Source organism: Electrona antarctica (genome assembly GCF_951216825.1).
Source record: "Electrona antarctica genome assembly, chromosome: 23".
NCBI classification, from domain to species: domain Eukaryota; kingdom Metazoa; phylum Chordata; class Actinopteri; order Myctophiformes; family Myctophidae; genus Electrona; species Electrona antarctica.
The window spans coordinates 4,551,633-4,657,386 of record NC_136804.1 but is presented as its reverse complement, the minus strand read 5'-3'; the positions used below and the strand labels follow the sequence as shown (position 1 = coordinate 4,657,386).

General features: G+C 41.8%; 2 protein-coding genes and 3 long non-coding RNA genes across 5 annotated transcripts; all 5 read right to left on the bottom strand.

The window, feature by feature from the left end:
- Positions 1-15,639: 15,639 nt before the first annotated feature.
- LOC306916103 lies at positions 15,640-19,727 on the bottom strand. Its single transcript, XR_013788925.1, has 4 exons — positions 19,604-19,727; positions 17,009-17,143; positions 16,832-16,915; positions 15,640-15,855 (listed from the first exon to the last, which is right to left on the bottom strand). It is a non-coding gene; the product is annotated as an uncharacterized lncRNA (long non-coding RNA).
- A 1,666-nt stretch (positions 19,728-21,393) lies between these two features.
- Positions 21,394-25,799, bottom strand: LOC306916220. Its single transcript, XR_013788964.1, has 3 exons — positions 25,675-25,799; positions 23,454-23,604; positions 21,394-22,713 (listed from the first exon to the last, which is right to left on the bottom strand). It is a non-coding gene; the product is annotated as an uncharacterized lncRNA (long non-coding RNA).
- Positions 25,800-36,531: 10,732 nt separating this feature from the next.
- LOC306916337 (kelch-like protein 20) lies at positions 36,532-53,303 on the bottom strand. Its single transcript, XM_079494171.1, has 12 exons — positions 53,238-53,303; positions 48,021-48,190; positions 47,791-47,922; positions 47,491-47,574; positions 45,798-45,989; positions 45,486-45,620; positions 45,207-45,398; positions 44,426-44,584; positions 42,680-42,848; positions 41,708-41,778; positions 39,430-39,502; positions 36,532-37,238 (listed from the first exon to the last, which is right to left on the bottom strand). Exons 2-12 carry the CDS (start codon positions 48,168-48,170, stop codon positions 37,138-37,140), a joined length of 1,458 nt encoding a protein of 485 aa, XP_079350297.1. The 5' UTR covers positions 48,171-48,190; positions 53,238-53,303; the 3' UTR covers positions 36,532-37,137.
- A 7,523-nt stretch (positions 53,304-60,826) lies between these two features.
- On the bottom strand, positions 60,827-71,804 carry LOC306916336 (uncharacterized protein; the record flags this gene model as incomplete). The annotated part of the gene is made up of 9 exons (XM_079494170.1): positions 60,827-61,900; positions 62,085-62,153; positions 62,808-62,927; positions 65,828-65,890; positions 67,175-67,366; positions 67,791-67,907; positions 69,540-69,674; positions 70,169-70,287; positions 71,066-71,804. 9 exons carry the CDS (start codon positions 71,802-71,804, stop codon positions 61,817-61,819), a joined length of 1,638 nt encoding a protein of 545 aa, XP_079350296.1. The 3' UTR covers positions 60,827-61,816.
- Positions 71,805-71,830: 26 nt separating this feature from the next.
- LOC306916148 lies at positions 71,831-75,143 on the bottom strand. Its single transcript, XR_013788937.1, has 4 exons — positions 75,049-75,143; positions 73,948-74,071; positions 73,573-73,703; positions 71,831-71,917 (listed from the first exon to the last, which is right to left on the bottom strand). It is a non-coding gene; the product is annotated as an uncharacterized lncRNA (long non-coding RNA).
- Between the last annotated feature and the right edge of the window lie 30,611 nt (positions 75,144-105,754).

Genomic DNA, 105,754 nt, shown 5'->3' with positions numbered 1-105,754 from the left:
TCGTGCCCATGTATTTATAACTTGGCACGATTTCCACTGGCTGGCCACAGATATCGGTGTTCTGGGTGGGATGGGGACCACGTCTGAAGTCAATACAGAGCTCTTTTGTTTTTGAGATGTTTAATTCAAGGAACGCATCATTGCAGCAGGACAAGAAGTCCTCTGTGACCTGGCCATGCCCAACCTTGTCATTGTCGAGAAGGCTGACAATGACTGAGTCGTCCGCGTACTTTATGATAAAGCGGTTGTCGTGATTACTGCGACAGTCATCAGTGTATATAATAAACAAAAACGCAGAAAGAACACAGCCCTGTGGCGAACCAGTGGAGGTGGGCAGAAGGCTAGACACTGTGTCATTCACCCTTACACATTGAGATATGTTGGTTAGAAAGTCGAGGATCCAGCCCACCAGACATGGGTCCACACTGAAGGTGTTCATTAATTTCTCAACCAGAACATGGGGCTGGATCGTGTTGAACGCAGAGGAGAAATCAATAAAAAGTAACCTGGCATGCTTTTTACTGCCCTCAAGATGCTTGAAAACTAGGTTGAGAAGAGTGGCTGTTGCGTCCTGGACGCCTCTACCTTCCCTATAAGCAAACTGAAAAGGGTCAAGAAGGTTCTCAGTTTTAGCCACAAGCTCTGACTTGACGAGCCTCTCGAACTGTTTCATGACCAGGGAAGTAAGAGCCACAGGTCTGAAATCGTTGAGTATTTTAGGATTGCTGCTCTTGGCTATGGGTACAACAGTGGACCGTTTCCAAAGGGAGGGTACTCTCTGCTGGATAAGAGATAAATTAAAGATAGAATTAAAAATAGGACCTAATTGTTCAGCACAGGTATTTAGTAGGCGACCACCGATGTGGTCCGGGCCTGAACTTTTACGAGGGTTGCATTTTTTGAAACAGTTAATTAGGGGGGGGGGGGGGGGGGGGGGGGGGGGGCGCAGACAGAAGTCTGTTTCTGATCTCAGAGTGATTTTCACTAAAGTCGTGGGTATCGAATCTAACATAGAAATCATTGAGGCTCTGAGCCAGTTGCTGGTCACAGTTGTAATTGGCTAGTATAATAATTCATTTTGAGAATTAAATTACATGCATTCAACTTCCACTACACAAAAAATACAGTAACTAAACAACGTGTGTGTGGGGGGGCATACCTGTCAGTATGCACATCAACGGAGCTGCCCACTTAATGTCATTCCTTTTATAGAATGCAATCAATGTGCTGTCCTTTTCTTCTTCAGAATCATGTCCATTGAGAGCAAGAGGGTTGGATATTTGTAGATTTGGAGTTGCGCTCCAGTAGGTGCCGTCGGAACAACTGACATGCTTTTTTGGGGTCTTCTTCTGTCTGCCATGCTGAAAATGTAATAAAGTTGGTTTGTAAATGAAGTTTAGCTAACACTACATTTTATATTATATTTTATATTAAGGGCGGGTACTTAACGGAACATGACTTTAAGGTTTAATTGTCACTCAAACATATTTGTAGAACTGGTGAAATGTTGATATACCATCTTTTTTTCTGGTATATTACTTGTAGATATACTTCACCTAAGACAATTAGGGTCTTTGGTGGGGTCCAATTCGGCCATTTTATGTTGGAACCATGTGTGTGTCACCTGTGTTGCCTATATGGATTTGAACCAGGATCTGAATGGGCCTTGTCATTAACATTGTGAAGTGCACCTTGATGATGTCATCAAGATGTACGGGCTTAGTGTCCCAGGATCTAGGCTCCTATGTAGCTTGCCTGTTCATTGCGGTTTTAGGTTCCTGAGGAACATTGGTGATGGCTTGAGAGTCGGAGACATGCACTAAACAGCATGACAAAAGGAAAGTTCAAGGACAATTTATCAATGAGCAATTAAAAATTCAGTTTACCATAATAAACATCAAAAAGTGCCAGGTCTTGGATCTTCTTCTTGTCCTTCTTTCCCCAGAGGTTGTACTGCATGGACAGCTGATTGATCAAGAGGATCATCCGCTTGTCAGAATCGTCCAATGTAGTGCCACCAATGTCTGCAACTATGGCAACCTGAGTATGATAAAAGTCACAGGAAGGATATTATGTATTAAGTGAACAGCTGAGATCAATGCCTGTTGTGTGCATGCACTCAAAAGGCAAGATCCTAACAGATCCTTCAAGTCGATTTTAAAGTGAATAATAGATTTTAATTTACAACTGCAGCCTTGATCTCTGAGTCACTCAGCTTGGTGTTCATAATGGCCTGGAGCTCTTCCTCTGTTTCAAGGGGGAACTTTGCTCCAACAGGCAGCTCTAGAAGTGGCACAGTGGCTTCTTTCTGCTTCAGCAGGTTGGTCAACATTCTTCCATGTACCTTTTGTGTGTGCTTCACTTCTTCCAGGAGTTTTAGCAACTGGTTGTACATGTGCTGTCCAATGCCATGCATTGCCACTGCACTGGGGCGGCTCATTGGGGTTGCAGGGAAGAGGCTCTGACTCAATGTGGTTGGGGTTCTCGCAATCAATGTTTCAGTGCGGCAGCTGCTCTGACTCAATGTGGTTGGGGTGCTCGCAGTCAATGTTTCAGTGCGGCAGCTGCTCTGACTCAATGTGGTTGGGGTGCTCGCAATCAATGTTTCAGTGCAGCAGCTGCTCTGACTCAATGTGGTGGGGGTGCTCGCAATCAATGTTTCAGTGCGGCAGCTCATGGGGGTACCAGGGGGGAGGCTCTGTCTCTGTGTCACTGCCTTTTTGCTACTCTCACTCCTTTTTGTTGTTTCAGTGGGGCTCATCAGGGTTGTAGTTTGGCGGTTTGATGACGGTCTTCCAATTGGGGTAGTCACAGAGGTTTCAGTGGAGCGGCTTGTGTGTGTCCCTGGAATTCCACTGGGATTGGGGGTCCTTCTGGGACTTGGTGTTCTAGATATAAATGTAAATTTAAAGACGTACTGAAACGGAAGTTCAGAAGGGTCCCCACTTCCGCATGGTAACGCATTTCCGACTGAAACGGGGCAGGAAGGCGGGACATAACGCTGGGAGCAGGCCTGGAATTTCATCCTTTTAGGGGCAAGGCCACTTGGCCTTTAGTGTGGTCAACTTTTTGAGGGCACAAGGCCAAGTGCCAGGGCATGAAGGCAATCAATTAAAACAATGATTTTATGTCCCCGGTCATCATTATTTTAGCTTAAAGGTTAAGGATGATTACATTTGTTTTAATTTAAACCCCATGTTACAGACATGTTTACAATATTTGAATAGTGCAGAGAGATGAAAATCATAATGAAATGGCCTAGGACCCTGTCACCCTAGGCTAATTCATATACATTTAATTTGGGGGTCCTTGAAATTAAAATGGCTGAGGATCACTGGATTCAATTGTGAGTTAATTCACAGAAAATACAATGACAGACAGCCTACATTCATTTTTATAGCCCAAGTTTCTGTTCTGCCTTGTTTGTTTTTGTTCTGCTATATTGTCACAACTGTGTGATATGTTCCTTGTTTTTAATTTTCTTCTATTGTTTACACTGTACAAATTGTTCAGCAACTTCTAACTTTGTTTCGAAAGGTGCTTTATAAATAACATTTACTTACTTACTTAACTTTTGAATGAGGGCTTGGTTTAGAAAATAACATATAAATGTAGATTTTAAGGCTAGACTGGCATATGGCATTGTGGGGCTGCAGGACTGAGGACTCTGGAGATAAGTCAAGTGTGAAAAGCATTTTGTACAATTGTGTGCTTATGAACATTTACCACGTTATGTCCGCATTGATACAGAAATGAATGATTATTAAGCGAGCGACGCGTGGTGTACAGTGAGCGCGCTCTGGTGCTTGGCTACTAGCGTTTGGCTAGCGATATTAGCCTTGGCCAGCGTTGGCTGTTTAAACAATTTACTCTGTCAACTAACGTAGCAGACGATAGCGTGGTAAATGGTGGAGGAGTCCTGCAGTCTATGCTGTTGCGTGGTGTTGTTTTGTGAGTTTATATCCATGAAGACGAGTCACGTTGGTCTTAACACACGGGCTCTGTGTGATAATAATCCTGAAGCACCGCGGTCCGCGCCAGCCGGGCCGAGTGTCAGTGAGTGAGAGGCGAGCTGTCAGTGCGTGACTGCGTGTATGTGTGCATGGAGCGGAGGAGGAGGGAGGAGGCAAAGTAACGCAAAAGAATCAAACCACTTGGCAAATGGCAACACAACTACATGGGGAAGGTTACCGTAATGACTGGAAAATTGCGCAGAGGAAAAACGGTAAAATGAACTGCTGTGGGCGCCGGTCGGGGCACATGGGCACCACGGCCACTGTGGCCGTATGGGCATATCATTTTCCGAGGGGCACACGGCCAAAGAGAGGGGCAACGACGGCCATGGCCGCCGTGGCCGCCGTGAAATTCCTGCCCTGGTCTCAATGCTACAACATGAAGTCAGAACCATGGACAGAGTCACAGCTAGTCTCAATGCTACAACATGAATTCAGCACCATGGACAGAGTCACAGCTAGTCTCAACGCTACAACATGAAGTCAGAACCATGGACAGAGTCACAGTTAGTCCAACGCTACAACATGAATTCAGCACCATGGACAGAGTCACAGCTAGTCTCAACGCTACAACATGAATTCAGCACCATGGACAGAGTCACAGCTAGTCTCAATGCTACAACATGAAGTCAGAACCATTATGAACCGCTGTTGGTGGCAAAAAAAAACAACAACCTAATAATAGAAGAAAATAAACTAGCGTGCTATGACTTTAAGCAGGTAGGCGGGGTTAAACACCCTCCTGCTCAAGGGTGGACATATTTTCAATATCGTGTACTACAGATGTAAACAAAATCACACCCGTGTGAAGTGAGGGGCGCTCGTATCATCTTACAACATCAATTACAACATAATGTTTGTTTAAGCAACCTACAAGCTCATACGAGCTTGTAGGTCTGCTATTTTTGAAAAATCGTGAAAATGTGGCACAAATCTTAAGAGCCAAAGTTTTTAACTCAAATCTTTGGTGGGCAATTACATATCATTTTTGGGGTCCTTGGCATGAAATATTGAGCACCACTGAAACATAGGTATTTCAGAAAACTGTCAGGATTTAGAAGATTTTTTTTTTATTTTGACGTCAGGCCTAAAAGGGTTAATGGATATATTAGTAAGAAAAGGGCAACCCCGGAATTCTCCTTTAAGACACCTTACAATGAGGAGAAAAACAAAACACTTGTTTATTAGCAACATCTTTGACACCAGGACTCATCTTGATTACAGTGGACAGGTCATTTGCATGCACCAACCAGCAATTGTTCTATCGATTACTTGTGACCTTGCTTATTTTCGGTATTCGTCGTACGACAAAGTATTAAAGGCTTAAAAGGCAGAGTATCACGCTGTTAATTGTGACAAAGTTGTGAAAATATGCTCTAATGCATTGCAACTATACCGCTCTATACAGCATGTTCAGTGCTGTATGAAGGAGGAGTGGCCACTCCTCCTGGCCAACAAATTCCTCCCACAACGTTGGAGAGGGCTGAGCCCATACAGTGTGTCAGGAGTATAGCCTACGTCACCTCATAGAAATACACTGGAAAAAGGCCATGGGACTCTAAACTGCCTCCCCCTGGCCAGCCGGGGCACCTGATGGAGGGGAAAGGAACTGGTTGGAATAATGTGTTCCTTCCACGCTCTACGTCGAACCAGGGAAACTCCTCCCTGTCAGGTGTATAGGAGCAACGTAGACACTCAGGCATGAAGGAAGTATGAGTTCAAGTCCGTTGCTCTCCCCATGTCCCCCATATATGGGGGACATGGGGACTAGGTTGGCGGAGGGTGTGTAGAGCCCAGGATGAGGATCACATTAGATAATGTGATCTAATGTGATCACATTATCAGGGGTGAAAAAAATGGGTTACAAAATCGTGGGATAAAAATTATAAGTAAAAACAAAAAAAAAGGCCATGGGAATTTCTCTATTTTATCCCCTGTATAATAAAGTAAATACATAACTTTTAGTGATTAACGTGACCAACAACATGTCTGCTATACTAGGGAAACAGCTTTCATTTTTATGTACTGACTTGGGGGCGTGTCTTGAATCACAACCAAGCTGTATCCAGGCTGTTTCAGCGGGCCATGGTTGATCAGCCAGCCCAAGATGAGTGGTCTTCTGTGGGTATAATAGGGCAGTCAATCTAAGCAAAAAAGGGGCGTTACCCAAAATAAATTGCAAAAGTAATCGTTCAAGGTTTTTTATGATCTTTAGGTTCATCCAAATAACATACTAAAAATCACACTTGTGTGAAGTGGTGGGCGCTAATAAATAAAGTCTAACTCATGTTGATTAGGTGATGTAACGGTGATGTAAAACAAACGGTAACAAAACAAACATTAAATTCTCTTTATTGTTAATGGCATTTAATGTTTGTGTTAGGGACAAGATGACGTATATTTTCCCTGCATTGTCAATGGTGTTTTTAAAACAAACATTGAACTAAAAACAAACATTAAACCTAGGAGGGGCTAGCGCCCCTCAAAAATAGAGTATTATATCAATTGTGGATCATGGTAAATTCAGGGGTTGAAAGTACAATTAAAAACCTAGCTGAAATAACGTTGAGCGGTGGGGAGTAAATAAAAGAGAGAAGGGCTGGAGCGGTGGCGGTGGTTTGCTCTTCACCGTGGCTCGTGACGTCATGTTGTAGTTCGGTGGTCAACTAAACACCGAAAATCCAGACTATGTATGAGCCTTCAGGGTGATTTTTTTCCCATGGTTGCGTCGCAAACAAGCAACTGAGCGACGGGACATAATTATTGTTTGCCAACGCTGACCAGCGCCACCAAAGCAAATCGATCAGTGCTATAGTGCAAATTTTTGGGTTATCTGACACGACAGGCTTTGTCAATCCTATTTTTGTGCATAGCGTTTATGCAGTGTATGAGGTCGCGAACGGAGTGAAGTTATTATGAGGTCAACTAAACACGCTCGCATTCTGCTGAGCTGCAAGAGATGAGCAATGCATATTACAGTTAAATTAAAAAAATAGAGAAGTCATAGAGGTAATGCTGCTCTCCCGCGTTATGTGTCTTCTTCTACACAGCAGCTTTTATAGCCTACAAACAAATAGTTTGCACAAGACCGTCACCTCCAAGGCTAATATAGAAGCAGACGTTTACATGGATGGACATAGTTCTTCACTCGGAATGAAATGATTACGAGCAGATTTCAAAATAACTTTTAGACTACCTGGATGATAAAAAATATTGTTGCCTCAAAGCATCGTTGGGCTATATTACTTTTATGCACACAGTTGTTCTGCCTGTTTTTTCCCTGTACATTTTCCTAGCAGAGACCAACCAACCATGCGATAATTCATTACCAGTAAAGACGCCGTAAAGGTGACCACAGGGCTGAGACACTCTACCGGAACAATGTCACTTCATTATGTTTTTATATGGTTGGTCATATGGATTATGGAACCTTTCCCTCCGATAGTGCACACAACCATGCTGTTATCCACGCGTCCATCCGATAGCTTTTAAATGTAAATGTCCCATCCACGGAGCAAAAACGATATAAGCGGCTTCTTCATTCATTGATTCGTTTGGGCTTTGTTGTTGTCTGACTGACAGAGCTGTAGAGTGGATTTTCATCAGTCATATAATTCAAAAAAGTGAAACTTTCATATATTCATATAAATATATTGTGCATCCTATCTCAATGAATTCGAATATTTTACGAGAAAGTATATTAATGTATGCAGTCAATACTTGGTCTGGGCTCTTTTTGGGCGTGGCATGGAGGTGATCAGTCTGTGGCACTGTTGAGGTGTTATGGAAGCCCAGGTTTGCTTTGATAACAGCCGTGAATTAATTTGTATTGTCTTATGTCTCACACCTGCCTCTTGACAATACAACCTATATTCTCTGTGGGGTTCAGGTCAGGCCAGTTGGCTGGTCAGTTAAGCACAGTAATACCATGGTCAGTACACCAGTAGCCTGGGGTCCACCTACTGTATGCTTTCTATGGCATTAGGCAGCTCCCGGGAAGATCCGCCGGGAGAATCGACGCAGCTGCGCGACATGAGACTAATTAATTAGAGCGACAGAGAGAGAGAGGAGTGTGTGTGTGTGTGTGTGTGTGTGTGTGTGTGTGTGTGTGTGTGTGTGTGTGTGTGTGTGTGTGTGTGTGTGTGTGTGTGTGTGTGTGTGTGTGTGTGTGTGTGTGTGTACGTACGGGTGTACGTGTGTGTACGGGTGTACGTGTGCGTACGGGTGTACGTGTGTGCGTCAATTTAACAAAGGTGCAGACGATCAGAAATCAGCAGAGTGATCGACGTTTGCGCTACTCTATGCCGAATTGAACTGGACTCGGTCCCAGACTTTTTCTCCCTGGAAATAAAAACGTCTGGGTTTTTCCGAGGCTAGTACACCAGTACTAGTAGTTTTGGCACTGTAGGCAGGTGCCAAATCGAGCTGGGAAGGAAAATTAGCATCTCCATAAAGCTTGTCAACATACTGAAGCACAGTGTACTCTAAAAAGATGGATGTGTTGAAACCATTGTTAAGTTTTCACGGTCAGTGGACCAACACCATGCAGATAACATGGCCTAAATCATCACTGTGTAGTTTTGGCTCTGTGGGCAGGTGCCAAGTGCTGCTGGAAAAGGAAGATCAGCATCAACATAAAGCTTGTCAATGTACGGAGGCACACAGTGCTGTAAAATATCATAATAGATGGTTGTGTTGATACTCTGGACAAGACAAAACACAGTGATGATAGTCGACGACTAGTCGACGACCTAGAGAGAGACACACACATAAAAACACGCACTCACCTATTCTGTGTAGTTTCATCACGGCCTGCTTCAGGATACATAAACAGGATACAGGATACATACAGGATACATAAAAACATACAGAACATCATATACATAGGCTATGCATAGACATCACTTTCAAATGGAACAGATAGGCAACATAGACTCCATCTTTTGCAGGATTGTATGTGTGCACGCACACATACAATTGCAATCCCACTCCACTGTGCCGTGGGAACACGTTCTTGCAGTAAAGAGCACACTAAATGCATGTGAACACAGCACACTGGTATGTGGTGGTAACATCCTGTGTAGTGTCAATCTGGACAGAAAACCTTCCTGCCTTCCTTACATCATTAGAAATTAATTATTTTATTAAGCTGCTGATTATTAGGGGTGGGACGATATGGGTAGTGGGTACCTCACGATACGATATATGTGGCGATATTACACCCTCGATAATGATATCACGATATTCGATATATTGCAATATTTGCGATATATCGATATTTTCCATCAACTATATATCACGATATCGGCAACAAAAAAAACAGAAAAGGCAATAATTAGGAATTACTACAGTACGTAAATCCTCAATTATTGCTCCGGGCTTTTATTTGTCTTCAACCGATTCTGATACCGGTCTTTTATTGGAAGGAGGCAGCTATAAGAAGGAGGCCTATATTTCCTATATTTCTATTCTATTTCTATCTTCAAACTGATCATAATGAATAAATCACATTTTGTGTCAGTTAGAACCCAGTAAAATGTGCTGGGCTCATGTAGCCTATTGAAACCACGTCCTCATGGAATATTAAACAGTGCAGTTGCAGGTGCTTATGGTAATAACATCAACACATCAATTTAACTTGAACAAGCAATGTCAATTTGAAGCTATGATTCCCTGCTTTCATATGACATGAAAAAAAAATCCAATGGCAGTCCCTCAGTCAAATCTGGTCACAAATATATATAGGCTAACTTCAACTGAGATAGACTACCACAGTACTGTGGGCCAGCCTATTTATTGCACATTCAAATATCTGTATCTAGGCCTACAGTTAGGCTAAAGACAAATTAAGATAAATAAAATAAAAATAAATGATATGGTAGGCTATATCCTATAATATCAAAGCAGCTTATATGAACAGTGCAACACTGCAGTGATCTAACTCTTGTAACTTCAACAGGGTACATTCACAGAGAGAGAGAGAGAGAGCTTGTTCGTTGCATTAAAGGTAGATCTGCTAGCAACATGGGGCTGCTGTGACCCAGACAGCAGCCCCATGTTGCTAGCAGATCTACCTTTTATGCATAAAAGGCTACTAGTCTACTAGTAATAAGTAACGTTAAGTTATCCCCCGTTACGTTATCCCCCGTTACGTTACGGACGCTCCGCGACCCGTTTTTCCTCCCGGATTTTATCGATATTTGCCGGCGGCGTATCGATTATTTATCGCGGGAGGAAGTATCGATTATTATATATCGCAATATCGATATTTCAGCACACCCCTACTGATTATGTCAATTACTTTGTCGACAGATCTATTGGAGAGCAGTGTAACCAATTATCCTTTAGCACCGGTCTCATGTTGACTTTTGCTTTTTCGTATGCATTCGTTAACATGCTCTTGCAGAGTCACGTCAAATTTGCTGCAGCATAATCAAATCCAGGAAGTTTCCATGATTAATGTATGCAGTTAATACTTGGTCTGGGCTACTTTTGAATGGCATGGAGGTGTTGAGCTGTTGAGGTGTTATGGAAGCCCATGTTTGCTTTGATAACAGCCGTAAATTAATTTGTATTGTTCAGTCTTATGTCTCACAGCTTCCTCTTGACAATACAACCTAGATTCTCTGTGGGGTTCAGGTCAGGCCAGTTGGCTGGTCAGGTACTAGTACACTAGTACACTAGTACACCAGTTACTAGTAGTTTTGGCTCTGTGGGCAGGTGCCAAATCGAGCTGGAAAGGAAAATTAGCATCTCCATGAAGCTTGTCAGCATACTGAAGCACAATGTACTCTAAAAAGATGGCTGTGTTGAAACCAGTGTTATGTTTTAACGGTCAGTGGATCAACACCATAGCAGATGTATGTAACTGTATTTTTATTTCTGTTTTTGTATTATGTCAAATGTGTGTATATGTGTTGCATACAAGGCCGCTGGGCCGCAAGACAAATTTCAGTGCGAACTGACAATAAAGTACTATAGCCTTTCAAATGACGAGGACATTGTGTGTGACTGTGGCACTGAGCCGCAGACCATGCAGCACCTCCTCACATGCCCCCTGCTGGAACATCCCTGCACAGCATCGGACTTGGCAGAGTTTAATGAGAAGGAACAGCAATGTGTTCAGCTGTGGCTGAACCACATCTAGCCAAGTGTTGTAACCGACTGTCTTGTGGACACGACAAGAAGAAGAAGAAGCAGCCTATCATATCATATCATATCAGATATCATATCAGATAACATGGCTTAAATCATCACTGTGTTTTGTCATGTCCAGAGTCTCAACACACGCTGCTGGAAAAGGAAGATCAGCATCAACATAAAGCTTGTCAATTTATGGAGGCACACAGTGCTGTAAAATATCATAATAGATGGTTGTGTTGAGTCTCTGGACATGACAAAACATCTTTTTAGAGTACATTGTGCTTCAGTATGTTGACAAGCTTCATGGAGATGCTAATTTTCCTTTCCAGCTCGATTTAGCACCTGCCCAAAACTACTAATAACTGGTGTACTGACCATGGTATTACTGTGCTTAACTGACCAGCCAACTGGCCTGACCTGAACCCCACAGAGAATCTAGGTTGTATTGTCATGAGGAAGGTGTGAGACATAAGACTGAACAATACAAATTAATTTATGGCTGTTATCAAAGCAAACCTGGGCTTCCATAACACCTCAACAGTGCCACTGGCTGAGCACCTCCATGCCACGCCCCATTGATGGAATAATTTGTTCAAAAGTAGCCCAGACCAAGTATTAACTGCATACATTAATATAATTTTCAGATGGTCGACATTTCTCGTTTAAAAAAATCATATTTTGTGGTCTCGTAAAATATTCTAATTCATTGAGATAGGATTTTTTGGTTTTCATGTACTGTACATAATTATCAAGATTAAAACAAAAAAGGTTTTAAATACTTCACTTTACGCACAATGAATTGAGAATATATGAATGTTTCACTTTTTCAATTATATTAAGGAAGAAAATGAACTTTTACAAAATATTCTAAGTACTTGAGATGGACATACAGTAGGCCTACATGCATGCATGTACACTTCAGAGACTATACATCCACGTATGATAACAGCATCCTAAGGTTAGCAAGTGGGGCGGGACTGCGACGCTCTATATACATTCAAAGATTGTAAGTCAAGACAATGTCGTTTGGTGGTTATTAATGTCTTGGCAGTTCCTTTATTTCGGGCCGTTAGATGTGAAATCTCCAGTTCACCCGGGAGTCAACCATACCATGTGTTAGACCAAAGGGCGGTATGCTACACATAACTTATTCACTCACGCTTATTCACGTCAGTTAAAGGGCCACTTCACCCCTTTTGCAACCAGATCTTATTTTAATTATGTTTTGGAGACAAGAAACACTTTCCTGGGGTTTTTATGTGGGTAATATGTGTTTTTAGATATTTTAGCATTTCAAAGTGTCCATGGGCTCCATGATGTCATGGACACTGGGCTCACTTCCTTCCTGGAATACAATTCCCATGATGCTTTGATCCACTGCTCCTCCTTGTGGATAGTGGGAGGGCTGTCTTACTGAGGCAACATGTAGTCCAGGAAGTAAGTGAACCCAGTGTCCATGACATCATGGAGCCCATGGACACTTTGAAATACTGAAATATCTAAAAACACATATTACCCACATAAGAACCCCAGGAAAGTGTTTCTTGTCTCCCAAAAAAATCATTAAAATAAGATCTGGTTCAAAAGGGGTGAAGTGGCCCTTTAAGAGTTTTGCATAGAATTCTGTCAAAGCTATTCAGTATTTAAGTCCAACGTCATTTTGTAGTGCTACGTTACGTCCGGTCCAAGTGGCACCAGCTCCCGTCCGCATCTCATTGTAAATAGAATATCTAAACGCGTGAATCTTTTTACAATGACGTTATTTTTCATTTTCCTGCCATTGAGGGTTAAAATGGATATTAATGCTTAGAACTCGAGTAGAATTATTAATGTTTTGTACAAGTGTCCATGACAAAGAAAATATATGATGTGGAGACAATATATTGTCTCCACCAGGCCGAAGGCATGGGGAGAGAGTATGTTTTGCACTCCGTCCGTGTGTGTGTCCGTCCGTCCGTCCGTCCGTCCGTCCGTCCTTCCGTCCGTCCGTTACCAGCTAATCTCCGGCACCGTTAACCCGGTCGATGCCAAACTTTGCACACACACTCCCTGGATGCCAACGATGAACCTCTGCCCCACATTTTCCAGAACGGCCTGTTATAGCGCCACCATGAGGCAGCTTTTCACATTTTGTACCTAAAACTGCACCGATCTGCGTGAAACGTTGCATGCACACTCCCTAGAGGCCAAGGACAAACCGTTGACCTGCATTTTCCGCATCTGCCTTTTATAGCGCCACCAGGAGGCCGACTTTTGTAAAACACATTTTTTGATATTACTCCTCCAGATTCTGTCCAAAAATCTCACAAATCGTTACACAGTATCTCTATGGTCATGTGCTCAAGTCGGATCTGTCCGATATTTCATATTCCATCCTAATTGGCTATAATTGGCTTTCACAGTTTGCAAGATTGCCCCGTTTTGAACAAAAGCCTCAAATCATGAACGCAGCATGCAATTTACGTGAAATCTTTCACACATTTTCTTACTAGGCTGAGGAATATATCCCACCCTTTTCACATTGGCCTGTTATAGCGCCACCAACAGGTTGATTTTTGCAAAACACATTTTTGGAACAAAAACATGTTTATATTAATCCTAAACATTTTGCCAAACATCTCACAGTCCTATCCTCCTGGTGGAGACCTGTGCCCAGAAGGGCACTTTTTCTAGTTATCTATGCTTAGTACAATATTTCGGGGGCATATTTAGAATGTGTGCAGGGTTGAGTATGTTGAATCTAGTTTGCAATTAATGAGGATTTAGTTGACACAATGAAATAAAATGGCGATAGTATTCCGTGTGGGGCAGACGGCCTGTCACAGCCAGATTTGGGAGAGCAGCAGCTTTGTTGTTGCGAGGAAAGCGGTAAAATTAGACTATCGTGGTTGTTTTCGTCTCAGATTTAGTCCGATGGAGCGTCACAGTATAACTCTATGGGGACACAAAAGCGACACAAAAGTAGGACCCGGAAGTATCTCTGGAGGGGGCGCTCACGTCATGGCTAAAATACTGAATTCCAACAACTCCCCTTCTTCCTCATACGGATCCTCCACCTTGGTCTGGACCACAGTCACCTTGGTCTGGACCACAGTCACCTTGGTCTGGACCACAGTCACCTTGGTCTGGACCACAGCGTTTTTCACTGCAGGAAATGAGGGAGTGATGTCCATCTCCTCCTCTGAGGCTAAAAGCCACAACACATACAGGTACATCAGCACCAATATGATCACATTCCAACCCACTGATCCTGCATTAAAGCTGCTATAAGCAATAATGTCAACATTTTAATGACTTTTTTTCTTTTTTTTTCTTTTCTTCAGACAGCCACCAGGTAGAACGCTCCCCAAAACAATTTAGTCTCTGGGACACATCTAGGGGACGCAATCTGCATTCAAAGATGTTCCTAGAAGATTTTCATTGGTCGAGACAAATCAGGAAGCAGACAGGCAAATCGACCAATGACAAAGCTTTTTTTTGGCTGTCTGAATACAAAAAAGAAAAAAAAAAAGGTCATTCAAATTTTGACATATTATTGCTTATAGCAGCTTTAACTGCCATCATCAATGGAAAAGGTGACATCACCCACCCAAATAAGGATGTCAAGGCTATTAATGTTGATTTCCTCAATCAAAATCACTTTCATACTAGTGTGTAACTGATCAAAGTTGTAAAGTCATGTCAATAAAGTCTGTTCTCCATTCACATAAAAGCAGGAGGTCCAGTAGTTCTCATACATGTTTTCAAACAACGAAGAGCATTATTTACCAGAATCATCGTCTTCATCATCATCATCTTCACTCTCTGGCTTTAAAGAATAATAGACACATGAGAATAAGAGACAATGTAATACAATTGTAAACCACTTAGGCCACTTTCCACCCATTCAGTTGCAAAAAAATAAATACAAAATAAATAATTGCAATAATTAACCCTAGAACACTATAATGTTACACCATCACTAAACACGGGTATATTATACCCAATGTAAAATATTCCATAAAAGATTGTTCTCATCAAAATATATTGAAGTACAGCAATACATGGCAACTTGAGGTACTCTTCTTTAATGTCATCACAAAAAAGCGAAAAACATATCTCATGGGGTTTCAATCGGTGAAAAACGTGCATTTTATTTGAAAGAATATTCAAAAAAATAATAAATGGAGCTGGGAACTTCTCCTTTGGTCCACCCATTCCTGGGACATGAGAGAATGGTAAATTGGTAATATATAATGGACTTTGAGTTCTTTTGCTTGCTGTGACAGGGCTGCTCTGTCTAGGAGTGTATTTTGTCAAACAACATACGTCTTGCTCTTTGTCTACCGAGCCATCTTCGTTCCTACTCTCACCTATGGTGATGAAGTGTGGGTCTGTGACCAAAAGAATTAGGCCGCAAATACAAGCGGCCAAAATTAGTTTTCTTCGACGGGTGGCTGGCATCTCCCTTAGAGATAGGGTGAGAAGATAGGCGGTCCGGGCATCTGGTTAGGATGCCTCTCGGGCGTCTCCCTAGGGAGGTCCTCGAGGCACGTCCCACTGGGAGGAGACCCCGGGGCAGGCCAAGGCGCAGCTGGAGGGAACACATCGACTCACTGGCCTTGGAACTTCTCGGGATCCCCCAGGAGGAAGTCACTAATGTTGCTCTGGAGAGGGAAGTCTGGAGCACTCTGGTGGAGCTGTTGCAACCGCGACGCAACTACGGATAAGCGGTTGAAGATGGATAGATGGATGGACATAATATGCTATATAGTTAGCCTACATAGTGATGCTTTAAAAACGTGATTTGTAACACTTTTTGCAATGTGATGTAATGGCTGAGTTTCACTGTGAACATAGATATTCCGTGCATAGATGTGCCACGCAATGGTAGGCCTGAGGCCTGAAGTGGTAGGCCTCAGGCCTACCATACCGGCCTGACCGGTCAATAAAAGAATGCTGAATTAACTAGCTTATTGGTAACTTTGACTGCACAATAGCCTCCCATTTAACCGCCTATATTTAGTAACACACAATCAAATGTTATTCTATTTAATCCACTTGCACAATGGGACAGTAGTGTTTTCATATAGGCCTACATGTACCTTGCTGACATCACTTCGCCTCTGAAATTTAATTTAATAGTATTTGGACTGCTGGACAGCTAACAGTAGGCTCTCTTCACTCTTGAAAAAATGTGTGTGTGTGTGTGTGTATGTGTGTGTGTGTGTGTGTGTGTGTGTGTGTGTGTGTGTGTGTGTGTGTGTGTGTGTGTGTGTGTGTGTGTGTGTGTGTGTGTGTGTGTGTGTGTATATGGCAATTTAATACTACGGCCACATGTTGACAGGTGTGTGTAGGCTAAAGAACAGGTTTGCTTCTAAATGTATTCATGCAGGAGGCCTTACGTGCGCAATGATGACAGGTATGGCTGTGCTCTAGTTGTCTGGTTGTCTATTTCTACATTGTTTGACAGTGTTTCCCAATAAAGGACATAGTGTCTGATTGGCTAATAGCCAATTAGGCTGCACACAGGTTTCTGTGTGCGGCCTAGAGGGGTGTGTTCAAGCTATGTGCAACACAACATTTCTTTGGGAAACCCAGCCATTGTCTGTCAATGAATATGAATGGCAATACAAGTTAACTCTAGTCGTGTATATTTAAAAATCATTTAAATAATATGAATTCAGTCTTAGTACCTTCTTCACGTGACGCTCCATGTAGCCAAGGCAGGCCTCTTGAACACCCGTGACATCCAACAAGGTGGATGCTGCCAGCAGGGCCTAGACCAAAGAAAACATTATGTGTAAGCAGTACAGATGCAGGACAAAAACACAGACAATTAATATGGTTTATGATGATATATCATACATTACCTGCACATTTTTCAAGGAGATGGACACTGTCGAGGTGTAGGCGTAGTTCAACAATGTGTCCAACACCTCAGGTTCCATATCACAGATGTGGAGCTTTTCCTGTGTGCACTCCATCGGGACAGATCTGAACATAGCCTGTGCAGGTTGAAAAGGTAAAGTTAGTTCCATTAAGGTGGAAGCCAAGTCAGAAATGAAGGTCATTCCCTGAACAGCAGCAGATCAATGTATGTTGTACATTTACAAAGTAGGTGCTAAATGAGGCTAGTAAGGCTCGATGGCAGGGGAACTCCTGTCCCCCACAGCTCAAAATCACATCACACAAGTAACAGTTGAGTCGTAGCCTGTTGAGGCCCTCTAAGACCTTGCCTGGATGGCAGGGATCCAACATCTCTGGGCTATATTGGTGTATAAAGGTGCAAAAGAGAACATGTCTTGTCAACCCATTACATTTCAAAAGAAGATATAAAGTATATAAGAGTATAATAATGATGTATTGTCGATATGGTGGATTGAAAACGGTGTGTGTGTGTGTGTGTGTGTGTGTGTGTGTGTGTGTGTGTGTGTGTGTGTGTGTGTGTGTGTGTGTGTGTGTGTGTGTGTGTGTGCAAACGTTGGTGGCAGCTTTACAACATCTAAAGCTAAGAGCGACTTTTTATTCAAATTGAACTGCAGACATTTATGCAAGCAATGCTTGCAAAGCTCGTTCTAACCAAGGTTTACAAGCTACCAGAGCAAGTGAATCCAGCCCTGAAACAGACACACCTGGGTGTCCAACATTGCCCCTTGCACAAAAGATTCTTGCCAGATTAATTGATATTGTCTTATGGCTCATACACACTGCACGATATTTGCTCCGATTATGCTGTCTGGGCCCATTTTTGGCGCTCACCGACAAAACTCCCGATCTGACGCAAGATCGGGCTTTGATCGCCGAGGTTTTGCTCGCCGTGTGTGAAAGGCTCTGCGAGAAGATATAGCGCGGATAAAAGTGCTCGCCGACGCCTTCCCGACGATGTTTCCAAGATGTAACATCCTGTCTCGTTGCAGCCCACGTAGGCTACACGCTCTCACAAACATTTCGCTGTGTAGCCTGGCTAGAGAGAGTGAGAGAGAGAGAAAGAGAGGCACACTGTCCTGTGTCGGTCTCGCACTTTTATTACGGTATCCTGCACGTGCATGAGATGTCAAAAGGAATTGGAATAAAAAACAAATGATGTAGCAGCCTATATCGGGTCTGGATCGCTCAAGTTCAAGTTCAAGTTCTTGAGCTTAGCCCAGATACCCTGGGTAAATATAGTAATCATTTCATTTCATTTCATCGCATCTTGGTGAACTTCAACTCTTGCAGTGTGTGAGGCCTAGTCGGCCCAACCGATATAATGACAGTCAATAAAAAAAAATACAACCTTAAATCTCCTACAGTGTGTAGGGACCATTAGTAGTAACTGGTTAAACAACAGTGCCCTCTTCTGGTGAGCTAAGAGGTTCAGAGGTGGGTGGATGGCCATTGTTACCTGAAGAAGACCCATACCCCTTATGAAATGTTCTCATCCATAATAAATATATTTCCTGTGGGAGCTACGAAACAGTGTTCGGACTACTTCTCCTTCTCCTGATGGACATTGTTCACAATGAGGGAAGAGAGTTTCCATGAATGGATTCAATTAAAACACATCTCTAGTGATACTCAAGTTTGTAAGAATTGGTTAAACAAAAATAGCCAATCTACAAATCACAACGACGGATTGTAAAGTGTGTAGATCGAGCCAATAGCCTGTCAAATAGTAATAGTGCATAATGACTCCATTGGACCCTCAAACTGTATGCTAAAGCAGCTAACTTCACCCCTTCTCCCACTCGCCTCTCATGCAAGAATCTGACAACTTTGATGAGGCAGTATTGCTTTATTTTGATTTTTTTCCCCCTGAAAAATGTTTATTTTTCATTTCCTGAAAAAATGAACATTTTGGAGTTAGCTGGTTAATGCAACAGCAGACACCTTACATTAAATACAAGCACATTTGGGCCACATTTCTAACATAAAACGTTGGTGTACTCAACATGTCCGGGTTCATATTCTGGCTAGTGGACTATAAGGGGGGAAGGGAGAATGCAGATTTTACAGGGGCCAGTTGCGAATTGCAGCAGGCCTACAATGTAATGAAGGATGAATCACACACAATGTTACCGCCAACTAATGTTAGTGCCAACTAATGCTTAGCATAGCTCATGGTCCATAGCTTTGATTACTTTTCCATTAAAAGTCCTTGAGGCTATTTGACCATAGGCTTATCCATAGGCTATACTTACATAGTAGCCTAAAAAACAATGATGACGTCTGTAAACACAGACACTGTAAGTAAACAAACGTAATATATGGATATAATTTATGTAAACATGATTAAAACAATGTTCAGCAATAACTGAAGTAGCCGCCCTACATCACAACACAGCATTACACAACAGACAACACTAGACTGCACACAACACATGTTGTCAAACGACGAACAGTGGTCCACAACTTTGTGACTTTTGTCAAACAATAACGTAGGAGAACAGCCAGATAAAGAATAAATAATATAAAGGTTAACTCACTCACGTCAGTGAAAGAATTGAGTGTGCTCGCTCGCTAAACTGCAGCAGAAAAGACACATAGGCCTAACAGGTGCTATGACAGTATGAAACAAGTTAAAACAATTGCACGTATGCATGTTATTAGTATAGATAGATGATTCACTCCACCAGTAGATGGAGCCATTGATCTACTGCTCCCAGAAGGGAATTAACACAGAATCGTTCACAAAAAGAAAAATCCTTTCTCTCTCTATGAAGACTATATTAAAGGCTTTCAGTACATATGTATTTACAAAACATTAAAATACATTTAATATGAAGATTTTAAAATTACAAAAATATTATATTAATCAATATGTGTTTATGCAGGGCTACTCAACTTAAGATGGCTCAGGGGCCAATCAGCAGTCCAATTAAGGGCTGCAAGCTAAAATGTCAATATTATTTTGAAACGTGTACAAATGTATTTTGTAACAGACCACACGATTAGTCTAAAAATGAAGGAAACCAAGTAAAAAGCCACATTTAAATCTATCAGGCCATTTCATTACTGGGTTAGTAGTACACACACTGCATGTGTCGTTTAAACGCAGACGTGGTCAGTCTGCTAACCGCCTGGGACCGATCTATGGCTGTGTAATTGGAATACATGCATGTATTACATGTATGCATGTAAGATGATATCACAGACATTCTAGAGCTACAGTATTAACAAAATTGGGAAGGTGATTATTAGGAAAGCAACACAATAGTGCCACACAATATTGTTGGCTGCTATAGGAGAGTCACAGAAAAAGTGAAATCAATAGTCACATGTCCAACGGACAAGTACAATTTGAATGTATAGGCCTACTTGTCCGGAAAGATGTATTACTTGTCCCGGACAACCGGACAGGCCTTAAAGGACAACTTTAGTCTGGGTTTTTTCAACCAAGGTTCATGTTTTAGGTTGTTATTAGAGAAAGTAAAAGATGTGTCTTCATTTTTTTCATTTGCTATACTTTCTTTCGTTTTAGAGATTTTAGCTATTTTTGACAGGGGGCAGGGAATTCAAACATGTTATGGTGATTTCTTTATTAATTTTTACTATATGACGTGTCAAACTAGGGGGTTTTCATGATTCTGAATCCATTCCAAGCATTAGTTTTGCATGAAATACACTCCTTGGCCTAAAAACGGCCAAACGAACATTGAACTAAAAACAAACATTAAACCTACACATCATGACATCACAGGTTAATCTCTATTCCTTAAGCTTTTGGGCCTGTTGCTCCCCGGGTAAAAGGGTTTCAACTTGGATGCATGCAGATAGCATTAAAGATAGGTTGCTTGTGGCTAGCGGGTTCGTCGCTCTGCTCCAGCTAAACTATCGATAGGAATATGAACCAACCAAGTGGAGTCCACCTTGTTAAACTGGAGTTTCCACTGCATATTTATCTCAACATTAAATATGAAGACGGAGTGATTTATATAGTGCTGTCTTTTTGTTATATATATTTAATCTTACTGTCAACTTCCTCATGTGTTGTTCAGCACAATAGTTTCTCCTTCTGATTAAAAACGGTTTAAAGGCAGAATAAAATGCATTAGAGACGTCTGAATGTGGATTTATTCATCACTATGCATGTAAGACAGTGAATGTGGATTTATTCATCACTATGCATGTAAGACAGTGAATGTGAAAGAATAACGGCAAGTCACCTCATGCACTTCAACTTATTGTATTAAACTAGATATTAGCCACACTAATTCAAACACACTGCAGCTTTCTTAAAACAAAAAATGAGGAAAACTAGGTAAGCATGCAAGTTTATAAAGTGCAGTGTAGACTAGAACATAAATAATTGACACATTGAAAAGATGCTGTAATGTAACAGAGTCAGATATTCACAAGGTAGTGCAATAGGTATTCACAATGTTGGTGAGAGTCATTAAGAGGAGCAAATAGTGACCACAAGGGGGTTCCACTGTGCCTCAAGCCTGTTATTCAACAGGGTGCTCCTTCTAACCCAGCAAATAGTGAGGTTTTGTGTGTGTTTAGGTGTCATTCATCACATTGTTGTTAGTTTAAAGCTGCACTCAACATGCAATACTGTCTCTGTCCAAAATCAGCAAAAGTAGCAGTTCTACAAGCTCAAAAGTCAAAACGCATTGATTTGCGGCGTTTTGAGCTTGTGGATCTGCTACTTTTGATGCTTTTGTGACACTGTTGTATGACCAATTAGGTTGTTAAATTACGAAAACAAAAAACTGATAAGAGATTTCTGCCAGAGAGGTTTCTGGCCAACAGCAACGATATATCCTCCCTGGGATTTCAATGTGCATCCTACAGCATGACCTCACTTGACCAACATTTCCTAGTGGATTTATCAACTCACACCTGTGTTGAGGAGGTGCTGACCACACCTGGTAGCCTATAATAATGTTGCACAACTCTTAGCTCACGATGCAAACATGTGGTTAAAAAGGGACAGCAAACCAACGTGTTGATGGAAGCATTGGTTTCCTGTACCTTTTCAAATACATGTTTGCATCGTGTGTGTGTGGCCTCCTCCTCAAAGTGGCACTATACGTATGTATCTCTTTATTATGAATATATGGGCATGTTGTCCAATCTGTATGGTAGAACATGTTAATATAACTTATACATTGGGGCGCTTGTATTTGGTCTCCCTGCTCCTCTATTGAGATATTTAATCCACGATGTAGGCATTTAGCAGATGAAGAGCCACACACGAGTCCCACAGTGTGATTACTTTGGGACCCAGTTGTAAAGCTACGGCTGCTATCGTAGGCTATCGTATGCCCACCCTCTGCACACACCCTGCTTACACGCCTCACAGTGTGACTCCTCATGGGGGCGGCCGTCAAGCTTTCTTTTGAAGTGCTCCTTTTTGGCCGGCATTGCATCGTAGAACTCGACCCCGATCTTCTCCATCAGGTGATCCAGGAGGACGTTAATGTCGGCGGGGGAGAAGCGCGCCTCCTCCATCGGGGCGTCGCTGCACTCCTTGCAGTTCTGGCGTAGATGCCTCACCTTGACGGTTCCCTGGCGGCCCAGCAGGCGCATGTGGAACACCACCATGGCCCGGCTCGTCGACCAACATCTCCTGCACTTGGAGCAGCTGAACCTTTTTAAGAGAGAGGATCAATGTTTTATTGTTGTAACTGACTGCCGGTGTGCCAAACACGAATTTCCATTTTATGTAAATTGAATGGACAATAAAGTTTTCTTTATCTTTTTATCTTTATCTTTATCAATGCATTTGTTGTTGTTATTGTTGTTGTTTTATTGATATGTTTTAATGGTTGCCAAACTGGGGGTCGGGACCCCCACATTATTTTGGGGGGTCTCCAGGCGATTATAGCTTAATGTGTAACATTGCTTTCTCACTCAACAGTAAAATAATAATAATAATAATAATAATACAAAATCCAGTAAGCTAGTGCATATAAGATATCTGCACATCTATAAAGTGACAATGAAATTACTATTTAATACCAAATTGGCCAATTTGTCAAAATAGCTGATCAACAAGCTTATATATTATTGTATTTTCACAATGTTTATCTGTGGAGCCCAGTCAAACTTGAATGCCTTGAATGTTTGTCAGGGGGGGTCCTCAGTTCAAATATGCTTATTTTGGGGAGTCGCATCCTGAAACGTTTGGGAACTTTGGTTTTATTGACATAGGATATGACCATGCTGTACATATTGGCCATGCTGTACATATTGGCACACACACACACACACACACACACACACACACACACACACACACACACACACACACACACACACACACACACACACACACACACACACACACAGCCTAAATAAGAAAGTACATACTGTATATAGGCCACTGACCTTGCAAATGCACCCTTTTTATATTCTTCCCAGCCAAAAGATGGTTTGGTCGGCACAATACTATCATCAAACTCCAAACGCCAAGGCAGACGCCAAGAGTCACCTAGGTTGAGCTTTGCAGCCTTTGCCTGGAAAATGCGCATCCAATCCCCTGACATGATTAGATTGGTTATTATATATATTATAGAAAGTAGGTTATTGTGTAACTTCTCCAGGTGTGTGTGGGTGTGTGCTGTCTGCAATTACTGCATCTTATTATAAGCACTCAGGCAGTGCACTGTTGACAGATTTTGTGACCAGGTCTATGAGTGGTTGTGTTTTGGGGAAAATGAAACTAATAGATTTCCTTAGGTTTCTGTTTCAGTTTCAGTTTATTTTCTCATGCTGTCTGCATCATAAATTCTATTGCTGATAATAGAAATTCTATTGCTAATAAGACAAATATGCCTTAAAACATTATACATGCCCTCTACAACAAAAAATAAAATAATAAAAACACCTTAAATATTTATTTATTTCATAAATAGAGAATCTTTCACTCAATAGGAACTGCTCCTGTCGCAAGTTGATGATGTCATAATTATGTCCATGTGTGGTCTAGCCATGTGGAATATATGGAATGCACATGCTAATAAAAAATCACACCCGTGTGAACGGAGTGGTGAAACTACACATTTATTGTTATAGTTACTGTCAGTGACGTCACATACTAACCATAGCAACCATGCTCACCCGTACAGGCACAAACACACACGGGTACTAACAAAGCCAGTTGTTGGAGTGGTTTGCACCACTCAAAAACAACTTAATACTTCCTATGGTTAATATGAGCATCAAAGCAATATTTTAAATACTTTTTATTAGCACGTGCATTCCATTTATTCCATAGGGCTGGACACACATGGACATATGACATCATCAACTTCGACAGGAGCAGTTCCTATTGAGTGAAATATTCTCTATTTATGAAATAAATAAAATATTTAAGTTTGTATTATTTTATTTTAGTAATAGAGGGAAAGTAGGCATATAATGTTTTAAGGTATATTTGTCTTATTAGCCAGGGATCCTTTTAAGATTAAACATTTGTCATGGGTTGAATCAATATTAACAATCAGTATTCTAATGAATAAAGATATGAATTATTTCTGTGATTGTGAGAGCAATTTACATTTATTTTTCCTGTATAGCCTATTTGTCTCCCAGGGGAAAACCTAAAAACAGTTCAACTTGTTGCATGGCAACAGCATCTATAATAACACCTGCAGGCCTACTCTAGTCTTAGGCCGGCTTTAGACTGCAGTCACATAAAGTCAAACCCGATTCAAATCCGTTTTATTCTCAAATCCGATCTTTTGGCCCGGTCATTCACACTACCGTTTGCAAGTAACCAGATCCGATCTGTGCATTCAGACTGATTTTAACAACTCAACGCAAAGCCGTCCTGCATCGACATATCTGCTTTGGTTACCGTGGTAACCAACAACAATCTAACAAAAAAGTTAGGAGCGCACACAGTAGGGAGGTGCTGACCACGGGAGATAAACTTTAAAATAGAAAGGTGAGGTCGCACAGCTCGTAGTCCCGATGCCAAAAATATTTTTTATTATACAATACATTGAGAAACAAGTATAACTGCCGTAGCAGACAACACGCAGCACCTCCGGCACCGTTTTGATGCCAAATTTTGCACACACACTCCCTGGATGCCAACGATGAACCTCGGCCAAAATTTTTCCAGAACGGCCTGTTATAGCACCACCAGGAGGCCAACTTTTGTAAAACACATTTTTTGATATTAGGCTACTCCTCCAGATTCTGTCCAAAAATCCTGCAAATCGTTACACAGTATCTCTATAGTCATGTGTCCAAGACGGATCTGTCCGATATTTCATATTCCATCCTAATTGGCTAACATTGGCTTTCAAAGTTAACAGGATTGTGTGTGCGTCTGTCCGTCTGTTCAAATCAAATCAAATCTGTTGGCCCAGTCACCATGCTGCACCTGTGATGTTCATTTTTGAGTGGTGCAAACCACTCCAGCAACTGGCTTTGTTAGTACCCGTGTGTGTTTGTGCCTGTACGGGTGAGCATGGTTGCTATGGTTAGTGTGTGACGTCAATGCACCACTCAGTTCACATGGGTGTGATTTTTTACTGACACCAAGTTTAAAATAAGAATTGAGTGCACAGAATATCAATACGGAGCAACTGAAAAACACCTTATTTCAATGGTAGTGGATGAATAGAGAGGATGTTTGTCCAACCACGAAAGGGCAACCAATGGGTTGCGAAGAGGGGCACAACCACGGGCGGGACTTGACAAAGGGTGAATTGACCAAAGTGCTGTACAGGGTGAGATAAAAAACATCAACAATTAATAACACGATAACAACAACAAAAAGCATCAACAATTATTAAAGCCACAATAACAGGAGTGCAACAAAACACAAACATTAGGTGCGATTAAAAGCCAAAGAATAGAAGTGTGTTTTAAGAAGTGATTTAAAAGACTCAACATAGATTGCATTTTTAAGTGGTGCAACCACTTCCTTTAGTGACTATGTGTGTGGGTGGGTGGCTGTCTGGCTGGCTGGGTGCGTCTGAGCACGAAAACAGCATGGTTATTTTTCACCACCTGTGCGCAACCTAACACACACACAAACACACGCACATATTAACTGTATATATGGTGATTTCGGGTGTGCCAGTACAGTACAGTACAGTACAGTACAGTACAGTACAGTACAGTACAGTACAGTACAGTACAGTACAGTACAGTACAGTACAGTACAGCACAGTGGAGGGTACAGTAGAGGGACCCCCACACGGTAACTCTGTCATTTCTCAACCGTTTCGGACATGGGGCGGCTCGCAGGAATCGGGCCGGCACCTGTGCGCAACCTAACACACACACAAACACACGCACATATTAACTGTATATATGGTGATTTCGGGTGTGCCAGTACAGTACAGTACAGTGACAGTACAGTACAGCACAGTGGAGGGTACAGTAGAGGGACCCCCACACAGTAACTCTGGGTGTGTTCCTGTTGGTCTGGAACCCCCCCCCCCCCCCCCATGGAGTTGCACCACTTACTTCACACGGGTGTGATTTTTATGTTAAAGGACATACTATTCCAGAGCCTAGGAGCAGCAGCTGCATTTTGCACCATCTACAGGCGCTTGAGTGATGCCTGGTCGATGCCGAAGAGGAGGGAGTTGCAATAGTCCAGTCTGGATGATATGAAAGCGTGTATTGCCATCTCCAGCTCTTTAGCTGGGAGATATGGTTTTACCGTGACCAACAGTCGTAGTTGAAAAAAGCTGCTTTTAACTATGGAACTAATGTGTTTATTGAGTGTGAAGGTGAAGCCAAGGTTTTTGACGGAGGAGCGAATGTTTGAGCTGAGGCGAGGGTGAATGGAATGGTGTTATTTATGTATGGTGTGTAGTCTCAAGGCCAAATAATATGACTTCTGTTTTGTTTGAGTTCAGTTGTTTGTTGTTATATAATGCTAATCTCCGGCACCATTAAAGGAGAATTCCATGCTAGAAGGCTTTCTTACCTTTATTTGTAGTTGTTACGTCCCCACCAAAGAGGTCCAGGTGTTATTTTGTGCAAAAGCTCCTTATTGGCTATTTCCCCTACCATAAGCCCTAAATGAATTGCATTTAATTGAATGGGAATTGAATGGGGCTATGAGGTGTTGTGCTAATTCATTGAGGGCTTATGGTAGGGGAAATAGCCAATAAGGAGTTTTTGCACAAAAACACTTTTTGGTGGGGACGTAACAACTACAAAGAAAGGTAAGAAAGCCTTCTAGCATGGAATTCTCCTTTAACCCGGTCGATGCCAAATTCTGCACACACACTCCCTGGATGCCAACGATGAACCTATGCCCCACATTTTCCAGAACGGCCTGTTATAGCGCCACCAGGAGGCCGACTTTTGATATTACTCCTCCAGATTGCAGCATACAATTTACATGAAATCTTTCATGGACTTTTCTACTAGGCTGAGAAATATATCCCACCCTTTTCACGTTGGCCTGTTATAGCGCCACCTACAGGTGGATTTTTGCAAAACACATTTTTGGAACAAAATGCCTCTAATCATCCAATTGCCATCCAAGGCGTAAGAAGAAATGGCACCCTTTTCACGTTGGCCTATTATAGCGCCACCAGGAGGCCACAACCTCATCTGCCCTGGTGGAGACCTGTGCCCCGAGGGGCACTTTATCTAGTTTGAATTCTAGGTTCATGGGTAACAGGAAGGGTGGGCACCAAAACATTCTGGGCACTAGGGAAAACTGGGCACCCAAGGAACAGTGGGCACTAGGGAAATGTGGCCACCAAAACAGATTGGGCACAAGGCCTCGGAAAGGTGGGCACTACATACCCAGTAGTCTTTGCCACAATTACAATAATTATTTTTCATTGGTTGCATTGTCATTTTTCATGTTCTGTTGTATCAATTATAATTTATTGACAAATATTTAAGCATGTTCTAATCATGTATACTTTACTTTACATTTAACCTCTTGATATGAGCCCCATTGCCCCCACCGGCGGGGCGATGGCTGTTTACCTCTGAACAGCACTCAATAAATAAAAAGGCCTGGTGGAGACAATGAAAAAACCATTGGGTGGGTGAAGCCATAACTTTACTGAAATATGTAATGTTTAATAATTCTAATGTTATGTAAAACCATTCCTTGTTCTTCCTTGACTACGATCATGTATTCAAGAATGTATGTAACCACTCAATCACCCAATAAAAACATATTCCTAATTATATATTTAAAAAAAAATCCCCTTGTCTTGGAAAACCACTACCCAAAATCCAAAGTCCAAAAGACTTTATAGGATTATAGACCCACAGCTCTCACTTCAGTGATTATGAAATCACTTGAAAGAATACTGTTACATGATTGATTGATTGATTCTTTATTTAAGTGTCATGCTTCCGAAGAAGCCCAGCCCATATGGACTTACAGGACACTTTTTACAGTTTACATGAACAATTACAATAAACCGACATGACGGTTTGCAAACAATGATCAATTGAATACCAAACTGACACTCCAGATCCTTACGAGGCAGATTACATAATATATAACATAAAATAAAATACCATAAAATAAAATACACCATTAGGCCTGTGACAGGAGACACATGTACCTACTTGAAGAGCTGGGATTGTCTACTCCAGGCTCTAGAAACAAACTGGGCTGTCCTAAATAATTAAATAACCAGTCTAACTTCTGTCCATCATCTTCCCAGAATAGATCAGGATTTCTTTGTTGCATTACCTCAAACAGTGGAACCCTCAAATCATCATACAGGGTACAATAAAACATACAATGGAATTCATTTTCCACATAATTCAGGTCACATACAATGCATAATCTATTCTCTTCTTCAACATCTTGTTAGTATAACAAAAGATAAATTCAACCCCTGTCAGTTTGCTTATAAAAAGGATTGCGGTACAGATACGGATGTCACACTGGTCCACTTAATTACAAAACACCTAGATAAGTCATGCAAGGGTGCTATTCTTAGACTTTTCTTCAGCTTTCAATACAATACAGTCTGATATACTAGTGTCAAAAATGGTACAGTTGGAACTGAATCCATACTTAATTCACTGGTATGCTTATTTTCTTACTATCAGAGTGCAGAGGGTGAAGGTGAACACAGCCCTCTCCTCGGCACTAAACTAATGTTGGTGCTCCCCAGGGTTGTGTGAGCTCAGCTGTACTTTTCACCCTTTATACTGACAGCTGTTGTATTGAGGTCTGAATGTCGCACTGACATACGAGACCAATACATTCTAAAATACTCCGATTTCTCTCCTAGATAGTGTTGTAATCTCTAAGTACTGGACCCTCGTCTGGTTCTGACAGACAGGTAGTGTGTGCAGGCTGGGTGGTGTGTGACAATCCTGTTGAAGTATTCCTTTGGTACAGCGACTGCGGTGGCGGGCCCGGGAGAACAATAACGCGACATGAGACAGTATCACGCTAAAGGTTCACAAAGTTTATTACACAAACAGGAACATATATAGTGCTGGATCATAATGACGTGACAATAATATGAGACAGAATAACGTGCCTACCGCTGAGATGTCTCTCGTAGTCTATCTATAAAGTATGCAACAGGACAGGCAGTACACAATACATATCAAGTACACTGTATCTCAAGTTCAAGTACATAGACTAAGATGTACTGTGCATGGACTAATTATTATAACAGATAGTTCCAGTGATCCTGGACTACACCAACACAGAGTAAACTAGAAAAAGTGACCTTCTGGGCACAGGTCTCCACCAGGAGGATAGGACTGTGTGAGATGTTTGGCAAAATGTTTAGGAGTAATATAAATAAGTAATATGTTTGCCTTGATGGCAATTGGATGATTTGAGGCATTTTGTTCCAAAAATGTGTTTTGCAAAAATCAACCTGTTGGTGGCGCTATAACAGGCCAATGTGAAAAGGGTGGGATATATTCCTCAGCCTAGTAAGAAAATGTGTGAAAGATTTGACGTAAATTGCATGCTGCGTTCATGATTTGAGGCTTTTGTTCAAAACGGGGCAATCTTGCAAACTGTGAAAGCCAATTATAGCCAATTAGGATGGAATATGAAATATCGGACAGATCCGACTTGAGCACATGACCATAGAGATACTGTGTAACGTCTTTTGAGATTTTTGGACAGAATCTGGAGGAGTAATATCCAAAAATGTGTTTTACAAAAGTCGGCCTCCTGGTGGCGCTATAAAAGGCAGATGCGGAAAATGCAGGTCAAAGGTTTGTCCTTGGCCTCTAGGGAGTGTGCATGCAACGTTTCACGCAGATCGGTGCAGTTTTAGGTAAACAATGTGAAAAGCTGCCTCATGGTGGCGCTATAACAGGCCGTTCTGGAAAATACGGGGCAGAGGTTCATCGTTGGCATCCAGGGAGTGTGTGTGCAAAGTTTGGCATCGACCGGGTTAACGGTGCCGGAGATTAGCTGGTAACGGACGGACGGAAGGACGGACGGACGGACGGACGGACACACACACACACACGGACGGAGTGCAAAACATACTCTCTCCCCATGCCTTCGGCCTGGTGGAGACAATAAGAGTGATAACATCGCTCTCATCATTAACACAAAAAAGACAGAAGAGATGGTTTTTGGTACACCACCAGAGATACACAGATCCCCCATTACTATTCATGGTGAACAGATCAACCAGGTATGTTACAAATACCTAGGAGTAGTAATAGACCATCTGTTGTCATGGAAAGATCAGATGGATTCAGTGTGTAAGAACACAAAGCAAAGAATCTACTTCCTTCGCGTTCTAAGATCCTTCGGTGCTAAAGGCTCATTCATAGTCTGGATTTTCGGTGGTGAGGTGACCACTGCTCCGGTGGTGAGCTGACCACCGGAGTTGAAATAACGTTGAGCGGTGGTGAGTAAAAACAGAGAGAGGGGCTGGGGCGGTGGCGGTGGTTTGCTCTTCACCGCGGCTCGTGACGTCATGTTGTAGTTCGGTAGTCACCTCACCACCGAAAATCCAGACTATGTATGAGCCTTAAGTAGACAAATTCTTCTTTTGTTCTTCACTTCTGTTATTATGAGTGTTCTTCAGTACTGTAGTACCACCAGGTATGGATGTTTGTCTGCAGCCCTAAAGTCACTGCTGCAACAACTGAACATTTTGTTCAAAGATTGTTGGACAACGTACTTCAGAAACTTTATACATCCATGTATGACAACAGCATCCTAAGGTTAGCAAGGAATATCACCTCTAAAACTAAACATGTGTTGTATGGAGACTATAGGTTGCTGCCTTCAGGAAGGAGATATGGTGTACCAGCATAGAATAAGGTCAGACTAAAGAGGTCCTTTGTCCACCAGTCGACTTTGAGGCTTAATCAGGAGTTGTAGTAGCCATGGGTAATCTAGGCGGTGGACAGCTGCTCTTGACTTCATGTATGTAATATTGTTTTGTTCTTTGTGTTATGTCAAATGTGTGTGTGTGTTCTGCATACTTGGCTGCTGGGTCGCAAGACAATTTTCAGTGTGAACTGACAATAAAGTACTACATCATATCATATCGAACCAAAAAATGGGTCAAAGTCAGCTAACAACAGTGTAAAATGTATTAATTTTACAAGGAATTGTACATAAAATACAGATAAATCAACTTCCAACAGACCAGAATGGCATAAACAAAACAGTTAGCAAGCCCCGTTTAGCCTACTCTATTGCATGATGGTCGCTTGTCAAAAATAACTGATCTGCACTCTATAAAGGTCACTTTTTCAGCAAGAAACACCCTCATACACTGCAGTGAATTCAACTTTAGATATCTGTTTTCCTTATCCTCAGTCAATGTCTGATTATTCTCACCTGTGTTGCCAGATGGGAAAAAAATATAATATTTGATTATTTGAAAGAAAACTATCGTACACTATCAAACCAAACAGATATATCATGGTTGTAAATATGTAATTTCACAAAAACAAGTGTCTTTATTATAAGAAAAAGCTTTGTTTCAGATGACACAAACACGTTTTCATGTAATTCGTTGGTATACAGGTCAGGTTTGGGAAGAGCCATTACCTCAGAATGATGCCCTTGCCTTCCAGCACTGTAATGTTGTGGGGCGGTTTGGTCCATTTTTCTATCACTGTGGGCCCTATAGAGCGTACCAAAATCTCCTTGAGGGGGCGTCAACATATGTGTCACGTGGTAGCGGTCGCCATACTTCTGGGATTGTCTGGTTTGTTTACACAGTGAGCGTTCTTTTTTTAAACACCAGAGGGAGTTCAACAAACAACGTGCAACCATTCTGTGTGCGCAGTGTGTTGTGGTGCATGCTTACTGCTTGCAACCCTCTAGCTGCTGCTGGCTGGCCCTTGTGGTCAAAGGGGAGCATCCCTCTGTGTCAAATTGAGTTGATATACAAGCTGACAACACCTTGCAACACAACGTGTTATGGCCAATGTCCCCCCAGAGTATCGATGCTGGGGTTCATGTGGTTAGGCTCACAAAAAACTAAGCCTAAACCTTATCTAATAGTAACCAAATGCAATGCATGTTGCAAACTGCATTGGAGGGGGGGGAAATATCAAGGCACACCTACTGTAAAGTGGGATTTGAACCCACCATGACCTTGTGATCGAGGGCTCATGCTACTGAAAAGAAGTCCCACCCACATTTAGAGGTATTTAAGCTCTATCAAATTAGACAGTTCACTTATACTTGATCAGTTCAAGTTAAGATCAAGATGTTCTATGAATCTAGAAACACACGTTTGCTATCAAATGAAATCAAGCATAGATGCAGAACATTGTTACGTACTAGTCAGACACAGCAGACATAAATCATGCAAGGAAATGCCTCCTCAAAATTGAGTGGCTTCCTATAATGGCCGAAACTGAGCAATACCTTGTTAACTGCTTGGCCCTCCTTTTGGAGAGGCCAGCCATTTGTAAGCCCCTCACAAAAAAAGAAATTACACCCGCGCGATCGTACATCATCATGACGTAACATGTTGATTTGCTCAGACACATATGACGTAAAATCTCCATTCATTGTCACAGGGAATCTAATGTTTGTGTAAGACGAAAATCTACACTAATAGCTGAATATAGGAGGGGCTAGCGTCCCTAAAAAAACCAACAAAAACAAAGCCTATTCTGCTGTATGGAGCAGAAACTTGGGAGAACTGTCTGTCAACCCCATGAAGAAAATCCAGACTTTCAACAAATGCCTTAGAAGAATCCTCCGAATCCGCTGGCCTAACAGTGACCTGGAACTGCATGTGGCAGCGATCAAGTCAACACCCTGTGGAGGAGGAAATTATCCAAAGACGCTGGCGATGGATTGGCCACACACTTCGCAAGCATACGAAGATACACCCTTTTCTGGAACCCACAAGGGAGGAGATCTGGCCACACATGGGGACAGCTGCAGAAAATGGCCCAGGGCGGGGAATGCCTGGAGAGATCTTGTTCATGGCCTATGCCCAAAGTTGGGTGATAGGCGTACAGTAAGTCAGTCACACTCACAACCAAAAACTGTGCATATACCCTAGACTGCCAAAGAACGGAAATGTGCATCTGTAGCCTAGCTGTGAGATGGTCTGCACTACAGTAGCTGTTGATATTTCAGCACTTTGGTTAGAAAGGCTTCCTCCAAACTGTAGTCTAAAAGTACAGCTGACCTCTAGAATGAACACCTCCCTATGGTTTTCATTTACAACAAAGACATCAGGGGTGTTAGCTGAGATGGTAGAGAACACAGAATCATCATTGCACTGGTTAAACAACACAGTCAAATGCTTATACAGCATGATGGAGGACCTGAATATGGAAGGGATATCTATTGATATGAAATCCAGTTTTCTGTCATTCCTACTAGTCAGGGGATATTAATACAATCTGGGAATACATTTCTTACCAAGAATTTTCTTCACCAATGTGTTTGTAAAGGTGTCTACTAACATATCCAACATTGGTTTATATTCAACCACCCTAGGGGAATGTTTGACAGCTGCTGAAAGTTGTTCTAAATTTCATTATGCTTTAAGTAGCATGTGACGTGTCAAACAAGGGTGTTTAAATGATTCTGAATCCATTCCAAGCATTCCTTTTGCACGAAAAACACTCCTTGGGCTAAAAATAGCCATAGCCGTCATCACAAATGTGATGAAGTCAGCACATTTGGGCATATTTGGGCAAGTGGCTATGGCCAAACTAGGGGTCAAACTAGACGGTTCTCATGATTCTGAATCCATTCCAAGCATTAGTTTTGCACGAAAAACACTCCTTGGGCTTAAAAAGGCCATAGCAGTCATCACACATGTGATGAGGTCAGCACATTTGGGCACATTAGGGCACATTTGGGCAAGTTCTATGGCTGAATTTAGCCTAAACGAGTGTTTTTCGTGCAAAACGAATGCTTGGAACGGGTTCAGAATCATGAAAACCCCATAGTTTGACCCCTAGTTTGCCCATAGACCTCCCCGTTTTTAGCCTAAGGAGTGTTTTTCGTGCAAAACTAATACTTGGAATGGATTCAGAATGATGAAAAACCCCTAGTTTGACATGTCACATGCATATTGAAATTTAGAACATTTTGCCTTATAGTGGTTGTATGGTACCCCAACTTTCAGCAGCTGTCAAAAATTCCCCTAGGGTGGTTTAATATAAACCAATGTGGGATATGTTAGTAGACACCTTTACAAACACATTGGTGAAGAAAATTCTTGGTAAGACATTTATTCCCAGATATACATGGGAATACTGATAATATTCCCTGACTATACTATGTAGAGGCCATTGGAAAATAGCATTTCTACAAGCTCACAATGCGTTGCATTGGAAGTCAATGCGATGCAGCAGTCAATGAGTTTTTTAAAAACCCATTCAGGACGGGAACCCCTTTTTGCGTATTAAGCATTACTAGAGCAGGGCCCATGGGGCCTCTAACAGCGGTGCCCGTGAGGCACTGGCCTACATGGAATGACACAAGTTGGAAATGAATGCCCCACAGGGGTATAATGTCTGTGTCCCTTTTATGCCCATAGATGGAGTCCTTTGTCGAAATATGGAGTCTATGCAGACGTCAGAATGATGTCAGAACAGGCCAGCTCCAAATATGGACACTGTTCAGTCAAATGCAACAAAGTGAAAACACCTACCAGAGTGGAAATCTTTGAGAACGCTGTTCCCTCCCATCTTCATGTAAACAGGAAAAACGGTGAATCCGCAAAACTTGTGACATCATGGCTCACGTGGGCTCACAACGCATGTTACATTGCTACAGCGCTATATGATATAAGGAGTTCCTACAATGAGCAAGCCTCCCTTCAAAGCGCCACTCATCAGTGATGGTGAATGTAAAACCATGGTGTAAATAAAAAGCGTTGTGATAGGTGGCAGCAGCGTTTATGTAGCCTAATGTTTGTAAAAATCACACCCGTGTGAAGTGAGTGCTGCAACTCCGTGTGTGTGTGTGTGTGTGTGTCGGGGAGGGGGGGGTAGTTCCAGACCCAGGCAGACCTTACCGGCCCGATTCCGGCAAGCCACCCCGTGTCCGAAACGGTTGAGAAATGACAGTTACCGTGTGGGGGTCCCTCTACTGTACTGTACTGTCACTGTACTGACCCACAGGAACGCACCCAGGGTGCCGGCCCGATTCCGGCGAGCCGCCCCGTGTCCGAAACGTTTGAGAAATTACAGTTAACGTGTGGGGGTCCCTTTACTGTACTGTACTGGCACACCCAAAATCATGCAGTTAATATGTGCGTGTGTGTTACGTTAGGGCAGGTGGTGAAAAACAGCCATGCTGTTTTCGTGCTCATACCCAGCCAGGCACCCAGGCCCCCACCCAGCCACCCACCCACACACATAGCTCCGTAAGGGAGTGGTTGTACCACTCAAAAATATAACCATCCCATGGCGTGCGCTGCCTCCATGACTCTGTGCTGCCTGTCAGCCTGTGTGTTACTCGATGCTTAGTAGAAAGCAGGCAGAGACGGCCACAACTTCGTTGTAGTCTGGAAGTGTCATTCAAAACCCTGAATCCCGAGGGGGGAGCTACCTGGTTCTTCTTATTGTACATGGGTGACTGACTGGACTATCTGGCAGCCCGTTACCGCCACCTAGCGACATTATGGCGTTTTCATAAAGTGTGCGTTCACGTGTAAAGGGTCAATAACAAATGAGAATGCAACGGGACTTTGCCATTTTATCTGGAGACCGTTGCCGTCTGAAAGAGGCCTAAGAAGGCAATTGTAGGTTAAAGTAGGCTACATTATATTTTGTTGCCGATACTTTTACAAGTACATTTTCAATAAGGTACTTCTACTTGTGTAACTGAGTATATCTACAATACAGTATTGATACTATTACACAAGTAAAAAAAAAAAAAAAACGTTGCCCCACTGATAGCTTGACATAACATTTCCCAATGTGTTGTTCACCACAAAGGACTATGAAGACAACATCAATCAAAACATCCCCAAAGAGTAGTCTACAATACTTTGATTTTTTATTACAAAAACAGGATTTGTTTTCTTCAAGAATGAAGTCCATCTACCCGGAACAAACAAAAAGGAGGAATAAGAAGGTGTAAAGTCTTCTTTTACAAAGTAAAACAAAAAAATTCCAATAACACATATTTGGTGGACCCCTGTAGTAACTCTGAGGGTAACAGGACAAGTCACCCCTTTTCTGTTTTCCTTCCGGAAGTTTCCCCAGTGAGGGGTGGGAGAGGCTGGACGGCAGCTGGACTTTGAATATCTCTAACTATGAACTCCATAATGGGTCATGGCCAACAAAAAACAGCATTTATTTTAGAATGAATCTACCCAAAAATAAAAAATAAAAAAAAAAAACTTGAGAGAAAGACTGAATAAGGTGTAAAGTGTTATTTTTCTATTTCTATTAATTAAACAGTTACTTAATATATGTATATTTTTTTAATTTGCTTGCGTGTGTGCGCATGCACGCGTGGTATGTAATACGAGTGAAAAAAAAAGAAAAATTGTCTGGGAGAAGAAAGGATGGGTCAAATCTGCCACGCTTGACAGGTGTGTGTGTGTGTGTGTGTGTGTGTGTGTGTGTGTGTGTGTGTGTGTGTGTGTGTGTGAGTGAGTGAGTGAGTGTGAGACATTTATTTCTGTCGTCTCTTCTTGGTGGATGAGGGTCTGGCGGGTGGAGGAATCTTCCTCTTCTTGCGTCCCTCCTCGGGTTCCTTGTGACTCTCTCTGTTCGCTGCAGGCAGACGAGAGGGTTACAACGGGTTAACAACCATTTCGTCCATTCATCGCATGACAAAAACACATGCGTGCATGCATGTGTGGCGGGGTCTAAGCTTGTACCAGATGTAAGATCCCCCCCTCCAAAAGGCCAGCAATTTAACCGTTACTTTCATTAAACTGGTCTGCTACTTGTCCCTCTACAGTCTACACCAAACCTCGTAGCCGAAAATATCTAATCCAGACAGACATGATGCCAGACTTTGGGTATTGGCATGAGAACAACCAAAGCAGAAGCACATTTTTGGGGGGCCGAGGGGACTCGCATGCCTTTTTTGGGGCATGTACTACAAGTAAGACGCGCGAACACGGGAAGCGAACGCAGCTCGTAAATTGCAATAACAACAATTAGAATAAATGACGTACTTTAGAGTTTTTTTAAGTGTTTTTTTTAAGATTTTTTAAGTTAAAGGACAACTTTGTTTTTTTTCAACCAAGGTTCATGTTTTAGGTTGTTATTAGAGAAACTAAAAGATGAGTGTTATTTTTTTTTCATTTGCTGCTTTCTTTCGTTTTAGGGATTTTAGCTGTTTTTTACAGGGGGGCGGTGGCATTCGAGCATGGGGCTAAATATGTATTTTTTTACAACATTTTATAGCGATTTATTTTTTAATTATTTACTATAGTCCTAATAAACCCCAGGAAATTTCATCTGGCCACAAAACATCACGAGATCTACTGAATGTGTCAACTGACATTGAGCCTATGACACACAGTGTGTCTTCCCCCCAGTAGGCTACCTTCACATTCAGTAGATCCTGTGATTTATTTGTGGCCAGATGTAATTTCCTGGGGTCTAGTAGGACTATAGTAAATAATAAAATAAATCTCCATAATATTTTGTAAAAAAATACATATTTAGCACCATGCTCGAATGCCCCCGCCCCCCCTGTAAAAAACAGCTAAAATCCCTAAAACGAAAGAAAGCAGCAAATGAAAAAAGATTAACACTCATCTTTTACTTTCTCTAATAACAACCTAAAACATGAACCTTAGTTGAAAAAAACAAAAGTTGTCCTTTAAGTTTTTTTAAGTGTGTGTGTATGTGTGCATGCGTGTTTTTTTTTTTTAAAGTTAAGTTTTTTTTAAGTTAAGTTTTGTGTGTGTGTGTGTGTGTGTGTGTGTGTGTGTGTGTGTGTGTGTGTGTGTTTGTGTGTGATACAGTTTCGCCCTCTGGTGGCGGGCGGGTGGTGTTACAGCGTGACACACTGACACACACACACACACACACACACATGTTCTGCTAGGTCTCATAGTTAGTGCTCACTGCGTTCGCAACAATACTAGAGGGAGCGAGAACAACAATCTGGTACCACCCACTTACAAAACAAACATGGGTAAATTCTCCTTCTACAGCACTGCCACCCATGTGTGGAATGCCCTGACCCCTTCCCTCAAAAAATGCAAATCACTGGCATCCTTTAAAACAAGCCTGAAAATCCACCTTTCAGCCAAAGGGAGAGGAAATGATCGCTCCTCCCTTAGTCAAGCGACTACCCCCCCACGTCTTTATAAGCCCTTTTCCCCCCAACCTGTACATGTCTTTTTTTTGGTGATGGTTTGAATTCTGTTATTCTTCATGTCATGATTATGAATGTTGTTTGACTATACTCTGTACTGTTTACAATTCTACCAAATAAAGGTTTTCTTCTTTTACTACCTTTGGCCCCAATCTAGAAAAAACTGGACTGCCATGTTGTACAAATTAAGTAAAATTGGGTTTAAGTTGTGAAAGAAAGAAAGAAAGAAAGAAAGAAAGAAAGACGAATATTAAATGTCTAAAGTTCTAAATCAACAATTAATTTGACAATATTCATGAGAGTCCTGTGTGTGTGTATGTGTGTGTGTGTGTGTGTGTGTGTGTGTGTGTGTGTGTGTGTGTGTGTGTGTGTCCTTTTTCACATGTCTATTTACCTCTGACGAGCCAACGTACACAAACTACACATTTCAGCCAGATGGGCCTTCCTCAGCGTTGTGAACATGTGAAAACGGACATTCAATGAATGCTGGCATTCCTTCTTTTAATTGAGTATCTTTGAGCCTTGCACCTACAATAATTCACCCTAAATTGGAGTGTTGCAGGTTTTCTGCTTCGGCAGTCAGCACAGAAGTGTGTGTCATGCAGGTGAAATGAGAGAGTTCCTTACTGAGGTTTTCCCTGTGTTTTTTGCCTCTATTGTGTTCCTCTTCTCCACCGAACGGGACCATGACATCACACACCTGTAGGAGTGAAACCATTCATACATTCATTAATCAAACCAATATCAACAATATGCTGCTATGGCGTCTCTGACAGTGCATTTGAGTTAGCGTTTGCAAACTCTTAAAGCTGCATGTAACTTCATAACTTTCCTCTTCTACCCTGGATTTTAACCCGGTTTCCTGTGCAAAGTTCTTTAGCAACGCTTGCTCAGGGGATACATATAATCTCTGACATGGGGTCAAAATGTGTGTCAGATCCTGTGTCTGGGTGAGACATGACCTTTGACACGATCCAAATGTCTCAATAGAAGAGCAGGGAGACAAAATACAACATAATGAAACATTTTCTATACATTGACTGCAATATAAATGTTTTAGACCCAGAAGTCCCAACCCATTGCTCAGGGGGATGCAGGGGGGGAAGATATTTCAAGTACCCTTGGGTTGGAAGAGTGAAAATGTTATACAGCAAATTGTTGTTATCCAGGTGAATTATGTTTGTAGGATAATACTGTTAAGACACAGTAAAGTATGGACGAGACGGGACATAGTCATTTGAATACTATTCCATTTATTGTAAAGGCTGAATAAAATGTGAGAACGCAACAGGACTTTACCGTTTTCTCTGGATCCGTTGCCATGTAAAAGTGGCCTTAGTCAACTAAATCTACAGTTGATTTAGTGGACTAGAATGTATGCAACATCTGATTTATACTTAGTTAGCTGCGTGGCCAATCTACAAGTGGATACAATGGACATGTTACTTTAGTCGACAAAATCAACAGTGATTGAGATGATACTAGAGACAGGGCCAGTGGTGTAACATCATGGGGATAGGCGCTGTTTAGACCGGCTGTTCAAGGTGGGTGGGCCCACTGGGCTGTGTGAGGTCAGGTGGAGAGGTGATTCTGGTGGAATAAAAGACGTGATGTCCACTATCCAGCATTGCTTTGTTTTCATTCTGCATGCATAGCGTGCCAGGTGGCTCGACAAAAAAAAAAAAAAGGTAAAAACACTGAAATACACTGGCGGATTCTCTCACCCATTTGTTGGGTCAAATAAAAATAATGTTCTTGTTACTGCCTGACTGTCACTCTGGGATGGGGTAGGCGGCCATGCCCAAAACGGCCCAAATTTTACACACGCGCATGTGTAGGGGGGCCCTTCCAGCTTCAGCGCCCAGGGGCCCTCAGAGGTGTTAATCTGGCCCTGCAGCCAAGGAGCGGTGAGCTCCTTGGCTGCAATGGCAATCAGCACTGGAATGGCAATCAGCACTGGAATGGCAATCAGCACTGGAATGGCAATCAGCACTGCTGGTGCCATTCCATTTAAAGCTGTGGTGGCGTTATGCACTAGACAACCTTCAGCCACTAGATGAACACCTCTGTTGCATGAGGTTTCTTGCTTGACTCACATCTGTTCTGTAAGGCAGCAATGCAGTTTGTAACGCTGCAATATGGTAGCGTTAAGTGTTCATTTTGATAGCTAATTCTGATTTAGTCTTTTGCATAATACACGCTTTAGTTTTAGTCCTATTTTACTCATCTGAAATAGTCTAGTCTTAATCAACAACATATGAAAATCTTAAGTCTTTTAGTCTTAGTGTTAGTCAACAAAACTGGTGGCAGCTGCCTCCAAGCAGGCCCGCGGGAAGTACTTAACACTCGCAGGGGCTGAGCGTCTAGCAGGGGGTGCGCGCGCATAGCGCGCGCCGCAAAAATGCGCGTGCACGCGCATCATGCACGCGCATTTTCGCGCATTTTCACGCGCAAACGTGGCCTTTACTTTCCCTCTCCACACGCAAGTTATATGAACGAACTGACACAGGCAATTAACCAGGATAAGGTGCCAATACTGTGATACAGCATATTTATTAGGCCTGGCCTAATTTTTGTATTCTTTTTTTTCTTCTTCCCCTCCTGTTCGAGGGGGGGCTGTGCCTGGGGGGAGGGGGTGCTACAGCCCCCCCAGCACCCCTACTTCCCTCAGCCATGCCTCCAAGCGTTCAAATGGAAGCACATGGATAATGGCAGCCATCAGCTTACAACGTAAACAAAAACAATAACTTCGGACCCGACAAAAATATTAAAATTATTGCACAATGCTAATCTTTGTGTGTGATTTTTTTTATATATACAGTTGTGTTTATATTATTCATGTACATACAAATGTTATGACTCCGACCTTTAAATGAACCCTGTGATGATGTATATGTGTACATACCTGGCATATGTTCACCTTCTTGTTCTTCTTGTATCGCAGACTGGAAGTCTTGGTCCTTCTCTCTATGTCCGCTGCAGGCAGACGAGAGGGTTACAAAGGGTTAACTCATTCACTGCCAGATGAAATACATAAATGATCATCCCACTGCCAGCTTTTTTTCATATTTCCTTTACCTTTTAAGTAGTCAAAAAACAACGTCTACTGAAAATGACAAAACAAACTATGCACACCTCAATGTTCATGTTCATAGGAGCTCCTAAAAGAAAGGCGAAGGCCAAAGGAGGTCAAGTCTCATGTTGATTCTGATTCTTTTTCTGAAGGTAAGACTGGATGTAGGCGTCTCATTTATTTTGAACTGAGATACAAGGCCCTATCTTGTGCAGAGCTTAATGCTATTAGGCTTTTTTTCTTAATTTCCCTTTAAATAATATTCAACAAAGTCTCACCTGTATGCTCTGAGGCAGAGATGCCTGAAGAAGTTCTTTGACCGAAACGTTGCCTATAAATAAAGTTCGTATTGCAAGTGCAGACGGTGTCTTTGTGCACTTTGTGTGCATTTTTCGGACTCCTTTAAATAATATAAAATCAATCTGCATTATGACTTGTGAGCTTGTAGATTGTCTATTTGATTTGATTGTCTTTTTTCTAAATGCTAATATAAAAAATGATCTCAGCAAGGAGAACAAACAGCTGTGATCATCGTTGCAGGCAAAGTATGTGTGCGGTGCTAGCGGTTTTTGTCATGCGGTTATGGAGGAAATTGTTAAAGGTAGGGTAACATTTTTTTTTAAAAGGCTAAATCACTATATTCTGATAGCAATTATTGCTATAGAGCCATTTATCAGTTCCAATTTTGTCTGCTCATTTCTTTGTGTCATCACTTACAATTCCACTTGTTTAATCTCTATCCTGACCTTGTTCTCTATCCTGAATGGATAAAATTGGTATCCGTACCTGAAAATGTGTATTTACCTGTGGTCCTGCGTGCGCGTGCCGTGTTACAGTAAGGCACTGCCAGCCGCTCCGTGGCCTCAGAGATGAACCTCTGGCAGCCCTGGTATTCTTTCACCTCATCCAGAGACTTGATCACATGACGGAGGTAGGAGGGACTGATAAGAGGCAGCCGGATGTGCTCTAAGACCTTAAAGAACACATTAGATCACACTAATTATTAAGTACAACCTGCTATTGGGTGAACAACATTATTAGAAGCAGCATACATAGTACAGTAGTATAGACAGCAGGCACTATTCTAGAAGCGTTGCATTTAGAAGTCCACAGACATACAGTATCCATAGGTAACAGGTCAGGTCGCCCCAATTCCATCTCGCCCCAGATTTTTTCCGCCGACCTCACGCCGACAGCTTGGTGCGGCGGTTCTTGTATTCTTTATTTTGTTTTACTGAGAATAAGGTTAGAAATAAGTTTAGGGTTAGGCATAGTTTTACTGGGGTTAAGTTTAGGAATAGGGTTAGGTTTAGGCATCGTTTTACTGAGGTTGAGGTTAGGAATAAGGTTAGGTTTAACCGTTTAAGCATAATTTACTTAATTACTTTAGAAATACCAGGCTGCGCCGTTCCGCCGGCTGTACGCCCGGAGCGAGTTGGTAAAGGGGCGAGCAGTCTCGTATTCGTATCCATATACTGTATAGTCTGTGAGCCAGGCCCCCAAATGTGGGGTCGTCAGTATCAACTGGGAGGAATAATTATCAGAATGATTTTTGGGAAGGTATACACCCCTAGTACTAGGACAAATGTGATAGCCTTGCATCTGTGATAGCTTTCTGTGTGTTATATACATCTTATATACACCCCTCCGCCTAGCATCACACCTGCTTCTGTTTCTGAAAGCCGCCATTAGTCACTCCCCCCGTCTAAAAGTCTATTTCTCTACAGATGCGTTAATATTGTAACCTCGACACAGCATAACATCAGAAACTATCCCAGACGTCTGTGTTTTGTGCGTCTGGGAGAAGAACAAATGTAAGCAACTTGATGAACATTCATTGTTTGTTTATTCATGATGATTTATATGTGTGAAAACTGTCATTAACATGTCACAAGAACTGGAATTCATAATAAGAATTAATAAGAATGTAAAATGACGATAAGATGGCAATATGTGTGGGCATGGTTGCGCAGTCTGTAACGCTGTCGCCTCATAGCTAGAAGGTCTGGTTTGATTCCCGCTGGAGACGCTGTGGGCACTGGGGTTGTGTTCTCTCCTCCACGTCATCAGCGCCCATACCATAGGTGGGGTTGGCAAAAGGGCCTTTCTGTGTGGAGTTTACATGTTCTCCCCGTGTCCCCTAGGATAGTAGGTACTAGGGCAGTCGACTAGTAAATCCACTAGTCGACCTTGTTGGTACTAGTTGACTAGTTGATAATAAAAATAAATAAAAAAGGGTTTTTTATTGATTGCTTGTCTGTCTATCACAAACAATAACTAAGAGCATTATCTCATTACCTGTCACAAATGTCCCACAGCGTGTCGCAAAATCTATTGTGTTAATTCAGCTATCTATTCCACTTTCAGCAGTGCTGTGCTGGCTGTAGTGCAGCCTACAAACTGCTTAAGCAAGTCTCCACTCACCACCAACAGTGCAAGCCGTGAGTGCGAGCAGTATGAAATTACATTTGTCTGTCCACCGTTTCTTTGGTTCGGGGGACCAAGCCGAACTGAACTTTTGTCGGTTGTTATAGTGTAGAATGCAGCTACCTTAAAGAATGACTGCGCTCTGCTTTCAAAGCTCTGCCCATGCGTAGGTAACTTCAACCACGCCATGGCAGCCTCTAACACCATGTCCTCCTGACCATTGAGATGGTCACTGGAAAGGATTGCCGTCAGTCTTTCCACAGAGAGAGACAAGAACTCCTCCTATTGGCAGAAACAAAATCAGTGTGTGTGTGTGTGTGTGTGTGTGTGTGTGTGTGTGTGTGTGTGTGTGTGTGTGTGTGTGTGTGTGTGTGTGTGTGTGTGTCAACTTATTGCCCTTGTATTTGGAAGTCTGGGCCATGTCCATAAAGTTGTGCTCAGGGGTCTGCAATTGGGTGGATTGCAAAAGACAAATGCAAAAAAGTTGGCTAAATACTGTTCTGTCTCAGCTATTATGGGCAGTCTGTCTATCTGGAGAAGCCGTTGTTTCATTTATCCCTAGGTGGCTTAAAAAAAAATCCTGTCTCGTAGTGTCAAGTAATAGTATGTCATCAATGTGCCATCTTTTTTTCCTCTGTGTGTTAAGCATGTGCAGTCATATCTGGTTGGACCATATAATGCAACCTACTTCTGATCAGTGTTTGGGTCTATTGTATTGCGCCTCTTGTGCAGATCCAAATAAAATAATTAAAATGTGTGTGCGTGCGTGCGTGCGTGTAAAAAAAATGATGACTGATGGAATGATATTTTACCCAGGTTTGTGACTGCTGTGGTGCTAACAGGTTGAGTTATTAAAAGGAAGGAGGACGAGTCAACAACAGTCAACAGACAAAGAATCACTGACCTGCCGGTAGATGTCACTGAAGTGCTCCAAGATGTAATCCATGCTGTGCTGCTCCAGCACTGCAGAGGAGTGGGTCTCAGCAAGGCAGTGAATCCCAACACAGTTATGTATGTCTATGTGACGCTTCAAGTAGTCACCGCAGGCCTCTCGAACAGCTGTGACATCCAAAAAGTTTGATGCTGCCAGCAGGGCCTATAGACCAAAGAAACAACACATTTTTGTCTGCATTTTTGTCATACACCGGTGCTTAACAAAGAATAATAAATGTTAAGACAGTACCTGCACATTTGCTTTGGAGATGGAGACCTTCGAGATGTAGGCATAGTTCACAAGCAGGCCTAGCATCTTAGGTTTCACGCCACTGATGGTCACTTTGTGCTGTGTGGACTCCATCATCCCAGATGTAAACATAGCCTGTGCAGGTTGGAAAGGTGAATGGTTGGATTATTAGACCTTTATGTACATTGTGTTATATTGGATATAGCATGATGTCCAGTTCACATGAAAGCAAGGCAGGATTGATTGTCATTCCCCTATAACAACACCAGATCAAAAATTGTCATTCCCATATCAATAAATGTGTGTATTTACCTCAAAATAAGTGCTCAAGGAGGCCAGTACGCTACGATGGCAGGGGAACCACTGTCCCTCACAGCACAGAATAACATCACACAAGTCTCCTTTGAGCCACTGCCTGCATAGGCCCAGTAAGACCTTTTTGGGATGGTTGGGATCAACAAACATCTCACTCATTCCATCCATGTGTCCCTTTGCTAGACCAGCCTATATGACATGGGGGGAAGGGGGGGGGCATGTCACTCTATACTCTGAGAAATGACAGTGTGCTACAACCACCTTATGGGACCATATTAAAAAGTAGGATTTCATCTTAACAACAAACAGTTTAAGTCTAAGATGTATTCTCAAACTCTACATCTAGATTACAGACAAATTATCAGACAAAGTAAACAACTGTTGACATGTGATTAATATTTCCGATATGCTAAAGTGGCTTGAAAACCGTATTTCTATTACGGGTGTCAGTAACGGATAGTTTTCTAGCTATCCGGATAGCTGCTGACAACCCTACGGTAATTTCTATACATATTTGTGTACAAGTGAGTAAGATATATACGATAGTAGGATAGAGCAGTAGGATAGTAGGATTTCCCTTAAAAAGTGATATTTTACTTCATTTTATCATCTACCCAGGCTTATGTGAATACACCAGACAGTTGCTCGATTCCGTATTTACATATGTGATATACAAACCCATTTTAACTTAAAACTCCATTTTAACCAACTTATGACAGCTCAGCTTCGATTAAAATATCCTATTTTGTATTTATTTTTAAAGAGATGGATGTCAGTGGCTGAATATCTACCCAGAGTGGGTAGCGCTGTGCCATAGGTCGATACTTCTGTTGATGGCGTCAAATGACACCCAGTTTTGTACTGTTTTTTTATTATTACTTAAAGCAGCACTATGGAGTTTGGGGTGTCAGTGGCCACTTTGGACACAAATAGCATGACATTGAGAGCCCAACGTCTTTGACATCAATACCCAAGAGTCTCTGCAAGCATGTCCGACTGGCAGTTCCGCCTTGGCATAATGCCAGGAAGAAAGTAATTGACTCCCCTACGCAACATAGTAATACAGTGCAGCCCCTAGCAGGGACCCCACCCGAGTCTATACATTCATGGAAGAATGATTGTTATTACTTAACCCATTTAGACTATATATATATATTCTACAAAATGGTTCCTGACAAACCTATGTTTCTCTGTCAGTGATGCTTAAACTATGTCATGTCAAGGACCCCTAGGAATTATATGAAATTGGCTGCCGACCCCCATCTGAAGATTCCAGGGACCCCCCCCCCCCCCCCCCCCCCAGGAGCAAAGATTTTAGTTAAAAAAGTTAGCTCTGAAAGAATACATATTCAATGATTTGCGCCACATTTTCAAGATCTTTCCAAAATAGCAGTTCTACAAGCTCGTAGCCGCGCTAAAGTATAACATAATGCATCAAACACCAAAAAGGGGTTCCCGTCCTGAATGCGTTAAACATGTAACTTTATAATGTATTATGTAACTGACATAATATGCTATAATATAGCATATTATGGCATGTAACTATACTATACTATATCTATGTAAAAACATGACTTGTAGCACTTTTTCAATGTGATGCAATTGTCTGTCAATGAATATGAATGGCAATACAAGTTAACTACTAGCCATGTTTATAAAAATCGTCTAAATATTAATTCAGTCGTGGTACCTTCTCCACGTGACGCTCCATGTAGTCAAGACAGGCCTCTTGAACACCCGTGACATCCAACAAGGTGGATGCTGCCAGCAGGGCCTAGACCAAAGAAAACATTACGTGTAAGCAGTACAGATGCAGGACAAAAACACAGACAATGAATATGGTTTATGATGATATGATTTATGGATGTACTCAAGAAAGATGCAGGAGCGCAAAGCACCAACGAGCTGGCCGGATGTATGGAGAACCGAGATGACTGGAAGCGACGATGGAAGGCTCGTCTGAGGACGACCTAGAGAGATCATACATTACCTGCACATTTTTCAAGGAGATGGACACTGTCGAGGTGTAGGCGTAGTTCAACAATGTGTCCAACTCAGGTTCCATATCACAGATTTGGAGCTTTTCCTGTGTGCACTCCATCGGGACAGATCTAAACATAGCCTGTGCAGGTTGAAAAGCTAAAGTTAGTTCGGTTAAGGTGGAAGCCAAGTCAGAAATGAAGGTCATTCCCTGAACAACAGCAGATGTTGTACATTTACCTCAAAGTAGGTGCTAAATGAGACTAGTAAGGCTTGATGGCAGGGGAACTCCTGTCCCCCACAGCTCAAAATCACATCACACAAGGAACAGTTGAGTCGTAGCCTGTTGAGGCCCTCTAAGACCTTGGCTGGATGGCAGGGATCCAACATCTCTAGGCTATTGATGTATACTGGTGCAAAAGAGAACAACATGTCTTGTCAATCTAGATTACATTTAAAATGAAGATGTATAATAATGATGTAATATGATGTAATATTTGTATTATCGATATGGCCATGTGGATTGACAACTGTATTTGTATGCACGTGTGTATGGAACATTTAAAGCTGCCAAAATGCAAAAAGAAATGGCAAATACGAAAAGTAAATTGAAACAAGACAAATGTCTTTTCATTTTCAGGTCATTAACGCATTTCTTGAGACAAAAATAAATCTAAAATGCAATAGCATATCTAATTGTGTCATTCTATGACACAATTAGAATTATAAATAAAAGATGATTTGATTTTCAATTTTCAAAAAATGCCCTGCTAATTAGTGGACAATATTAAAAAAAAATCATATGAAATAAGATAAATGCTTTTTAACCTTCAGATAATGAACGCATTTAAGAGAATATATAATGCAATAGCATTTACATTTCATCTCCAGGTGTGCTCATTCTATGAAGAAAAAGCAAATAACATTGCATTCTCATTTTCAAATTGGCGTGTGTACGATTTGAAAATGAAAGTGCAATATGATTTGCTTTTGCTTTTTCATTCGGTCATAGAATGAGCACACTTGGAGATGAAGCAAAAGCAAAGCACATCGCATTTTCATTATCCACTAATTAGCAGGGCATTTTTTGAAAATCAAATGATCTTTTATTTATAATTTCAATTGTGTCATAGAATGAGCAGAATGAGCAGAATGAACGCTATTGCATTTTAGATTTATTTGTCGTCACAAGAAATGCGTTAATGACCTGAAAATGAAAAAACATTTCTCTTATTTCAATTTACTTTTTGTATTTGCCATTTCATTTGAATTTTGTGTGCCCTTGATAATGCATTTTATTAATGTGGACTCAAATAAAGAAATTGAAATATGCGCATGCGCATGCGCAAGCAAGGACACAGCATGCAAAAGTTGGTGGCAGCATTACAACATCTTCTAAAGCTAAACTGACTTTTTATTCACATCGAACTGCAGACACTTAGATGATGCAAGCAACGCTTGCAAAGCTCGTTCTAACCAAGGTTTACAAGCAACCAGAGCAAGTGAGTCTAGCCCTGAAATAGACACACCTGGTGTCCAAGACTGCCCCCAAAGTATGCTATTCATTGATATTGTCTTAGTACAACAGTGCCCTCTTCTGGTTGAGCTAAGAGGTTCAGAGGTGGGTGGCTGGCCATTGTTACATGAGGGAAGAGAGTTTCCATGAATGGATTACATTAAAACACATCTCTAGTGATAACTCCTACTACGCATACAATTACATTTCTCTTGAGTAAAAGTACAAATGTATTGGCATCACAACTACTTACTGTACCAAATTAAAACATGCTCAAATTTGTAAGAATTGGTTAAACAAAAATAGCCAATCTACAAATCACAACGACGGATTGTACGTTTGTAGATCGAGCCAATATCCTGTCAAATAGTGTAAGAACATAATGCATAGTGCAATAGTTAATAGTGTAATATAATAGTGTAATAATGAAGTAGTGTAATAATAGCTATATTCTCAGTGTGTGTTCAGTAACAGAAGTCTCCTTGTCTCTGGGGCTCTTTATTAAACAAAAACAAAAACACATTTTCAGGTTGGAATGTCGGGATACAAAACCAATCAGGAGAGAGAACTCACACAGGATGCATATTAAACAAGTGGATTTGGAAGTGATGACACAAAGCAATAAGCAGACACATCTGGAACTGAAACACTGTAAGCTGATAAATGGGTACTCTCTCCTGTGTATGTATATTATGTTTAGTAAAGAGCTGGGGAGACATGAAGACCTCTGTTACTGAACAAACACACTATAACAATGATTACTATAACAATATACTATACTTTAACCTTTTAACAAAATACTTGTTTTCATCATCTATCAATGAGTCTATTTGGTTCCATTTGTTAAAAAAATAAATATTGAACCAAGTATTAAAAAGTGCTTCTGACAAAAATAAATATCCTAACAATAATAACTCCATTGGACCCTCAAACTGTATGCTAAAGAACTTCCCACCCACTCGCCTCTCATGCAAGAATCTGACAATATAAAAAGTCAAAAATACCCAACTTTGATGAGGCAGTATTGCTTAATTTTGCATTTGCATATTTAAATTTGTTTTCCCCTGAAAAATTTATATTTTTAATTTCCTGAAAAAATGAACATTTTGGAGTTAGCTGGTTAATGCAACAGCAGAGACACCTTACATTAAATACAGCAATGTTGGTATAGTAACCTTGATTATTCTACTGATTATAAACCAACGTGAATGTAACTATGTAATTATTCTAAATATTTAGATATTGCAATTGCACTCATAATAACCCCCAAATTCATATGTAGTTTCCAACTGACCCCGACCCCAACTGAAAAGATGTGCCAAACACTTGTCAACATGTTTCAACTTTCAACATCATTTGAAAATAATTGATAATGATCTACAAGCATGCATCACATCTGGACATGGGTTGTGAATGAAGATTGCTCCCTCCTTCACATAATAAAACAGAAATTCAACAAGCATAATGCATTAAGCCATAAGCATCTATAAATAGATGATTATGGCTTAATGCATTAAGCTTGTTCAACTTCTTTTACAGACGTACAGAGACTTAAATGCACCAAGTCTCGGTATGTGTGTGCGTAAATGGTAAATGGTGCATTTATATAGCGCCTTTATCCAAGGCGCTTTACATAGATTGTGCATTACATTCACCCATTCACACACACATTCATACACCGATTGCAGCGGAAGCCATGCAAGGTACCAACCAGCACATCGGGAGCAATTTGGGGTTCAGTGTCTTGCCCAAGGACACTTCGACATGTAGACAGGAGGAGCCGGGATTCGAACCGCCGACCCATGGATCATTGGACGACCTGCTCTACCTCCTGAGCCACAGCCGCCGCTGTAATCCGTGTGTAATCCATGTAACTCGGGAACTGACTTCAAATTCGACACGCGCGTTCCACAACCCCACAGGGAATGCAGTGTCCGGTGTCGAGTCAGACAGACCCACGGTTGTCCAGAACTGCCACAAAAGGCCTCTGCCCGGGCTCTGGACAGGGCCTTCCCTGTTCATATTTCCTCCATACTCCATATTTGGGTATGCCTGACAAAAAACTCCATATATAGGAATAAAGGGACACAGAGAGACACAATGCAGAAATGCAATCATTCCAAGTAGGCCAGTGCCCAACGGGCACCGCCACCTCTCTAGTACAGACACATACAGAAATATCCATATATGGGCATAACAGCCTAGGGACACAGACAGATGGGTGAAATGGGTACTCTGCTTTTCCGGTTGTCCAGAACCAGCACAAAAGCCTCATTTGGCATGCTTGACAAAAAACTCCATATACAGGTATAACAGGGACACATACTGTACATAATAACTGGGTGGGGCATGCAAACTAGCACAAGCGCCCAGGTTCAAATGCACACATATTTGGACAGAGGAAACCACCCCAGGGTCAAGACAGGGCAACATGAAGCAATGCCAAGGAGAATGAGATGATTTGGCTGCTGTCCCACTCCCTTCCATGACAATGGAGGGATGAGACGGACCACTGCAGCAAACCTTGCAAAGGAACTGGAGCCTCAGTGAGCACAGAGAAATGTAATGGGGTCCTGGGACCCACGGGTGGTCTTTTAGATGGGTCCCAGGGACAGTCCTACTTCAACAACGTTAGAGTAGGCCTACAGTGAGTACAGCATTGCATCCCAGGACTCCCGGAGGGTGACATGATTGTGTCCAATCTCAATTTAGTGAGTCTAAGGGTGCAGGATGCAGGCTATTGTTTTACATTAACAACTTGAACCCTATAGCATCCCTATTCTGCATTGCAGTGAACATTAGCTGGAAGAAAAAAAAAGATAGACGCTCACGACGTGTCGCAGTGCTGCTGGTTGTGAGCTTGTAGATCAGCTATTATCTATGAAAACAAGTTTTATACAATAGCAGTGGGGGTCCCTGCTTCATCTTTAGCCAGAAAAGCGTTGAAGACCCCATGTAAAATATGCTGCCACGATTACATTCCTCATCCTATCGTCTGTCAACAAGTGATGTCAGAAATGGAGTCATTGAAGCAGTCCTAACCCTATACATTGGAAAATGACAGATCTACAAGCTCACAACGATGTGGGCGTGTTCAATTAATCACCAAATACATTAATTTGGGGGTTGTTGATATGAAAAGGTTTTAGAACCAATGAGAGTACAGCAGCTGTCTAAACAGGTCATCTAAAAACACATGTAAGCCTACATTTGATAGGCCTGCTATTAGATACCACCAGGTAAACAATCCACTGTAAGTTCACAGTTAGCAGATCAGCATAGCCTAAGAGTGTGTGCAAATTCATCTGAAATGTGTAACCCATGCATGTGAGACCAGAGCCAACACTTGGCAGGCAATGTATGAACACCAACTAATAATTAAACCTGTATTTAGGAGGGGCTAGTACCCCTCAAAAACAGGAAATCATGTGAGGTAAAAAAGAGAAAAGAAACATACAGTAAGGGGGAAGGGGGAATCCAGATTGTACAGGGCCAGTTGCGAATTGCAGCAGGTCTACAATGTAATGAAGGATCACACACAATGTTATACAATTTTCCGCCAACTAATACTTAGACTAGCTCATGGTCCATATAGCTTTGATTACGTTTCCATTAAAAGTCCTTGAGGCTAAGACCGTAGGCTTAGCCAGCCATACATAGTACAAAACAACGATGACGTCTGTAAACACAGACACTCTAAACAAACGTAATATGGATATCATTTATGTAAACATGATTAAAACAATGTTCATCAACTGAAGTAGCCGCCCTACATCACAACACAGCATTACACAACAGACAACACTAGACTGCACACAACTCTTCGCATGTTGTCAAACGAGGAACAGAATAAACAGTGATCCACAACTTTGTGACTTTTGTCAAACAATAACGTAGGAGAACAGCCAGATAAAGAATAAATAATATAAAGATTAACTCACGTCAGTGAAAGAAGTGTGTGTGCTCGCTCGCTGAACTGCAGCAGAAAATACACAGGTGCTATGATAATGAAACGAGTTAAACACAATTGCACGTGTGCATGTTATTAGTAGCCTATAGATGTAGCTGATTCACTCCACCAGTAGATGGAGCCATTGATCTACTGCTCCCAGAAGGGAATGAACACAGAATCGTTTACAAAAATAAAAATCCTTTCCTCTCTCTTTCAGTACATATGTATTTATAAAACATTACAATACAGTACATTTAATTTAAATTTACAAAAATATTAATCAATATTTGTTTATGCAGGGCTACTCAACTTAAGATGGCTCAGGGGCCAATCAGCAAAATTCAAAAAGTCCAATTAAGGGCTGCAAGCTAAAATGTCAATATTATTTTGAAACGTGTACAAATGTATTTTGTAACAGACTACACGACTAGTCTAAAAATTAAGGAAAGGAATTAAAAAGCCACATTTCAATCTATAAGGCCAATTAATTACTGGGTTAGTAGTACAAACACAGTTTGTACTGCATAGTATAAATGCAAACGTGGTCAGTCTTGCTAACCGTCTGGGACCGATCTATGGCTGTTTATTTGGAATACATGAAATGCATGTAAGATGATATCACAGACATTCTAGCACTATTAACACAATTGCAATTGGGAAGGTGATTATTAGGAAAGCCACACTATAGGAGAGTCACAGAAAAAGTGAAATCAATAGTCACTTGTCCAACGGACAAGTACAATTTTAATCTACTTGTCCGGAAATATACAGTATTACAAGCCTTAAAGGACCACTTCACCACTTTTCAACCTATCTTCATATAATAGGTCCTCACTAATAATCACGATAAAATGGCACGATTTTTTCCTACTCAGTCTGTGTCTCATAGGAGGGCTGTGGTGCATTCAAACATGTTATGGTGATTTCTTTATTAATATTTAATATAGTCCTACTAGACCCCAGCAGGAAATTACATCTTGGCTACAAAAGATCACAGGATCTACTGGTGTGAAGGTATAGGTATGGGGATGCCATACTGTGTGTTGTAGGCTCAATATGTCAGTTTGTCACATCCTACTTCACCCCATTTATGATATATATTCTCTATTATTGTTATTTTTGCAGTCAGTTTGTATTGGTGGTCTGAACTTGTACTTGAACTGTGATGCGTTGAGTCCTTTCCTCTTCCTCTCACCCCTCCTTTCTCTCTTTTAAAAAAAGATTATTATTATTTGTATTATTTTTTTTCTTCTTCCTTTCTGATGTATAATTATTATTATTATTATTATTATTATTAATTATTTGTTTATTTCTCATCTATATCAGTTATAGACTCTATATTGTTTGATTCTTTTGTATGATGTTCTTTTTTTGGTTTCTCTTTAATAAGGCTCTGTCTGTTTGGCAGCAATAAGAAAATAAATGTTTTTCATGACTGTATGGCACTCTGAATAAAAAGATTATATATAAAAAAAACTTAAAATCACATCGTCACAGCATAGGCTATTTGAAGCCCTTCTGGCCCTGGTATTTGTCCTTTGCATATACCAGGGCACTTCACACTTGTGTGAAGTGAGGGGCGCTCTTTTTTTATAATTTTTATCCCACAATTTTGTAACCCATTTTTCACCCCTGTGTCAATTATCTAATGTGATCCTGGGCTCTACACACCCTCCGCCAACCTAGTCCCCATATATGGGGGACATGGGGAGAGCAACGGACTTGAACTCATGCTTCCTTCATGCCTGAGTGTCCAAGTTGCTCCTTTACACCTGACAGGGGGGAGTTTCCCTGGTTGGACGTAGCGCGTGGAAGGAACACGTTATTCCAACCAGTTCCTTTCCCCTCCATCAGGCGCCTGGGGGAGGCAGTTTAGAGACCAGGATGTTTTTGTGAGGGTACCTACCCTAGGGGACACGGGGAGAACATGCAAACTCCTGAGGGGCGCTCTTATCACATTCCGTGCTCAGCCAATCAAATCATCACTGTGGTACACACACTTTGCTTTGTGTGACACAAAGCTGGGCATAGGAGGGGCTAGCGCCCCCTCAAAACATTTGAACGCCAAAGGCCAAGGGCCTTTCCCCGAAAATTGACTAACACTAAAAAAAAATATATATATATATACACATAGTAAACAGAGTTAATTCTACCCACCACTGCCTACAGTTAACCTCAACATTGGACATTTTGTGATTGAATTCTCAGTTTGTGTTAGCTGCAAAAGCGGTTCTTAAAGTGGGGCCTGGGGTCCCCCCAGGGGTCTTTGAAGGGATTCCAGGGGGCGCCCAGCTAAATGCTTGATAGTTACAAACTAAATAGACCTGCCTGTCTGCCATCGGGCAGCAACCTTGTACTATATATATTTGAAATATGGAGTTCAAGGTTGCTGTCCGATTCATTTACAAAATATATAGATTCTCATGCGAAAAATACAGATCTACAAGCTTAAATAAAACTAATGTCAAAGTGGTTAAGTGTGACTGTGGGTTTGAACAAGACTAAGAAATATTGAAACTACAATGGATCCAGATCTGTTTTGGACATGACAATATGGCAAGCCCTATAGTCAGTTGTTTGGTCAGACACATGGAAAACAACTACTGTGGCCAGATGTAGCTAATTACATGGGGTCTAGGAGGACTATTGTAAATAATAATAGTAAGTAAAAGTAAGTAAAACAAAAGAAAGCAGCAAATGTAAAAAAAAACTAAAACATGAACCATGGTTGAGAAAAAAAGGCCAAACTACCAAATAATGACAGAGCATGTAATCAAGCATGTAATATAATCTGTAAATTATATGAATATTGTTTTCAAATCATGTCTTGGACTTTAAATGTTTAGATGTACTCAGGTTGAGGCCTCGCATAAGCCCTTTGGACTTCTTGCCACCTCCTTGCACTTTTTCTTGTTTTTGTATTCTACATTATTTCCTTTTTGTATTGATTATAATGTGCTAAATAAATCAAATGAAGCCTAAGGTCGTGTATAATAAGCAGACATGGCAACACTGCTAGAGACACTGAGAGGTACATATAAAGATTACAGAATGGACCCTCTAGTTTGCACACACACACACACACACACACACACACACACACACACACACACACACACACACACACACACACACACACACACACACACACACACACACACACACACACACACACACACACACACACACGTCTTAGTGCTTTTCCTGGTTCTATCCTCAAGTATAGCAGAATTTGTATTGACCTGTATTTTCCTTTGAACTGTACCCTTTCTACTGTGAATCATTTTCAATCAATGACACTGAGAAATTACAATATTGTTGACGTCCAAATATAAAATAAATAATTTGTGTTGATAATAAAAATCATAATCTTGTCTCGAATCATTCAATCCTAAGTAAGTCCTGCCCACAACCCCTCTGGCTGGCCAATCGGAACAGGGCTATTAGAGTCATAGACATATAAACGTAGACTGTTCCGGCTCTGGGGGCCGTGTCAAAATTGAAGGCACAATTTACCGAGATTCCTTGTGAAGCATGTGTCAAGCTTCCGCGTGCGTAACATAAGACGCGATCTGCCAGTAGTCACTTGAGTGACAGCGAGAGACATGGAGGAGTCGCATGAGTGACGTCACTTGGGCAGCAACGCAGCGTGCCTTCAGTGCTTCCCTATATGGTACTTCCGCTTGACTTCCTGCCTTAATTGGAGACACGTCACTCCAATGAACTGCAGCGGCCAGTGACGCATCTATATATATTTTTTAATTGAGTGGTGTAAACCACTCCTACAACTGGCTTTGTTAGTTTACGTGTCTGTCCGTTTACGTGTCTGTCCGTAAAAAAATGAGCATGGTTGCTATGGTCACCCAGTTCACACGGGTGTGATTTCATTACGTCAGACATTACGTCAGACCACAGCTGATCAGTCTATATAAGACCTTACACCACTCAGTTCACACGGGTGTGATTTTTTTATATATCTATGGTATGAGTGGCAGCCGCGTCTGGTCGCAGCCAATCGAATAAGGCCCAGTCACGTCCCACGGCCAATTGTGTAAGGCCAAGAAAGCCCGCCGCCTTTCCCAGACATAGCGATATACGTAAAAAATAAAAAATGCAGATCTACAAGATCTTCTCTCCTGGTCCCTGAAACTATACCTTTTCAGATGGGGGTCCGCAACCAAATACATGTCAATGTGGGGGTCCTTGACATGAAAAAGTTTGGGAACCATGCACTGATCTAGACTCTATAGGGACCAGACATAAACAAACTCCTACAAAACAAGGTTGATGTAAATCCATTGAACTAATGCGGTGGTTTTCAACCCTTTTCATATCAAGGTCCATTATTTATTCAGCATTTGAGCCACGGACCACCATTTGATGACATTTATTAGCCTCTCATACCCAAACCTAAAGAATATTTTATTGTCGTTGGATAAGATTTTGTCCACAATTCCATGCTGTATTGATGTTGGTATACCATTAGTAGAGATAATAGACAGACGTTGATCAAAATAACAATTCTTCTACATTCTCTAATTGTGTAGACTTCTTGTAAATAGTAATAGTATCTAATAAGGGTCCATTTTGTTACCAACGCTAGCTTGCGACCACCTGAACACCTTCAAGGGTGGTCCCTGGCTCGACCACTGCTTGAGGACCACTGGTGGTCCCTGGCTCGACCACTGGTTGAGGACCACTGGTGGTCCCTGGCTCGACCACTGGTGGTCCCTGGCTCGACCACTGCTATGAGGACCACTGGTGGTCCCTGGCTCGACCACTGGTTGAGGACCACTGGTGGTCCCTGGCTCGACCACTGGTGGTCCCTGGCTCGACCACTGCTTGAGGACCACTGGTGGTCCCTGGCTCGACCACTGCTTGAGGACCACTGGTGGTCCCTGGCTCGACCACTGGTGGTCCCTGGCTCGACCACTGGTGGTCCCTGGCTCCACCACTGCTTGAGGACCACTGGTGGTCCCTGGCTCGACCACTGGTTGAGGACCACTGGTGGTCCCTGGCTCGACCACTGGTGGTCCCTGGCTCGACCACTGCTTGAGGACCACTGGTGGTCCCTGGCTCGACCACTGCTTGAGGACCACTGGTGGTCCCTGGCTCGACCACTGCTTGAGGACCACTGGTGGTCCCTGGCTCGACCACTGCTTGAGGACCACTGGTGGTCCCTGGCTCGACCACTGCTTGAGGACCACTGAACTAATGCATTTGTGTTCATGTTGGCAAAGATTTTTTGTCGCCCGTGTGTGGACAAAACTAACTTTTATTTATATGTATGAGTTACAAACAATGTATCATATGCAGTACAAGGAATTCAAGGAAACATTATATTATAATACAATTATTAAAAGTTATTTCCTATCATTTAACAATTATACACCTCGAAACCTTGAATTCACTGAGATTGTGTTTAGTGTTTGTCGCATTACTGATTCGCGAATTTGACGTTTTTTTGCATAATCGTCAATCATTTCTATGTTGGAAAAATGTCTGTACATTTTTCTTCTAAAATGGCAGAAATAGCAGAGCTACAAGCTTAAGACACGGCACTTGTTTTTATTATTAATTGTCAGTGATTTTTGTATATTTAAGTTATTGGCCATAAGAAATACAAAAGAAATACAAATTGTAATGTTCCAATGTTCAATGCAAGAAAAAACAAACAAAAACAATAAAAGTGTTAATCGCGATCGTGACAATTAATCATCTATCATTACATTTGTGATAGTGAAAGGCCTGCCGTTAGTCTCCTATTGGCCCTGCCGTTAGTCTCCTGTTGACTGAAAGGCCTGCCGTTAGTCTCCTGTTGACTGAAAGGCCTGCCGTTAGTCTCCTATTGACTGAAAGGCATGCCGTTAGTCTCCTATTGACTGAAAGGCCTGCCGTTAGTCTCCTATTCACTGATATTGACCCGGTCATCAAATGATTGGCTCAGGAATGAGACAAAAAAAACTAAAACAAGCAAAGAAAAATCTCCACAAACTCAAGGTGTAATCGATAGAAAATAAGTAACTTTTAATCCTTCTTTAAAGCTGCTATAAGCAATAATATGTCAAACTTGTAATGACCTTTTTTTCCTACCCAGCAATGGGTAGAACACTCCACCAAAAAAATGTAGTCTCTGTGATACTTCTGTTGGCCGCAATATGCATTCAAAGATGTTCCTAGAAGCATTGTCATTGGTCGGGAAGAAAACGGTCGCAATGACTAACCAATCAGGAAGTAGACAAATCGACCAATGACAAAGCTTCTAGGAACATTTTGAATGCAGATTGCGGCCGCTAGATGTGTCACAGAGACTGGGAGCGTTCTACCCACTGCTGGCTGTCTGTATACAAAACAAAAGAAAGAAAAAAGGTCATTACATTTTTGACATATTATTGCTTATAGCAGCTTTAATCCCAATGCGTAAAACCTTTTAACAGTTCAACCTTTTAACCTTTTTTAAGATAGTCCAAACAGTCGATCTACAAGCTCACAACGTGTCAATGTAGATTGGCTATTTGAACCATTTTTAAAATGTTTTTCAAAATTTGTAAAAACAATTAAGAAAAGAAAAGAAAAATAAAGCCCTAAAAAAAGTGTAGGCTTTTTTACGATGGGGTCCAAGATCTCTCGTTAAATAGCTCACACAAATCGGCGATTTCCTCCAGAACAGACTAAAATAATAAAGATACGGTTGACTTGGATAAAATGTTAACATTTTACAGTTGTCCGTCTGACTTGAGAGAAGAAAAAAAGAAAAGCACAGACACACACACGCCAAAATGTCCCGAACCACCGACCGAAATTTGGTTCAACTTTAGGTAAGAAATAACGACAGAAATGGCGACAAAAAGCAGACCCAAAGCTAATAAAGGAAGCAGAATAATAAACACATGGTTTCCATGTGGGTAACCAACGGGGGAGGTTTTGAGCACAGCACACCAATTAAACTCCTCCAGTGTTCGACGGAAACAAAAAATGTTGCTCGGTTTGTCTTTTTTTTACTGTGTTTCCTGCATTAAAAACAATCTGCTGTCGGGTGGAAACCAACCACGTCCAAAAATATGATGGTCTGTCACGGTGATGGTCTGTCATGGTGATGGTCTGTCATGGTGATGGTCTGATGCCATGGTGATGGTCTGTCACGGTGATGGTCTGTCATGGTGATGGTCTGTCATGGTGATGGTCTGATGCCATGGTGATGGTCTGTCATGGTGATGGTCTGATGCCATGGTGATGGTCTGTCATGGTGATGGTCTGTCATGGTGATGGTCTGATGCCATGGTGATGGTCTGTCATGGTGATGGTCTGATGCCATGGTGATGGTCTGTCATGGTGATGGTCTGATGCCATGGTGATGGTCTGTCATGGTGATGGTCTGTCGTGGTGATGGTATGATGCCATGGTGATGGTCTGTCATGGTGATGGTCTGTCGTGGTGATGGTATGATGTCATGGTGATGGTCTGTCATGGTGATGGTCTGTCATGGTGATGGTCTGATGCCATGGTGATGGTCTGTCGTGGTGATGGTCTGATGCCATGGTGATGGTCTGTCATGGTGATGGTCTGTCGTGGTGATGGTATGATGCCATGGTGATGGTCTGTCATGGTGATGGTCTGATGCCATGGTGATGGTCTGTCATGGTGATGGTCTGTCGTGGTGATGGTCTGATGCCATGGTGATGGTCTGTCTTGGTGATGGTCTGTCGTGGTGATGGTCTGTCATGGTGATGGTCTGATGCCATGGTGATGGTCTGTCATGGTGATGGTCTGATGCCATGGTGATGGTCTGATGTCATGGTGATGGTCTGATGTCATGGTGATGGTCTGTCGTGGTGATGGTCTGTCGTGGTGATGGTCTGATGCCATGGTGATGGTCTGTCATGGTGTTGGTCTGTCATGGTGATGGTCTGTCATGGTGTTGGTCTGTCATGGTGATGGTCTGTCATGGTGATGGTCTGATGCCATGGTGATGGTCTGTCATGGTGATGGTCTGCCATGGTGATGGTCTGATGCCATGGTGATGGTCTGTCGTGGTGATGGTCTGATGTCATGGTGATGGTCTGTCATGGTGTTGGTCTGTCATGGTGATGGTCTGTCATGGTGATGGTCTGTCATGGTGATGGTCTGATGCCATGGTGATGGTCTGTCATGGTGATGGTCTGCCATGGTGATGGTCTGCCATGGTGATAATTTGCCATGGTGATGGTCTGTCGTGGTGATGGTCTGATGTCATGGTGATGGTCTGTCATGGTGATGGTCTGATGTCATGGTGTTGGTCTGTCATGGTGATGGTCTGTCATGGTGATGGTCTGTCGTGGTGATGGTCTGTCATGGTGTTGGTCTGTCATGGTGATGGTCTGTCATGGTGATGGTCTGTCATGGTGATGGTCTGTCATGGTGTTGGTCTGTCATGGTGATGGTCTGTCATGGTGATGGTCTGTCATGGTGATGGTCTGTCATGGTGATGGTCTGTCATGGTGATGGTCTGTCATGGTGATGGTCTGTCATGGTGATGGTCTGTCATGGTGATGGTCTGTCATGGTGTTGGTCTGTCATGGTGATGGTCTGTCATGGTGATGGTCTGTCATGGTGATGGTCTGTCATGGTGATGGTTACCGCTTGAACACTTCCGTCTCGGCAACCGGTGTAGATCTGTGTGGGAGACAAGGTATGAGGCCCAGCTCAATGAATACTAGTATGTTGATCTGAATAAGACTATACCAATCCAACAAAGTTTAATATCAGTTAGGGTATACAGTAAATTACATAATGTTAAATGTATACATTTTTAACTCTGGTGTGACATAACCAAATGGACGGATGTTTGTTGACCTACCGTTCCCTTGTTCACCGTCATACATGACACCATGTCACTGTGTCCGTGAAGATGCAGTATGTCATCGGACTAACACAGGCAGAAAGAGAACGTTGGGACAACAGAAACACTGTCATCGTACTAGAATTATTACAGTAATACATCCCTCTGCTGCTGTAGCGCCACCAATGGTTGTGGTCTTCGTGTGTAAGCAGGGTGACATTGCCCTCTACCACATTGCTGCAATTTGTAAAAAAACAAACAAAAAAAAACGAGTGCACGGTTTGGCCTGGATCCCAGACAGAATAAATGATTTAAAATTCAAAATAGTGGGTGATCTAAAGGTCAGAGGTGAAAACACGAAAGTTGTTCGGCATGATGAGATGCATACAGTATGTATATCAAAGTTTTATTGCTGACTGTCAAACACTTCATGAGCTATGCCTGTTCAAAATTTGCATTTTCAATTGAGTGCTATACAGCACCACCCTTTCACCAATGGTCGTGGGCTTCGCGTCCTCACCGTTTGGCATAGCCCTCTGCCATAATTCCCACTGCACGGTTAAGCCAGAACTGCTATTTTTGGCAGAAGAAGAAGAAAAAAACAGACAAATACAAGTACCAAGAAGTCCCTTCGGGCTTGGTCCCCTAATGAGTACTAAGAAGTCTACATTTCCAATATGCAAATAAGTAAGTATCACATTTTCAGATCAAGATAACACGTTATACCTGTATACAATCTACCTGTAGCTTGTGTGCACGTAGGACGCCGTCCAGACTGGTTGTCAACAGGACCTTCTCCAAGATGGCTATCGCTGTGACGGCGTGACGATAGGCTGGGTAGATGTGGACCAACTCGCCATTCTTTAAATGAAGACCGAAATTAATAAAAAGATGACAGGTGAAGCATGTGCTACAAATATCCACAAGGAGACCGAGACACACAAGGACACAACTGGCACCAGGAGAATAGAGGTTATGCACATGAATAAAGTCAATGGCAAATCCAGTGGCAAAGTGAGTTTAACGTTGTTTAACATTCAGATAGGACTTTTCTGTTTGGATAGAAGGGCTGTGAAGGCCAGAAAGTAGTATTTGCCACTCAGTAAGCGTTCCAGCATAACATATATAATGATGTCTCTCTCTCACACACACACACACACACACACACACACACACACACACACACACACACACACACACACACACACACACACACACACACACACACACACACACACACACACACACACACACACACACACACACACACACACACACGTGTGTGTTAAATAACACTATAAACCGTCCGCCATTACCCTTTTCATGTCACGCACCCCCACGCACCACTATGGGTGCGCGCCCCACAGTTTGGGAAAGCCTGCTCTATAGTGTGTAGGACATATGCGATGTGATGTGATGTCACTGGCGATCACGGCTCCCTTTCTGCCTTTTTTTGTGTCGTTTTAGTTTATAGTCGGAACACATGGCCGGTATTGTTAACAGCAAAGTAGTACGGTCAAAGGTTATAATTAATAGAGAATGAGCCCTTATCCATTGTGGTCCATTGTACTCAATTCATCAGTAATAATACAACCAGTAAGACGCCTCTGGGGATGAGAAGCGACCTCGAGGTCGCGTGCACGCATCCGTCTGGGGGACAGCAAAACTGCTGGGCGAGCAAATGGGAGGTCAGATCAACATATCCGCCTGGGTGACAGCATGGGGGGGTCAGATCAACATATGGATTTCTGTACTGGCTATTTATGGAGCGTGTCTTGAGTGTACAGGGTTTGATGAGGTCAGATCAACATATGGAATGTCAGAACAGGTCAGCTCCATATACGGAGATCTAAGGGTGGCAGCGGGGCAGTGTCTTGAGTGTACAGGGTTTGATGAGGGCCCAGGTAGGGCCTTAATTTTCGGGCCCGTTGAGAACTCTAGTTTTCGCCGGCTGCTGGGCGCGGCTACAGTAATAACTTTGGGGAAGGCCCGCCTAGAGTTTAAATGGACAGGTATCAGTCAAAAAGTAGACATGGAAATGGAAGGATGGGTGGCAAAGGATCAACATATGTAAGAACAGGTCTATATTAGCCGGGGAGTCACAGGCCCAAAAGTTCAACGGTTAAGGATTGACCTGTGATGTCATGACACTTTTTATTTGTGTTTTTCCTATTCACTTGGTCATTAAGGTCCACAGAATGAAAGGTCTGCTCTGCCAGAAATATCCCTTCTTTCACATGTCCGTCCGTCCGTCCGTCCGTCCGTCCGTCCGTCCGTCCGTATATATATATATATATAGTCGGCAAACTCCGACCTTAAAAGTGAACGTGTATGGTGGAACCTGGAACTGGGATCAATGTGAACAGCTAGCCGCAATTAAAGAGTTAAGTAGCATGTGACATGTCAAACTAGGGGGTTTTCATGATTCTGAATCCATTCCAAGCATTTGTTTAGCACGAAAAGCACTCCTTGGCCTAAAAACGGCGATGGCAGTCATCACAAATGTGATGAGGTCAGCACATTTGGGCAAGTGGATATGGCCGAATTTAGGAGGAGTGTTTTTTGTACAAAACTAATTCAGAATCATGAAACCCCCTAGTTTGACATGTCACATGCTACTTAAAGTATGATAACATTTTGCCTTATATTGGTTGTCTATGGTGGGGTATACAAAAATGGCCATAACTTTTTTTTGCGATATTTCCGGCAGAGCAGACCTCTCATTATGTGGACCTTAAAGGGTTAGTTCAGATTTTTTTAACTTAAGCTGTATGAAATACTTGCCATTAATATAGTGGTTGCAACTGTATTCATTGATTGCCCGAGTCCCGTGGTGGGAGTTCTGCTCTGGTTTTGGTCAATATTAAGTAGTTCCGGTCATTTTGTGGGGGACACTGGGGCCACGCAGTAAAGGTAAATTAATCCACAAAACTAACGTAATTTGTATTGTTGACCTATTTCTAAAATATTAGCTAAACTTTTGGAACTATTTTTTGGGCGTAGTGATATGGACACACAAAACAGTTCCGTGTGACAGAGGGGTAAAGAAAAAACGAAAGTTGCACTAATGTTTTTGAAATAGGTCAACAATACAAATTACGTTAGTTTTGTGGATTAATTTACTTTTAATGTGTGGCCCCCTGTGCCCCCCACAAAATTACCAGAACTACATTAATATTTCACCAAAACCAGAGCAGAACTCCCACCACGGGACTCGGGCAATCAATTAATACAGTTGCAAACACTCTATAAATGGCAAGTGTTTCATACATCTTTTTTTTAATTATTTTTTTTAGTTTGAGGCCAGATGTAGAGTTGCTGGCCAATATTGATGTCATCAGGGATCTCCATATATGGGCTTAATATTGATGACATCACGTGATGTCACGAGGCCATGCCTGGGGGTGACTAACTAATGGGAAATGCACAATTTACCATAGTAAATGTGACCTGTGGTCGCAATAATACAATAAAATACATATTGGTAGAAAACTCAACTCAGTAGCATCAACAAGTATACTTACAGAGAGTGGGTGCTACTGGCCTTACAGACACAGGGAAGCTCGAGGAAAAAGGCTCTGTGGAAACCATTTATTTTACAATTCCAAACGTGTTTAAGGTTTTATGTTTAGTCAACTTGAAGACTCCAGGATGGTTCAAATGAATAGCTTTGTGATGTTGGTTGTCAGTTACATGAGCAGCAGTTCATATCCACACCATTGCATCAGTTCTTTGAAGGTGAAATGTAGTGAGTGACTTACATGGATATTATGGGCATGAACAGTTGCGTCAGTCGAGCCGCTGAAGACGAGATCATCCACTACCTGAGAACGACAAGAATATTGAATTATGTACAGTACATTACATCGCCTATAGCCCTAGTTGACCACAGAATCTCAGAGTACATTCACACATGTCAAGTTTGACTTGATTTTCCATCAGGAGTTGAACTCATCTTAACTCAAACAGCACTGAAAGGCAGGAAGGCAAAGCACTAGGGGTGTAACAATATAGTAGCTGTATCGAGAATGTTATTTTAATTTCAAGAATCAAAGTATATCGAAATGTGAACAGCAACATTGACTTTGTATCCTATCATATCGTTTTGCAATGCAAATAATCGGTATCAGATTGTTTTGCATTGCAAAAATCGATTATATCAATACTAAGTACTAAGCAAAAAGAAAAAGATTGGTTGAATTACTTTCCCATTCAATATCACTACACTCGTCTATCGAATGTGCATATTATCTGTGTTCATGTCAAGGTACAGGTTTGTCCATTAGGTTCAAATATTATGTCTATGTATTTTATATCCATATCCATACATTTTCCCTTAGAAAACCTGTACTATTACTCTGTTTTTTATTATTAATTTTATGTCTCTTATTTTACCTCCCTTTTAAGTTGTTTATTAATTATTTCTGTGAACATAACCATGTGATCCCTTTCTTTGTATCTTAGTTATGTACTCAACCTATTGGTTTTATACCTGTATATATGTTGTTTGTATGTCTGGCCTCGTGGGGAAAGATGGTGGGTGGGTGGGGAGGATTGGGAAAGGAGTTGTGGGAGAAAATGTAAAAACTAAGAGTTGTATTTTCTTTCTGTGAAACTTGTATATGATGTCATACTCTTTGAATAAAATGTATTGAAAAAAAGAGAAAACCTGTACTATCCACATGTTTCACACATATTTACCCTAATTACTTTCTCTTTACTGTAATGATTTTAAATCATTATGTCGTATCACCATAATGAACCAATATCGGCCATGTATCGTATCATACCATGTATCATATCATACCATGTATCGTATCATACCATGTATCGTGCTACGTATCGTATCGCTGTTAAAATGTATCGTCACAACCCCTACAGAGCACCGTTTGAAAACGAAACAGTTTCTGAAGCTTCAAATAGGGCTGTCAATATCATATTACTTTCGAAATAGTTTTTTGCTACACTACCTTATACATGTATAAGATTCGTTTTTTTTTTTTTTTTTTCAACATGGAAATGATTATGATGATCATGATGATTATGACAATTATTCAAAAAATAATTTGATGATCTCAAATATCTGTGATTAGGCGATAGTCTAATACCTCCAAACAGAGTACAGCCATGGAGTGGCTCTGCAGCATGCGCAGCAGCAGGCCACTCTCGGCGTCGCAGACACTGATGCTGCCGTCATAGGATCCAGTTAACAGTATGCGGTGAGCTCCCTTCTGGACTGAAGACAGACAGGTCACACCTTGGGCTATGTGACACGTAAACACATCCAGCTGCTTCAGGATCTGAAGGATCACAAGGATTGGTGGAGCATTTTGAGAGAAAAAAAAAACAATAATGAAGCACATAGGGATGCGACAATCATTATTAGGCAATGCTTCACAATAATTGTATTGTAGATTCGAATTAAATGTGAAATCGTACACTGGGATCAATGTGCTTTTGCCAAGCTGCATATTCAGTTGTGATCTGACCCGAGTTGGCTCGATCTGTACTTGGACCGTTTTTCTTTCTCAGATCTACAAGCTCACAACGCTTCACAACAAGAGCATGTGAGCAGAGCGGGTCAACATGAGTGTGACAACAGCCCCCTGGAGCGTGGAGCGGCCTTTCCCCAACTCAGCTGACTCACATTCTTAACAGCATATTGCATTGTGAGCCTGTAGATTGGCTGTTCTTGGCTAATGTTAGTGGAGGAAGCACACTCACCTTTACATCAAAGCTAAATACTGATCCATCGTCGACTCCCACATAGAGTATGTTCCAGGCAATGTGTAAACACAATACTCGGTGTGGAAGAGATGCACACTTCAGGCATTTCTTTGACTAGTGAATAAGAGAAAAACATAATGGCAACCTAGAGGTGTGTGTAGTTGTGTTCATACAGTATCTCGGACATACATAGAGTTTGATATTTAATATGTTAAGAACGCATGATTACAATCTACGTCCGTCTCTAGACATGGTAACGCCCCGCCTACCTGATTGGCCTACCGACGCTGCCGGCCTTACAAATACAAGTACGGTATAATACAAGAGAATGACAGCTTGGTACGGCGCGACAGATGACGCTCCAGAATGAAGCCTTGTAACTTGCAACTTTTATTTTTGTACAAGAGGCAAACTAATATTGTTTATGCCATTTGCTTTGATTGAATAATTGATTGAACATGTACACCGTAATATGATTTGGGTGTTGTGTTCTAAATAAGGTGTTGATTATTGTGTATTAGTTAGTTTCATTTATTGTCCAAGTGTGGAAATTTGTCTTTGGTCTCAACAGTAAAAAACCAACAGTTACAACAACACTTAACACAATTATTTTCTCATGGCAAAAAAGTGCAGGACAACAGTGGCAAATACATTGGCACATTGGCATAAATCTGTAATGTATTTGTATGTGTTAACTTGAAACGCCATTGTACTGTAAAAAAGTCTCTTTTTCCTTGATCTTTATCCTTTTTAGTATAATAGTATTAGTTTACTATAATTAGACTATCTTGTATTATACCGTACTTTTATTATTTCCCACCACGGAGTAAGCTATACACCTCGGAGGAAAGTCTGGAAAGACGAGCAGTGTCGGTAGGCCAATCAGAGGCTGGCGGGGCATTGCCATGTCTTGTAATCAGGCGTTAAGAACACATCAGGCAAGATAGCCTACACAAGGGCTGTGTTGCGACACGTTTGAGCGGAGGTTGAATGAAAGAACAAGTTTATTTCGAACATAATTTGAAAACAACAAACAACAAAATAACCAATAACGTGCGAAAAGGAGTAGGATGAAGTATAAAACGTATTAAACTCCTATCCCGCTTTTACCAATGCAACATTCACTGGTAAACTTTTCAACAGAATGTATTTACAATAGCCCAAGCATCTACTTGTTAAAGAAAAAACATGAAAATAGAACAAATTTCAGCAATAACAGAAATAAAATCAATAAAACCGGTAAAACTGGTACTTTAACTAAAAACATAAAGGCCTATGACGGGTTGGATTGCAGCAAAGGTGCTAGGGCTTGCGACAGCCAGAGCTGTGTTGGTCAACACCGCCCCTCCTCATCCAAGTACCTCCTAAATATAATTATTTTATATGACCTCCTAAAGCGATTCATTTCTCGACTGAGTTGCACTTCCTTACTCAGTCCATTCCACAAATGTACTCCACAGACTGAAATACACATACTACACATACTAGGTTGATTCGAAAGATTTGTTGTGGCAATGTGCGTGCAAGGTTTCAGTCACAGCAAACGAATGTAGCATTCACTCCCACAACCTTTGGAATATGAAGGTCCTGACAGATACTTTTTTGATCACATGACTAGAGAGAATACAATGTGTACCAAAGACTGATCTTGGTCAATGTGCCAAGCTAAATTTGGCTCCATAAGACCGCTGTAACACGTTACAAGCAACTTTGGGAACAATTGTGGCCTGTGTTATAGCGTGGTACCTTGATACTGTAGCAGCGGACAGTCTTGTCATAAGATCCGGTGTAGAGGCGTGCTGGCATGTTGGGTAGTGACGACACCAGCACACATTTGACAATATCCGTGTGGCCGTCAAACTCCACCACACGTTCTTTGGTCTGGAATGAAATGCACAGACCTACTGTTACACAGACAGCTTCTCTTTAATGTAACTGCGTACTGTAGGTTACTGTGAATGAACGTCCTAATGAGAGAGTTGACTTATAGATGGATAAACAAATACAAAATAGACAATGTCATCATGTAGGACGGCAGCAATGAAATTAAATGTAAATGTTGTGTACATGCTTTGACTGTTTGTATTTATTATATAAGTGTGAGCATGTATATTGGCTCTTTTCACCATTTACTTTTAAGAAATATGCTTGTATTATAAAATATTTTTTGTGTTATTTGGCAGGTTTTGGTCATTTGTTTACAAAGCCAAACACAAATGCAGTTTTCATTCATATGTCCCAATCTAATGTGCTCAATAATGCCAACAACAAAATTAATTGTGATGTGTATGGCAATTCATACACATCACAATTAACACTTCCATTACCAACTTGTCAAGTACAATTTCATGAGTGTGACTGTGGTCAGAGCATACCACCAGACTGTAGGCTTGTACTGTGTCCCCAGAGCACGTATACAGTAAGCCTTCATGGACCTGCATGTCATAGACTGGATGGTGCATAGTCGGGAATGAACCTAACGCAGGCGGCAGCTCTGAAAAGATGGGAAGATTACTTATTCAATTCAAGGTTATTGCAGTAGGTACATACTGTACAGTAGTACAGCTACTGAGTGTGTGTGTGTGTGTGTGTGTGTGTGTGTGTGTGTGTGTGTGTGTGTGTGTGTGTGTGCGCGTGCGTGTGCATGCGTGTGCGTGTGTGCGTGTGTGAGAGAGAGAGAGTCAGAGAGAAAGAGAGACTACAGTAGAGTTCAACATTCTTTCAGACCAAGGAGCCCTTAGCTGAGAGGGAGATGAAGCTACACTCAAGATAAGACACGCACATTTTGGTGCAACCACTCCATCACACAGCTATGTGTGTCCCTGGGTCTGTCTGTCCAAGCACGAAAATAGCTTGGTTGGTAAATCTGTCATTTCTCATAGCGCGGCACCGAGTGCCGTGCTACGAGCTTGTAGATCTGATATTTTTTGAAAAATCGTGAAAATGTGGTGCAAATCTTTATAAATATTATTTCAGAGCGTTCTTTTTGGCAGAACGTTTTTAACTCAAATCTTTGCTTCTGGGGGGTTCCTGGACCTATATTTTCAGATGGGGGTCCGCACTAAATACACTAATCTGGGGGTCCTTGACATGAAAAAGGTTGAGCACCACTGACATTGAAACATTTCAATTTCAGACAACTTAGGAAATAGAATTTTAGAATCAACCTCAGCTACTGTTATGTAACAATGCACCACCTGAGCGCCTCTAAATCACATACTGTAATTAGGTGATGCCTTGCTCAATGACACAAGGACAGGACAGGACATCACCTTGTGTTGTTCCCGTCTTCTTCTGTCCGTCTCCATCATGCTCCACCACTGCTCCTCTGCTCTCTGGCAGTTCTTCTTCTCCTCCTCCTCCCTTCACCTGCGATTTTACACCCTTTTTCCTATTCTTCTTCCCCCCATTTTCGCTGACAGCATTCTCCTGTACCCCCTCAATCGTTTTGACTACTTTTTTCTTTTTCTTCTCCCCATTTTCGATGGGCGCATTCTCCTCTACCCCCTCAATCGTTTTGACTACTTTTTTCCTTTTCTTCTTCTCCCCACCTTCGATGGGCGCATTCTCCTCTATCCCCTCAATCGTTTTGACTACTTTTTTCCTTTTCTTCTTCTCCCCACCTTCGATGGGCTCATTCTCCTCTATCCCCTCAATCGTTTCGACTACTTTTCTCCTTTTCTTCTTCTCCCCACCTTCGCTGACAGCATTCTCCTCTATCCCCTCAATCGTTTTGACTACTTTTTTCCTTTTCTTCTTCACCCCACCTTCGATGGGCTCATTCTCCTCTACCCCCTCAATCGTTTCGACTACTTTTTTCCTTTTCTTCTTCTTCTCCCCACCTTTGCTCACAAAGTAATTGAGGAAACGATAGAGGGGGTCCTCTATCGTTTCCTCAATTACTTTTTTCTTTTTCCTCTTCTTTTTTTCTCTGCCTTCCTTCACAACATCATCCTGTACCCCCTCTCTCATTTCCTCTCCTCCTTTCTTCCCCTTTGTCTCTCTCCCCATCACTGCAGACCCCTCGTCTTCCACCGTAATTTTCCGTTTTGTCTTCTCTTTGGCCTTCTGCATGTGCTGGGAGACCTCTGTCTTCTTTTTCTCTTCTTGGTTCTGGAAAAGACCTGGAAAACAGACAACTACGTTAGTATAGAAACTGTGGGTCACCTTTGAAGAGGTTTGGGTTTTGTAAGATACCTTGCCATGATGGAACTACAAATGTGGACAAGAAATTAAAAATAAATTGACTATTCAAAATATGCTCCTCATTGACTTACATTGTACGTGTAAACAGCTCTCAAAGTCACTCTTTTAGTACGTAAACAAACACAAACAAAGTTGATTCAGACAATATACTTTACATCATATCAGGCTGGAGCAAAACCCCTTTCAGCAGTGTTAATTGTGTTGACATTTACAAAAATGAACACTGCTTTTCAGTCCATTGCTCTCAATTCCTGTGGCTGGTCCTGATACAGAGGATACTAGAGATGGACAGCGGACAGTATAATTGACCCTGCTCACAATTCACATGGCAGCCATTTTGATGTTACATTATCAAACTGTGTGACATAAATGCCAAATGGTCAACATGGTCAATAATACTGTCTATAGACTGTATACTGGCTAAAAAAATCACACCCGTGTGAACTGAGTGGTGTAAGGTCTTATATAGACTGATCAACTGTGGTCTGACGTAATGTCTGACGTAATGAAATCACACCCATGTGAACTGGGTGACCATAGCAACCATGCTCATTTTTTGGCACGAACAGACACGTAAACTAACAAAGATGAAATCACACCCGTGTGAACTGGGTGACCATAGCAACCATGCTCATTGTGGTAGTCATTGTGGTGTAAACCACTCCTACGACTGGCTTTGTTAGTTTACGTGTCTGTCTGTCTGTCTGTTCGTACCAAAATGAGCATGGTTGCTATGGTCACCCAGTTCACACGGGTGTGATTTCATTACGTCAGACATTACGTCAGACCACAGCTGATCAGTCTATATAAGACCTTACACCACTCAGTTAACACGGGTGTGATTTTTTTTGGTACGGACAGACACGTAAACTAACAAAGCCAGCCAGTAGTAACTATAGAGGGTATGCGCGTGACATCATCATCAAACCCGGAGGTTATGCAGGAACACCTACAGAGTGGCAAAAAACTACTTTCTGGCCTTGACAGCCCATGCATCCAAACAGAAAAGTCCTATCTGATTGCATTAAAGGTATATTCAGTGATTTCACTTAATTCAAATATCACTTATTTCTTATTCAGTGATTTCACTTAATTCAAATATCACTTATTTTTTCGATAATCCTCCCTACTATAAAGTGTGCTGACCATATAAGGAGTTCCTCCCTGTCCCCAGTGAGCCCCTGGGGTCAAAAAACCCTAGTTTCGGTTTGGGCTTTGGGTGGCAAAGCCTTCATCCAATCAGGATGAGAGGGGCCTTCCTCCAATCATGATCGAGTGGGGCGGGCCTTGGTGCACCTGCTGTTGGTCTGTTGTACTTCCCCCACTGTAGAGCGTGTGCATGTGCGGACTGTTTTTTTTTTCCAAATCACCCAATCACTGAATGCTCCATTAAACAACATTAAAGAATGTTAAACTCACTTTGCCTGTTGCTTTGCCACTCGATTTGCCACTCGATGTGCCATTCACTTTAAGCATGCCCATACCCTCTATTCTGCTTCAAGGCCAGCAAAGTGAGCTGGCAGACTGAAAGTTCTCAGTCAAAAGATGTTCAAAATGGTAAAGCATGTTTTACCTGCAAGTTTTACCCTGTCAACAACAGGGTAAAACTCAACATCAATGGAGCGGCCATGGATGGTAGCGCCCTGTGCCTGCTTTAGCCACTTCGCAGCCAGGGCCTTTGTTTTGAATTTAATGATGGCAGTGCTGTGGAACAAGTGTGGAAAGAAAATGTTAGCTCTTCCGATACGTTTACATAAATTCACATATCATATGGATCATTAGGTCATTAGGACTGCAGTCACTGTACCATCCATGGTGAATACAATCATTTAATCTTCATCAGTTCAGTTGCATCACCAACAATAAATAAAATGATGAATGAATTGAAAAATCCAAAAATTGTTGATTAAAAAAAAGAATGTATTACTGTCCAGTGGTTTGTTCTTACCGTTTGCACCGTTTACGAGGCAGACACCGATGGACATGATCTGCATCCTTAAACAGACTCTTGAGGTCGTCTACAGTGGTGTCGGGTGTAAGGTTTCCCACAAACAACATTCGTGAACCTCTCTCTGTGGGAGAAAGGAGTAACATATATACACCACATCAATAACAGCACAGAACTAGAAAAAGTGCCTCTGGGCACAGGTCTCCACCAGGAGGATAGGAGTGTGTGTGATGTTTGGCAAAATGTTTAGGAGTAATATAAACATGTTTTTTTGTTTGTTTTTTGCAACAATTTTCTTAATTTTGTTGAGGAAATGCAGAGCCAGATCACTCATAGCATCTCTGAAGATAGAATTCTGGATGAGCAGGGCATTTTGTACAAAACGGGCCACTCCTGAAAACTTTGGAAGGCAATCTTAGCCAATCAGTGTAGAATCTGAGAAATCCAACAGACTCGTCTTGATCACATGACTACAGAGATCATGTGTACAGGTTATGCAGGAACACCTACAGAGTGGCAAAAAACTACTTTCTGGCCTTGACAGCCCATGCATCCAAACAGAAAAGTCCTATCTGATTGCATTAAAGGTATATTCAGTGATTTCACTTAATTCAAATATCACTTATTTCTTATTCAGTGATTTCACTTAATTCAAATATCACTTATTTTTTCGATAATCCTCCCTACTATAAAGTGTGCTGACCATATAAGGAGTTCCTCCCTGTCCCCAGTGAGCCCCTGGGGTCAAAAAACCCTAGTTTCGGTTTGGGCTTTGGGTGGCAAAGCCTTCATCCAATCAGGATGAGAGGGGCCTTCCTCCAATCATGATCGAGTGGGGCGGGCCTTGGTGCACCTGCTGTTGGTCTGTTGTACTTCCCCCACTGTAGAGCGTGTGCATGTGCGGACTGTTTTTTTTTTCTCCAAATCACCCAAATCACTGAATGCTCCTTTAAACTCACTTTGCCTGTTGCTTTGCCACTCGATGTGCCATTCACTTTAAGCATGCCCATACCCTCTATTCTGCTTCAAGGCCAGCAAAGTGAGCTGGCAGACTGAAAGTTCTCAGTCAAAAGATGTTCAAAATGGTAAAGCATGTTTTACCTGCAAGTTTTACCCTGTCAACAACAGGGTAAAACTCAACATCAATGGAGCGGCCGTGGATGGTAGCGCCCTGTGCCTGCTTTAGCCACTTCGCAGCCAGTGCCTTTGTTTTGAATTTAATGATGGCAGTGCTGTGGAACAAGTGTGGAAAGAAAATGTTAGCTCTTACGATACGTTTACATAAATTCAAATATCATATGGATCATTAGGTCATTAGGACTGCAGTCACTGTACCATCCATGGTGAATACAATCATTTAATCTTCATCAGTTCAGTTGCATCACCATCAATCAACAATAAATAAAATGAATGAATTGAAAAATCCAAAGATTGTTGATTAAAAAAAATAATGTATTACTGTCCAGTAGTTTGTTCTTACCGTTTGCACCGTTTACGAGGCAGACACCGATGGACATGATCTGCATCCTTAAACAGACTCTTGAGGTCGTCTACAGTGGTGTCGGGTGTAAGGTTTCCCACAAACAACATTCGTGAACCTCTCTCTGTGGGAGAAAGGAGTAACATATATACACCACATCAATAACAGCACAGAACTAGAAAAAGTGCCTCTGGGCACAGGTCTCCACCAGGAGGATAGGAGTGTGTGTGATGTTTGGCAAAATGTTTAGGAGTAATATAAACATGTTTTTTTGTTTGTTTTTTGCAACAATTTTCTTAATTTTGTTGAGGAAATGCAGAGCCAGATCACTCATAGCATCTCTGAGATATAATTCTGGATGAGCAGGGCATTTTGTACAAAACGGGCCACTCCTGAAAACTTTGGAAGGCAATCTTAGCCAATCAGTGTAGAATCTGAGAAATCCAACAGACTCGTCTTGATCACATGACTACAGAGATCATGTGTACCGATTTGGGTGAGATTTGAATGAAATCTGTGCGACTAACATAAACATTGTGTTTTGCAGAAATCGGCCTCATGGTGGCGCTATAACCGGCAGATGTGGAGGGATGCAGGGAACATTTCCATGGCCTCTAGAGAGTGCACATACATAAGTTGTATAGAGATCCAGTTATAGGAAAAAACAGGAATTGCCCCGTTATAGCGCCACCGTGAGGCTGATTTGGAAAATAATTAGTGGCATGTCGTCCTCTGTCTAGTGGAAATGTGCATGTATAATTTCACGGAAATTGCACACCGTTTGTGATTTGTGGCATTTTGTTCGAAACGGACCAATCATGTGAGCTTTGGAAGCCAATCAGGATGGAAGATGGGAAATGGTGCAGATCCGTGTTGATCACATGACTATGGAGATAGTGTATACCGAATTGTGTGATGTATGGATAAAATCAAAATGTGTACGAGGAATCTACAGAAACGTGTTTTGCCTAAATCGGCCTCATGGGGGCGCTATAACAGGCCGTTGAGGAATATTTGGGGCAGATGTTAGTCATTGGGAGGGTCCAGGGAGTGGATCCAGGGAGTGTGTGTGCAAAGTTTGGCATGTATCGGGCCAACGGTGCCGGAGATTAGCTGGTAACGGACGGACAGCAAGGACGGACACACGCACACACACACGCACACACGGAGGGAGTGCAAAACATACTCTCTCCCCATGCCTTCGGACTGGTGGAGACAATGATAACATTCTTGCAGCTTGCTTGTTGCAAGTGGCTGCAGGGAAATAATACAGCTGCATATGTGCATGTGAAATGAAAGTATGTTTTCAACTACATAACAGAAGATAGTGTGCACTTTTTGTACAGAAAGGCTATCCATGAAACAACCATCTGGAAACGTTCTTCCTTTTCTTTTGGGAGCGCCCCGGCTGACCAGGGGGAGGCAGTATAGACACCAGGATTACTGAATGCAAAGTCCACACAAAAGACCTTTTTGCTACCAGCGATTGGTATAACCTTCTTAAGTCACCCTCTAGTGCAATGGTTCCCAAACACTTGTTAGCTAGTTCGAGACCCAAAAGATTCATGGAAATTCTTTAATTTCTTCATGAAATTACTGAAAATAAATTTGTTTTTATATTATTTGAAAGCATTTTCAAAGGACATTCTCCAAAAAAAGCTTACTACTTCATATATTTAAAACACAAAATAAAAGGGAACATACAAATGCAGTGCAGAGGATCCCAACCACTGGTAAAGACTCGGTGGCAATTCGCCAGTGATGTCAGGTCACTGTGGTTTACGAGCAGGAAGCTAGGCCCTTGTTTCTAAACAGCTTCGAGACCTTGCTACTTCCGTGTTGCATGAGCATAACAGTGACATCACTGTCAAATCCTTGGCATCTTTACCGCAGCCTCCACGTTAATGATCAACAAGCTGTCCTATTTTGTCACATTCGCAATTTTGCGCTAATTAAACAGGATTAATGTCCTGTCAACATTTAAGTACACCTATCACAATACGTAATCCAGGTAAAGTAACGTGTAACTCTGCAATTCGATCTACAAGCTCACAAGGCGTATATATCAAAGTCGTACGATTAGTCACACACGTTACCGCAGTGAAATTTGTTCTCTGAATTTGACCCATCTCTTGGAGCGGTGAGCCGCAGCCAAGGAGCGGTGAGCTGCAGCCGTGCCGCGCTCGGGAATCATTTGATTAGTAGATTTAATGGATATGTAGTGATGGAACAATATACATGGAATAAAGCAAAATAATATATCACACCTGCAACATTTTGCATAGTAATGTCCTTGCTCTTGTATTGCTATTGGAGACACTGGGGGGGACACTGGGGAGGCACTGGGAACAACTTGACAGAAATATGCAACAACAACTCAACAACCAACAGAAAGAAGTGATGCTACTGCGAGAGCAACTTGACAGATTTGTGGTGAAATTAGCAGATCTACAAGCCAACACTACGCCTGATGACTACAACAATATGAGGCAGAAGGAACCAAACCACAGCGGAGACACACAACTGACTGTTACTACACCCAAGGAACAGCCCGCAGACAACAGCAACAACCATGAACAACCTGAACCCCTCATAAACAATCAAGGACAGGGGGGAGCAGTTGTCACAGCGACACTTTGTCCAAGGAAGCTATTCCCATTCAGTCCATATCCAGAACCTCATCCTCATCTGGGGACTGGGGCACAGCACGCAGAAATATACACATATTCTTCAGCAGTACATGTGCAGCGAAGCTGGACACCTGATGAACTGAAAGACATCATGAAGGACCTTCCAGACCACAAAGTCAACGTGGAGCGCTGGTGTGCACTGTGTGCAGCTGTGCTAGACTTGATTGAGATGTATGAGCCATCGGCAAGAATGCTCGAATCTGTATTTCGCAAAGTCTTTGGATTAAAGTGGCTACATCTCAGGGAACATTTTGATGTGAATGGAGCACAAAATCACATTGTCACTGGACAGTTGCTGAATCACGGTGGTCTTTTTGACAGCGTCAAAGCAGCATTTCCAGTACCCACTGATTGGCCAAAAATTCACAGCACTAAGCAATGGCCTGATGAGACCTGTGGCACCTACAGGAATAGACTGGAGAACTGTTTTCAGAAGCACTGTGGTGTGCCACTAGACAACCCCGCTTTCAATGACTTGTTAAAAGCGTCCTTGATCAATGGCTTGCGCCCTGCTATCTACAAGTGTGTTATGACTTCTTGTATTGGCTGGGAAACCCGACCTTTGACTGAGGTGTGGGGTCACGCATTGCATGCTGAGAGGAACACACTCTCACAGGACTTCATGAAAAAGAAGAAATTGGAGACTGCACAGCTGATGTTCTATGAGAACCTTCACCAGCCACAGGGAGAACAGCGACAACGACAAAATCATCAGTCACATAGGAGTATCAGGAGCCGTAAATGGAAACAAAGACAAAGAGGATACAGTGACCCATATGACAGAGCAGCCGTCTGTCATAACTGTGCCTCAGATGACCACATGGAGAGAAAGTGTTCTATCAAGAGGAGGCCATGGCTGCACCAGCAAAACCCAGACCAGGATCATGACCAGTATGGGACAGGGCCTGTTCCATGCAACTATGAGCCATCAGGCTCCATGGGCCCCATGGCAATATGGACCAGGTGACAGTGTTAATACAACATGCACCAATCCATGACATGCAGAGTGGGATCCATGAAGGTTCATGTCCTTATGTCCTAAATGGTTTGATTTGCTTTATACAGTAAGTTCTATTCATTGTCATTTAAAAAAAAAAAAAAATAGGTTAATAGTGATCATATGAGTATTTTAGATAACTTCCTTAAATATCACAGTGAAATCCAATCCAACAATTATATTCTAATAATACAAATGTTGTTTAATTGTTAGTTAAAATAGGCCTAAATTAGGAGAATAACGTCAGAAAATGTGAGTAAGTTGTTATTGGAACCTGTATATCCACACACATACACTAAATAGATAAACAAATTGACTCATCTGTCTGGGGTGGCAGGGTTCGCCTGTGTGTGCTTGTGTGTGTGGGTGAGACAGACCAAAATACTGAACATTACCAAATACCAAAACATTTATGATGGCTTTTCCACAAGGTTGGATGTCCAATATTACTTTGTTTCCTGTCCATTATTCTGCTATTACTAGGTATAGATGTTAAGTAAGTCTCGGTTCTAAACGCACCACGTGAGGAAAAAATGCCATGTGGCAAGTACTTATTTTTATTTCCATGTAACGAAATGCGAAAGCAAAGTCAACGTGATGATATATATAAAAATAAAGTTAAAGTAACCCGTAGGCTTTAGGTTATCGAGTAATATATTGCAGAAAATGTTGAACTGATGGAGATAGTATTAATACGGATTAAACCTCACCTTGAGTATTACATGTTTTAGATCTTAGTTTGTGTGCGGCTTTACAAATAATGGGTTCAATGATGGTTTCTGCAGGGCTAGTCATCTATCCATTATTCTGTGAAAGTTACTCAAACTAAGGGGGGGAGAAGGGGATATTTATTGGGAATATTATTCCTATTAAGTCAATAAATTAGCCTAGGAACAGTTCACTGGTACAAGTAAGACGCGCAAACGCGGGAAGCGAACGCAGCTCGTAAATTGCAATAACAACAATTAGAATAAATTACGTACTTTTTAAGGTTTTTTTTAAGTTAAGTTTTTTTAAATTAAATGTTTTTTCAAGTTATTTTTTTAGTGTGTGTATGTGTGCGTGCGTGTTTCTTTTTTAGGTTTTTTTTTTTTAAAGTTTTTTCTTTAAGGTTTTTTTTAAGTGAATTTTTTTTAAGTTAAGTGTTTTGTGTGTGTGCGTTTTTCCTTTTGAATTTTTTTTTTTAAGTTAAGTCTTTTTTTAAGTTAATTTTTTTTTTAAGTTAAGTTTTTTGTGTGTGCGTTTTTCCTTTTGAATTTTTTTTTTTAAGTTAAGTTTTTTTTTAAGTTAAGTTTTTTGTGTGTGTGCGTTTTTCCTTTTTAAGTTTTTTTTTAAGTTAAGTTTTTTTTTAAGTTAAGTTTTTTTTAAGTCAAGTTTTTTGTGTGTGTGCGTTTTTCCTTTTTAAGTTTTTTTTTAAGTTAAGTTTTTTTTTAAGTTAAGTTTTTTGTGTGTGTGCGTTTTTCCTTTTAATTTTTTTTTTTAAGTTAAGTTTTTTTTTAAGTTAAGTTTTTTTTTAAGTTAAGTTTTTTGTGTGTGTGTGCGTGCGTGCGTGCGTGCGTGCGTGCGTGCGTGCGTGTGTGTGTGTGTGTGTGCGTGTGTGCATGTGTGTGTGTGTTTTTGTGTGTGATACAGCTGCGCCCTCTGGTGGTGGGCGGGTGGTGTTACAGCGTGACACACACACACACAGACACACAGACACACACACACACACACAGACGTGATCTGCTGGGTCTCATAGTAAATGCTCACTGCGTTCGCAATTACAGAAGCTGTTGGTATTCTACTTTAATTTATTTTATCTGGGTGTGAAAACAAACAGCCAGAGTGATATTGGAACATTTATATATTTTAATTCATTTTTATCATTCTAATTCAATTTAATTCTATTTCATTTTTGAGTGTAATTCATTTTTATCATTCTAATTCAATTTAATTCTATTTCATTTTAATCATTCTAATTCTATTTAATTCTATTTTATTTTAATCATTCTAATTATATTTAATTCTATTTCATTTTTTAGTGTAATTCATTTTTATCATTCTAATTCAATTTAATTCTATTTCATTTTAATCATTCTAATTATATTTAATTTTAATCATTCTAATTATATTTAATTCTATTTCATTTTTGAGTGTAATTCATTTTTATCATTTTTATCATTCTAATTCAATTTAATTCTATTTAATTTTAATCATTTTAATCATTCTAATTCTATTTAATTCTATTTCATTTTTGAGTGTTTAAAGTTTATTGGAACATTGAAATATTTGAAGTCATGTTAATTATTTAATTATGTTTAATTCTATTTACAGTTTTTAATGTTTTATGTTTTATTTGCTGTGAGGAATTCTCAAATCAGGACTTTTATGTCAAGACCAGTATGAGTCTAAAACAGTCACAGGGCCAAGATAGTTCCATTGAAAAACAAACAAAAACGTAGTCTTATATTCAGACCAATAGGGTCATTGTTTAACAGATGTCAAAAAGCATAGCATTATCAAAAATATGCCAAAATGTCCAGTGAGTTTTAGATATGTTGGAGGTGAAATTATACTGTAAATGTTGTCTATTTAACCAAATAATTATTGTTGACTACACCGTGTGGGACTGGGTGACTGATAGCATATGCGCAATGCTGTTTGTCACTGTCATCACACATGTACCTAACAATATAGTTGAATGTTTGTTCATGATTGTATCCCAGTGAATTATGATTCTAATGTTATTATATGTATTTTCTGGTGTACATGTAACTGAGGTTTTCAGTTACAACGAGAAATAGGATGGAATGTAGTGGCAAAAATGCATATAAACACTATGATATTGATTAATTTAATGTAGCCTACTAGTAGATGATACTTAACACTCTAATTACCACCTGTTCTTCACTGACCAACTCATTAGAGACTGCTGACTCATGTAAACCTATTTCAAACTGTGTGAGTTAACTATAGAATAGAGTCCATTTAAGGCATGACCATCTCTTGTTACTCCTGAAACTCTGTACACTGCTGAAAGTATAAAATATGTGTGGGACATGTGTGTGGGGAGTGCTGGGGGAAGCTCTGGAGGGAGACACTAGTCTCTCTCTGGTGTGATGACATATACAATAAAAGAATGGAGTTCGAATCCTGATGGTTGAGTCCTGCTTCTTCCTGATGATGTTTACTTACTAATAGTAATATCAAAAGCTGCCATTACAGGAGGCACTGCATGGGGAGGCACTGGGGAGACACTGGGGAGACACTGAGGAGTCACTGGGGAGAAACTGGGGGGACACTGAGGAGGCACTGGGGAGGCACTGGGGAGACACTGGGGGAGACACTGGGGAGGTACTGGACATTTCATATCACACACACCATGATTCACTAGCCCCCTTCTTTTTTTTTTGCAGCTAAGCATGGCGTGATTTATTTCAAGCATGGCGCGGCGCCATGCCAATAACATTGTGCAGGAAACCCTGGGGGTAGGGTAGGTACCTTCACAAAAAACATGCAGTAATCCTGGGCTGCGTTCGAATTCATTCCCTATGCCCCATATAGTGCACTACTTTGGGGTTCCGCCATTTTGTTATAGTGTCCGAATATGTAGTGAGCATTTTTGCACCCTAATGTAGTGGACTGAAGTATCCCACAATGCACCGGGAATTGTAGGGACCATCCGATGGTCACTACAAAAACACAGCGAAGCAAATCTGCCCCATAATGCATTGCGCAAGCTCGCTCTTGAACGCACATGCACGCGTTTGCGCGCACGTGCGCTGCTTCTGCATGCATGGCTTATTGCGCTCCAACTCAGAAGAGGCAGAAGTTGAACCAGCGAAAGAAAACACAAATGTACTTTTTAAACTTTCGTTTCCCCTCTCTTTTCTTCCCTGGCGGATCTCGAAGCTACAGATCTCGAGACAAATGATCTGTGCATTTATTTGCAATTGTTTTGTTTTATTTATTTATAATAAAACAATTCATTTGCATTTGCAATAGTATTACTAATCTGATTCATTCATATCACCCAGGCCCAGCGCATGACGTTAGGAGAGGAATGAGTTGCTTGCTGTAGTGTAGAAGGCCTTATATTTGAATAGTTTTTGGATTAAGGTTGGTGAGGTTGTAAAGCTATGTGCTAAAGTCCAATATATATTTTGTACATGCATGTGAGACATTAATTGTGTCTCCGAACATATGTTTTATTAATATTAATTAATTCCTGACATTAAAAAATATATGTTACCTAACATTATTTCATTGAATTGCGCTAAATACATTACAACTTCATTATGTAGGCAGTAATTTATTGGACTGCTGTTTCTGTTAACGTCCGTATTGTAATGTGAGCAGAGCTTGTAGATCGGCTATTTTTTCCATATCCCCCCCCCCCCCAGGATTAGCGGGGGTTCATAATCATGCTGCTGATATTTTCATATTGTCAAGGTGGTGCACTGTTTTCATATTGCTGGATAATGGATATAATATTAATGTATTGATAATAATCATAGGCCTATGTTATTTTAAAAGAATAACCTTTTTATCATCATTTCAGCAGCAGCGTTTTGACTGTTTTTTTGTAGTCAGTTGATTCTTCATATCCAAATGAGTGAAACGGCCGGGATGATTTGTTTATTTTTCATACAGTTCTTTATGAGGCGATCTGAACCCTATGGGGGATTACAATGCAAATAAAAAGTACATGAACCCGCGGACCTATAGCGCCCTCTACCGATATTGACGTCAGAGTCGGTGCTCCCCATACAGGGAGTATTGTCCGAATTAATCACTATTTGAGTCCACTGAGTCTGGGTCCCCGTATGGGGAGTAGGGAGTAGGGAACAACCCTAGCAATTCGAACGCAGCCTTGGTCTCTAAACTACCTCCCCCTGGCCAGCCGGGGCGCATGATGGAGGGGAAAGGAACTGGTCGGAATAACGTGTTCCTTCCAAGCGCTACGCCCGGCCGGGGAAACTCCCCTGTCAGGTGAAAAGAAGCAGCTTGGACTCTTCATGCATAGAAGGAGGCATGAGGTCAGTCCGCTTGACATCAGTGCTATTTTGGCAAACAAACTCTTATATTGTATTTTTGACCTCTGTTACCACGGATACGGATAGCAGCATGACGCCACAGCAGTGATGTCACACCAAGTATAAGGTCTACCCTAGGAGATTGAGAAGCAGCGCGTAGCAGTACAGACTAGCAAGAGGGTAACTCTAGACCCGTAGTATCGACAGCTTGTAGCACCAAGCAAAGACGTTCTCAACCCCAGGGCTCAAGGTCTCTCAGACCTCGGCCTCCAGTAGATAATCCATCTACACAGGTAGACTAGGTCTACCCCCATTGTGCCAAACTCTCAGGCTCTCCTGAGAGATCCTCGGTCACAACCTCGTTGTTGTGTTTGGAGGTTTAAACAGTTGGGTAAAATATCACTTCACAATAAAGCAGCATGCTATGTAGTAAAAAGAAAAAAAAAACACTTGACATGAATCCTAATTCACCCCAAGGTGTCCACTCATCTAGGTTCCCACATCCCTAGTGCTAGCCTGACATGGCCAGACTAATACCACTGCGTAGAAAACATTAGTCTGGGATCTCTGTTTGGAACCTGCGTTTCCAAGTGAACCGATTAACAAAATAAATGCTAATAAACCCGCTCCATATTTGCACACTGTGCCCTGATTTTCTTTTTTTTTCCTGCAATGGCAATTTGTCTGGTTTGCCAGGCTACCTAGTACCCAGATGTTTGTGCCCAGTTGTACCTTGTGTCCAGATGTTTTTTGTGCCCAGTTGTACCTTGTGCCCAGATGTTTGTGCCTAGTTGTACCTAGTGCCCAGATGTTTTTTGTGCCCAGTCGTACATAGTGCTCAGATAGTTTTGGTGCCCACCTGTCCTGTTATCGTGCAGAATGCCTGCTTTCCCAGCTACAGGCAAAAGAAAGCCTAATTTATGCTACTTCGTGCCCAGAATAGCAGACCTACAAGCTCACATCGGTCGCATTCTGTAACGCGTTGTGAGCTTGTACTTCGCCTATTCTCAGTGTGCAACACTGAAGTGACGAGGGAAAAATGAACATTTTGGAGTTTGCTGGTTTCTGCCCGACAACAGATCCCAGATCCCAATTAATCCAGTCTTACCTTCACCATCCAGTTTGGCTTTCACTAGCCTGCATATCATCAAGTTATTCAACAATCAATCAGCTTTTTCATTGAGCAATATAAATTTGGTATACCATCATCAATATAATTATTTTATGCACACACACACACACACACACACACACACACACACACACACACACACACACACACACACACACACACACACACACACACACACACACACACACACACACACACACACACACACACAAGCCAACAGTGTCATCATCTGGTCAACTTTTGTGAGTGCTTTTGTGAAACACCCACGAAATAACTGAGAAGATCTCAAATCATTGGGATTTTGTATCAAGTGTGACAGGCCTATCTATGCATGTGACTAAGAGACAAACCTTCCAGCGTGAGCTTGGCAGAGTATCTGGCATCTTCTACCACAACAGTGTATTCCGCCACGTCGTCAGGCTGGCAGTTGTTGACGGTCAGACTCAGGTTCTTCCCGTCCTTCTGCATCTCCACCTTGTCAGAGGGAGCGAGCTCGTCGTCGTACCACTCCCAACTGTAGTTGGGAGTGTCCTCGTACAGCTTCCTCGTACAGCTTCGCTTGACGATTTCTGAAGAAATAAATAACATTTAGCACATTTAGTTAAGTGTCTTTGTTTCACAATGGAAGTAGAATACGCTCAAAGTCACGGCCAAGAAAAAAAAATGTGAATAACGCACAACGTAGAAATGGTCGGAAATCTTGGTACACCGAGCTTGATGAATCCCCCATGGAACCAAATGGACCCTCACAGGTCTGTAACTCCGAGAGCATGCAAATGGAACCAAATGGACCCGCAGGTGGCTCCATTTGCACCATCTCATAAGGGCTGGACTAGCCATAGGACATACCGGGCATATTCCCGGTGGGCCGAGACCGTAGGGGGCCGCCATGATATTTCAAAATAAATAAAAAAATTACATTTTTTTGACAGGCAGGCAGGCCAATAGGCGGTAGGCCACCAGGAAAGGTCCGGGCATGCTTTCTGCCAGTGCCATCATGATAATTTCACTGTACCTGTATCAGTGAGTGACAAATATACCCTCTTCCATCATGAATCCTTTTGCCAGCATCATTCTTGTGAGAGCAACAAAGGGTTGTGTACTTGTGTGTTGGTTTGTATACCGACGGAGCGGGCGGTATAGTTTCTGCTATCTGCGCCCTGGTTGTGGTGGGCTGGTCTGGGCCAAATTCACACGAAAATGACCGGGCCGAATTTTTGCACCAGTCCAGCCCCAGAGTACAAAACTCTGATGCATTTGCACAAAATAACACCTGGACCTCTTTGGTGGGGACGTAACAACGACAAATAAATTGGAGAGGACCTGACGTCCGAGCCTGTTCTCTCAATGCCTCAATGATTATCGCTCGACTGCCTTGAAAACGGCGGAGGTTTTCCACCGTGGCGTGAATTGCATTGTCTAACTCCCGTGTGGTAGCAACCGGTCCAATCCAGCGATAATCATGTAGGCGTTGGTGGTGAAACTTAAAGAAGGCTCGGACGCAACTGCCTTTGACAGCACAGTCCAGAAAGGATGAGATGAAACACCACCCAAAGTGCATTAGCACACCTGTATGGGTAACTTTTGTGAGAGACAAATAAATCCTGAGCGGACGTAGAATACGCACATCGACAGGCTGGGTGCTGGGCTAAAGAAACAGAATTCTCAATAAAGAACGTCTACCTTGTACCTGTGGTGTGTGAGCTCCATCCATTATCAGACAATTAAATCCTCTCAAATCTCTGATTGACATATCTTAATTTAATGTAAGAGAACCAAACGTAAGCACTTTTATTGTCAATTACGGCTGCCTTTCCGGTCAACAAAATTCCACCCTACACCTGTGGTGTAATCAACTTTAGATTTTAGAACTCCATAACTTCAGTGGTAAATTAAATCTGTGCTACTTTTAAGTCAGAATAGCAGGGGGAAATCGAATCTAACACAACAGACTTAGTTGCACACTGGTGTTTGTTGCGTGCAGTAAGCAGATATACAAGCTCACAGCGCGTAGCATTCGTGACACGCTGTGAGCTTGCAGATCTGCTATTTACTTAACCCGACTCCGCCAGATGGGGCAGCAGAGAGTACACTGGCCAATCAGCAGCAGCTAGACGCGGGATCAAGACATACAGTGCTGCCTTGTTCCCGCCTCTAGCTGCTGCTGATTGGCCAGGCCGTTTTGTGGCCGGGCATCAAGTCTGCCTGAGAGTTCCCAGATGGGAGCAGGAGGGGGGAACCCAGTGTACTCTCTGCTGCCCCATCTGGCGGAGTCAGGTTACTATGTACTGTCTGTGCAGCAGTGTGCAAGACACCGGCACGCCAACACTTCAGTGTCGCCGATATTTTAGAGCACTTTGTGTATGCTGACCAGAGTTGGGTGTAACGAGTAACGGAATATTTCGTTACTGTAATCACACTACTTTGGTCGGTAACGAGTAATATAACGACACGGCCTCCTCCAAGTTGATAATCACATTACAGTTACTGGTCGCTGTAGCGCTGCAGTTACTCGTTACTTGCGTCCTGCTGCTGCTTTCAGCAGTGTGTAAGGAGAATAGGAGATGAGTTGAACATGAACACTAAAGCTAAAGGTGAGCCGGCAGCCGGTGTCCGCCTGTGTCAGCTCGGCAGCAGCACTTTTCGTTACTGTCGTGGACTCGTGTCGTATTGACAGGTAGGGTACGTTCGGAAATACAGCACTGAGCGCATTGGCCATTGTGGCCAATACAACCAAAATATGTGAGCTCTGTGTGGACATTTTCGAAAGCACCCTAGTGGTGATGCATCCAGGGAGTGTGTGTGCAAAATATGGCATCGACCGGGTTAACTCATTCACTGCCAGATGAAATACATAAATGATCGTCCCACTGCCAGCTTTTTGTCATATTTCCTTTACCTTTTAAGTAGTCAAAAAACATCTACTGAAAACGACAAAACAAACTTGGGTTGAAACACGACCATGTAAGTAAACTATGCACACCTCAAAACTAAAAGGTTTTTATGTTCATAGGAGCTCGTAAAAGGAAGGCGAAATCCAAGAAGGCCAAGGAGGTCAAGTCTCATGGTGATTCTGATTCTTCTTCTGAAGGTAAGACTGGATGTAGGCGTCTCATTTAGTTAGAACTGAGATACAGGAACTGAGATACAAGGCCCTATCTTGTGCGGAGCCTAATGCTATTAGGTCTTTTTTTCTTAATTTTCATTTCAATTATATAAAATCGATCTGCATTATGGCGTGCGTGTGCGCATCTCCGGCTGCGTGTGCGCGCGTGCTAATCTCTGGCACCGTTAACAGGTCCCGTCCACACGTCCTATGGAATCCAATCGACGGATGCATAGGCGCATCCTCAATGATATCAGACGAGAGAATAATATTCTGAATTTTTTCCTTTTTTTATTTTTGAGTGAGCCTCTAAGGCCACCGTACGCTTCGTTCTTCATTCATATTAGCGTCCCGTTCACTTAGCTGTTAGCGCGGCAGAAAGAATGCCTCGTATCTGCTAATCCAGGGCGCTCTCCGTGGTTTTGATCTGATGGATATACTAGCGCTTCATAGGCCTTACCCCAAGCAACGTTTTCGTTCACTTTCGCTCCCACACAAGTGGCACTACATAATTTTTGCTCCATAAAAGAGATCTATAGGTAGAAAGTCAAAATAAAAAAGGTCTCCATGTCCCGTCCTGCAGTATCTGTATAATCGGTGATCAAAGCCGGGACTATTTCTTACTATGCGTACTAATCTCTGCAAGGGGAGTGGTGTGGTTTTGGTCACATGGACCAATCGGGTAGCAGCTTCATTCCCTTCCTCAAATTCCCCATAATAACATTACAGTCATGGCGACCACTACTTCTAGCAGCGAAGAGGAGCAAAAGAAACCAAAACAACGGAAAAAAGTGCGTACAGGGGGATCCAAACGATGCTATATGCATGTTTTATCAGTACAGAAGGAGGACGTCCAGGATTTTACCGAGACAAGGTGGGAAACTTACAGATCCTGCGTAAAACTGTGGCTTTGTCTGGATGGCGAGAGTAAAACTGTTGCTCAAACTTTTAAACATTGCGTTGATTTGGATTTTGACCATGTTCCTGAAGACGCTGGATTTCACGCAACGTGTTACCGGCGTTTTATTGATAAAAAACGAATTATTTCGGCCGAGAAACGTAGCACACAGGCGGTGGGAGAAGAACCGGTGGCGGGTCCGTCAGACCCTTCGGACAGCATCAGCGCCGAGGGAGCCACGTCTGAAAGTCCCCGGAAAAAAACTTCGGTCTCGGACAGGTTTGCCTGCCCCTTCTGCAGGCCCCGTCCTTCCAGCCATCGGCATTCTTTGTAAAAAGGTGGACAAAACTGTTACTGTGGTTGATGCCAGGGCTGTGGGCATCACTCTTTTGAGTAGAACACAAAAGGTGTCGGTTCCTTTGTCCATTTAACAGCTATGTGTGAACTGTGAATTTCTGTATTCATGTGTTTTTGGGAAGGAAGTGTGCAGATAAAGAGAAAAGGCTCTGGTGTTGTGATTAAGTGCATTTATATTATGTTGCTTATCATTGATAAGAATGGGTTGATAAAACACCAGCTGCTGATTTAGTATTTTATTAACAGTTTGCAAAAAAAAGAAAAAAGGTAGGAATGCAGGGAGGTCATGGGGGGGAGGTCACAGCATGGTCCCTTTGTTTAGACATGATCACTGTGATTTACAGCCTGTAACCCAACACAGTCACACACACAGTCACACACACACAGTCACACACACACACACACACAGTCACACACACACACACACACCCCATTTTATTCCATTGCCTTCATCTCCTCCTCCCCCTCTCACCTTACCTTTTTCTTGTAATAAAGATACAAAAGATGCTAAAACAAATTTCATTTAAATTGTAAATCTGTGATTTGACAATACAGCTGATTATGATTATGTTGTTTGTTTGTTTAAAGGCCTGTTGCTGAAGGCTGCTGAGATGAAGGGAGACACTAATGTGCTTTTGCATATTAGAGATAAAGACTGTGTGGCTGTGGAGGTGCGCTACCACAGGTCCTGTTACAGTAGGGTTACCATATTCTGAATGACCAAAAAGAGGACACATGCGCGCATGCATGTGCGCGTGCATGTGCACGTGCGCGCCGCGCGTGTGCATGTGTCGTGCGTGCGCGGTTCTGTTTGGGTTAGGGTTAAAATAATATATAACATGTCAAAATAATCTATAACAAAAACAAATGGTATGCTCCTAAATTTAATCAAATATGCTCTATATTACAGTGGCTCTCAAAGGTGTGATCCAGGGACCCTCATGGTTCCTTGAAGGGGTTCCAAATGGACCCATTATAGGTCTAACTCTGAGAGTGTAACACATGGACCCAAATGGACCCTTACAGGTCTGTAACTCTGAGAGAGTACAAATGGAACCAAATGGACCCTTACAGGTCTGTAACTCTGAGAGTTTAACTAGTACAAATGGAAGCAAATGGACCCTTTAATTAGTTTAATAACTTTTAACTCTGATACTGTACAAATGGAATCTGGAATGAAGTTTTACTCTCAGTTATGGGGGTCCTTGAAATTAAAAGGTTTGAGAACCTGTATGCAATGGCTTCTCTTATAAAAAGAGAGACCAGCCTATTCTCCAAACCATCATATTATCTTATGCTTTGCTTGGTTGTACAAAATAATATTGGGTCAATTTAATTTGCAGAAGGACTCACCTCGCACAGCTGCCATGTCTGTGTTGTTGACATGGGCTTGAAGGAAAACTTTTATTTGTGACAGACATAGTTCCTTTGCAGACAATACAATCTGCTTCTCATTGGTCAGTCACATAGGTAAGAAAACAGTAGCATACTTTTTCTGCATGTCAATGATGAGATAGTTCTTTTGCAATTCAAGCTTTCCTCACGGAGAGCAAGAGACAACAGTCTATGCAGCGCTGCAACAGCGGAGCAGCAGCGAGCCTTTCTCTGACTGCTATCGGGACCAGTGCTGTCAGCGCGCATGCAGTTATGAATAATACACATTCAGGGGTTCGGGCTGAAAGTCCGCCTCCCACAGTGTGTTTCCACTACGAACCATTGAACGTGCATTGTAATACACTTTGGTCTGAATGGTCTGTGAGTGTACAGATGCGTGTAAAACCCCGGACATTTGAAGGAATTTATAACCCCCCCCCCCCCCCCCCCCGACAGCCCGGACAGCCCCCCAAAAGAGGACTTGTCCGGGCAAAAGAGGACGTATGGTAAGCCTATGTTACAGACAGTACACAAGACCCGCCTCAAGGCCTACGGCAACACGTACTGCAACCACAGATGAAGAAGTGTGAGTTATTACATATTTGCACATTTCAAAAGTAAGGCATTGACAGCACAACTCTTTGCACATGTTAAGTATTTGTGTCTGTGTATGCATGTGTGTTTTCAGAAATGAACAACCGTTTGCTGTCAGCTACGACATCTTCTGTGAGCGAGTCATCTGTCAAAGGATTCTAGAAAACGAAGAGATCCTGAAAATGAACCAGCTAAGAAGGAAGTTCATAGACACCGTTAAGAAGACTGAGGATGCTGATGCTTCAGACTACAGGTAACTGAAATACCATGTGTCTTTCTTTGACAGTTCTTGTAAACAAAAAACAAAAAATATCTTCATACTGAAAAGTTTACATTTTATTGATTTTATTCTGTCACAGTATGTTTAAACTAAATTGGTTCTCATTGTTCACTGGGACCCGACTACGGAAAAGCAGTTGAAGATGGATGGATGGTTCTATATGTGAAAAAAAATCCCTTTATTTATACACTTGTGCTCATCTTTCTCTATAATTCTATTTTGCAGGCAGGATAAACTGAAAAGGCAGTTGGCCCGTGATTTCCCCCAGCTGGTGTTTCACTGCCCTGCAAAGCGCAACGTATCTGAAATGGTTTTTGTTGAATCATTAACAGCAGATAAACTGTTAGACAGGCTACCTCATCCATCAGACACAACAACAACTGAGTCAACCGAGGTAAGCCAAGCTGAAAGCCAAGCTGAAAGTGACAATGAACACACAGCTAGTACATCTGGACAGAAAACTACAGAGCACACAAGGACACTGTACAGTGCAGGATTGATATTAACACTTTGATTGCTACAAGATCTCGGCAGGCCTATTTGGATGTTGCTACCGTTTAACATTGCACAAAGGCCTTGTTCGGGGGCCCACAGCAAAATGTTCTCTTATAGCGAGAATCACACGCATACATCAAAAGAAAGCTGAACTTGTCCACTTCAATTTAAAAAATACATTTTGATTTTACCATGTTCCATTCTGGAGATATTGACCTTTTTGCAACACCTGCATTTGCCTGGAAGTGGTTATCTTGAACAGCGAGCAGAGTTATGGATGGTTTAAAGTCAGAGACATTGACAGGCAGATATAAAATTGAACCCAATAAATATCCTATACATCCTATACACCGAATGAAAGCCCTGAATGTGTACTTTTACGAGGAAAACAGTATACATTGATCCCATCTACAGTTAGACAGTAATTGGTTATTGAATGCAGCTTGTGCCCACCAGATAACTTCAGAGAAGACATGGACGTGAACTCCTCAATATTCACAAAATAAGGCCTATAGCGACATATAAATACTATATACCGTATGAAACAGAAGACTCTGCTTTCATTAGAAAAAAACTTCTACTGTAGTAATAATAAAAATCACACCCATGTGAAGTGAGTGGTGCAACTCTGTCCCATATTCTGTTCTCTGCTTATTCAATACAGCTCGCTATATACGGACTGAGGCAGAAAGTCATGTAAACCTTTTATTTACAGTTTGGTCTGTTTGGTCTGTTTGGTCTGTTTGGTCTGTTCTCTACAGTTGCGGTGCAACTGTAGAGAACAGTTGCACCGCTCACTTCACAGGGGTGTGATTTTTATTATTACAGTAGAAGTTTACAGACCAAACTGTAAATAAAAGGTTTACATGACTTTCTGTCTCAGTCCGTATATAGCGAGCTGTAGTGAATAAGTACAGAACAGTTGCAACGCTCACTTCACAGGGGTGTGATTTTTATTATTACAGTAGAAGTTTACAGACCAAACTGTAAATAAAAGGTTTACATGACTTTCTGCCTCAGTCCGTATATAGCGAGCTGTATTGAATAAGCAGAGAACAGAATATGGGACAGAGTTGCACCACTCACTTCACATGGGTGTGATTTTTATTATTACTACAGTAGAAGTTTTTTTCTTACGAAAGCAGAGAGTCTTCCGTTTCATACGGTATATAGTATGTATATGTCGCTATAGGCCTTATTTTGTGAATATTGAGTTCGGGTCCATGTCTTCTCTGCAGTTATATCTGGTGGGCGCAATGTGCATCCACCCAGTAACCAATTTATGACAGACTGTACATGGGATCAATGTTTACTCTTTTCCTCGTAAAAGTACACATTCAGGGCTTTCATTCGGTGTATAGGATGTATAGCATATTTATTGTGTTTATTGTTATATCTGCCTGTCAATGTCTGACTATAAACCGTCATAACTCTGCTTTCTTTAGATGATGATGATGATGATTCACTGCTTTCATTGTTTTGATCGCAGTAACATTGGGGGGGGGGGGGGGGGGGGGGGGGTCATGGGCACATTGGGCAGCAAAAGTATTGATCGTACGGCTATAAAAAGTCCCATTCCACCGTTCGGTTCAGAACTATAGTATAACGGTGAGACGCGTTGTCATCATGAGCTGATTTTGTTTTTCAAGCTAGTATAGGGCAACATGCCTGGGCATGCACGGTTTAGGACGCGGAAAAGTTCGTTATACATTACACCCGGGTCGATTACGTCCCCGACGCGTTCATTGCGGTCTTATCACTACAATTATAATGAATAAAAAAGCGTTACAATCAAACGTCCGAGCGATCTCCGATTAGGACGGCTCTGCATGGCGATACGTGATCCCCCAACGGTAGACTGTCTGTTGTCATGGCGGCCCCTCTCGATACTGTAGTTAGTTTGTTAGTTCGTAGTATTGTAGGCTCGGGGATCGTTTGGTCGCTACAGTATGAAGAAGTAAACATGCATCTGTCCATGTGTGTTGTAGACGTTGTGCAATGCCGATCTGGTGCAGAATCTGCAGATCATGTGTTAGGCAGCGTTCATCATGTTTTTTTCCGAGACATGAACCCCCATCTCGCAAGGCCCTCCTCCTGCAGGAGAAACAGGAGGGGAGGGGGGAATCGAGTATAAAAGCCAATAGGTGGAGGAAAGCCTGGTGAGGCGAGGTTAGGTGAAATTTGATTATTTTCACACACCGACTAGATCGGCATGGGGGCATCCATTTTACACTGGCTTATACACGTAAAGCGGCCCGCCCTCCTGTTTTCAGGAGGAGAGGGGGCTTTTTTTGGGGGGTTTTTTTCTGATCACGTGAGCGGGACTAAGCAGCAATGATAGGGGGATGGTTCTTCATTGTCCGGGTGGGTAAAAAGATGAATGAAAGTATGCTATAAAAAAGTGATTAGAACGTATGGATACGTGGTTCGCACCGGACGTTTGATTAATTGATAACGTATTGATACGAGATTAGCGTCGGCTGTGTTAAAGACACTTCTAAGTGAATCTCCTGGTATGAAATGCCCATGGCCTCCCACAGCAGAGGATTTCAATGTGTCCGAAGCTAAATCTGTTGTGCCAGTTGAACTATTCAATGTGATTGCCTGGATTATAGGTGCAACAGAGGAACCAACACTAGACTGTTATGTTGATATTCCTGAAGATGTATACCTAAAAGTGATTTCTGTTTGTCAAGACATTGTGTATCTTGCTTCTAAAGGTCGGAAGCAGACGCCTAAGTCACTGTGTCTTGGTCTAACTGTTCGCCATTTAACAGGTTCATCCAATGTTCTGTCACTACTGAATAGATTAGGACACTGTGCTTCATGGAACACAGTTGTCAGTCTAGACACTAGCCTAGCTCAACTGCAACTTCTGGAGGGCAGAGACAAAAGCCCTAAGGGGTTCTCAAAGAAGGCACCAACCATACTGGTGTGGGATAACATCGATTTTGGGGAGGAGACACTGTCAGGTCGTGGAACTACTCACCATACAAATAGCATTATGGTACAAAGTTCTGTCGTTGAAACAATGTCAACAACAGACAGACAGCCACTGCCGAAGCCACGGCACACATTCAAAGCACCTCCTAGCATCCCTCTACAACAATACCAACAGTCTAAAAGACAAGGGCCACAGAACTTGTTTCACGATGAAAGTGTTCCATTGCAGGCAGAGACGTACAGGTTGAACACTGTGTCTGCTACCAAAACAGAACTGGCATATGTTTTAGTGAAGTACACAGATGCTGAAGCATGTACAGTACCAGGATGGACAGGTTTCCACACAATGCTACAAAGTGATGCCACTCTGCCTAAGTCAGCACTGTATTATCTTCCAGTCATTGAGGCTTCACCGACAGAGATGTCAACAGTTAACACTATTCTGAAGCGAAGTGTTGAACTTGCTGATCAGCTAGAACTGGACCATGTAGTGTTAGTTTTTGACCAAGCTATATATGCCAAAGCTCAGCAAATCCACTGGAAAGATGAAGAGTTGACAAAGCGTCTCGTGATTAGACTAGGTGAGTTCCATACATGCATGTCCTTCCTAGGTATTTTAGGAAAAAGGTTTGGTGATGCAGGACTGCAAGACATACTCATCGAGTCTGAAGTCGTTGCCCAAGGATCCATCAATGGTGTGATCAGTGGTCATCAATACAACCGCAGCATGAGGGCACACAAACTTATGTATGAGAGTCTGCAACGTGCCAGATTCAGCACATTCCTAGACTCATTAACACCAGAGGAGAGAGATGAGTGCATGGCTGTCATCACTGAGATCAAAGACGCATTCCCAGACAGAACAATGGATGTTTTGGGTGCAAATGAGAACTTTGACAAAATGTGTTCAAAGTATGCCGTCTTTGTGGAACAGAGAAGTGCAGAAAACCCAACGTTTGCCTTCTGGAGTTCATACATTGACATGGTACAAATACTCCTGTTTGTGAGAGCAACACGTGAATCAGACTGGCAGCTTCACATGTCGACAGTGCGCCTGATGATGGCATGGTTTTTTGCTTACGACCGTGTAAACTATGCTAGGTATTTGCCTCCATACTGGCTGGAAATGGTCAATTTGCCTCTCACGCATCCTTCTTGTCACAAAGACCTCAGTGTCAAAGGCCAGTGGACTGTCCAACATCAAAGTGCCCATGGATTTGCCTCCATTGCTTGTGACCAGGCTATTGAGCAAACATGCAACAGAGATTCTAAGACAAAGGGTGGCTGGATAGGGATAACACAGAATCGGGATGCAGTGTCTCGCTGGATATTGTCACAACATGAAAGAGCTGCCATAACTAGACAATGTGAGTCAATGGCTGGTAAATCTCCTGAAACACGGAGACGAAAAGATCTGGACCAAACACGGATTCATGCTGATGAAAATGCTGTGACCAGAATTATTTCCACCATAGATTCTATGCTGAACCCATTTGACATACACCAAGATGGCATTGTCTGTCTTAGTTCAGGGACAGTAGCAGCTGAATATGTCAAGAATGATGCTTGCAGCACAAGAAAGAGGGGAAGAAGCTGTCAAAGACTTTATGGAGCAAAGACTGTTATCAAAATCAGTCGACATTTTCGCCCCCATCAAGGCACAAAAACTGAAGACCTTCAGTGACCAGGCAAAGACAAAGAAGAAATCTGCAGCAGGCAAAGATGTGATTCTGCGTGCCGACAAGAAACTGTTCTCCAGACTACTCATTGTTGGACAAGCTAGAAAGATAGACCTGAGGGAAGTACTGTCCTATTCCTTGGGAACGGTTTCATATCCTTTAGCCAGTACTGACGGGTCACTAGCGAAAACAAACAAGTCAGCTCTTATGAATATATTGGAGAACAAAGACAAAGACTGCTTAGTTCAACAAGTTCCATCAGATGGGGCTATTCTCTTCGATGGCATGGCAGTCATTCAAGCCATTCGTTCCAAACCAGCTACCTTTGGAGAGTTGGCTGAAAACATCCTACAGTACATGGTCAAGCTAGCTCTGCAGCACAAGTGTACAAGGATAGACTTTGTCATTGACCAGTATCCGAAAATTAGTATTAAGAACCTAGAGCGGTCGCGTAGAGCTATGGGTGGGACACAACAGGTGCAAATCTATGGACGGGATCAAAAGGCCCCAACGCAATGGAAAAAGTTTCTATCAGATGGAACAAACAAAGAAGAACTGGCAGAATTCCTCTATGTTGCATGGCGAGATGCTGACCTCACAGTTTTGGGCAGAGACCTCAGCTTGTACATAGCACATGGAGAACTGTGTCACTGTGTTTCAGTAAAAGAGGGTTCACAAACTGTCACTGCTGTTCAAGAACTGACATGTGGCCATGAGGAATGTGACACTAGGGTCTTTTTACACGCACAGCATGCTGCACAAGAACACCAAACTGTAGTCATCAAAAGCCCTGATACTGACGTGGCAGTGATTGCTGTAAGCCTGCAGAGAGATTTACAGTGTAGCTTGTATTTCTTCACAGGAGTAGGCAACAGAACGAGGATCATTGATGTGGCTAAGGTGTCAGCAGCTCTTGGCCCCAGTGTTTGTTCTGCACTCATTGGCATCCATACCTTCACAGGTTGTGACTCGACCAGCGCCTTTCATGGCAAGGGCAAAGGGAAGACATTTTCTCTTGCTTGCCAGAAATAAGAATACCTGACTGGGTTCACAAATCTTGGCAGCAGTTTTAACCTTGACCAGTCAACTTTCAACACACTGAGCAAATATGTGTGCCACCTGTATGGCCAGTCATCTGCCAAAAACGTGAACGATGCAAGATACAAATCATTCTGTATGGCATCATCAGCTTTGCCAGAACTCTCCATTCCCCCAACAAGTGATGCCCTCCACCAACATTGCAAAAGGGCAAACTACCAAGCAGCAGTAATGAGACATTCTCTGACTGGTATGATGTGTGCTCCTTCACCCATTGGCAATGGATGGGGCATGGAGGATGGGGAGTTAGCAGTAACATGGATGACTAGAAATCCTGCCCCTGACAGTGTCTTGCAGGTAGTCCACTGCAATTGCAAGAAAAGCAAATGTGAGACTGGAAGATGTTCATGTATGTCTGCAAAACTGTCTTGCACTGATTTATGTGGCTGCCAGGACTGTGCAAATGTTTCAAAGGAAACAGAAGAAAGAGATACATGGGATGATGACTCTGATGAAAGTGATATTGATGAGTGACCCAACATCACCATGTGCTACTTGATTTGTTCCATATTATCAAGATGTATCAATAATTGCCACACTGCCTAAAATCCATTTAAATGCAATGCATATATGCAAATGTTTGTATTTCTTTTTTCTTTCTTTCTGCACAGCCAACAGAATATTTTATTGTGATGCATTTGTATGCTATTTTGGATTTTCATATGAATATTTGTATATTTGTACATATGTATATTTCCTTGTGGGGGATGAGTGACCCAACATGTCACCATGTACTACTTGTTTTGTTCCATAAATATCAAGATGTTCAAGAATTATCACACTCAAGTGTGTGTGTGTGTGTGTGTGTGGGGGGGGGGGGGGGGTACAAATGAGAGATGCTGTGATACTTTGTGGTATTTTAATAAATGTTTCATACCATATGCTGTAATTATTCTGACCTTTAGTGCATTCATTTTTAGTCTAGTGCATTTTTTGCATTATTCCAATGTAGGGGGCGTGGTAACATTTTGATAGATTATCAGTCATTTTGGGCCAAGGTGTGCTGATTTGCTTTAATGACTCATTACACAGTAGGTTGAGACATTTTTTATGTATGAAACATAAGCTTTTGGCTACATTTACTATGTGTATGCTTCATTGTTCTGGGTGACAATCACTTAAGGTGAAGCGTTTTTTTAACAAATGTGCTACATTTCATGATCTGAATTCACATATGAGTAAACTATGGCACAAATACTTGTTTAAGATGTTAGGTATATGTATTTATGACATTTGAGAAAGATTTAGTTTTGCCAAAATCAATAGAACACATTTTATAAGCAAAAACAGCAGCATACGATTTTCGTTTTTTAGTTATACTCTTTCATATACATTTCTGGCTGGTGACAAAATACTGCAGGATATTATGCGGAGAACTTTTAACCCAAGGTCCAGAAGGGTATTGTCTATGGAAAAATGCATTGAAATAGTAGTGCCAAAGACATGGGAACGAAAATTATTTTCTAGGCACTTTTTCTTGGGTCGCAGCACGGCCTATCATTTCTGACAGTTAATTCATATGGGAAAGCAGATGAGGTGGACATAACCACTTCCAAATAAGCATTTATTTTGGAATGCAAATTTGTTGCATTTGCATTGATTATTGTATTTTACAGGCTTTTGCTGTGTTAAGCATGAAGGGAAGCACCTTTTTTGGGGGCCGAGGGGTCCCGCATGCCTTTTTTGGGGCATGTACTACAATACTAGAGGGAGCGAGAACAACAATCTGGTACCACCCACTTACAAAACAAACATGGGTAAATTCTCCTTCTACAGCACTGCCACCCATGGAATGGATCACTGGCATCCTTTAAAACAAGCCTGAAAATCCACCTTTCAGCCAAAGGGAGAGGAAATGATCGCTCCTCCCTTAGTCAAGTGACTACCCCCCCACGTCTTTATAAGCCCTTTTCCCCCCAACCTGTACATGTCTTTTTTTTGGTGATGGTTTGAATTCTGTTATTCTTAATGTCATGATTATGAATGTTGTTTGACTATACTCTGTACTGTTTACATTTCTACCAAATAAAGGTTGTTTTTTTTTTACTACCTTTGGCCCCAATCTAGAAAAAACTGGACTGTAAAATTGGGTTTAAGTTGTGAAAGAAAGAAAGAAAGAAAGACAAATATGAAATGTCTAAAGTTCTAAATCAACAATTAATTTGACAATATTCATAAGAGTCCTTATGGCTGTGTGTGTGTGTGTGTGTGTGTGTGTGTGTCCTTTTTCACATGTTTATTTACCTCTGACGAGCCAACGTACGTACACAAACTACACATTTCGGCCAGATGGGCCTTCCTCAGCGTTGTGAACATGTGAAAAAGGACATTCAATGAATGCTGGCATTCCTTCTTTTAATTGAGTATCTTTGAGCCTTGCACCTACAATAATTCACCCTAAATTGGAGTGTTGCAGGTTTTCTGCTTCGGCAGTCTTTGTTTCACTGTCAGCATACAGAAGTGTGTGTCATGCAGGTGAAATGGGAGAGTTCCTACCTGCTGTGGCAGCAGCCTTATTGAGGTTTTTCCTGTGTTTTTTGCCTCTATTGTGTTCTTCTCCACCGAACGGGACCATGACATCACACACCTGTAGGAAACCATTCATACATGAATTAATCAAACCAATATTAACAATATGCTGCTATGGCGTCTGACAGTGCATTCGAGTTAGCGTTTGCAAACTCTTGAAGCTGCATGTAACTTTGTAACTTTCCTCTTCTACCCTGGATTTTAACCCGGTTTCCTGTGCAAGTTCTTTAGCAAAGCTTGCTTAGGGGATACATTTAATTTCGCCTTTATTTTATTTATTTTTTTATAGAGGGACAGACAGTAGGCTGACAGGAAATGGGGGAGTGACATGCAGTAATGCAGTAAAGGCCGTCGGGATCAGGAGTCGAACCCGCGGCACACTGCCAGACTCGGACTACCGGCCAAGGTGCCTGAACCGCTGCTTGCCCATCAGCCAGATAAATTTAATCTTGAACATGGTCAAAATTTGTCTAGGTGAGACATGACCTTTGACACAATCCAAATGTCTCCATGGAAGATAGCCTTTAGATTTTGATTAATCTTAATAATTCAACATAACAAATTGTTAAAATATAAAATTTAATTTATTTAATTGTGGAACCACCTACATTAATTTTTAAAAATGGTCTGTACATTAATAATAAAACGGTGATTATAGTAATATTATCACAGACATTGTTGAGAATTAAGAGTGAGGAAGCATCCCGACAAGGAAGAGATTGCATACACACTCTCTTCATCCGTTTCTATGGGAGAAAAAACGCTATATTATTATTATATTTAATTGGATTCATGAAGGAATAAGCCTTTGAAATGCCACAGATCAGATGGAATGGAAGTATGGACCTGCGGAGTTAGGGCTGTCTTTCCGTGCGTGATGTGGCAAACATCGTCCAATACGACGCTATGTTTTTGCTTGATATTGTGTGACTGGATAACAATAGCAGCATGTACGATACAACAAATGAAGCATGCTTCCCAAGGAATATGGAGAATTTTTAATTTTAAAAAACAGACAGTGGTCTTGGCTGCAAGTTATAGATTTGCGCACTCACCCTTCGGCGCGACAATAGGTCTTTGCTTGATAGCATTTCATTGGGAGACAATAGAAGCACGGTTGACACAGCATTTTTTTAAAGGTTCAGAAAAGACTGAGCTATGGCAGAGTTAAAACTGTAGTGTTGTTTTATCTCTATGGATAGACGAAGCCAGCAGCCACTGAGGAGCAGTGTTGCCAGATTGTGTCTGAAATAAGTAACCAGGTCCATGAAAATAATCCCAAAAGAAGTGGCTAGATACCAGGGGTTTGCAACCTTTTTTTTTTTAAATTACGTGCCATGTTTTTTTATTTTAGGGATAGTCATAGACGGGGAGCCAGCCATCCGAAATTTGAGAGGACCTGTGATGTCATGTACACTTTTTATTTGTATTTTTTCTATTAATTTGGTCATTAAGGTTCACAGAATGAGAGGTCTGCTCTGCTGGAAAACGTTATGGGCATTTTTGTATACCCCACCATAGACAACCAATATAAGACAAAATGTGATACTTTAAGTAGCATGTGACATGTTCAACTAGGGGGTTTTCATGATTCTGAATCCATTCCAAGCAATAGTTTTGCACGAAAAACACTCCTCGGCCTAAATTCGGCCATATCCACTTTTAGAGTTTTTATTGTGGTAAACAAAAATGGCCAACTTCTTTTCCGCAATGTTTCCGGCAGAGCAGACCTCTCATTCTGTGGACCTTAATGACCAAGTGAATAGAAAAAAACACAAATAAAAAGTATGTCATGACATCACAGGTTAATCCTTAACCGTTGAGCTTTTGGGTCTGTGGCTCCCCGGTGTGCCATATCAAGACTAATTTTAATGACAGCACATACAAAAATCCAACATATTTTGATTGTCCAGGAATATAACATGTTTCCTTATTTTTAAATATTTTCTTTCACAGTGTTATAATGATCATTATTACTCAGAAAAATAACCCACCGACCGGGGTCGACATATGCCCTTACTGGGCTGCATTCAAGACACTTGCCTTGTGTCTGAAGCTTTGATGGATGTGTTCTGCCCCCCTCCCCCCCATCAAACAAAATGTTTGGTCAAACCATATGGGCTCCATTGGAAATGCATTGGAGCGGCCATTAAACACAGACACAAGACAAACACAAGACAGGTGTCTTGAATGTGTGAATGCAGACCAGTAAGGGCATATGTCGACCCCACCCGCTCACCTCCGCCCCACCCCCCCCGGTGCTGCAGCCATCTTGGATCCTAAACAATATAAACAAATGGGAGAGGGGTGGGGCCGAGAAAGGTCCTTATTGCTCCCGATGTGCAGGTTGCATCCTTGCATGTTTTCCTCTTTCATCGGTGTATGAATGTGTGTGTGAATGGGTGAATGTAATGCACATGTATGTAAATCGCCTCGGATAAAGGTGCTATATAAATGCACCATTTACATACATACATTTACATTCATATATTTGAATATATTTTTTTAAATAGTTTATTTTAAACCAAAAATGCTCTCTCATACACTTATGCCGCAGTGTGCCAGTGATCACCCTCCTTATTTGTGCCCATGTTGGGACTGGTGCCTAAGGTTGCCTATAGCCCATTTTAAAATATCCAATTTATAAGCTCCGTTGTAACCAAATGGACCCATAACAATCTCATGGATAATGGCAGGCATCAGCTTACAACGTAAACAAAAACAATAACTTCGGACTAATCTTTGTGTGTGAAAACATTTATTTTAAAAGTGGATATAGTTTTGTTTATATTATCCATGTACATACAAATGTTATCACTCTGACCTTTAAATGAACCCTCATGATGTATATGTGTAGTGTGTACATACAGTACCTGGCATATGTAAGTCTTCTTCTTGGGTTTCTCATAGTGACTCTCTATGTCCGCTGCAGGCAGATGAGAGGGTTACAACAGATGTAAATTCTCTTTTGTTCCACCGTCAACCAAAGCACTCAATAACAGATAACTAACTACTGGGAGAGTGCAATACTGCAATACCTGAACCTTGATATATTTGCACAGTGTGGGTAGGATAATTATTTTTGAGTGGTGTAAACCACTCCTACGACTGGCTTTGTTAGTTTACGTGTCTGTCTGTCTGTCTGTTCGTAAAAAATGAGCATGGTTGCTACGGTCACCCAGTTCACACGGGTGTGATTTCATTACGTCAGACATTACGTCAGACCACAGCTGATCAGGCTATATAAGACCTTACCACTCAGTTCACACAGGTGTGATTTTTTGTACTATGAACTGTGTATGTATGTATGTATGTATTATGTATGTATGTATGTATGTAATGCAGCGGTTCCCAAAGTGGGGTCCGCGACGCATAGCCAGGGGGTACCTGAAATAATTCCCAGAAAAAAATATATATTTTCTTTTTTTTTAAACTTTTTTTAACATTAAAATTATGTTTATCTACGTGGTAATTTCTGCCAAGTTGCGCAATAAACTTATTTTTTGTGTTGTTCATTGTGTTTCTCCCATGTTTGCTTTGGGCCAATAGCTGACATGATTACTAAAACTACATCAGTCAACCTGACAGTAACAGCAGGACGCATGCTGCAGAAACAACAAAAAGACTCAGGACACTTGAAAGGTTTCTGCGGCCGCTTCAGATGAGGGGGTACCTGGAAAAATGTCTACCCCAAAAGGGGTACCTGGTCCAAAAAAGTTTGGGAACCCCTGATGTAATGTATAACGCGGTCTCTTGGTGCCCAAGGCGCCGTTCACACCTATCAGACAGCCGTCTTATCAAAGTCTTGTCGTCTCATCTGTCTTATCGTTTTGCCGCATCAGTTTCCCACAATGCTTTGCGGGTGTGGGCGGTGCGAGGGCGGTGCGAGGACATGCGGAAACAGATCCACGTGAGACTGCGGAACAACAACAACACCCCCCACGCTTCTCTCCCCCACAAAGTTACAGTAAAGTTTTTCTGCTCGGCGACGGTGAATTGTGACACAAAAAGATGTCTAGTACACAAAAGGGGGCTTTGGTGCTACTTGCCGTTGTTACTGGCGATTGAATACTTTACAGTTTGCAGAAAAGTGCCCAGGAATGTACTTCAGACGGAAGCAACATACATCAGCTACGCTACGGTAACATTTCTATCCTGCTAGAGTTTAGTAGGCCTAGTAGCCTACTGCTAGCAAACTTCCTAACTCAAGCTGTGCACTGCATGTTGGTTACATTTTGTACGCTGTATAATAATACTAGCGAAATTAATGTCGCAATAATACTAATCAGTAGCAGTGCTTCTCAAAGTGTAGTCTATGCCCTGGTCCAGTAATTATAGCGAGGGGATTTTTTTTCACTGCTGTGCGAGGGGTCCAACTTTGCCGATAATAAACAAAACTACGTCTCTGTTCCCCATATTCTCTCTAAAATGCACTATTTTTGTCATGAAATAAAATGCATCCAAGTGGAATGGCAACAGGTACATTGCTTTATTAAAATGGCACAACGTGCATTTATAGAGAAACTGGGTACCTGAGACGCTTCCCAGCCTGGAGAATATACTTTTTCCTAGGTCTATAGGCTTGGTTTCGGTGAGTAACAACGTGGTTTTGTTTATTTTCTGTAAAGTATAATCACTCGCACGGCCGTGCTAAAGCACTGGATCATGGCTAAGTGGACCCCAGGGACGCTTGCGGGAGATCCCTCGGTAAATACGTCCGAAATACAGAAAACTAGGGTCCCGAAAGGACTAAAGGGGGTCCCCAGGTGAATGATAGGCTATTAGTAATAGTTAGGAACCAAATGGACCCGTATTGGTTTGGTCTGTTACTCAGAGAGTGTATAAATGGAACGAAATGATATTTATTGTAGCATAATGCATGGCAAACTGTACCTGGGTCCTTGAAATGAAAATAGTTAAATCAGTTAAAAAAAAAAAACTCATGGGGTAACTAGCTTATCTTTTCAAATGGGGGTCCGTGGGTGGGTGTCAAGAGGTACTAGCTGCAGCCTCCTCCTTAATTGTCACACATCTGTAAATGTAATGCATGTATCACATGCATACTGTAAAGCAGCGGTTCTCAAACCTTTTCATGTCAAGGAAACCCAACTACTATGAATTTCGTTTTATAGTAGGCTTG

Excerpts from the sequence above, each read along its gene's own strand:
- LOC306916337 (XM_079494171.1), bottom strand. The coding sequence starts at position 48,170 with ATGTTGGATCCCTGCCATCCAGCCAAGGTCTTAGAGGGCCTCAACAGG. Across the intron at positions 47,575-47,790 it reads TCTCCTTGAAAAATGTGCAG|GCCCTGCTGGCAGCATCCAC; the intron begins GTAATGTATGAT and ends TCTTTGGTCTAG. Across the intron at positions 45,621-45,797 it reads CCTTGAGCACTTATTTTGAG|GCTATGTTTACATCTGGGAT; the intron begins GTAAATACACAC and ends CAACCTGCACAG.